The sequence below is a fragment of the Haemaphysalis longicornis genome, unplaced genomic scaffold, assembly GCF_048455015.1.
Source record: "Haemaphysalis longicornis isolate Haplotype H1 unplaced genomic scaffold, Haemaphysalis longicornis Haplotype H1 scaffold_595, whole genome shotgun sequence".
NCBI lineage: Eukaryota > Metazoa > Arthropoda > Arachnida > Ixodida > Ixodidae > Haemaphysalis > Haemaphysalis longicornis.
In genome coordinates, this window is record NW_027526405.1 from 1 (window position 1) to 113,785 (window position 113,785).

Consider the following 113,785-nt stretch of genomic DNA (forward strand, 5'->3'; position numbering starts at 1 on the left):
TAAGATTTTTGCAAATATTTTGTAGTCAATGTTCCAGAGGGAGACTGGTCGGTAATCCTCTACATACCTTAGTTTCTCTGCATCCGCAGTTTTGGGGATTAGCACCGTGTGTCAAGATTGGCGGCAAGATATTATAATCATAGGCAGCCATAAATACGTCCAAGAGAACTGGAGCAAGGATACCAGAAAACTTCTGATGGAACTCACCACGAAGACCATCTGGCACCGGGGTCTTGTTAGTCTTAAGCGCGGAGATGGCATCCTTAACTTCCTCCAGTGTAATAGGCCCTGACACCATCATGCACGCGTCGTCTCTAAGCCTGGGAGGTAAGCCAGTGAGAGAATGGAACTTTACATGCCTAGTATTAATACTGGACCCCCCAAATAACGTGCTGTAATGTGTGTGGAAAGCACTGACAATTTCATTTGCTTCAGTATACCTAACACCGTTATAATAAATTTCAATTATCCCCTTTGCAAGTGCGGATTGGCGCTCATCACTAAGACACCAGCGAGAAGGATAACTATCAAAGAGCCCTTCAGTTCTGGACCGAATTAAGGCACCATGATACTTTTCAGTTACATATTTTTGCAATTGTCCTTTAACAATCCCAATTTCTTCCAAAGTCTCATCGAACGTCTTCCACATGAGCTCCGTGGATTTTCCATTCCTGTGGCCGACATTCCACACGTGGACCCACGAAAGGTATTCCACCGTATTCCTGAAGGTCAACGCACCCAGAGGACACCGAATCCTCGGCGGACGGACCATCGCCGGAAATTCTACGGCCTTTGTTTGCAGCCGGCCGAGCGAGGCCTGCTAACCTCAACGAGGCCTACAACGGCCACGGCTCGCACGCTGAGGCGAACGCTCTGCTCTGGCACGCTCTGGCACGTGCTGTGACCCGCGCTCTTGCATGCTCGGGCGCACTGGCGTGCACTCTGGATGCGCGCTGGCACGTGCCGCCGGGGACTTTTCCAGCCCGCAGCGCAGTCTCAGCCCCCGCCTAACCGACACCCAGCGAGGCATTATGGAAGTCGTGGAAGTGGATGGTGAGCCAATCTCACCCGAAGACTACGAGAACGACGCGGGCTGGATTGCCAGCCACCAGCAACGAAGCAGCCGAGCCAAGGCTAGGTTCACTGATCGAGACTCCCGAAACCAGGAAGGCACCCGCCGAGAGCGGGCGCACAAGATCCAAAACCAGCTGGGAGTGCGCAGACCGCGCCTGCCGGCTCTTCCAAGAGAAGGTATCAAGATAGTTATTCGACCACGCGACGGCTTGAACACGTCGCGTGTGAGTTACGCACAGCTCCGTGACGGTGTGTTACGCGCTGCCGCAGTGTCGACGGAGAGGGCGAGTGACGACATCTTTCGCCTTCAACCCGGACAGAACATCTTGGTCGCGAGTACGCCAACGATGAAAAATGCCAAGAAGTATTGCAGCAACAAAGAAATTCAAGTCGGGAGCCAGACCTATGCTACGACGGCGTATGTGACGCCCCCGGACGACACATCGAAAGGCGTCATTCACAATATACCCAACTATGACACGCAAGAAGACATCACAAAGAGTCTGGTCAACCCGAAGAACCCCGCGATCCTCCAGGCGAGACGAATGGGCAAGACAAGCTCGGTTATTATCGTCTTCGAAGGCACCAAAGTTCCGCACTACGTATACTACCGCGGTGCGGAATATCGATGCTTCTTGCACAAGAAGAAGGTGGAAGTCTGCAACACCTGCGGTCGTCTCGGGCATCGCACGGACGTCTGCCCCAGACCAAACGAAACATACTGCCAGGGCTGCAGGATTAAAGACCGACCGGAAGATCACAATTGCCATCCAACATGCGCCATTTGCGGCCAAGCGCACGTCACAGGTGACAAAAAATGTCGCAACCGTTTCAAGACACCGTACTTGCTCAAGCAACGGCAATGGGAGCACCAGCAGCGCTCGAGACAAGAAGACGGTGGGAGAACCAGCTCCGGGATTCTCCGCGGGGAAACTCACCTGAGCAGAGCTACGAGCAAGCAAGACCCCACCAAAGACAAAGGATACGACCGAAGAGAGCGCTCCAGTTCCTTTCCCCGACTCTCTCCCCCAGAAGAAGCGGAAAAGCAGAACTCCAAGCGTCATTGATCTCGGTCGAAGTCAAAGATTAGAAGGGATTCAAGGCGGGCCCAATCGCTGTCCTGCTCTAGCTCCAGGTCCCAGACCAGGAGGGGTCGCTCGCAGTCCCCGGAAAGGAACAAAGAAGACAATGCAAATTAGGTGAGCTGGGCAGATGCGGTCTCTCATAATGCTCCTTGCAGAGACAACAAAAAGTCAGGGCCTTCCCCCCTAGAACAGGAACTGGTGAGGATCAGGCACATTTTTGAGCAGGTAACGAAGGAAAACAGAATCTTAAAGGAAGAAATAGTAAGGCTGAAAGCGGATAAGCAAACCGCTGCAGCGCCAATCGAAATGGGGCAACCAGAAACGGAAACTGTTCCGGTCGCAGTAGCGATGCAGTGATGGGGATTCTTCACCACCTTTCAAAATAAAGGCGGGTGAACAACTCAAAGAACATAACGACTCCGAAGAACTAAAACAATTAAACCAGAGTACTAACTGCAGGTTTGAAGCTATGTGCCGAAGGATCGAGGCTGCGATCTCTGAGCTAACCAACGCCATTAAAGATCAATTTGATAAGGTGGTAACTTGGCTTACAGCCTTAGAGGATACCCATAGGAACTCCCGTCCGGCTGGCGTTGGACCGATCAAATCCTCAAAACCTTACAGTAGACCCGCTTCGGCGGACATGACCAAATTTAACAAGGAAGATTCGAATTCGAACAATGGCCCGGAGTAACGAGAAATACGTGATCTGGCAATGGAACTGCCGTGGGTTTCGCCGGAAACTAGGGAATCAGCAGCAGTTCATGTGCAAGAGGCGCAGGACGTAATAGCGCTGCAGGAGACATGGGCACAGGCAAAATTATCCGGGTATAAAACTTACAGAAAAGCCTCGGACGATAAGACGCCCGTCACCACTCTAGTAAGACGAAATTTACCGGTTATGGAACACGAGACTGGAGTCGCCACCGTGGACCACGTCCTCGTCGAAATTATTCCGACCAAAAAGGGAAGCGATGGCAGCGTTTTCGTTCTAAATGTATACAGTAGTCCCAGGAAAAGGCACAGGTTCGGATCTCTATTCCGCAAGGTCTTAGACATAGTCAAAAAACAACCACTCGTCGTAGTAGGCGACTTTAACGCGCCTCACCCAGCCTGGGGGTACGGTAGAGAGGTCGCCAAAGGACGAAATCTCTGGATGGACGCACAGCAGCAGGGTCTCACTCTAGTGACCGATCCCGCTCATCCCACTAGGGTGGGAAACAGCGTATGCCGCGACACCCCTCCCGACTTAACCTTCGTCAAGAACGTGCCGGATCCTGATTGGCTAAACACTCAATAAAATTTGGGAAGTGATCACTTTGTTGTAGCCACCACTGTGAAGGCCGGTCCTTCCAAATTAAAGTGTAACAAGATCAAAATAACAGAATGGGATTCTTTTCGTGATATCAGAAGAGCAGAGAACTTGAGTAGCGAAATTGATGACATCGAGTCTTGGACCAAAAATATACACAAATGCGTAGAAAAAGCCACTAAAACCATCCCCTAGGAAGCCGCACTGAAAGTGGCTGACAGCAGGCTCCTGCACATGTGGGAAGCCAAGAATGGCCTGCAGAGACGGCTCAGTAAGCAGAAACATAATCGTAGCCTGCGCAGAAGAATAGCAGTTTTAAAGAAAGAAATTGAGGACTACGCGAATCAGCTCGCCCGCCAGAACTGGCACAGTATGTGCGACGGCATGGAACATCAGATGGGGCTCGCTAAAACTTGGCATATTCTCAGATACTTAATCGATCCCGAAAATAGTAGGACTACCCAGAAACACAACCTGAGTAACATTGTTCACACTTACCAGGGAACGGAGCAGGACTTGCTCAAAGAAATAATGATAGATACATTGGATCTACTCAAAAGAAGGCGCTAAAACCGTACACCGGTAAAGAAAACGCACACCTTGACCGACCCGTTACGATATCCGAGATTCGGGCAGCTTCGGACAATCTTCAGACAAGGTCCACCCCTGGCCCCGATGGTATATCGAACAAAATTTTAAGAAACCTAGACGATGAATCTATAAAAGCCTTGACGAAGTACATTAATGTATGCTGGGAAAGGGGTAGCATCCCGCGGCAATGAAAGACTGCCCAAGTGGTCATGATTCCAAAGCCTGGAAAGAAATTACAATTGGAAAACTTGAGAACCCATCTCACTGACGTCGTGCGTGGGCAAGCTGATGGAGCACGTCATCCTCAATAGACTGAACGCCTACATGGAGGACAGAGGGCTCTTCCTCCATCACTGACGATTGGCCAATTCCCTGATCTGGTAGCTGTCTTTTACCAAGAAACTTCTTATTCATCATCATCACATTTATTATTATCATCATCAGTTATTAAGCAGGGTTCATTTAGTCCTTCGGGGGTCAGCGGATGGTGCGTAGGGCTCGAGAAGCGTACTGGGCGTACAGCTATGCCGCCCGTGGGAGACGATATCGCATACGATCGAATTCAGCGGTATTAAGCGCAGCGGAATTGTCTAAAGACAAAAATGATGCACCCCTCCGTCTAACGATGGCGATGGGTGAACGCGAAGCTGTCCCCTTGGACGCGTTGCGCGAAAATGAGGGATTTACTCAATATGCCTACAGTCTAACACTGAAAGTTTAAAATCGTTTCGAGAGACAGCGAGTGAGCGAGCGAGTGAGAGAAAGAGAGAGAGATGATGGCTTCCAAATATTTGGCGCATACCCATTCAGGGGAACTGGTGTCGAATGATAAGGTGTAGTCAACAAATCACATAGATAAAGAAAGTAAGCCCACAGTAACAACAATGGTCAAAGAAAATTAAAGCAAGGGGGCACTCTTGTTCGTCCATTGCGAGAGGCGGCATCAAGGAAGATGATGAAGTAACCCCTGCATGCTCCCTCCGCGAGGCGCGTGCACGCGGCGCCGTCACTTTTGATCAAGATTCGCTGGACATCGGTCGGCGGGTCGCTTTCCTTTCGCAGTCCGAGCCTCTCAAGCCTCGCCCCCTTCGTCCTGGGCAAGTCAGCGGTAGTCGAGAAGGGCCCTGCGATCTCCGAGACCGCCTGCCGAGCCCGCTCGCGACAGCCTCAGGGGAGACGAGCGAGAGGCCCAAAATTCGCCCCCTTTCCGAGGCACCATGCAGCAGCCGCAGCAGTCCGCGGGCGCTATGTCGCAGGGCGGTATCGCCCGCTGCCCTTCGACCATCGTGACCCTGAACGTGAGCCAGGAGAGGTTGAACCGCGGCGGCGCCCGGCCCATCTTCCCGTCGTCGGTCGCGCTGCCGACGCTGCAGAACATGCAGCGGATGCAGCAGCAAGCCTACGGCGGAATGCAGCAGGGCAGCATTGGCGGTCTACAGCAGGGCAGCATTGGCGGTCTACAGCAGGGAAGCATGGGCGGTCTGCCGCAAGGTAGCTTGGGAGGACAGACGCAGCAGGGCATTGGCGTACAGCCTCAGGGCCACTTGGTGCAGTTGCAACTTGCCCTGCTGCAGCAGCAGCAGCAGCAGCAACAGCAGCCGCAGGGCTCCCTTGGAGGCCTGATGCAGGGTTCCGCCTTGTCGGGCGGCGGCCAGGGACTTCAGGGCATGTCCAGCGTGGTGGGCCAGAGCTCGCTGGGCGGCTCCGGTGCCCTCGGCGGCCTGTCGCAGCAAGACCAGCTCAGCAGTCTGCTCGGGGGAGGCGCTGGCTCGCACAACTCCAACCTACTCGGCGGACAGCAGTCGAGCCTGCTGAGCGCCCTGCAGAACCAGCAGGGCGGCATGCTGAGCGGACAGGGCTCGGGCGGCCAGCTTGGCGGCAGCCTCTTGACCGCCTCGCTGTCGTCCAGTCCGCAGGTGGGGCTTCTCGGCGCTGGCCTCATGGCCAGCAGCCAGGGGCTGTCGCCGCAAAAGTCGCGTGAGTGCCCTCCTCTTTTGATTCTTCCCTGTCCGGTACCCGGTCTGCCTAGTGCGGGGGCTCCCTTATACGTAGATGCCTTTGCGGGGTTATTCAGTCGTGCATGGGCACCAGTCACGACCTCTCATCTCCGCACATTCCGCTCGACGTATCCGCCGTACTACGCATAACTCAGCCAGAATGAAAACTCAGTACCCATAGCTTAACTGCCATATGTACCACGTGACGCCAGTCACGGCACAGAAGGTAATTAGTCCAACATAGTCACACGTAGTCAGTCCGGGCATATGTCCAAGTCATGAATTAGCCAAGCGAATATATTAGTATCACAGTAGTTATGATCATCTCAGTAGAACAGAAATGTCACAGCCAAAATCACCAAATTTATACAGATAAGAAGCAAATCGTGTTACGTAAGCATTACGGATTGACGGACAGATTTCGGGAGGAAGTAGCCTAAGCTAAAAAAGTGGTTAAGGTTAGCCTCGTCCTTAAAAGGAAAGTTTACACCGATAATGCACGCATCTTGTGTTCACTACTGCGTGGAAACGTCCTAAATTGGACCAGCCCGGGCATCCCCGGAAACACAATACGAAAGGGGCCACAGTTATCGCTGCAAAGAGAGTGCCATGAACCGAATATTGGTATTAGAAAGGAAGACAACAGTATATTCGATCTGGGCGGTGTATGATTCGGAGCACAGATACCAGTTGTTCCACGCAGATAACAGAAACCAATGATAACAGTTTCCTATTAACAGAATCCTATGATAACAGAAACCTATGAACCTCCGGACCAATCGGCCTGCTTTTGCGGGAACATGCAGAGGACCAATCTACCCGGCAACGGCTCGCTGATTTCAGCCAAAATGCGGCTATAGCACACTCATTTTGAACACGAAAGTGTTTTATTCCGGGGTGCACGAAGATTTCACTTCGTCATATCCGTCACTAAAGGGACGCCAGTACAACGAAGCAAGCGGCCTGTAAAGGGTGCACCTCTGCACAGAGAACCTAATTGCGGGGAAGCAACCTTTAGCACTAAAGAGTACGTGATACTTCGGGTTGTTCATTTCTGGGTGTTATACTTTAACAAGAAAGTGTTTTACGCCGCGATACCCCAAGATTTCACTAACCTCATATCCGTCACCGAAATGACGCCAGTGCACATTTGCCGAAGCGACCCACCTGAAGGGCGTCGCTTGCCAAGCGCACCCACAAGACAGCCGCCGTTACGCAAATCATGCTCATCTGCAGGTATCGCTGCACATTTCTCTTTCGTGTTTTACTGATTCCTGTGGCAGAAGAATCAACCAGTTTTTTTTTAATTTCTTGTGTCGAGTTGTTCGTCCGATGTCCGGCTGTAATCCTGTCCAACTCCCCAGAAATATTAGCACAGCTTCGGTGTAGTACAGGTGGAGGCAGTACGACAGTAAACTCGTTGTTCGACTTAATTTTTGTAGCTTAGTATCGCTCCCTTATGGCGACTTCAGCACTGAAGACAAAGCATTGTGTGCTCTCACTGCATCCGTCTCATTCACAGCGTCTCCCTGTCGACAAGACTGTACGGACAAAAACGGACGCACGCCTTGGAATATAGAAAGAAGCGACACGCATCAGGGAGTGAAATTAAAGCTCAACTAGCAACTAGATATTGTCCTAGTGAACAAGGAATCGAGCGAGACAAATTGACACATTTGGGGATGACTTAAAACGCTGCTACGCGCACTAGTCTATGTGCCCACAGTGTTCTGACGTTTTAGCGTTCACACACGCAATCTCCTACAAATTATCGTAGAAAACGTTTTTGCACACTCTCAGTACCGTATTTTCGCGCGTATAACCCACGCCTGCATTAATCCACACCCCCACTTTCAGCCCACCGGAAAATAAAAGAAATCCTCCCGTAGTGCCCGCACATATGATACAGGAAAGGCTGCGCCAAAGCTACTGCTCAAGCACATACGATGCAGACAGAAAAAGCGTATATTTAGCAAGTAGAATGCGCTGACAGCAAGGCGAAAGTCGTAATTCACTGAGTGTCACGGCTCTCACTAGAACTATCACTTGAGCCGCGGTCTTCACTGTTGTACACAAGGTCATCTTCACGGCACAACGCGCATTGCCGTGAAGCTGCACAAAGGAAAAACCCCGCTTATTATTCACACCCCTACTTTGCCACTGAAGTTTCTGCATTTTTTGGTGCGGGTTATGCACGCGACCATACGGTAACTACTTCAGTAGATGAAGGTATATATGAAATTAAAAAAAAACAGCATTTCACGTGCTGAATTTGAGATTAGCGCGAGGAGCTACTGCGCCTCAGTAGTTGGTTAACTTATCCTGGATTTGGCAAAGCTGTAGTTCTGTTAACGGCGGTTACGCATATACGAATTAAAAAGGACATTCACACAGCACGCAGTTTCTTCCAGGAAAAGGTACACAGCTTGAAATTTTAATTTTTATATACATCAGCGATCGGATGCCGAACGAAAGAACAAAGGCGCATAGCCGCGCATTGCAAAGTAGTGGCCATGTGACACGCAATGTCACAGAAACGTCGCGACATCGAACCGCCTTCCGCTATTTTCGAACTATGGCTTCCGCGTGCCTCAAGCTAGAATTTTGGCTAGTGCGTTGCATGACATGTCACTGAAAACGGCGCAGGGGCGTGGACGAAAGAGGTCAGTTAAAGCGTTGACGGTCTTGTATACTGTCTCTTGTCAGCGTTTTGTACTGTCTAAATACGTCTCAAGTACGAGCGCTCGGGTGATTGTAAGGAGGACTTTACAAGAGCTGCACTGTCTTGTACTTCTTTTGCGCTGTACTCTGTTTGTGATCTCTTGTCAGCACTTCTACTGCGCTTGTTACTGTAAGCGCTTGTAAGTGCTTACATTACACGTGGTTGGAATGGTACGAGAGGACAATACAAGCGCTGACAAGCGACAGAACACGAGACAGTGCAAGACAGTGCAGCGCTTGCACTGTCCTGTCCTTCTTTCGTCCCCGTCGAAGCGCTGTCTTCACCGACATCTCTTCCGCCTACATCTATCCGCACAATACAGTCGAGCCAAAGGACGCGGGCCCGATTCCCGGCGTGGCCGCAGCTTTTCTGAGTCGAAAAGCGAAAAGGCCCGTGTGTCCCAAATTTTGGCGCACGTGAAAGATCTCCAGGTGGTCAAAATTAATGCGGAGCCCTCCACTACGGCGCGCCTCGTCACTTCTGAAGCGTCGGAGCGTTAAACCCAACAATAGATCAATCATCAATAAATAAATCAATAAATAAAAATCAGTCAGTTAATCAGTCAATGAATCAATCATTCAATCAACCAATCAATCAATCATTCATTCATTCAATGAATGAATGAATCCAATATGAATCATCAATCGATCAATCAATCAACAGTCGGGCCAACTGCCGCCGTTTTACTGCAGAGTGCACCCTCGGCGGCCTGGGCGCCTTCGGCGGCAGCTCGGTGCTGCCCACCAGCCGAGCGTCGAAGCCCCTGCTGCAGGCCATGGAGACCCTGAAAGGCGGCGCGCCGGGCGTGCAGGGCATCGCGAGCCCCCCCTCCGTGCCGGGCCTGCCGGCGCCCATCGTCATGTCGCAGCCCGTGACCAGCGCCGGCCTCGCGCCCCAGATGCAGCATCTGCTGCTCAGGGGCATGCCGGGATACACTTCCACGCTCGTCGTCATCCTCGTGCCCCAGGACTGAGCACCGCCGGCCAACCGCTCTCGACAGCGTTGTCTCTCTTCTCTTGGCAATCTGACCGGACATAAAAATTATTCACGCTCTTGTCCGAGGCGTCCTTTTCCGCAAAGAAGCTATCTGTGGCTTTAGCGTTCGGCGTATTTTAGCAGCAGAGCTGTTCAAATTGAAGAAAAAATTAATAAACAGTGACTCCCGAGAAGAAGCGACTGTTCGCGCAGGCATTGGCTCTAAAAAAAGCGTGGCAGTTCCAAAGGGTCGAACTGGGTCGAAGACGAAGGATAGACACGTCTATTAAATGTCGGGGGTCAGTGATCTTGCCGTCTTTAGAGAGAGAAACAACTTTCGCTGAGCCCATTTCAGGTGACGCTCGCAGGCGTCAGACGGGGTGGAACCCTATTCACGAGTCCCATATGAGTCCAATAGCTCCTGGCCCCTGGACGCGAGCTCTTGCTGCGTCGACAGGTCGGGGCTGGACATCAAGATCTCCCATCGCTCGGGTAGGGGGGGGGGGGGGGGGGGGGGGGGGGAAGGGGAAGTGGGAGGGAAGGTAGGCATCAAGTCGCTAATGCGATCATGTACTACACCATACACCAGCTAAATACCCTACTGAAAAATTCAGTCACATCCCACATAACCAGTGACATCACTGACGTAACAGGTGGCGCATGCTCAGAGTACTCTGCTTCGTTGGTAATGGTTTAGAATCTTTAATGGTCCGCCCACGCTTATTGACCACATCTTATCTAACTTAGATTCGCCTCAAGTTCCTGGAATTGTCGACTTTAATATCACAGACCATTATCCTATTTTCCTTACTGCTCGAAAGCCGTACCCAGTATAAACCTCAGACAAGACACTCGTTTGACTCCAGTAAATTTATGGAAATCATATCCCTTATTGACTGGAGGGACGTGTTGGATAAACATTGCCCAGAAACTCCATTCAACTTATTCCCTTCTAAAATAGTAGAATCAGTTAATCTATGCACGTCACTGACTCCCGCCCATAAGCGATACTCTGCCCCAGGAACCCATGGACAACGAATAGTCTCCTACACAGCATTCGTATAAGACACAAGCTTTACAAGAAAGTAAAAGCTCGGCCCTTCAATATTCCTTTTAAAATTCGTCATAAAAAGTATTTGCAAACGCTCGATGCAACGTTGAGAGAGAGAGAGAGAATAAACTTTTATTATTTCCTAGTAAAGAGTCTTCAGGGTGGCCTCCTCATTCCAGGAGTCCATTGGCACGGACCTCATCTGCCCTCTCCACCAACTTGCGCTGGACGTCGAGGGAAGAGGTGGCCAAGGCGCTCTCCCAAAGCTCATAAGTGTTGAAGGGATTGGACAAGCTAAAAAGAACTACTACCAAAATAAAATCCCTCAAAACGGAAACAACACCCATAAAAACTGGCAACTAATCAAAGAATTCCTTAAGCTGGGTGACGAGCAATCCTCTATAACTGAGATTAACGATGGTATGCTTACTTTACCGAGTCCTATGGACATTGCTGACTAATAGAACACTTTCTTTTCTAAACTGTATGTAATTCAGGGTAGTAATGTTTCATGCCTCCCTAAATGTCCCCATAATTTTTACCTGCGTCCTACCGCAGCTGACGAAGTCCATAATGTAATTTCAAATTTAAAAACACTGACCCTGGGTTAGATTTAATTTACCCTTTGAAAGGTTTCTCGTGACGTGTCCGCTGTACTTTCTAGCATAATCAATATTATAAAACAGCATATTTCGCTAAATTAAACTTTCTAACCAACTGCCAGTTTGGTTTTCGTCCCAGTCTTTCAACAGAACTTGCGCTTATAAAATTTACAGATAAGATTAAACAGCTCATTGACAAAGGTCACTGGTCTGGAGTGGTATTTATTGATTTCACTAAAGTTTTCGATACCATTAATCATAAGATTATTTTTCCTAAATTAGAATCACTAGGAATTTGTGGGCCACCTCTAACACTTTTTCGGAGCTATTTAGCAGACAGGACACAAGTGGTACGCCTTTTAGACGCAACTCCCCGACCTATAACTGCAAATCAGGCTTTCTGCAAGGGTAAATTTTAGGTTCACTTCTCCTTTTTAATGACTTGCCTATGAATATTTAATATGAATTTTAATGAATATTGACTTGCCCCCGTGTCCAAATAACACAACTTGTATTGATGACACCGCAATGTAAACAGGTGATCCTAATCTAGACGCCCTAACTGCATGGCTAAACCAGAAACTCGAAAATTTGGCAGTATGGTGTAATAAAAACGCACTCCTGATAAACCCCACAAAAACTAAATATTTATTATGGAATACCTCTAATAGGCATCCAGCTTCAGTTCCAAGCCTTTGCTTTGAGCGCACCGCCATTCCTGTGTCAAGCACAGTAAGATTCCTCGGAGTTCTACTCGACACTCATCTGAAATTTAATCTCCACGTGAAACCACTTACAAAAAAAAATTGGTTTTGTCATACGCGTAGTATTCCGATCTCGAAGCTATTTTCAGAAACATATCCTGATATCTCTATACTATGAATTTGTTCACAGCCATCTTAATTACTGCTTACAGTCATGGGGAAACATATATTCTACTCATTTGTCATGCCTCCACCTATACCTATAAAAAGAAGTGCCCGACTGACTGAGTGACTGACTCACTGACTGACTCACTGACTGACTGACTGACTGACTGACTGACTCACTCACTCACTCACTCACTCACTCACTCACTCACTCACTCACTCACTCACTCACTCACTCACTCACTCACTCACTCACTCACTCACTCACTCACTCACTGACGCATCCACGCCCAGCCAAAACTGTTAGATCTGGAGACTTGAAATTTCGCGAGTTTATTTGCGTCATTGAGTAGGTGCTCACTAAGGCGGGTTTTTCAGAAATTGCACTCCTAACCGCGGAAAAGGGCGAAATTGTGGTTTCGCGAATTTGTGATTTTCTCGGTCACCCATTCACATATCGAAGCGCTTTTTGTTGATATATGTAGCCATTAAGAATATATAAAAAGTCGTTTTTGGATTTCGCCCTAACCTACACTAGCGAGGTGATTCCGCATTCCGGAAATAAAATGGTTTTCCTAAATATTATCAAATAAATCTTTCACCGATCGAGTTATCCAACTGATTTTTGCTAGCATATGTTACTCATACAAATGCACAGAACCATTTTTAAGGATTTCGCCCTGCCACGCCGCTAAAAGGGCCAACTGTTTTTTACAAATGGCACGGCTGACGAGCCAAAAAGGCCTAACAGGTTATGTACACGTCTAGCCAAACTGCTATTTCAAACGGCTACAGATTTCAAGGGCACATTCTGATTACGGTGTTGGAGGTCAATATTTCTGAAAATTCAAAAACTTCCACCATGGGGATAGTGAAAAGCTGTAAAATAGTTTTTCAGATATTAATTTTTTTTACCGCCCGCCATTTCAGATATCGAACTGTTTTTTGTTGAGATAGGCAACTTACTCAGGTATCTAAACACTGTTCTACACCATTTTTCAATGACACCTTCCCAATAGAGGCAAGCAGGATTTCGAGAAAACACTGTGTTTTTACACATTCTTAAATAAACACACAGCCAGTTGATATCACCTAGTCGTTTTTTCTTGAAAATGCTGCCCATTTCATTGCCCAAAAACTAATTTCAGGATTTTTTCCTAACAAGCTGATAAGAAGGCCAGCGAGATTTTTTAATCTGCATCCCTTTGGACGTAAAATTCAGTTGAGTTTTCCCGCGTTCGCTTAGCGGTCTCCATCTGTTGACACCTTCGTCTACCGTAGGAGCCGGTGTCATATATCATAAATGTAAAAGAGAAGATGTACCAGTAAAAGCGCAAATTTGTTAGCCCTCGGCATCTGTTGGGACTTCCTGCAACCCTGCGCCTCCAGTAGGGAGCTCATGTTACTTATGATAAAACTGTATCGATGAGCATCGTTCATATCTTCTGAGATAGCACTTCCTACGAGGAAGAATACCCCTCACCCAGGCGGCCTCCATCGTGTGTTCCCAGCGCAATCTCCTGCCGAATTCAAGTTGCGCTTACAACCTGGCTCTCTTCATCATATCACATTAAGAGTGCATGTAAACCAAGCTCCTCCTTCTTCCATCCACTTTTCCCACCTTTGAGCTGTGGGAGAACCTGGTGACTAACAGCGATCTGGATTTCCAGACAGTTCTTCCTCCAGAGCGAAGGCTGCATGCCCGCTCATCACATGGCTTTCTGAAATTGGGAACCGCTCCCAATTCGCCGGCTCAATAAAACTTTTTTCACTCACTGACTCATTCGCTCGAGTACAATTAACATCTTACAATATTCTGATACACATTAACATTGCAACCAAAAAAGTAAAGAATAACTAATAAAAACAGCGCAAGGGAAAAAAAGCAAGGGTATAGTAAAGCCGATGTTTGGCATACAAGGCATGCATAAAAAACATGAAGAACTGGAAAAAAAGAAGACCGCCATACAACAAGCAACTGAAATGGGGAGAACACAAGACAGCTGAAATTTTACATGTTAAGGAAATTTTCAATTGATAGGGGTACATCATTTGAAAGAAATATGTGGCTGGGGAGGGCATTCCAATCTATTATTCCAAACGCTGCGAAACTTGTCAGTCTTGCTGCCTTTTCTCCCCTTATTTCAAATACGCCATTATTTTAAATGCGGAGCATTTCTTAGGCTCGCCTGGTCCTCCGTCGTTGATGGCGGCGCCGTCCACATGCTCACTGCGCATGCGCAACTCTCCTCCTTACACCCACAGCTCCGCGATACTACACTATAAAAAAAGAAATAGTTAGCGGCGCCCGGTTTCGATCCTACGACTCTCTGCCCGCAACGGGAGGTACGCGGTGCTCTTCCCACTAGACGTGCCGGCACGTGCATGGAACAGTCGCCTGTTCGGTGGGCTCCGCAAATTTTTCCTTTTTGTGGCCAAAATTCAACTCGGACGTCGAAAATTTTGGCGTCAGCGTCTTCGCGAAGCTCAGCGGCACAAGCGGATACCACTCTTATCAAGGTGGGCCCATTTTTGAGCAAGCTGTGAGTGACTGAATAATCCACCGGCTGCCGCGCCACTAAGCCTAGCGGCGAACATGCTGCCGCTAGCGCAGGCCGGAGCCTCCCCGGCGGTGGCGGCGTCCAAGACCATCACGGAATACGACCCTGTCTCAATGCAAGTCGTCTGCATGGACACCGCCCAACACGAGGACTGTCCACCATCCGAGGAAGAATATTTAGAAGACATGATTCGCATATGGCGACGCAAACACAGTTCGAAAGTTCCCAAGGGCAACGACGCTCCTGGCCAACAACAGACGGCGGCTCGCTCTGGTCATGCTCCTCAAGGGGGTGTGGCTAGCAAGTCCTCCACTCACAGATCCAGCAAGCCCCAGTGGCGACCGAAGCACACGCCCCACATTGGGCGCGACGAACTCATCGTGGTTCTCAAGCCGAGCACAACGCTGGATTTGAAGGCAACTTTTGCTCCAGGCCAAGTCGGATCCGCAGTGCGCAATCTCCTACGCGAATGCGGGAGCGTGGAACTGTCTGTGTGGCCGGTGTGGGAACAAAACGTGATTGTGTGTGGTCTCAACTCAGAGCCTGCCGCCCGACGACTGCTCGGTGATGTCACGCTGACAGTCAACGGCCGCCAGCTCCCCTTCCGGGGACATGCCAAAGCCACAGGCGACGTCTGCAAAGGGGTCATCACCATCGATCCCAATGATACGTCGGCCTCTCTCAAACCCAAGCTGCGATGGAAAAACGGCGAAATTCTTTCCGTGAGAAGACTTGGCAGCAGCAACGTCGCTGTGGTCATCTTCGAGGGGAAATTTGTTCCCCGCCAAATCTACTACAACGACCAGGGCATCCCGGTGAGATTGTACAAGAAAACGATCCCCGCCTGTCATCGTTGCGACACGGTGGGACACAGGGCGGATATCTGCCCGAGACCCAAGCCGGGACGCTGCGACCAATGCGGCTCCGAGGTGGCTACCACTCCCGAGGGCCCTGTCGAACACACATGCACTCCCCGTTGCCTCATCTGTGGGGGCGAACATCTCACCGGCACCTCTGGATGTAACGGCAAATACCGGAAACCGATCAAGCCGGGAACCTCACCAACCACCGACAAACGGAAAGAAGACTTCAAGAAGATTCAAGCAAGCAAGGGAAGCCACAAGACTTCGACCCCAGTGTCGGGCAGACCTGCTCCGGTCAAGAACAACGCTGGATTCGGGACCGTGCCAAGGACGCAGATTTTCAGCGCCGAGGACTTTCCAACCCTGCCAAACACCAAAAACGAGGTGAGCGATTGGGTTAGGGCTGCCTCCCGACCTCTCTCTTCCCTTCCCTCCTCACAACCCAAACCGAAGTAGCCCTACAGCGACAAAATGCGGAGCTAAGGCGCCAGAGCGAAATTCTTGCGAACAAAATTCAAGAGTTAGAAACGAGGCTAGCTGGGCTCACGGAGTCCCAAACAACAGCTGGGACTTCGGAGCCAATGCAGCAGTCCGAGCCATCAGAGCGGGATGAGAGCGCCTCGGTCGCGTCTGGAGTGTCTAGCGCTTCCCGATGCTCAGACTGCACATTTGTACAACGTGTGCCACAGGTGGAACAGCGGCTGACAAAACTGGAGCGCACCATAGAGGAACTGCCAAAGAAAATTCTAGAAGGAGTCAGGGCATCCTTTGCAGAGCTCTGGCAGCAGGAACTCTCGCAAATAATTCTAGCGGTAACTGACTCAGTCATGGACACAGTTCAGGATTGGGTCAGCACACAACTCAGAGACAATCGCTCCCGCTCACGATCCCCGCGATCGGATTCGCATAGGCGTAAGGTGGTGCCTCGCCCGGCCACAGGCTTGCAGGAATTCAGTTCGGCCACTACCCCCATGGAACCACTGGTGCCTCCGTTAGAGACACCGTTAATCCAGGGAGGAGGCCATGTTTCTTAAATCTCAATAATCTTCAATCATGGCTAACCGACCGCAGCGGAAAGCCCGAGGCAAAATTCCAGATGAGAAATTCGTGATCATACAATGGAACTGTAGAGGATTTCGGAATAGGAAAAAAAGGTCGCATCTCCAATTATATATCCAGTCCATCGGCCCCGCACCAGCTATTCTGGCTCTTCAAGAGCCTGGAGCAGATGCTAAACTTCCAGGGTATAGCTCATTCCAGGGGGGCCCTACGACTTGCATCCTGGTCAACAAGGCGTATACGGCGCTCCAAGTCGATCTAGGTCTGGAAACCGAACAGGAATACAGTATGGTAAAGGTCCTTCCACTTAGACGTCGTGATCCTCCAATACATGTACTGAACATTTACAGCCCCCCGCACAAGCCCCGCATAACTTTTAACGAAGTTTTCTATCGAGCACTTAAATCGGCCGACAAAGCACCCCTCGTGATAGTTGGGGATTTTAACGCCCCGAGCCTTCATTGGGGATATCACTTCGAGCAGGCCAGGGGACGCAAGTTAGCGGAGTTAATCTCCACGCTTCGACTTACGCTGCTCACGGACCCGGCATGTCCCACGCGTATGGGAAACTCGGTAACTCGCGACACGTGTCCTGACCTATCCCTAGTTAAAAATAGTAGAGACGCTACTTGGGAAAACCTGGAGGAGACACTCGGTAGCGATCACTGCCTCCTTAGGATCACCCTCTTGGCGAAGGCTGCTAGAAGAAAGTGGGGCCAGGCCAAACTAACCAACTGGCATGAATTTAGGCTGCAAGAAGTTCCACCTGTTCTCCTCACAGGCAGCTATACGGAGTGGGCGAAACAGATCATCGCCTTGCAACAGCAACACGTTACAACAATTCAGACCACCGAAAAGAACCCAACTGTGGACAACCATCTGATGCATATATGGGAGGCACGCCGGGGCCTTACTAAAAGATGGAACAAACAGAAACTTAATCGCAAGCTTCGAGCCCGCATCAGTGAACTGACTGAAAAAGCGGCAGAATACGCTGTCCAACTTAGCGACGCCAATTGGATAGAGAGATGCAATTCGGCTGCGCGTCAAATGGGATCCAAGGGGACATGGCGCCTTTTTCGCAGTCTCATTGACCCAACTCAGACGAGAGGGGAAACACAACGTCAACTCCGAAGAGCCCTACACGGGTACCAAGGTACGACGACCCAACTCGCAGATACTCTATGTGACAGATATCTCTGCCGCACGGAAGACCCCAATGGACCTGAGTATCAATACGCAGGCAAGCAGAACCCTGACATGGATGCCCCCTTTACACTACAAGATCTTCGGGCAGCTTTAGCTAAGATGCGCCGAGGTACGGCCCCAGGAAGAGACCGTATAACAGTCCAACTATTGGCGAACCTCTCGGACTCGGCCTACCTGCAACTGTTAGATTACATAAATCAAATCTGGGACGGCCGTCCACTCCCCCCAGAATGGAAGACCTCCTTGGTCACTTTTATACCCAAAGCAGGAAAAATTGTTAATATTGATAATCTGAGGCCAATTTCGCTCACCTCATGCGCGGGTAAGCTCATGGAGGCGATGGTCCGGGATCGTCTCTCTCCACACATTGAGTCCACGGGCCTCTTTGCTGACACTATGTTCGGGTTCCGCCCACATATGTCAGCACAAGACGTCCTTCTCCAGCTACACCGCGACGTAATTCGACCAACTACAATGCAACAAAACGATAAAGCCATCCTAGCCCTAGATCTCAAGGGGGCATTTGACAACGTCCGGCACAGCAGCATACTAGAAAACTTAAGTAGAACGGATTGTGGTCAGAAAGCCTTCGCATACGTCAGAGATTTCCTCTCCAAGCGTCAAGCATTCCTGAGGATCGAAGATGAGGAGTACGGTCCATATTACATGGGTACAAGGGGTACTCCACAAGGAGCGGTCCTATCGCCGCTACTCTTTAACATCGCTATGATGCAGCTGCCGCACAAATTAGCTCTGGTAGAGGGTATACAACATGCCCTTTACGCCGATGACATTACAATCTGGAGCACAGAAGGCAGCCTCGGGGAAATGGAGGACCGCCTTCAAAGGGCTGCCAGCATTGTCGAAAGCTATGCTAATGACTGCGGCCTCCAATGTGCCCCAACAAAATCAGAACTTTTGCACATTAAACCCAATCCTAAAGAGAACACAAGGCTTTGCATCTCTTTAACAGGTGGTTCTATCAGAGAAGTGGAAGAAATTAGGATCCTGGGCCTGCTTATTCACAACAAACTTAGTCCAGAGACCACCATTGCCAAACTGAAGCGAACAGGTGAACAGGTCGGACGGATGATACAACGCGTATCCAACAAGCGCGGAGGGTTACGGGGCAGAGACGCGCTCCGGCTCGCCCATGCCTTCGTAACCAGTAGGATCCTCTTCTCCGTACCCTACCTCCGTACGAACAAACAACACGAGAATCGCATTGACGTCATCATTAGGAAGGCCACAAAACGAGCCCTTGACCTCCCGGTGGCTACCTCCAACACCAGGTTATCGGCGCTGGGAGTGCTCAATTCATATCAAGAGCTGAAAGAGGCTCATCTCACAAATCAGTACACTAGACTCGCACAAACGGCGTCCGGGCGTCACTTGCTTAATCGCCTACAAATAAAACATGAGTGTATCCCAGAGAAGACGTGCAAACTCCCAGAGTTGTGGCGGCACAGGCTCTGGGTGCATCCACTTCCGCGTAACATGGAAAAGCACACTCACGAAGGCAGGAGGGAAGCACGCGCTAAGACCCTGGAAAGGAAATACGGAAATGGGCGAGGTGTGTTCTACGTTGATGTGGCAGGACCGTCGCCTCTAGGGTTTTTCACTGCCGCTGTAATTCACAGGGACCAGCAAGTCGATGGGCTCTCCTACCGGGCTCCTAACTCCACGCAAGCCGAGGCGATTGCCATAGCGCTCGCCGCCTCGGACCCGAAGTCAAGGACAATAATAACGGACTCTCGCCGAGCCTGTGAAAGGTATTTAGCGGGCACGGTACCACCCTTGGCCTACAGAATTTTAAAACGAGTGGTGCGGTTCGTAGACCCCGCTCCTAAAGAAATTGTGTGGTCTCCGGGGCATCAGGGTCTGAGAGGTAACGAGGCCGCGCACGCGGCTGCCCGAGCGCTTACCCACCGGGCGCCTCACCCATGCTCTCCCGGCTCGGAGATTAGCAAACCACTTCTGCGGTTTAGAGAAATCGTAAGACATTACTGCGATAACCGCCGGCTTTACCCAGCCCCTGCAAAGGGTCTGAGCAAGGCCGATGAGCGAATACTGCGGCGCCTGCAGACGAACACATTTATGTGCCCTGCAGTAGCAAAGCATTTCGACCCTAAAACAGATGGACGGTGTCTGCACTGTGGGGAGGTGTCCGACACCTTCCACATGGTGTGGGCATGCCAGCGCAACCCTGCGTTATCCCCCAACCCTTCCCCTACCAGAGAGGCATGGGAGGCAGCCCTGCTCAATTGCTCGGGGCTGGAGTCTCAAAGGGCTCTAGTTCGACGGGCGAGAGTGGCGGCCTTGACCAATGGGGTCCCGGAATAGGGACTGCACCTGTGCGGAGGGCCACAGGCTCTAACTCTCTTTTATTCTGATCAAAAATAAAGTTTCACTCCTCCTCCTCCTCCTCTTCCCACTACGCTACAAATCAGGGACAGGAGCAAGTGTTACGAACGCGCCTTATGTCCTTGACTCATTCAAACTACGTCAAGAAGCTACTGATACAACGAAAGTACGCGAAGCTGAACGTCAACGGAAACGACGAACTGAAAATAGAGGGGGATGCTGAATTTCCCGTGGGAAAGCTGTGGCGGGAAGCGCCACGCGCTTTGCAGCTCAACCAGCCCCGTCCGCAGCGCCTCTGATGCTGATTGTGGCAGGATGCCCCTAGGGATTGGCCAACCAAAGAATCCATCACGAGATAGGTTCGCGTTCAACCACCGTCGTCATCTTCCCGTAGGGGAACCGCCGAAGAAGAAGAAGAACGAGAAGACAAGACGTGTCTGCCAGCGTGGTTGCTTGCTAGGACGTAGTTTCGCCCTATAGAGGTTTGGCGCTGCAGGTGATCGGCCAACCGTCAGGCGGTTTTTGTTTCTTTGGTTGTTTGTCGCTTCTCTGTGTTGCCTTCCAGGTGCACTTAGCTGCGCAGGGATGTCTCGTGACTCGCCGGGCTGGGGGAGTTCCCCCTGGGCGGCCTCCATTCGACCTCAGGACTTGCCGGTGGAGACTCTAAAGCGCAGTGGAGTGACTTGCATCCCGGTAGCTCTGGTCCCAGTGAGCGGCGGAGCCATCCGGTTAAAGAACCCCCGGATCGTGCAGGCGGCGCTTCGGGCTGTTACCGAGAGGTTTGATCAAATATCCGAGGTTCGGCCGTTTGGAAAGGGCGGCATCCTCTGTAAGTCATCAGATGAGACCTGTGTGGCAGACCTCCTCAAATGCACAACATTCGCTTCTCACCAGGTGAGTGCATTTGTTCCCCCCCACTTGGCATGCGTGAAGGGCATTATTCGCGGTGTCGATGTCCAGATGACTCCGCACGAGATTCTCGAAGAGTTTGCGGTGGCAGGAGTGACATCAGTGTACCGTTGCAGCCGCGTTGTGGAGAGCAACAGGGTCCCAACAGAGTCCGTGATCGCCACATTTGTGGGCTCCTCATGCCCCACTGAGATTAAAGCTTGGCCTCTGGTTTACCGAGTCGAGCGCCTCTCTCCTCGGCCTCTTCAGTGTCTCAGTTGCTGGCGTTTTGGCCACACTGCAAAGGCGTGCAAATCGTCTACCCGCTGTCGTTCGTGCGGTGACAGCCATTCTGCCGACTCGTGCTCCTCTGAGAACGTCAAATGCTGTTTGTGTGGCGCTGGTCATCCAGCAGATTACTCCAATTGTCCTGTGAGGGCTCAAGAAGCCCAAGTGCTTGATATCATAGAAAAGCGCCGCTGCTCACGTAAGGAAGCGTTCGGCATTTTTAAAGAAAGGGCGCATGGCTACGCTGGAATAGCCGCCAAACAAACTTCATCGCTGACCGAGCCCGCTGTGTTGAACGCCATCGGTGCGGCAGTTGAAAAAGCGGTGTCCAAGGTTCAACAGCCTTCGCTAGCTGATCCAGCTTTTGCTTCACTTATAGCAGCGGCTGTAGAGAAAGTGGTGTCCTCAGTGGTGACTCAGTTAACAGCTAGCATCACGGAGTGTGTGTCCCGGACAGTAGTGGCTCAGATGGCGCCATTCCTGCCGCTGGCTCCGGCCACTTACAACTCTCCTCCAAATAGCATTCCACATGTGTTATCTTTTGCGGACATTTCGTTACCGCCAGCAGAGTGTTCTGCCCCCAGCTCCGCTAACGAAGTACCGGTTGTCACGCCTCCAAGAGATGAACCCGCGCAGCTTCCTTGTTCAGATGCAGGCTCCTCGTCTTATCCCAAAACTGGCTCGGAGTGCTTACCTCCGGCTTCCCCCACTTCAGATTCGGACATGGAATTTCAAAGTTGGCCTCTGGGTTCAATCTCTCACTCCAGTAAACGATCGGGCTCCCCAGGTACTGGGTCCCTAGATACTCAACCGAAACCAAAGAACAAGAAAAATAAACCGCGAACAGTGATCAAAGAAAGCATATTAGACGCTGCAGTTGCAGCGGCTGGTCTCCCCGAGTCATAGGGTCCCTTAAAGTACTCCAATGGAACTGCAGATCTGTTACAGCCGGATTCGCGGACTTGCTTTGTCTGAGCTCCCAGTTCAATCCAGATCTAATTTTGCTTCAGGAAACCTGGCTCAATAGCAACCAAAGCTTTAGCTTATGTAATTACCACACGTTCAGACTAGACAGACTTTCACGAGGGGGAGGCGTTTTGATTCTAGTTTCAACAAAATTCGCTCATAAGACCAAAGTATCCTTCCAGCTTCGAAGATCAGATTGTGAAATTTTGGTATTGGAGATCAGACTCCCTGGCTGTCTTCCTTTCTCTTTGGCGAACGTTTACTTTCCACTTGGGGTTATTGATTCGGAACCCCTAGATCTCGCTCTTGCTGCGGCTGTACCTCCCGTCGTTGTTGCGGGAGACTTTAATTCCCATCATATTTCTTGGGGCTACCGAACGGATTCCTGCGGTCTTCGCTTGTTAGATTGGATTACGGACAACAATTTGGCATGTATAAATTCAGGTTCTCCTACTTACATACAGGGAATAACTCGATCTGTTTTAGATTTAACTATTTGTTCTAGGGGTGTTAAAGTTTCTTCATGGTCTACTGTTGACAGCGGGACTAGCAGTGACCACATTCCAATATTGTTTGAGATTCAGTGCCCTGTTCGCTCTCTCGTCCGGCGAAGTTGCACTTTTGTAGATTATAAGAAATTCCAAATCTCTCTGAAGGAGGCCGTATCTTCTCTGCCTGCAGAAGACACAACTGAACGGGCGACGGGTCTTTGTGCTGCCCTAACCACTTCGGCGCAGTCCTCGTTATTTGAAGTACGGTCTAAGCGAGCTGTGTCACCTAGCCCCTGGTGGAATGAAGAATGTACACGCAACTTTAGACGCAGGAAGGCAGCCTGGAAGAAGCTTTGCTATAACCATTGCCCGCTGAACTGGAGCAATTATAAGTATCATTCCGCGATGTTCAAACGAGCAGTTTCTAATGCCAAACAGGCCTATGACTGTCACCGCTGCTCAATTCTTTCTGAACCCACTAATAAGCGGGCCCTTTTTCGATTTCTTCGGTCTAGGAAAGCGGTTCCCCAATCTGATAATTTAGACTCTATAGTGTTATCTTCCAATGAAATCTCCGAGTCTCTAGAGTTGATTGCTAGGGGTCTGCAAATTCGTTTTTCGTCTGCTCTAGCTACCTCGCCTCCTCCACCTATAGTGGTAGAGGACTTCACAGAAATTACGCATGCAGAGCTTTTTGATGCTATGTCAAAAATGCCAGCAGCGGCCCCTGGTCCGGATCACATTACTACTGAAATGTTAAAACTACTATACGATCATGCACCGGATGACATGCTGAGTATGATTAATTATTCTCTCAGGAATGCATGGATTCCCCATGTGTGGCGGATAGCTAAAATACTTCCTATACCGAAGACTGTTGGTCAGGGCCTCGCTATTGATAATATCAGGCCTATCTCTCTGACTTCGAACGTAGTAAAACTAATTGAGCGGATTTTACTTCACCGAATTATGGAATTTTTGTCTGAGTATAATATCCTCAGCCCAAGTCAAATTGGATTTCGCCCAGGTTGTTCTATTTGGAGTGCCCACATCGACCTTGAAAGTCGTATAAAACTTGCCCGTCGATATAAACAGGTTGCGGCTCTAGTGACCTTGGATATAGCAAAAGCATACGACAGCGTGGAGTACCCTGTGTTAATGTCTCGCTTGCAGAAATTAAATTTCCCTAGATACATTATAGCATGGCTTCGTGAATTCCTAAAGGACAGGCAGTTCTGGTGTGTGAGGGGTAACATTTGTTCCTCTCGGCACTCACAGAAAAGAGGTGTGCCACAGGGAGCTGTCCTTTCGCCGGTTCTTTTTAATATCCTGTTAAGCTCGGTCCCTGTGGTTTCGGGTGTCCAGACTTATGTTTATGCCGACGATATCGCGTTTTTCGCGTCAGCTTCTGACATACACGAACTGTATGTATTAATGCAGTCATATCTGAATTCTTTAGATTCCTGGTTAGATAGCATCTCTCTCACAATAAATGCCAGCAAATGCTCTGTGCTAGCTTTTCAGTCCACTTTTTCCTTTAATATCACTCTCTGTTACCGTCAGCACATCATACCCCAGGTTGATTCTTTAAAATACCTTGGGGTAGTATACACCAGCCAACTTGACTGGAGTCCACATATAGAGCGTATAGCTACTAAAGGAGCACGTGCTGTTGGCATGTTGAGGCGCCTCAGCCATAGAAAAAGGGGAATGCGCCGTGAATCTCTTCTGATGATATACCGTATGTACGTGCGGCCTATTTTAGAGTTCGGGTGTGTTCTATTCTCGGGTGCTGCTACGTATAAGCTCCATCGCCTAGTTCTCCTGGAACGCCAGGCTCTTCGCTGCTGTTTAGGGCTACCTAAAAATGCATCTAATGCGTTACTTTATTTGGAAGCCCGAGTTCCTCCTCTGATACACCGATTTAGAATACTCACTGTGGATACTTTCCTGAGAGCCTATGGCGCGGGGGTTAACAGGGCACAATTTATCTTTGTAGATGAACCAGCTGTGTTTTTGGCGGCCCAGTGGCCCAGGTCCTATCGACCGCAAGTTACTCTAGCACAAAGCTTGGTGTCTCCGTTAGGGGTTGCGCTCAATAACGTACTTCCATCTCTTGATAGGGGTCATACGATAACGGTCAACTTCCGGAACATCTTTCCCCAAAATGCTAAAATGCTACCTGCCAGACTGCTCAATAGTATCCTACAAGTTCATTTGGCCTCAATTCAGCAAGGTACTATCATATATACAGATGCTTCTCAACGAGATGAAAAATCCGGAATAGGTATAGTTTCCCCTTCCTTAAATTGGTACTTTTCGGTTCGTCTGGTGGATTTTATCCCTATATTCTATGCGGAATTCTTGGCAATTGTCTTGGCAATATATCGGTGTCGTCTCCACTTATAATTACAGATTCCCTATCCGTAGGTTTAGCCCTTTCTTCTCCGAAAGACTCACCTCTTCTACGGACGTTTCGATCCCTTCTACCACCTCATATTACTGAAATTGACCTTCTTTGGGTCCCTGGGCACGCGGGAATTACCTTTAATGAAACCGCAGATTCACTGGCAAGGGTAGCACTCTCCGGGCCTGTTGTCGATGTCATTGAGACAACGCCTTTATTAGCCGCTGTAAGATTCCGTAGATTGTTGAAGTTGCAAGGGCAGCAAGAATCAGTCTTATTGTCAATGCGAGATTTTTCTCATCTAAAATTCTCCTGGAATCCGAATTGGTGCCCCTCACGCGACCTGGAGGCGATTGTAACGAGCCTTCGATGTCGTGTGCCCCAGTTGAACAGATACCTCGGATCCACAGGTCTCGTCTGGCGCAGACTGCCATGTGCAGTTACTGTAATGAAGAAGAGTCTGTCGACCATTTCCTTTTGTCATGTCGGCGATTTTCAAGCCTCAGACGTCAGCTCCTTGAAGTGCCGCTTCATCGCCTGGGGTTGGTATTATCAGTGCCGGCTCTTTTATCATTTGGGGCTTCAGAAACGGGATATTGCCGCCGGGATGTTTGTTCTGCTCTTCTGCGCTTCATTGAAAATTCCAAAAGATTTACAACCTAATTCGTATCTTGTTCTGGATCCTCACCTGAGCCCTCCAAAAGCATCCATTTCTGATTTTTTTTTTTATTCTCCTCCTCTCCCTCCTTCTTCTTCTTCCTCTTCTTATTTTTCTTTATTTATTTATTTATTTACTTATTTCCTTTTTTTTTGTTTCAATATTAACCAAATTCCAAACTCAATTCCTCCAACACAAGAAAAAGAAAAGCTTCCAAATTTTTATAATTTTCTTTGAATCATTCTAATTTTCTAATTTTCTTTGAATCTCATTCGAATTAACGACTGATGTTTGGCCGATCCCCTGATTGGGTATGCGCCAATATTCAAAGGAACAACAACAACAACAACAACAGCTGCGGAGAGGAGGGCGTGTACATTGCTCTCAGCCGGTGCACCAATGTCAACAACCTTTACCTCACCAAAGCTGACGGATACTACCGATTCTACCACAGAGACAACATCGACAAGAACATGATGGACGAGTTTCGGCGCCTCGAGAACCTCCGCCTACTCACCGTAACACAACAGCACTTGCGTGCCTTTGCCACCGGTGTGGACCCGGACGCGGAATTCCCTCTGGCACTACTAAACACCAGATCACTCAACATAACGGCAACACAATGGAACCACACGGAACCGCCACGATGCTTCGCATCCTCATCGGGGTTCCCCACGGGAAGATGGAGTAATTTTTTTTTGTCAGTCAATTAGTTCTCGAGATAATTAAAGATAATTAGCCCCTTTTGGAGGAACAATAATCAAAACAGTGTTAGTCATTAAACTGAATCTTTATATTTTGCAACACTATGAACCCTGGTGAATGCAATAAAGCAAGCGGTTTTCTAGTGCATTGCTTGGAACTACTTCGCTTTGTAATGCATCACTTGGTAATTTTACAGCTCACTAAACTTTGGTGGCACCAGTGGCAAGGAACCATTTTGAATGCCCATTTCAAACACCAAAGTTTAATGAGCTGCAAAATTAGTTCCAAGCAGTGCATCAAAAAACCGCTTGTCCTATTCCATTCACCAGTGTTCACGGTATTGAAAAATATAGATTACAGTTTAATGACAAACTGTTTTGTCTATTGTTCCTCCAAAAAATAGTCAGTTCTACAATTATCTTGGGAACTAATTGACCAAAAAAAATAATGGCATATTTGAAAAAAGTGGAGAAAAAGCAGCAAGACTGACAAGTTTCACAGTTGTTTACTTAAAATTCAAGGAAGTTGTTTTAGGAGCACTGTTCCTCCATAAGCTACATACACGCAAGCTATAAGGCGTGTCGTAGTGGAGGGCTACGGATGAATTTTGGCCAACTGGCGATCAGTGGTGCAACAACTTTTGGGCAAAAGAAAGCTTTACAAACATGCGCCGAAATCTGGACACACGGGCATTTTTCGCGTTTTGCTCCGATGAGAAAAAATCCCCCCCCCTCCCCGAAGGGGATCTTGCGGAAATGCGAATGCATTGGGTGCACCGATGAGTGCGGTGCGAGTAATTATTATTAATGGCGTACTTAATGAAGAGAGACAAGAGTGTGAGTCCTCCAACCGATGATGACGTTGAAGCAACTGCAGTGACGTCACCGCCAGCGGGAAGTGTAATGCTCAGGTTGCATTGTGTTACACTTCGTGCTTGCGGTATCGTTGCCGCGAGGGATTCGACTTCACCGACTTCCATCGCTATCAAGGCGCCAGGTGCGCGCTCCACTGTATTATATACACGGTTTCGCCAGCGCTCGCCGCTCTCTGGCAACATTGTGCGTTCACCGGAAACGTGCCCTAGAAAGCTTTCTGTTTACATTGTTTTACCGTGGTTTCAGCCTGCGTTGGTGGCGGAAGCTGCTTGTGTTTCGATCATTTCGGCGGATAAAATTATTCCGATGAAGCGCTCGCGACTCAGAAACTGCTGTATTGTGCCGGGATGCTGTCTGCGTTCCGGAACAAATTTGCTATCGGAAGTCAGGACGTTCTGTTTCCCGAGAGATGAAGGCAGAAGCAGCGCCTGGCTTGCAGCTATCAAGAGGAAAAACTGGGCTCCCACAAAGAGCGCGCAGATTTGTTCTGCCCACTTCATCAAAGGGAAGTAAAGCCCAACGTGTGCTTCAATTGCACAGAGGCGATGCTCAGACGTTAGTCTAAGGTCCCCAATTACAAGGATCAGGTCGGACACCTTCGTGTTCAACCCATAACAGTAACCGCGGTGACGATTTAGTTGGACAGCAAAGCTGCATGCTACGCCTTAAATACACTGTAAAGGTGTTTCTTGTAGTTAGAGGCTTCATTATCAGGGATGTGTACTGTTCGAAGCAACACTCGGGACACCAAAGTAGCCGCGCTCCGCATGAATCGCCGCACAGCGTACGTCGCGTTGCCCACGTTTTGTTGCTAATTACCGTGGCGCCGTTACATTAGCTTTTTATGAGAGCGACGCTTGCGACTGGGTTTTCATCGGTGCGAACAACCGACTCGTAGTTTGTCGTGTTGCCGCCAATGGAAATCGTCGCACCCCAGCTAATTTACCTTTCCGTGTGAGCGCGGACTACATGTGGGCGGGTTAACTTGAAAGTTTGATTCATGAATAGTGTACTAGTCAGTAAACCATAGTTGTTCTCGTGACTCAGCCGCACCTGACGTCATCACATAATGAGTACGTTTTGTTATCTCAGTCACACTGAACACCTTAGATTGCGACCGATTCCGATCGGCGCCGATCTATATCAAAACTGCCCATTGTGACACAGGCACAGTAGAAAGCGATTTATGGTGATGTGTGCCAAACGTTTGAGTGTGTCAACTAGCCCGTTTTATGCAGCCTAAAATACGTGTGATGAAGCGTAGGTTCCGTTTATGTGAAGTGGCGTACCGTACACACCCCTTCTTAAGTGAAAAAATGGTGTTCATTATTACGACGTTGTTAATAGTGTTGTCACAGTAGTAGTCATGCAGTCGCTAGACATCGCTGTAAACACATCTTAAGGAATGTGCCAGAAATAATGCAGCAACAAACTCAAACAGCCGCGACCATTAGAAACCATTACCGGAAGTGCCGCACCGGAAGTCTTCTGGGGCGAACCGTTCGGCGCATTCATGTTTGTTTACAAACAGCGAAACCGTCTATAGATTCCGAGCGCAGCGAGCGGAGAGAGGGTACGCGGAGAGGAGAGAGAGCCCGCCGAGCTCCGCGATGCGAGTGCCCTCACACGCCCGAGCGCGCTCCTCCTCTCCACTACTCCGCCCGAGCTCCGCGATGCGAGCGCCGCGGGTCCGCCGCGCCGAGACGACGACGACGAAGGCAGAACTACGAGGCACGCGCTCACGTGCGCTCGCGCTGGAGGAATGCAGGCGCACGCCGACGGAGCACGACAACCCCCGACTAAGAAATGCATTCGCATTTAAAAGCAGCCACTGTGAGCGAAATTGAACCCGCGTCCTTGAGCTCAGCAGCCCAATGCCTGAGTGACTAAACACTTCAGCAGGTGGAAACGACTTCAAGAAGAGCACGAATGTCTCAAATGATCACCGACTCATGAAACCACTGTGCATTTGGAATGAGGCTTGGTTGACACAAATGATCGACTTACATCGAGTCACATCCGCTTTATTTTGCAACAATGTGTTCATACTACAGAAGAAGTTTGCTATACAGATGTCTCATGCCACGTGAGAAAAAAAAAAAACTTGCAGCGTCACGCAAAAAAGAAAAGAGGTAAAACATGCATCACTGGTCCAATCAAGTAGCTGAAACAAAATCTAGACGAACCGACCGTATGGCTTTTTACCCTGAAATGTGTCCTGCAATGCTTTCTCACCCTAGGACATGGGTGACGTGACAACACCCGCAGCAGTGCGGCATTTTTACAGTGGTTAAAAAAAAAAAAAAGTCAACGCTATCGCTTTTCAACGAAACAGCAAAATAACCCTAACGTCTTTCAGGTCGGAATTTGTGATTGTTAACTTTGTGATATTTTTATTTCAAAAGGATGAGGCACCAAAGAAAAAAAATTCAACTGAGAACACTTCTGTTCGCTGAAGCAGCCAACTTTCAGCCTTTACTTCAGAAAAGGTCACCCATAAAACAAACTGTGATTTTATAATTTTCACAAAAGTTGTCCAGCCAAAGCCAAAGACAACGCCGCCTGTCTGGTAGCAACCAGATGTAGCTAAGCTTAGTGACAACAGTCGCAGTTCATTAAATACGCTCAAATTTATACAACTCCAATAAGGACCCCCAGGAATCCATATCCAAAGTCATAGCCGCTGCCAAAAAACAGTTTGGCTGCACTTGCAGAACCCACTTATTCTCATAAGAAATGGGCAGTTAAGACCGCATTCCAGCTAGTAGCCAGTAAGCTGGAACCAGCCCGTAGCCAAGTCAAGTCGATCCAAGCCAATGACTTTCCAAGGCATGCAGTAAAGCTTGAAGACGGCCCAGAGGACGTCGCAGCAAAACTTGCAATTCATGGGCGTCAACAATTCGGTTTAACACTTCACATAAAAAAAAAAAACAAGAAAAACTCCTGCACTCTAACATAAAAAAACATGGACAACTCCTGCACTCTAAGCCTTTTTGCTTTTTGCAACACCTGGGAAAGGAAAAAAGGAAGAAGAAGGAGCAACTTTTGTTTGGCAAACATTTTGAATGCGCCCACACAGTGGGTATAAAGTTATGCTTGTAATAAGCCCTTTTGGATAATTATTACAGGGGGTTACAGAAAAAGTGGGGGGGGACAAAGATAAAAACAAGCAAATACAAACAAAACAAAAACAGGGCAACTACACTACAGCCACATGACTGCACCTCAAAACAATGCGGAGAAGTTAAGGGAAGATTGCCTTTCGTGCTTTGGACCCCCCAACAGCACTTCAGGGAAGGCCTGTAACTGCAGGAAGACATTCTCAATGTCCACCAGACCGGGAACGCAAAGACGTTCGAATAAATGGCAAACGGCTTGCAGAAGCCACGTTTTGACACAAGCAGCCATTGCAAAAAAAGAGAGAGAGAAAAAAAAAACTGTGCTTTATGTCCTTCATAACAATGTTCACATAAAAACCCACAGAATTCAATGTCCACCTCATCCTGGGCACAGTATTTACACTCATCATGAGATGCCTATGGTACAGTTAATTCGAGGCAAGCAAATCTCAAAAATCTAAAAAAAAACAAGTAGCCTATAACAGGACTCTCAAAACTGTGTGGGTTTTAATTTGAACTGGTAGGCAAACTGCCCCACCCAGCATTCCAATCTACAGTGAAGCCTTTGCAACAAATGTAAAAAAAAGAAAAACGTGAGACAAGCAAAAAGAAAAAAAAAACTTTCCACAGCATGTATGTTCCTCTTATTTCACTTTATTCGTACACACAACACAGCCTTCAGTATAAAATCAGGCCAGTCTACTACCACAAACAAGAAAATCAATAAGTAAAACATCCTGCCTAGAAACAAAGGCAGTTATCTTTGCAATATCAAAGAAGTCGTTCTGCTTCCCACTAACAAATATTCAACACAAGGATGCGTATTCTCCATTGTCTGCTGCCCTTCGCACTGCTGTATACATCGCCAGCAAAAATAGCCGCTAGGGAGCCCAAAGCAACCACCAGTGGCACCACTTTCACGCCGCATTGCTGACTACACCCTTTTCAACAAGAAAGGACGAGAGTTCTGCCTCTGATTTCTCATCCTTTTCGCTGCTGCCCGTTTTACGAATTACAAACGGAGAGAAAACATAACCGCCGGGGAGCCCAAAGCACAAATCAGTGGCGGCGTCTCCAACGCCTCGCCATCTAACGAGTGTCCGACGCAACGACGTCGTCGTTCTGCCTATCCCTTGTCTTCCGCGCTGCTCTCGCACTCCGCCGTTGGGATGGAGTCCTCCTCGCCGTGGCTGCTGTCGGGGAGGCTGCTTCCGTCGGACTCCTGGAGCCGCGGCCGCTTGGCACGGGGTGCCCCCTCCTCTTCCGCGCTTCCCGCGGACTCTGGGAAGGACGACGAGCTGTCCGCGGAAGGCGGGAGCCCCTGGGTGGCCAGCGTCGGCAACGGACTCGTGCTGTCTTCTGCCGATTTCAGCGACGCCACGCGGCACTCCAGGGCGCTGTACAGCTGCTCCGCATCCTTGGGGTTGGCCTGGAAAACGGAAACATACGCAGTGATTTCGAGGACGGACCTTGCAGTAATCTCGGGTGCGAAAAATTTGAGAGGTGCTGCTAACTGGAATAATCGTCTGATGCTTGCAACGCGTAGCGCAATGGACAGACAGTCAAGCCTCTGTAAGGTCATACAAAAGAAGAGTTTGCGTTTTTTATTCCTGCAGTGAAACCCGACTTTATCGGACCCGTTTACATTGAATTACCCTTTAAATCGAACTATTTCTGAACACAGTACATTTCTAATGGAATATATATCAATAACTACGCTTCTATCGAACAAAAGTACTAGCAACAACCAATTTATTGAATGAGAAATGCCGCAGAAGTGCCCTCCAAGGTTGGCTTTCCCTTAGGGGCCGAGGAGAAATTTCGCCAGCACATCCCTCGAAGTGGTTTCGTTCTGCTGCTCATGAGCAGCGGGCGGCTCCCCCCTCCCCACCTCGCTCTCCCTATTGTGCTGTGTAGGGTGAGCCGTCAACACTCCCCCTTGCAAAAAGTGATGCAGGCCCGCCATGGTTTTTTTTTTTTTCGTACGTTGTGTTTCCATTGTTCCTGCTTTGGGGGCTTTTCCGGAAGCGTAGCTGTGCTGGCTAGCAATAGTGTCATTAAGGGAGCACACTGGTCTTAAAAAAACTTCTTTTAATTGTCAAGTAAACTCTGTGAAACTTGCCACTACTGTAGCTTTTTTCCCACTGATTTCAAATATGGCATTATTTTTTCAGCGCCACTGGTGCCACGAAAGTTTAACCCAAAGTGTTTGCCGAGGGAGATCGTGTGAAGGTGAAATAAATGAATTTCCATGCTTTGGAGCTTCACGCTCACAGTATACATGTGTTTGCTGTTCTTCAATACATTTCAGTTGATAGTGAAACACGGCTTGTCCCGTTTGGTTCCTGTATTAAGGGGAGCTGCGCTGTTTCACTACAAATTTACCCTAACACAATTCAGGATGAACGAGCTTATTGGCAAATGTCAATGTGACAAAGTCCTGGATATAACAAAGTTGGGTTAACATTAAGGGACAAGAAGAGGGCGGAGTGGGTCAGGGAACAAACGCGTGTTGAGGACATATTAGTAGAAATTAAGAAGAAGAAATGGACGTGGGCAGGGCATGTAATGCGAAGGCAAGATAACCGTATGCCAGTAAGGGTAACAGAGTGGATCCCTAAGAAGGCAAGCGTGGCACGGGGCGGCAGAAAGTTAGATGGGCAGACGAGATCAAGAAGTGTGCGGAGATAAATTAGCACTTGACCGGGGTAATTGGGGATCCATGGGAGAGGCCTTTGCCCTGCAGTGGGCCTAGACAGGCTGGTGGTGATGATGATGGTGACCACCCACCTGAATGAGGTAGACGCGGATGCCGTCGGGGTCCGTGGCCGTCGTGCGGACCGTCTTGGGGCTGGGGTGCTCCACAACCATGCCCGCCCAGACCTTGGTGTTGAGGATCACGCGAAGGCTGCCCTGGGTCCGCATCACTTCAGCAGGCAGGGAACGGGGAGAAGGAGAGAGAGGGGGAGAAGGATGAAGGCCAGCAACTGGAACGCTGTGGAAGGCCTAACGAAAGTGTAGTCCCTAGAAGAGTAGTCCCTAGTCTGCCATCCCGGTAAGTTTTGCATTACAACGGCGTGTCACCGCTGCGATGAGAGCGCACGAGAAACAGCACACAAGTTGACCGTGGCGCCCTCTAAGTACACCTTCCACTGCGATCACTGCATTTGCCACTGAGGACCTTTTAAGAATCAAATTGATGTTCTAATAGTTTCTATTCAAAACTCACCCGTTTGCTTACTTCACACCTGATTTATTTTTTTAATAGCAATTAAAAAAGAAAAATTAGTGTCATCTGCTTGCACGCCACTTTCAGCTGTCTGCACCCTGTGGTGAGCAGATGATAAGAGGCATCAACAGTACTGTTCAGTTTTAAGGTTCCTATATAATGTGAGCATAGGAACGTTAGTGCCGGACATTATGCCTGAACGCATCATCACCATCATCACTTGCACTGTGGACACCAAGGCATGTGTTTCCCGGTTAGTCATATCTGTGCACCCATCGCCATTATCATCTGTAAATGATCATAATCATCATCCCCTCGCTTCGACTGCGGACAAAGGTCTGGGCTCGGTGACCGATTAAAGGTCTTTTTCCGAAAACGCCGTCTCTCAATAAATTTATTCAAACATAAAAAAGAATGCAAAGAAACAATATTGCCAGGAAAGGGTATCAACCACTTAGTTTGTAGAAAAACGTCTCAGTAGCAAAAAGGGTCAGTTTACTGAGAGGGCACTGCACTCTGCCGGAGTGCTGTTTGCCCAAGGCTTGCACCCCAAGAAGGACCCCACTGAAGGCACTGGACGGCAGACTAGTAAAATTTCCAGGGACTATAACGATTGCTCTGCTTCGCAATTAAGTCCCAGTGATAGAATACTCTTCGTCTCGAAACACATCAAACTTTAGAGAAGTCTCTACAGACTAGTGACACAACATGAGCAAGGTAATACACTCCAACAGGATCATTTCATCTGCTCAAGATCTGACTTCCCATGGAACATCTTTTTTAAACAGTTACATGGGGTGTTTTGCACACCATGCCCAGCTTTGTGCACAGTTTCACATGCCGTCGTTTGGCTGCAATGAGACGTCGAATGAATGCCCCCTTTAGCATGAACAGTGCTGCAGTGTTGGTAGACTCGATTATGCAAAAAAAAAAAAGGAAGAAAGAAAGAAAAAAAAGATAAGAAAACAAACCTGCTGAAAAATCTGCCCACTAACATTTTGAAAAGCCCCGTCCACCACCTAACGCAAAGGACGCCACAAGAGCACCTGCTTCGAACAGGCTCACAGAGCGGCGGAGTGCCCTGGCATTTTGTAAAAGATAGCAGGACATATCAGAGGCTGTCCGCGACACATGACGTCGTCGTCACCATCTACGCCTGTTCAATGACCATCCCCCAACAAAAGGAGCCCCTCCACACGCTTACAACCACTCCTCTCCAATTTCAAGGTGCTCAGTGCCTTTCCCTTTAATGATGGAAGAGGTACCCCACTGTTTACCACCCGAGAGTTCTTCGAAAATGTGCCCCTTCCTTTGCAAATACACAGACCCCATCCAGAGTGTGCACCACTCACCCATTCTGGACTGGAGTGCCCCGTCCACCTCCTGGTCGTTGAGGCGCAGGTTGCCGCGACCCCGCTCGTGCCACGACGCCGTGCCCTTGTCGAAAGTGAACAGCTTGCAGTTGATCTGCACAGGCAGAACACACTTCAGTTCGCGAATGCCCTACAGGTTGAGGAAAAAAAATAATAATAAAGCCGTTCCACTCAATGTGAAAGCCGTCGGAAGTGCAGAGCAGTGATTTGCCATAATGGGCTGTAGCGCCGTTATCCGCTCACTGCTGCCACCCAATGCAATTTGAATTTCCCGCCTTCGCAGTGCCCCCTGACTGAAAACTGCGCCAGCAAGAGTGCCTGCTTTTCCTCCCAGACGTGCCGGTGTTGCATTGCCCTCTTTTTTCGCTTACTATCGTAAAAAGGAACCCAACGAGCGTTCCTAACTAAATGAATGTGGGCGCTGCCGGTTGATTACGTATATTTTGCCTCAAATGTACCTGCAGTTTTCTTTGCGCTAAAAACCAGGGAGATGTATGACAAGCACCAGCGGTTCCCGAGTTTCGAATGCTTATCACTATATAAACCGCTTGGCTTTACGCTTATGACTATATAAACCGCTTGGCTTTCGAAGCCTCTGGGTTACGCCGCGACGACAGCCGGTACGACGGAATGCCATGTGGCTCTCCTTGGGTCCAGCGAACGAGCTACGATGACCAGGCGGGACCCTAAAGTGCTCTGCACTTACAATACCTTCCCTCTAAAATTCCAAACAGGCCAACGGGCCTGACGATTAAAGAGCACCCAAAAGAGTCCCTTTGTTGTTTGTGCCCAGAATAGGGCTGCCACATCATTCCCGACAATTGCAGCACTCCGACAAAGTTGGAAAAATTAGTTATTTACTGCATTTCAAGCAGGCCCCAAAAATCACCGTGCACAGGTAATTGGACGGTCACAACACTAACAATTTCTTTTAATGTGTAAGTAAACTCTTTGAAATTTCTCAGACTTGCAGCTTTTTCCCCACTGATTTCAAATTTGCCATTACTTTTTGAGTCAGTCAATTAGTTACCAAGAAAATCAGAGATAATTAGCCACTTTTGGAGGAACAATACACAAAACCATGTTAGTCATAAAACTGTTATCTCTATATTTGCCAATACAATGAACCCTGGTGAGTGCAATAAGAGAATAGCTTTTTTGATGCACCAATTGGAACTAATTTCACAGGTCATTAGACTTTGGTGTTTGAAATTGGCATTCGAAATGGTTCCTTGCCACTGGTGCCACCAAGGTTTAATGAGCTCTCTCACTGCACTGATTCTCTTATTGCACTCCCCAGGGTTCCTAGTATTGTAAAATATAAAGACTACCGTTTTCTGACTAACACTGTTTTGTCTATTGTCCTCCGAAAATGGCTAATTATCTCTAATTATCTTGGGAACTAATTGACTTACTCAAAAAATAATGGCATATTTGCAATCAGTGGGAAAAAAGCAGCAAGACTAACCAATTTCACCGAGCTAACTGCACAATTAAAGGAAGCTGTTTTAAGAGCAGTGTCCCCCTTAACAGAAAGATGGTTAAAACGCAAAGCTTCCTCTCATGCAACCTGAGCAAAGGTCGAAGTCCACAATCGAGACTGCTTCGACCGTGTCAGAATGGTGCGATCTCATAAACATTGGCTTCAGAACACGAATGACACAGGTTCAATTCTAACCATGGGAAGCATTTTTTTTTCTTTTCAGGCGTTTCATGTGCTTTGCGGAAACCCACTTTGCAAGTTGGCTTTCCTGCAGTGTGCCTTGGGCAAAACAATTGGGATTTGGCACTTTAACTTTCCACTTTGAAGGCTGTTGACTCGAGAAAGCTTCGCGTTTTAACCATCCTTCACTCCACGCATGATCATCATCGTCATCAAAGGAAATTGGCTTTCCTGCAGTGCGTTTCGGGGCAACGTCGCCATCACTGAGGCACAGAAACCTTCGCTTTAAAAAGATTTGCCTAGCCCTGTGCTCCTTCAAAATTGCAAAAAAGAAAGTTGTTTATTTCTGCGATTACTGAATTCTTGGGACATTTTTCACTAAATCGGTGTCCCAAAGTGAAAACATTTGTCAAATGCACCCCACCGTCGTAATAACTTTACAGCGGCAAGATTACCAAAATTTACGCAAACTGAGCAACAACTGCAATGATCTCAGTTGAAACGTGCAGCTTGAAAGTGCAGTTGAAGGACATGAAAAATTTGAACCTACCAAGGTCACAAACAAGATACAGTTTGCAGTGGGCCAGGGGAGCTTACCTGCAGCACGTTTGACTCGTTCTCTTCGCCTGTGACGACGGCGACCTCGTCGTACGTCCGCTTGACCTGCCGCGACTGGTACTCCTCGGCCGATTCTGTCAAGCTCTTGGCGTGCCGACTCGCTGCAAGGGAAAACGCAGAGCGAGATTGAGGACGAGCTCCTCTGGACAATGGGGAGACTACTACGCAATCGTAGTCATGTGTCCCGTCCCTTTTTTGCTTCCTCCAAACCAAATATGGCGCAAACACGAAGGGCGGGTACACAATTAGAACCCCCCCCCCCCCCAAATTAAAGCCATTCTACTCAAGGTAAGCGCTGTCGGAAGTGCAGAGCAGTGATTCACCATAATGGGCTGTGGCACCGTTATCCGCTCACTGCCACCCCCAATGCGATTCCAATTTCCCGCTTTTGCAGCGCTCGCTTTAAGTAGTTTCGCTAGACATTTTCGCGGTTTCTTTGGATTCTTTCATCGCACACATTCGTGACTGATGCCAGGAGACGTATGTTTGAAGAGGACGACCCGTCATGCATACGGGAAGCGAAAGCGTCGTCCGCCCGCTTAGTGCGACTAAGGGCCACTCGACTCAGCCGGATGATAATTGTTCGCCGCCTCGTATTGCTTCGCCTTTCCCATCGCCTGACCAACTACCTCAGGAATCCAGACTTGGTCCACGCACGTCTTGTTGAGTTGACACAAGGTATTACACGGCGGAGGAGATCGCCGCGCGTACGGAACACGCAGACGAGGTCAAGCGCGGCATGAAGACCAAATCACCAACGCAGCGGAAATTCGACCTCCTTGAACTGGATCTCGCACACTCGGAGGTAGAATTCCGGCACAGATTTTGTCTTAGTGAATATGGTAATGCTGAAAGACTTTTTTGCGCACGTCGAGTGCGGGCTGGCGGCGCCGAATTTGAGACGGCTGACAGGCAGTACAGACTCGCCGTGAGGCTCCAGGTGACGTGCTCGGTTTACGAACATCGTGTGGAGTGTTTTTCGTCACCAAGGACCGAAGAATCTGGCAACATCTCTCCTTTCGAGGTAAACATAACGGCCTTGAAAAGTATTCAAAGCATCGGAAAGGGGGTGCCTGCTCTGTCGGATTTTTGTGCTGGGATGAACTTATCCCGCAGAGGCTGGCCCACACCTAAAGACGTTCCAAGCGCACTCGAAAAAAGTGGTCCAGGTTTGCGAGGACACTGCAGCTGCCTCTGAAGCAGATAGCTCAGCCGCCAAACAACATTGATGTCATGTTTGATGGCATGTGGATGACCAGGGGACGATCGTCACACATTGGAGTGGTACAGCAAGCCTTCTACAACTTGTAACCCCCCCCCCTACCCACCCACCCACTTAAAACTTCAGTGTTGCGAAATCAAAGCTCAGTGTTTTGTCACAGGATCGCCCGAACGTTTCCTGCCATACTGCCATAGGCCAACAAAGCTTGCCCTTCGGCTACTTTTTTTTCCCCCAAAAAACATCAAGTGGTTTGACCCCTGTATCCTCTCTGCCCTGAATTTGACCCCTGTATCCTCTCCAATTTCCTGCACAAAAACCACGACTAAAATAGCCTCACTAAAGGAAAGAAAAAAAAAAAAAAAAAGAGGGCAGCTGAAGCAAGTTTTATCCCTCCCTCCTCCGCCGTACCCAATATTCTGGGTAACAAATTGCAATGTAATGAATGATGCCAGTTTACGAAGGACTGTTGCAGTTTTCACAACGCCAGCGAGACGACACCAGATTTCACAACGCCAGCAGGATGCCAACCGATTTGAAGTCGATAAATTTTGCTGAATTCCTGACGGTGTACGTGACTTGGCCTCTGGTATCTCCAGTTGTAACTGACATTTTTGGAATCCAAAGACAGATTTGGAAATGGGAAGAACATGTCTTTGTTATATGGAAATGCTGCAGTTACATTACTGACCGTTCATTTCATAACACATGGCCAAACTTCAAATGCAGTTTTCTCAGTTTCATATTTTTGGTTGTTTACGTCAGCCTTACACAGCTTTTTGGAAACTTCTTTTTGCTTCATAAGGTTAATCTTGGTGCCATTTTTTTCAGTACGCAGTACAACCTGAGGCACCCGATGACATTCTTTGTTTTTCTATTTAGGCCATGCATACTTAATGACTTGAAGTTATTTTGACGAGAAAAAATATTGAATACTGCCATCTTGTATACTTGACATATTTTTTTGGGGTGCCATGACTTTAGAGAAAAACGAAGAATGTCATCGGGTATGGGAACTCTCTGGCTATCAATTCATGTAATAAAAAGCTACAAAATGCAATGCGAAAGTTCATTAAAGCTGCGTAAGAAATTACCTAATTACGGTTTAGACTTTGCATGATAACTTTCAAACTAACAGCATCAGCTCAAATATAATTGCATATTTGAAATCTACAGAGACAAATACATTTGTGTGCAAATTTTCATGAGTTTCTACCCATAAATAAAAAAGTTAGTTTTAAGACCCTCGTCCCCCCTTAAAAGGTACAACAAAATTGCTATTGTGTGACACTGCTACTGCTACGGATGGCCACCTGCTTCTTGTAGACTGAAGAACTTTTGTTGCTTTCATTGTCCAGCCTTTACCGCTAGCTCGACATCATCATAATGAGTGTTATCACCGAGATGGCGACCAGCCTGCGGCTCGCACTGTTGAGCGAGCCTGCACTGATGGCAGGGTAAAAACCGAGAATCTGCACAGCGTGGAATTGTAAACAAACAAAAATAAAAGCACGTGCATCCAATTAGCAGTCACTCAAACGTCCCTTTTCGAGTGTGACATTGTACCTATTAAAGAGAAAACCTAAATTTCGAGAAAACAGTCGTCAAAAATCTGACACAAATGACTTCATTTACATTTCTTTCACGCTTAGCACTACAAAGCCGAAATGAAGCCGAAACAAGCCGCTTCCCGCCAATATTTCTGGCGTTTCTTGCACGCGCTGCACCTTGGCGTACGTCTAAAGGTAGCTCCACTGCAGTGAACTTGTGCGCCCAAACTAAACAAAGCCGCACCAACTACAGCACAAGTTGTGCATCCGTTGGCATACCGCACTGAAGTGTTACCAGTCCAACACCTGCTCCCGCCCCGCTTGCGCGTTTGCTACTTGAGGCACCTTTCCGTGTGGCTGCAAAGTTACTGACTAGGCAATGTTTAAATGTTCTGTCACCGTGCTGCAAACTCAAAATCTAGTTTCAAAAGATGCCACCCGTATCAATCAGGTTGTGACGGGCACTTCAGAGCATTATTTGGAGTACAAGAGCAACTTGGCCCAGTGGAGTCATGTGTCCTGCATTTATCTTCAAGGCAATACTCTAAACAGATCTTGGGAGCACCCACTGAGCAACCTCACATCTTTTTGTGAACTTGGAATGAACCCAAGTCTTGGGGAAGCCTTATTCTCAGCACCTAATCCTTGCATTTTGCACCAAGATGGGCCGCAATCAAACCCCTGTGCAGCACTGCACTGTGTCCATGTCCTTGCCTTCCAATCACCGAAAACTCACACAATAACTCGTGTGATACTTTGGCTATTATACTAATGCTGTGATACGAACTGTGTTTGAGGCCATAGTTTACGCAATATAAACAAACACAAATAAGCAAAGCGAAAAGAGGGTGCAAGATCACTATTTAACGTGGTTGCTGTGGTAACCTTCCATAAGACAGTGCCGTACACCCCGAAAGCTAATCGCACTGTAGCTTTTATCGGCAGCTACATTTTGGCAGCCCATGCTTTGCATTGTTGACACACGTTATCCAGCAATGTTGCAAGAAGAGGCTGAAAACGCAAAGGAAAAAACTAGAGTTTTCGAGCGACATCAAGATGGCGGCGCTCATTGGCAGAAAAGACGAAATGTCGACTTGGGAACATCGACCATTCTCTCGACTATGCAGCCCTCTCCCCGTTTTTTTTTTTTTTTTTTTCCCTTCCAGTGACTTGTTTTTGTCCCCAGTGCAGAAACTAGTTTCTTGGGGCAATTTTGGGCGCAAGGCATTCCAAAGAATTTTTTAATGCAATTTTCATGAACTGATGGCCACTAACTCATTATTACTCTTAAAAAGTCAAATCAAGAAAGAGTCAATTTTTAAATTGACATCATTTTGCATTGTCAATCTCAAAAACTGTTCTCTAAATATCAGCACCAAATTCACCCGTGCAGGGAGGAACGCTTCAAACTCGCATCTTCGCGCCAAAAATCGAGCCCAGACTAACACCATCAGATTCCAGTTGGATGCAGCCAACAGCCATAATCTTAGTCCTGCTCTGACCATGAACTCATTCTCTTGTTTGTGGGCTTCCAAAATGATGTCAACAGCATGCTGACATGCAACTGTTCTCTCCTCTCTCTGTGGTTGCGAGCTGTGATGGGTCTATGTGCGCATGTTGCCTGCGCTTGGCTCCCGGCTCCTACGGCAACTTTTCATGCTAACGCCATCCCACGCCATCTACCTACTTTTTACCGTATTTTTACTATCTAGTTTTCACTATCTTCACGATTGCATGCCTATAAAGTTCAGAGCACTTTAGGGCCGCGCCTTGTTGTAGAAGCTCGCTCACTGGGCCCAAGTAGAGCCACACAACGTACCGTTGTAGTGGCGTATCCCAGAGGCTTCGAAAGCCAAGCGGTTTATATAGTCACAAGTGTTCGAAACTCGTGAACCGCAGGCACTTGTGATACGTCTCCCCATTGTTTAGCGCAAAGAAAACTGCCGGTACATTTAAGGCAAAGTATGCGTAATTAACTGGCAGCGCCCGCATTCATTTAGTTAGGAACGCTCGTTGGCTTGGTTTTTGCGATAGTAAGTGAAAAAAAGTGGCAGTGCAACCCTGGCACATGCAGGAGAAAAAGCAAGCACAAAAAAAAAAGCAGAACCTTTGCTACCACAGTTTCAAGAAGGGAGTGCGTGAGCACTGCAAAGGCGGGAAATTTGAATTGCATGGGGAGATAGCAGTGAGCGGACAATGGCGCTACAGCCCATTATGGCGAATCACTGCTCTGCACTTCCAACAGCTCTCACACTGAGTAGAATGGCTTTATCTTTTTTGCATTTTTCTCGTGCTCTTAAGCTTTTTGTTGCCCATGATGCCAGCCACCTTGTCCAATCCGGCAAAACGGCTTAACACACAAAACTGCTCCAAGAAGCTCCTTCAGCTAGTGAAGTTGATATCTACTGTAGTTTCAGGCAATGCCACCCGATCCTGCGGGTACTGCTGCTACAAATGAAGGTGAAATTTTTTGTTTTGTCCTGATACACAAACATCTTGTGCAACCTCTTAAACTTTGCAGTGAGCAAGCATTGCTTGGGTACAGTTTGACAGCCCAAAAGGGCCGTAGCTAAACTGGCGACAAAACACAGCATCTGGATAACCTATTCTAGCAGTACTTCCAAGTGCCTGTACTTCAACCCAAAACCAAACTGGGCTTAGGTGAACCGTACAAACTTTACAACAGTCTACGCTCGTCACTGCGGATACGGCAACAACGAACTTTCGGTTACAACAGACCATTCCTGTTGGTTTGTTTGGTCCCCATGCATTTTAAATGGAGTCCACTCCCCTCATAATGGACCCGGCTCGAGCAGACTATCGGCTACAACCGACTAAATTTTAGGCGAAAATTGTTTCGACTGAATGTTTATAGCGGACTTCCGTGGGGCCAGCACCCGATACGCTTTTTCTTTGTTTAGTTTGGCAAGAAAACTGTTACGTCTGGCAACAATGTTGGCAGCCGGGTCGTTGGCGCAGCCAAGACAAGCCAGTGACAGTGTTTTGTGTGTGTGTGTGTGTGTGTGTGTGCGCGTGTGCGTGCGTGCATGCGTCTGTGTGTGTGTGTGTGTGCGCGCGCGCGACCAGCAGAATGAGCAGCAGGGTAGCTGATTTCACTGTCGGATAAATGAAGCATAATTAACGCTGTTGAACATGCGGAAAGACACGACATTGCCAGAAGTACAGGCCTGCCTAAGCAGATGGTCTGCGCGATCGTCAAGAACAAGGCCGCTGCCGATAAACGCAACTCTGGTTCGATTGAACAACAGCGCTATCGAATACGCAAAGTGGCCCCCCCGGAGTGGAGTCTGCCCTCGTCACAGCTTTTTTTTTTTTTTTTTTATGTAATAAAGAACTCGAACTCAGTGAAGTCCTGTCTTTATTATTCCCACGCATGTATTGCTCCCGTTCCGTTAGGTGAAAATGGTAAGAAATGCGTCAAGTTGGTTCCCATCCATTGTGTGCAATCTGCAGGTGGCCGTGCACAGTCCAACTGGTAGAACTAAACTCTTACAGCTGTCCTTCATCAGATGATTTCCTATCAGCTGCTTCAATGAGCAGACTAAAATCATAAAAAATGAGAAAGCTGCCTTGGGGGAACGTCAGGCAGCGATCCGATTTGTTTGACGAACGGTTTCGGGGAATTCTGCCTCGTCACGAAGGGATTTAAAAAAGCCTAGCTAATTCTGATGGCCACAACTGATGTTTTATAGCTGGTTAATAATTGCGCATAGTTATATTCATGCTTCTTTATTTGCCTTACTCATAGCAGTAAGCACACCAGTTACATAACATATCTTTACTGAATGTTCCTCTCGACCGACTTCTTCTTAGCAATATCTTCTATACCAGATACAAGAAAAAAATCCTAAAGTTTTTGAGCTACAAGGCACATCATCTGCCCTGTTTTACCAATTGGTGCACGTTCAAAAAAGATATAGGGGGCACTTAGAACTTTCTAAGGGTGTGAAAGTGACAGCCTATACTTGGGTACAGACCCGGATGTCCATGCGCGTGCATTTTGAAACGAGATTGCGCTTAGTGCGTAACATCGTCTTGTTTTTCACCCCTAGTTTCTTTGTCGTCGCAGCAGAAATTTATAATCTGGTAAAGTGCGAAAGATCATGGAAACGACTCGTGTCACGTTCAAAATACTCGCAGTAACGCTTAGCGCCGTGCGGAGTACCTAACTGCCGGCTGCGGTGATGTGGCGCAGGGGCAACTTCTATTGTCATTCTTAAAGCTGTCCCCGAGCATAGTTGGGCCGTCCATTGATTGGACTTTGTTAAAATTTGTGGCCTCCTGTTCGCCCCTGCCGGTATACCTTTGCCTTTCCAGGAAGCTCGTATTGCACGCCCAGCGCCGCGCACACCACCCAGCTGTTGCCCTTCCCAGCACACTCTCTAAGGTTCGCACTTTTATTTTTTTGTACCTCACAACGCAGCCACTCGAAGGCTTGAGAGTTAAAAACAACGGCAAACAATGTCAACGGTGGAGTCACCTGCAGAGGACGACAGGTCGGCTGGCTGCTCGGCAGCGGCATCCCCCGCACTGCTCTGGCCAGCCTGCTGGAACCGCTGGAATGACAGCTCCGTCGACGACGGCACTGACGAGTCCGACGATCCGTCGTCGAAATTCTGCGGCGCAAAGTGTTTGCCGGCCATGTCACAACAGTGCGATGCATTAAAAAAAAAAAAAAAAAACAGAAAAGCCTAGACACTTGGAAAGCACGTTGCCAAGCTAGACAACCATAAATATCCAACGCCCCCCCCCCCAATAAAATGCATGTGAGGTACAAAATGAACCCAGGCAAAAAGATGAGGTTAAATTTCTAAAATACATGTGAACAAAAATAAAAGAAGAAGAAGAAGAAGAAGAAGAAGAAAGAACGCTTCCTATTTTGTATTCACCAGTTTTCATGGTATTAGAAAGTATGAAGATTGCATTTTATTAACAAACACATTTCTGCCTATTTTTCCACCAAAGTGGCTAATTATTTATCATGAGAACTACTTAACTAAATAATTCCATATTCCTAGTTAGTGAAAAAAAAAAAGCAGCTAGACATAAGGTTCATTGAGTTTATTTTAGAAGAACAGGGGTAAGACAGCTGAATCAGATTTGGGAGCAGTTTTTGGAGCAGCAATTTTGGAGCAGAAAGACCTTCATCTGGAGCAGAACGACATTTATTATGTCACCTTAGCTCTTTCGTTACGGTGGAAAAACGGCCGATTTTAAGTGCTTCGACAAAACATTTTTTTTCTCTTGAGCTACTGAACACACGTAGCCTTGCTATGCATGAAATTGTAGCTTATAGATTGCTCTTCCAAACACAAAGCAGCAATTTTGTTAAAGGTACAATAACTTACAGTTTATTCGTCAAGTAATCAGAAAAAAGCCCCCAAGAAAAGTATACGAAAAACACAAATCGGCACTTTTACCGAGACTAAAAATTATTTCAGGTATTTTAAGATATACAAATTGTTCCTACGTTCCTTGGCTATGATTCAATATATAACTCAACAGTGTACACCAAGTTTTGGCTTTTTGAGGGCCCGTCAACCTAGCGCAACTGACGGCTGTGCCACGCCGCGAGGGCACTCAAGGGTGAGTGAGTCTCTGTAAAACGTGCATCCAAGTACCGTACTTACCCGATTCTAACACGCACTTCTTTTCCGGAAAAATAGGTCGAAAAATCGCATGCATCGGATACGAAACCGAAACCGAAACAGCGGAAATTTCGTCCCACCCATCGCCATGTCAAGACGGCACCAAAGCTTTTAGCAACGATTTTTCGGACGCAGGAAGCATAGGCGCCTAGGCTTTTCGATCGGCGTTCACACAAATCGTCAAATCGTTCCACTTGCGCGCTTGATAACAGCAACGGCAGCAGCGGCTCTCACGCGTTCAAAACGAGCGGTCGGCTGAAGCGTGCGCCTCTGAAAGAAGCTTGCGGGATGGGTGTGTGAGGTGTGGGCCACGATCCCATCGACCATGGTTGAACGTTAGTTCAGAAGTGTGGCATCGCGAACGTGCTTGGCGGCACCGAGGACGAGATGTTCTGGTCAGTAGAGAGCTACGAGGAGTGAGATGAGTGAGATTACTACGGGAAATAAATCACCCGTTTCTCTCGCATTCGATTTTCTTGCTCACATAGTTCCGTTCGCGTTACAATCGGAGGTGCAGGTTTTTTAGTTTTTTTTGTCAGGAAAATCGGGTGCGCGTTAGAATCGGGTAATTACGGTATACTCTTTTGTGTCCTCGCACAAAATTCTTATCAGTTCGGTGGTAAAAAACAAGAAAAAAAAATCGAGCGCTCTCGACAAGCGTCGCACCTGAACCCTGCAGCGCTAATCTGACACGAGCGCCAGGTTATCTTGAAGGTGATAGCGCGATATAGCGCTGTGCATTTGGCAAAATATCCCGGCCGTACGTTCTCGAGACCCTAAACACAAAATCAAAACCGCAGTCATCAGATAAGAAGCATGTTTTGTTTATAAATACAGCGCGGAGTCACAACGAAATTACCTGCCAGCGCTTGTTGAAGTGCGAGGCACTTGAACCGGAGCTTCGTCGTCCTAACTGAAATCTGAAGATCCCACATCATTGCTTGACCCTTCACTGCTGCTGAAATCAGAAAAATCGACAGCAGGAGCTGCCGAAGTGCTTGCTACAGCAGTCCGACTGTGCGGAGCGCGGCGTGAACCCGACGCCATTTTTCCTCCTCCTCCCCTCCCCCTTCGGTTCAAATTTCTCTTGCTACGCCGCCACCACACGAGACACATAAACAAACGAAACCGAAATTGAAAGAGAAGTTGCCAATGAACACACCAGATGGGGATAGTTGTCTGTGAAGCGCGGGTTTCAGATTTTGCGGGAGATTTAAAATCATCAGACGCCGGCTTCCGATTGCCTATGGCGCCGTCGTGAAAGAGTTAGGAGTCTAAAAATCAAATTTTTGGCAACTCGGATTGGATAAGTGCACTTTTTAGTCCGTTCTGAACGTACATAACACTGAAACAGCCTATCAATAAAGTTTTTTCTACCAGAGTATCGCAACGTACGAACTGCACTACCTTTTTACAAAATGCTTTTAAATTCTTTGGCTCAATGCACAGATAGCTTGAAGTGCTATTGAAAATATAGCAAAACAATGACAAAAAAAAAAAAAGCAAAACTAAGCAATCGTAAGGCATTTCAATTATTATGTGAATGCTGAAATTATTCTTTTTGTAACCCCAGATTCAGCTTTACGTGCAAGTGTAGAACCACGGCAAAAGGTGCGCAAAGCGAGGTGACAGTCGTCGCACCCCACCAGCCCTCCCATTTCAATCTCCAAGGTGCACGTTCACTACGCTTGTAATTTGAGTAGGGTTGGTGTGTTTAGCCACCTCCCTTTTGGCATTAAATTTTGCTTCCGATAGATGAACCATTATTACAAGCATGCAATAATGGCCCGTCCCGCTATCGGACACTTCTTGAACATTTTGCGGTGGTGTAAGCTGCACTGCCACTTCTGCAATGTCGATCATTCCATTCCCACCGGGCGCAAGCTCGCTGTCAAAGGCAGCAATAAATGAGCGTTTTTAGCACCGCAATGAGCCCGTAATTTCACTTCAAGCACGCACTTCGCCTCACACTCAAGGCCGAAACACGGCGAATTCGCGGGCGCCACGTTGTTTTTGATGAACTCCCATCTTTCTAGTTGCGCAACTTCCTGCAACAGATCAAACGACTAAATGTAAACCCAGCAGCCCTTATAACCAAAACCACGGCAGAAATCAGCGAAGAGCACTCTGCCTGAACCACGAGCAACTGCTTCGCCTGGCGGCCATGTTTTCCAATCTTCACCACACCAAGATGGCGGCGCCTAGTTATGTCAATCTGGAGATACGGCGCTCCGAAAATTGCCGTTTTTTTCATCAACTTGCACAAGTAGTTTATGGCGGCGCCCAGTTATGTCAATCTGGAGATAAGGCGCTCCCGAAAATTGCCGTTTTTTTCATCAACTTGCACAAGTAGTTTATGGCGGCGCCCAGTTATGTCAATCTGGAGATACGGCGCTCCGAAAATTGCCGTTTTTTTCATCAACTTGCACAAGTAGTTTATGGCGGCGCCCAGTTATGTCAATCTGGAGATACGGCGCTCCGAAAATTGCCGTTTCATCAACTTGCACAAGTAGTTTGTCCCCTCAGTACACATCAAGTATTTTTTCTACAGGGCTTTGGAATGGTTTGAAATTTGAAAACTTTAAAAATTCACAGAACATAACATGTGCAACCCGACATTGTGACGTAAAAAAAGAAAAAAAAAAAAAACTCGGGGATAACTTTATGCGGGTTTTCTAGCGATTGATCAATGAATTAAACCTTTACAAACCCAATTCCCATGAGGGAGCTTGGAAAATCATACCATCAGTAAGCATTTTTCCCCACTGAAACTGACGTCAGTGTTAAAAGAGAGCCCTCTCAAGCTGTTTTAGAGCACTTTGGCGCAATTTTTGAAATTTTCAAGCTTTTGGAGCAGCCCGGTGCAGGGAAACAAATTTGTATCAAAACTACGCAATATGCGCAGCTGCCTCACCCCTGGAAGAACAAAAGAAACTGCTTCAAGACACAAGCCGCCCACCTAAAAAAGGGTCATAAACTACAGCCTACGCTCGTTACAGCGGATCCGGCAACGATGAACTTCTGGTAAACACAGGCCATTTCTGTTGGTATGTTTGGCCCCGGTGCATTTTTTAAGTGGAATTCAGTCTGCTCATAACGAAAAGGTGGCAACCAGAATAACCGGTTTTGCCTTCCAGGCCCACACTTCAAATAGTCGTAACTTCTGCTACAGACCATATAGAATGATGATGATAGTCTTATTGGACTTCCTTATTTGTGCACAGTTCACTGAAACCTTGTTCAGCTGCATCCCTCCAGCAGTTGTGTTAAAAGGGCTGCCAAAATATCAAATATAAAAATCCGAATAAATTTGAATGGTAGTTGACACAAAACCAAATTTTTGTGTCAACTACAAAAACAAATTTGATATCTACAATCAGAATGAAAAACTACATAATGCCGCGAACTAGGCATTGGGTTTGTTTATGGTTATGTTTTGTTTTTGGTGCCCGGCCGTGCCCGGATCTGTTATCTGTGTCCCAAGCGAAGTGCACGTTCTATTCTTTACTTTTATGCCACACGGGTTATCTCATTCTGATACGAAGAGCGTTTCACCCTAATGTCACTAGCCTCGAATAATCTTCTTTGATCTACAATGTTCTAGATGTAAATCGACAGTTCAAGAAACAGTCGCGCCGAAAGATAAAAGCCTGCACAGCAGACGCCGCGGCATTCGAATCGCCGGAGCTCGCCTGCATATGTCACTTTGCTGACTGCTTCTTCGCCGCCTGTGTATTCTTTGAGTTGTTAGGGGAGCACAAGTTCACTCCAATAAACTTGTTTTCCTTGAAGACAACTGCGTCATCTTTGGCATCGTGACAATATGCCCTCCCAATTTTCGTAATCATAACTGTAAACATAAAGTTTTTGATCAGACCCATGTGCCCCTTTAGGCAATTCTTTCCCCCCAATGAAAGCTGTGCAGAGATGCTACAGGCGCGTAAAACGAACAAATAATCGGCAGCATGTATATGCAATACTGATCAAAGTTCCCACTTTACACTCCTATACCCTTCCCCCACCGTTCAAATACTGCATACTTCAGACACAGCGGACTTTTTTTTTCCAGAATAAAGAATAAAAGGGTGTGCTGTAATGGGCGTAGGTTGTGCACAAAAGAGCTCACTCACCGCTGCCCTCTCTCGCAGATTCTGGCCAAAGACAAACCCATCTGGCGGCGCTGGGGGTGAGTGGATTCTGCAACATGGGGAAAAAAAACACCGTCCATCCGTTAAACTACGGAATCACGGACGACTCCCACAACAATGATACACAAATTTCGCAGACAAATCGAAAATGGTGTCACAGAACACGTGTACTCGATTCACTTCTAAAAATATCCCCAGACACGGGCTGTTCCACCGTCTTTGACAACAAATGCCGATGAGCAGCTGTAACCAGCAGTGTTTTATCAGGGTTCACACTGGTATAAACGACGGAAATTCTAGGATTTCCCAGGGCTTTTAAGGCACTGCAAGCGTACGTTTCAGAAAGTCAATGTCCATATAAAGTTGGAATCAAACAAAAAAAGAAATAAAGAAAGAAGGGGGGGGGGGACACCGCAGCAGCCAATGGCGAGTCATAAAATGATAATAGACGCAAGTTTACACAAACAAGTATGCATGAAGCCACAAGTTCCCAGTGAGGAAGCAGTCGGTGAGTCGCCACAGCTTCATACACTTTATTTGATATCGCGATAATTTGCCTGAAGTTTGCAGTAAAACTGGCACCACTGTTACTGGGACAAAGCACTCTTTTAAATAAACCAAACCTGTAGTTTTTTCTTCACAGCCCCTTAACTTATACAGTTCACCCTAACCTGCCCTATTTCTTCACAACCAACCCTTACATCATAATCCTAATTTAATAGATTTTACTGAAGCATCACCATATTTTTATGAGAACTCACCGGTTATCTAGCCAGCACCAAGAGATCATTCTCTTATACTAAACACACCAACTGCAGTTCAGTAATTGCATAACAGTCCATCCAAAACACCCCAACTGCCAGTTTGAGGCCACAGAAACAAAACTCAGAATAGATACAGAATACAGAACAGAATATAGAATAGATAAAGCTAAACACAAAACAGGTATCGGTACAAAATGTTGTCTCAAGAGCGACAACCTAATCTATAAGCACCGCAACATCACGTCGCCATGCGATAGAAGTCTAATTAACCACAACACTGATCTAACGTAAAACCCCCACCATTTCAAGAGGGAATACATTGGTCCTATACAGTAGCCGACCGATTTTTCAGACCTGGAGGGGAACAAAAAATAGTCCAAATTAAAGAGCAGTCCGAAAAATCCGTGAGCCATTACTCCTACGGGACAACTGGCGAGAAAGTCCAAAATACCCAGCAAGTCCGAATTATCGGAGCTGGACAAAATGGTCGGCTACTACCATGCTGTTTTACTTACGCGTCATCCGCAGCAGAGCTGAGAAAGGCGCTTCCGCCACCAAGCCCCGCCGTCGCATGCTCTGACGACGACATGCCGTTCCTCAAGTCGACCAGAGCTGATCCGAAGCCGCTGGTGCCCTCAGCGCCGCCGCCGCTGCTGCTGTTGTTCCGCCCGCTGCTCGAAGCCGTGGCACTGCCACTGTTGTCGTCCTCCACAACGGACTCTGCGCTGGCGCGACCCGTCGTCCGGCCTCCGCCGCCGTTTGTGACTGGGCTGCCGCTCGACTCGCACGTGGAGGAAACCTCTCGCGGGTCTTTCGACGACTGCTGCTGCTGCTGTGGGTCTTTGGTGGTTGCTGTCGCTGAGGCGCCCTCCTTCGACTCCGACGACCCTGCGTCTGCGAGCCAATAGCCGCTCAAGTTGGCCGTGCGGTAGTTAAAACCAAAAGTTTGAAGTTCAGGTGTGAGTTTTATGCGCCGAAGCTACGGCAGGGCTGAGAGGTTTGGGGAAAGACTTGCACTATGAAATAATTTTGAAAATCCCAGGGGATAATCTCAAACAGCCCGTCAGGGGACTGTTGAGAGAACACTGAAGCAAAAAAAAAAAAAATCTAAACTTTTGCCAGTGGCTGCATTAGTGTAGTTCAACTCACACAATCCCTCATTTCATTATTTAAGAAAAATACAGAGCGTTAGTTCCCCGGTAAAGGTGGGGAGAAGAGAGGCTGGCTGAGTACTCTTTCTTTTTCCTCTCTAGAAAAACAACAACAAAAAAGTGTGATCATGCCCTGATAGTACAGTCACTGTTGCTACTGAGGGAAAGCTGAAGAGAGGCCTGAAATGTTTAGGACTGCACTGTTCTGAGTTTGACGTAGGCCTGCTTCGTGCTCACATGATGTAATCGACGTATTTCGTACATGTCACCCAAGAAACTGAATGCACTCCGTTGGGAAATAGGACGCTGTACCACTTTTGAGCAACTTTAAATGCGTGAAGCAAATTCAGTTTTCTAGTTCCCAATGGTCTATAAGGTCTGTTTCCACCATCACTGCTATCAGGCCACAACACAGCTAAGATTGCCTACTCCCGTCTATAGTAGTGGGGATCTGGGGACCTCCCCGTCTATCAAAGTACGACTTTTCCGGCAATAAAACTGCCGTAATCTGGAGCAGTTGAGTTCCAAGGGTGCTAACCCGTGCATTGCCACTATCTCAATATGCTGTAGTGGCAGCCAATGAGCAACTTTCCCCATTTCCTCGCAGCCCTCTTTAAAGGGACCCTGCAACACTGCCAATAAAGGACTGCTCTTTCCTTCATGCCTCAAAGCACTGTCTAAGCTAAAGCTACCGCCAGTACAGAGCGGTACTGCATGATTTGCTCATTGCAGCAGATGCATATTCCAAATTCTGCTTTGTTTTTGTCACAATTTTCTTTAAAGCGTCCGTCGAATACTTCCGTTGCAAAAACTGAAAGGAAGCCAGCCAATAGCAGCAACATTACTTGTGTGCCACCACTCAAGTGCACAAGCAATGCCAAAACCGCTAAAGAGAAAAATCTGCTGAGAAAGTTATTTTAACTTATCTGACAGGCATTGAGCAGCAATACTTGGCTGAGGTACTCCGTGAACCCTTATTCTAAGCTCTGGGGCAGTATTCTCACGTTTGTCGTTTTGAAAACGTCTGTTTTGCGTCCGTTTCATTGCGTCCGTTGTAAGCGGGCTTTGGGTTGACTTTTGTGCAACTGTTTTCGTAAACACATTTTAAACAACTAAAGTATCTTTTATGTGTTTATTTAATGTATTTTAAAAATCTCATCATGATAAGATTTTTATATGATGCAGTTGAAAGTTTTCACCACAAAGTGACGCATGGCGAAAGATGGCAGCTGCAGCCAGCTGTTTCCTGCAGCAGTAAAACAAACAATGCTACGACTGCTCAGTTTTCTTGCACTTGGAACACAATTTTCACGTGCGTGACAATGACTGTGCATCAAGATTATAACTAGGGGTGTGCGCATGCTCGAATACGAATTGAATAGTAACTCCGCGAATAATTCGATTCGCGAATTCAATATCCACTATTCGATTTTTCGAATAGTTGAGTAGATTTCCCGAACATGCCATGCCCGACTCTGCGAAAGTGAGAGGTGATGGTGTGTGCTAACGCACTGCTGCTACATCATCTGCTCGGGAAGTTTCATCCAAATCGCGCTTTCAACGAACGCGCCTTGCAGAGGCCGTAAATTTTATCCCGCAGCACAGAGTAATCAGCGATTGCGTCTTTTTTTTTTTTTTTTTCAAGCCGTTGATTTTTTCTGCATCTTTTCTTCGAGCCATCGCCATTGACTCTGGTCACCATTTTGAGTTCTGCAACCAAATGTTTACATGTTAGGGCAGCTTCCGGTAAAAGAGCACCGCTGCTTTGACAGTGCATCCATTAATTTAAAATCAAAAACAGTTCTGGCTGTTTTTAATGCAGTTGGTGTATGGCTACTGCATGTTTACTTGTTTCTTAGACCATAGTGGATAGTGCGGGCTTGCCCACACTGACTGCAGTGCAAGGTTTCCTTCCGCTACATATTATGCACTTTTACGCTGCCCATGTGCTTCTGAAGAAGTGCCTCATCATTGTGCCGTGTTTTCGCATCCTATTGTTCCCACCTGCAAAGTGCTCACTTCTGAGTTACAAGGAACTGTCTAGTCGTTGCCTATGATTGCAGTACAGCAACTCTAGCGCATGTCGATCCCCCTCCCCCTCCAAATGTGTATTGAGCCCGCTTAGGATTCCTGGAGTACCGCCGATGCGAGTTGAAAAGTGCGTTCTCCGGGTTGAAAAAGAACGTCATGTCTCCTGAACATGCGAAGTAGCTTCAGCTTTTGCACAGAAACCCATGAAAAATCGAGGACTCTAAAAAAAAATTGATTTCGATATTCAATTTGATATTCGGCTTTTTTTCTGAATTCGATTCGATATTTACTCAATTCAAAAATTACTATTTGGCATTCGCACACTCCTAATAAAAACCTTTTACGTAATTGGCATCGACACACTTGTGGCATGATGAAGCGAGCTTTTCCAGAGCTTTGAATGTTTCGTTACGACGTTGGTATTTCTGTAGAACTGTACTACTGAAAAAATGTGCAAGTTGTCGGGATTTTCGTTCCCTAGCTACGTTTCTGCTTTGCGTCTAAAAGTTTATAAATTCCATGCTGAGTTCTTGTGAAATTTCGATCATTTGTTCGGCGGCTATCAAGCCCGCAGACAACCGTTTGTTTCACTGTGTGATGGCGACAGTGTAGATGCCGCGGCTTCATGAAGGGCTGCGACAGCGATATTTTTTCGTTACCGATCGCTGACTAAAAGCCACCAGTAGCAAAGAAACAAAGGGTGCATATCACTTCATCCTCAACACTGAGCCCGTACAGTGCCGCCGGCCACATTCGTCTCAAAACTCATCGCACGGCCACTGCTTTTCTCTTCGAGAGGCAAAATGTTTCAGCAGGCATTTCGAACAGGTCAATATTACTTATTGACCTCCTGTTCCGCCAGCAAGCCAACAACAAGGTGGAGAAAAGTCATCTGCTCAGAGAAGCCGCGGGTCAACGCAATAGCTCCGCCGTGCTTGAGTTGCATCACAGGAGGGTGCTCACTTTTAGCCAATCAGGGTTCACTCAAAATAGACACTTTTGAAACGGACACAAAACGGACAAAACTTCAGAATACTGCCCCTGGATGTGCACGTTGGATACATTCTGAAAGCATTTCAGGTGCACAAAAAAGTTGAAAAGTTGTGGGTACATTTAACCGTTGCACTCTACAAGTATGCCGAGCCGAACCAGTTTCAGTTTTCAACACGGCTTGAAAGACAGGGTGGCACTCCTCCTGTCCCATCTTTTGTGCCATGTATAAATGTTGACAGGAGCAAGCCATCAATTACCGGATGATGCCTGCTTGAGCTTCTCAGCCTGGAAAGCCAGGGCGGAGGGCCGAAGGACTATCCGGCTTCCTGATGACGATACTGCGCAGGCATTGTCTGCAAGTGGAGGCAATAAACGGCACCTCTCAGGTTATAAAATTCACTTTGCGTGCAGGCAGAGTAGTATAAGCAAATCCCAAAAGAAAAATCCACTCAACTCCATCTCCACTAACGTGAAACCTGGGGAGGGGCGAATCATGCAATGCATAAGTGTATTCTTGGCACCTTGGCGTTTTTGCCAATGGAGATGAAACCGTTGGGGGGTACAGGTACACAGCTTTGTTGTAAAAGTATCTTGTCTCTGAAGCACGAAGCATCCTAGCGTGAGGCGTAAACTAGTGTCCTGATGTTTTTTGAGTACATGTTATGAAGCGCTCCAGCGCAAGGCGTAAACGAGTGCCGCAGTGTTTTTTTAGTACCGTATTTACTCGCGTAATCCTCGCACTCGCGTAATCCTCGCACCCCTAATGTGAGCCACCAAAACTTGGATTTTTTGGTTCCTCGCATAATCCTCGCACCCCCAACTTTGCAGCGGCGAAAGTTGCCCGCTCGCGAAACCCGCATGGTGCACGCGCTCTCCAACGCGCGCCCTCCCCCGCCGCCTCTCCGTTCGGCGGAGAGCGCTGTGTGCCCAAGGCCATCCAGGCGCCCTAACACGCTACTCGCACTGTACTTGCGCCGGTTTCGCGTGCGCGCAACTAGACTAGTCGCCATGGGGAAGAGCGCGAGCTACACTGCCGCTTTCAAATTGAAAGCGATAGAGTACGCGATCGAACACGGCAACCGCGCCGCAGGCAGGCACTTCGGCGTCACCGACTTCAACGTGCGTTACTGTAAAGCTTCACAAGTAGGGCACGCACATGACGACGACGAGATAGGGCGCGCGCCAGAAAGCAAAGGCGGCAATTTCATGATCGCTGATCGACGGGATACTGTTTACGTTGTAAATTATAAAATAAAAAGAAATAGCTGCTGTTGGCAACACTGAGCTTACATATACAAAAAACGACCGCTACATTTAGCGGGATTGGCAGAAGGCTAATTGGCAACACTGTGCACCGGATTTTTTTTCCCCGCATAATTCTCGCACCCCTAATTTCGCATTGACTTTTCTGAAAAAAAAGTGCGAGGATTATGCGAGTAAATACGGTACACGTTACGTTCTAGCGCGAGGCGTAAACGAGTGTCCCGGTGTTTTAGTACCTGACTACTACGAGACGACGGTTACGACGACGACGACATGCCCGTCATTCCAATAGCCCTAGCCCCTAAGGGGCTTCGCCCCTAATAAGCAATGCACTGCGGCTCAGGCTGCACCCCTTGTGCATGTGAGTTAAAAAAAAAAAAAAGGAAAAGGCACAAGGTTAAAGTTTAATCGCAACACAGAAGACTAACTTGGCAAACTCCCCTTTTTTAAATGTGCGACTTTACAACCATTTCCTTTGTCATTTTCTTTAGAAACAAAATAACTTAAAAAAGGGTTTTGCAGTAGTGTCCACTCACCTGCACCAAGGACTAAAGTGGGTGGTGCAACGATGGGCTTGGTTTCTGAACAAGACAGGTAGGGAGAGAGGGAGACAAGACTTAGATATCTAATGCCACTTCCACGACAAAGTGTTAATGCCTTTCCAATGCTGCCCCTCTCCCACAGGTCAATTTCTGACAAATATCCTAGCAACACTCTTAACGATTCTGGAATTTACAAAAAAGAAAGAGGAAAAACTGCCACAGCATGGTGCGACAAGCGTTAGCCACAGATCGTCCAATCCGCAAGAAATTCCAGCGGCACTCTCTTTGCCTTCCCTCACAACTGCAGCAGCATTAGCTTCTTCCATAGTAGTTGTTGGCTTACAATCCACAGAGCCACTTTGTGAAAACGATGCGATAACATCTCCATCCCTCTTGCATCAAATGTTCCCTTTTCAGCATGGTGCCAGAAACATTCTCCCACTCCTGCTTTGCCTCGTCACATGTGTAAATAAATTGGGCTACTTTTCATCAGAGATGAAAAAACTCCTCACAGCCCTAAAGTAGGCCCATGCGCTTTTGACAGCGAAAGCCTGAGGACACTCGTCAATGACTTCTTTGCTACTAAATCATATTTGCATCTCTTTTCTCTTTCTTAGCTTTCGTTTATTCAAGTTTCGGCACGAATAACTTCCACTGGCAAACTGGCAAAATAGCATTTAAAAGGTACAATCAAATGGAAGTAGAGGCCCTGCTACAATCGCCCAGTTGTTGGCGGCCGCCAGTCACTCCAACAAGATTCTGTGGTGTCATAGAGAAATTGCCAGAGAGTGGCTGGGATGTGGCCACTACTTCATACGTTTTCTTTTTAATGTATCGATTACAGTCCAACCCACTTCTAACAATATCGGCTATAACAATACATTTAGGGTTGTTTGTTTTCGGGTTTTACCATATTTACTCATGTAATGAACCCTCCCCCCACTTCTCTTCTTGAGAATTTACTTCTTTGTCACGTTGAACAAAAAATGCAGCGGCAATATGTTTTTATCTCGGCATGGCTGCTGATGCCGTAGACGATCGCAGTAACTTAATGTCACTCTACAATTTGGACAGAAACACTAAAAACGCATTCCAGCAAAAAGAAATCTCAACAGTAGTCCGAGACGTGAGCACGAATGCCGTGGCTCACAATTTAACAATTGCGTGCATGCGGAGCGCCGCCTGCTGAACACAAAACAAACCTTCCTGCACCAAAAAACATTGCGGCGTGCGAACAGAGCAGAAAACGCAGTCCGCACTTTTTCCCTGCTTTTTGCTGTTCCGGCTGGTTCCGTCAACATGTGAACAAAGCACTAAATGTACTCAGCACTCCTCTGCTCTTGCTGTTCCGCGACTTCGCCTTTACACTCCATGGTTTTGTTGTTCAGCTGTGTTTCGTCATTTTTTTTGAGCTCCTGGTGCGCGACATACGATGGGCCAGTACATGAGCTACACAGCCAGTTTTAAACTGAAGGTGGTGGAGCATGCGCTGATGCACATGGAAACTGCATGACTGGGTGACACTTCAGGCGTTGACCCAGTGCGTGCACGCTACGGGCGAAAACGAGGTTTTTGGGCGATGAACAGGGAACGCCATGTGTTCCGTGGGCCCAGAGAAGGGAAGTTTCCCGGTGTCGGAAAAGAAATTTTGGAGTGCTTTGACGGCATTGAAGACTGTGCGCTGTAGGCCGACAACAAATGTGAAGCCACAAGCGACTTCAGATAGGACAGCTCCATGGCGAGTAGGGGGCCATAGCATGTTGGGAATAAAAAAAAAAAAAGGATTACATAATTACCTACGTGTTCTTACGAAAATATACTAAGGCTCTGACAGCGCTTCTCTTAGCAACTTTATCATATGAAATTTCAACCTTTAAAAATCTGTTGCAATTTTTTTTTTTCGCATAATGAACCCTCTCCCTATATTCATGCCGAATTTTTTGAAAAAAAAAAGGGTTCATTACGTGAGTAAATGCAGTATGTTTTTTTATAAATCGGGGGTAAAAATCGAGTGATATTCTTTATGCTGATAATCGGCGAGAAATCAGGTTTTTTTGGGTTAAATCTACAGATGTGCTAATTATACGCTGTTTATTTTACCAGAAGTTATCACGAGCTCCTTAACTCTAACGCGTTAAAATTGGTGTTTGTTTCAAGCTGGTAATTAAGGAAACATCAAGTTTTTCTAGCAAATACTCCCCAAAATTGGCGTTTGTTTGGAAATGAATCAGTAATGATGACAGTAAAGAGCATTGATAATATCTAAGGAATGAAACATCCACTTTTTACGCATTATTGTTTACATTCGTTATAATCCGCACGCACGACATGTCAGTCTCCATTTGAGACCTGTCCGATATTTGGGCATATCTCAGATGGGAGAGAGTCCCCCTGACATCACAGCTTCCAATCCATTAGCTAGGCACAACGACGCCAGTGCTGCACTTGCCAGCCTGGGGTAGCGAGCGGCAGGGTCATGCCAATACTCAATGAGTTCGAAAACTGTGTTTGTGGGGCGGCTCACTTCCAGAAAGGACTGGTTGAGAACGGTGAACCATCAGCCCACGATTGTTCAGATCATTATTTTGAAAAGGTCCATTTGAGGAAAAATCGGGCTTAACCTCATACTCCGGAAATACGCGTGTTCAAGGTGTATAAATCAGGTAAAATCCAGTATTACCCAAAGATGAACAAACCTAAATATACTGGATATAACAATGAAATACATGTTATATGGCAACATAAACCACTATTACAATGATTATTTTCCTCATCATTGGTTATAACAACTGAGCACAATGGTATGAGCCTACATAAAATATAGTATTTGGAGATCTGCGAGAGTCATTGGAGCATTGTGTGTGACCAGGCATGACTTCAAACATGAAACATGTTGCAGCATCTTCTATCTTCCCAACACTCAGCAAAGGCTGGTGCTTTAGGGTAGCCACGCTATCCCTGAGGGAAGAGACCTCCTGACTGCCCCTCTTATCTCCTGCCGTCAGCTGAACCAGGAAATAAGAAAGGCAGGGGCCACCTCTTCAACCCTGCCTGTATTAAACTAGATCTGCATTGCAGTAAAGGGGATCCTCTAGGCTACTGTTGATTACTTATGTTAAAAAAGAGAGAAAGCAATGCCAGTTTAGTGACATGCAACCCGCCAATTGTTAAAAAAGCGAAAAAGCAAAGTCAAGGGTTTGATACAGACACTTCCTCCTATGTGAAAGATGCTGGTCTTTCCTAGGGGCACCGTGGAGTCGGTTGGCACACGCATGGACAGTCGGCCGTGCAGTTACATTTCCGTTTCGTAAATATCGGGTGAAAAACCACCAATTGCACACAAAAGTAACTTTTTCTGCTCAGCCCTGTTATAACAATTACTGGTTATAACGACTTTTTTGTGGCATTTCAACATTGTTATAAGTGTGTTATACCCCTGTCACACAGCAGATCTAATGATATTTAGAGCAATTGTCATTCGCTCCAAATGTCATTAATTTGGTGCTAGACGAGAACACGGAATGACATTTGAGGTGAATGGCATTCAGTGGCTAACCGAGGTTCGGGAGCTCATTCAGCAGCCAAATGAGTAGCCTCGACAGCAGCTGCACGTTACTAGAAAAGAAAGTTCAGTAACAAACCAAAGAATACTGTTCCTAAAAACTGTTAGCACGCTTATATTTTACCCTTCATGTTGTTTTTCAAATAAAGAAAGGCAAACAAGTACTAACAAAAATAAAATCTCATACCCAATGCGCGCGCTACCCTAATACAGATTTTCTGCGGACTTGTCTCGGCTTGTGATGTGTACTGATGTCACCTAAACCGGCGATTGTCTTATTTTTATTTTAGAAATATAATGCTTTGTTACGTTTTGAAAAGATATTATGCATGAAAACATTGTCGATGCATCTGAAATATAATTTTGCGGTTTTGCAAGCTCGCTGATCGTCACCGCAGTCATTATCAAATGACATTTTTTTTTGCTCTGTAGACCTGCACGGCCAAACCGAATGTAATTAGCAGCTAACGTCATTCACTTTGAATGAAATTAGATTTGTCGTGTGACAGGGGTATTAGACGGTAACTGTCTGAAGTATTGACTGATTGTAACACTTAACGCGCCGACGCAACGCAGGCGATGAGGCGCGCCGTAGTGGAGGGCTCCAGATCAATTTTGACCACCTGGGGATCTTTACTGTGCGCCGAAATCTCGTACACACAGGTGTTTTTGCTTCTCGCCTCCATCAGAAAAGCGGCCGCCGCGGCCGGGAATCGAACCTGCGACCTCAAGCTCAGCTGCACAACGCCTTAGCCACTGAGCCACCGCGGCGGGTACTGTCTGAAGCATGCGATAAAATTGACATCACTGTTATCAGGGCAAAGCCATCATTTTAACGAGCCAAACTAGTATTTTGTCCTCAAGAAAGAAAAGGAGAGCAAAGAAGAAATGGAGCGGAAGCGCTCGACCATTCACCTTTGTTCTCCGTGCTGTCGGCCACACTCCTCGTAGGCGTGGTGGTCTTGATGGCAAAGGGATTCTGTTGGATCCTGGACAGCCCCAGCATTCCAGCTGTAGGGGCAAGTGGAGGAGGTTGTTTGCAAACACAGAGTGGAGAGGAGGACCAGCACAGCAAAAAGAAGACAGGTTTTCGTGTTTTTTTTTTAGGCAAGTGAATTTAGAAAATAGTGTCTATTATCCCGGCAACCGTGAGAATTACCGTCAGAAATTTCTCACGGCAGTCGCCTTTTATTGGCTAAGCACGCTATGTGGAGATTCTATGGGATAAATGCTCCCTAATGAGCCGTGTTTGCAGCTGCCCCTGTAGCACTGTGGTATAGTACTTGGTTTTAAACAGGAAAGCTCAGGTTCAAGTCCGACATTGCAATGTTTTTTTTTAGCTTTCAGAATTTTTCGGTCATTGTGATTTTGTTAATACTTCTTTTACTCTGGTTTTTACTGTCAAGAGATCAACGCACAGGACTCCTAGAATGGGTTGAATTATGTATAATATAAGTTGTGTTCTGTGTCATTGGGCTGGGTTAGATTAGGTTTGTTGCAGTTGGGCTGGATTTTGGTAGGTCATGACGCATTCGGTTACGTTACGCTAGGTTCGGTGAGGTTATGTTATGCTAAGTTACGTTGGGACGTCATATTATTCAGCAAATTTTAGGCCAACTAGCTTTTATGGAAGCTGCCGTGAGAATTTCCCGGAGGTAATTCTCACGGCTGCCGTGAGATTAGATGCAGCCAATTTAGAAAGCTAGTTGGTACATACCACAACTCCGGGGTGGGGTTAAAAAAAAAGAGCGCCCATACAAAACAGAAGAAACGGCAGTACTCTGCACTGTTCGTCATGTTTCTTTCGACGCATTGTAGGTCTAGTTTCAGCGTTATTTCTAGTACAGTGTTGCAGTATTAATAAATTAATAACGATTAAAAATAATACACAGTTGCTGTATTATTTTGCCGTGTGAACAAAATTTGTTCGCTTGCTTGTTATATGCGCGTTATCTTGCATAGTTGTCAAGAACTACGCCTGTTCCCCCTTTTTTGTATAGATTACGTTTGCTAGCTCCTGCCTAGGGCTTCTTAAGTGAAGCTGGCAGTATCCTGTAAATAAATAAAATAAATAAATCAATTTTACTTGTAAGTTTTTAGACATGTTTTCCAAAACTTCATTCAGCTCAACGCGCAAAACTTGACCGAACGGCACACCTCATCTAATGGGACAAGCAGTGATGTTACGATTGCAAGCAGCGATGCATCCATTCGCCTTACCTCCGCCGACCGCAGGCCCAATACCAATGACAAATTCAGAATACATATCATTCCGTCATTTAGAATAAGTATCTCACCACCGGCTTTCATGGTTCTCTCCGGGCTAGTGTCTACTGTGATCACACGATTGTAAGATAACTGGGGCTTACAATCAAAATCAAGGTTTTTAATGCTAACACCAGCTAAACAAATGAGGCATTTCGAACATTCCAGCATGGTTAGAGAGAGAGAGAGAGATAATAACTAATGAAAACCAGCGATGTTAGCCGAGCCGTCGGGCTGGCTTGCTACGCTAGATGAGAGAAGAAAAACAAAACGAAAAAAAAAGAGAGAAAAAAAAATGTGGAAACGAAATGATGTCATTTGATGCGGCCAAAATTTTCAATCACAAAACTCTGTCCAGTTCTGTGCTCCGAAGAAACTCCAAAAGAGCTTTGATTGCACGCGCAGCCCGACTGGGACCCGACCATGGACCCAAAACAGCCCTCAGCTCAAGTCCCGCACCAAGCTGCCTGCACAAAGATAATATGAGTTTCTGTCTGTGCACGGTGTACTTTGGACACACGCATATAACATGATGGATGTCTTCTCGTGAGTCACATTTGGAGCAAAGAGGTGAAGATGCCTGCTGGATTTTGTACAGTAGCATGTTTGTTCTAAGGCTCCACCCATAGCGCTAGGCTGCTCCGCACGCTCGTTCACAAGAATCTTTTTTTTTTTTACTTCACTAATATGGTTAATTGCAAAGTGAAGAATTTCGCTGCCCGACAACGTCCACTGGGGCTGCAGCAGCGATAACAAGAAAGATGGAACAAGTAGCTAAGCTAAGCTGAGTACTACACCAACAACAAATAAATTTTAACGGCAAAATGCACCCGCACGTATGATGTTCATTTTTCTTTTTAAATCTTCCAGATACGTGATACTGAGTGGTCGACTTCCGATCCAGTAGCATAGCAGCATTAAAGCTACAAATCCAAGTGCAGTAAGCTGTGTTAAGTCTAGACAGCACTGAGACAAAACTTGATTAATCTATAAGCTATCTATTGAGTTGGCTGCTATATTCAAACCGCAAATGGTAATGTATTTACGCCTTGGTTCTGTTGAATATTAACTGAAACAGCGACCGTTATCAAAACACTCGAGTCAATACTCCCAGAGCCTTTAAGATTTACATTTTTATCCTTAACCCTTTGAGGGTTTTTGCCGTACGTGTACTGCGGCGGTTTTCCGTCCCGCAAGTTCTTTGCCGTACGGGTACGATTTCGAGCATCCGTTTGAAATTTCGCGCCATATTAACGATGCATGCTCCCTGGGAGGTGCTGCCACCTCCTGGGACTTGCAAGAAGTGTTTGAAATTTGATTGTGCTACCTTCTTACGGTGAAAAACAGAACTCTCTGGCTTCGGCGCGTTATGGCGTCTGTACGTGTCAACGCGTTTCGTGGTTTCAGTTTCGCCACGTGATCGCATCGGAGGCGCGCGAAACTTGATCGGCGCTCGCTATCAGGGGTGGCGGAAGTTGATTTCGATCTATATTGGCGCTGCTCTTATCTTGTTTATTACCCACGCTCACTAGGTATTCTTGCCCTCCTTGCTTGGAACTGATGTAACCTACTAGGAGACTCCGTTGCGGGGCCGGCGGAAGTTGACTTCTATCTATATTGGCGCTGCTATTAGCTTGTTTATCACTGGCGCGCATGAGTTATTCTCGCTCTCCTCGTTTACTGAGTTGCCTTCGAGTTCTTCAGATGTACGGCAAAGCGGCAATACGGCCCAACGAACTGCCCATTCTGATGACACCGACCGCGATGACTCTTCTGACTCCGAGTTTGCTCCTTTCACCGAGTCTGAATCGGAAGACAGTCTTTTTTCGGAAGAAGAAGAAGACAGCTCATTTTTGGACACGCGCTTTATGCGTGCAGACTGCGATAAGGCACTGTGCGTAGACCCGCGTTTCAAGGAATACCACACTCTGAAATACTATTGAACATTTTTCAGTTCTAAGTGATGCTGACCCCAAAATACTGTTCCTGATAATTTTTTACCATTTATTCTAGACTTTAGACATTTTGTACATTCCAAATCCGCAATAAACTAATTTGACCACCAGGGAAAGTTTTTTTCAAAAAAATTCGACCCTCGAAGAGTTAAAATCCAGTGATCACAATCACACACAGTCGAACGTCGTTATAGCAAAGTAGTATCGGGGCAGCAAATCAGTTTGTTATGTCCAATATTCAATGTAACAGTAGAGGTAATAATTGGCTCTAACAAATCGGCATCTGACTCGCGAAAAAATCTTAGATACAATAACGCATTATTCTAGGCTTCGAACCCACTTTATACGAGGTCATCCTTACCTGTCCCTTTGTGGCATTTCAAATAAAATGGGCCGGAAACATGGTAACGCGACATTACAACAGAAAAAAGTTTGTTTGATGTTTTACAAAACAGGCCTGCGCTCTTATTTCGGACCAGTCACGTGCGCTGTTGCGCCAGACAACGGAAATTCTGGCAAATTTTTTAAGCGATTAAAAAAAGAGCTGTGTTGTCGTTCAGCTTTTCATTTTGCTTTTTTATGCAAGCTTTGGAGTTTTGAGCCTCACACGGACCAAGTACTTCGTTACAGCCGATATTACGAGGCTCTCGCGGTTTCGGTTTCAGAATAAAAACAATAGATGCCACTGAAATAAAGTGTGGCCAACCAAACTTCATACTTTGTTCGCTGTAGACGATAATTCACCATATCAGTGTTCGTTATAATGAGGTGAAACTGTTCTAACAAGTAACAAAACAAAACAGTGGTCTTGGTAAGCCAAAAGAACTCCGTTGCAAAAGTTTGCCAATCATCAAAAGCAATCACCAAAATTTAAGTGCTAATAGGTAGCACGCCAGATGGAAGAAGCAATGCTACATAAGCTGCTAATGTATTCACGTCATTGTTATTCCAACATCATTAGGCCTTCTCCGGATCCCCAAAACAGTAAACAAAAAAAATCAAGAAAGAGCCCTCAACACTGAACAATCTAGGATTTGCAATGTACTGTTCCCTTTCAAATGAAATAATTCAAATAATGGTGATAACAGCACCTTATCGGCCCCGACTGCTTGCCCTCAATTTTCATGCTGTTCTTTTTGTCTAGTTTTCTTTCTCAACTTTGCTATACTAGCGGCAAAATTTCACCTATAAACAATAGCCCCGAAGACGCACATAGCCAATAACTATAACAAAATTCAAATAGTCTGGGTTTTGTTTGCAGAACCTACACTAAGAGTAATGGGTACCTTAGCGTGGTCTACTGATTAATTCACACCACCTGAGGTTCTACAATGTGCACCAAAATTTCAAACATACGCCCGTTTTTGTTCCTACCGTCCATTACAACAGCCGCTGCGGTTGGCGACAGAACCCATGCCCGTGTATTCAGTGGCATCCCATTCAGCCAGTAGTTCCAACTAAGTTGCAGGCAAGCTTACCCACATTCTAACACTGTAACATCAATATTCCAACTACGAAATATTCCGTAATGTAAGATATTCATTCAAGGTAAGACCTCCTGTGACTACTTTAGAGGGTAGCCAGACCAGTTGATTAAGCTGTTTGTACGAATTAAACTGCAGTTCTGTGATGTGGCACTCTATTATAACAATAACCCCCTTTCTAGAAGCTAGCTACTCTCGCAACCAGTGGCTCACCTCCAGACGACAGGCAGGAGCTTGAGACAAGTCCAGCTTCTCCATTTCCTGGACTGCCACCTGCAAGCCACAAGACATCAGCCAACAATATCCAATCCAATCCAATCCTGTTGCAGTTGAGGCAGTTTACTAATGCTACTAATGGCGTACGCGCAAGTTTTGCGTACCCTCTGACAAACTCCACAATGCATATCTTGTAACAGATACAATTTATATAGCTGAGCGTATGCTCGAAATTTGAAAGAATAGCTCGACAATAACAAAAGTTCCTCACCTTTGGCAGGTCATGCCCTGCACCAAAAGCGAAAGCCTGTCAACCTGACCACCTGCTCTTAGTGCACAATAGGCATTATGAAAACTTACTGTCCTTTCTGCTACTCTGTCTGTCATTATTTGGGCAGACGTATGAAAAGCTATTAGTGTAATTTCTGCCTAATTGTTCTCGTCTGTATTTTTTGCAACAAAGAGGAACGATTATTGATTTCACAGACTTTGCTGTATGTTGAGAAATATTCTGCCAGCATATTGTGCACTATGTTTAGAAAAGTGGTCTCGGAGCATTAATCACGAATTCTCGAGCGCTATGATGACTGCTCGTAACGAGACAAGCGTTACCAGTCCGACACAGGATTCGGCGAAACTAATAAACAAACAAAACTCTCTAATTGCTACTGCGTTAACGGCTTAGAAATACGCACTCATCTGCAAAGTCTACTTGGAACCCGACAAATATACACTCGGCGTTGCAACCGTAGTCGTTTGATTTGCGAACCACACACAACAAAAAACCGCGACCCTAAACAAACCCGAGAGACTGCCATCCGGTAGACAACAGAATAGTTTAGACGGACTCCGCGCACTGTCCGTCGCCGGCACTTAATTGCTCCTCGCTATGAAACAGTACAAAAAAAAAGCGCTTTCAGATTTCAAAGAGTCGTGTTTCAGGCGGCCAAGCCGTGCGACTGAGGAAGCGAGAGGGGGTGAAAATAATAATAATAAAAAAAACACGCGGCGGCAAGTGCTGTCAACGCCAAGAGAAAATAGGCCACATAGCTGGCTGGTATCTGTAGCGGTGTCGTATCTGCCGCTACCGGTACACTGAGTCACGTTCGCTCGTCGTCACAATCATGACTTCGCTATGACGACGCAGGGTCGAAGAAAAGGCCACCGGGGGGATCACGCAACCCGAAGCGTCGTCATCAAACACCTTTCGACGCCGCCCGAGCGCGAACCACGGGACGGGTGGCTTCTCTTTTTTTATTTTTTTTTTTCGTCTTTTGAGTGCGCTAAACGAAATCAAGTCCCAGTTTCAAGCGCGCGTATCCGTCATTTCATGTTTGTAATGCCCGTAACACCGAGCAAGCTACTGCGTGCGACTAACCACACAAGCTTTTCCTTCACCCGCCAATGTGTACGAGGCGCCGCAGGCCGTGGAAACCGCCGAGACTATGAACTTGCGCAACGCTAACATTCGATCGTGTGTAAACAAATTTAAACTACTCGGCGTGCTACAGTTTTCACGCTTCGGCTGCGAGCGCCCAGCATAATCCGCAATCGGCACTGTTTATTGATACTGCTTCGCAAGACCCGTTTAGAAATGCAATGGCAAACATTTCCAAGCACCCCGCACACTACCGTCTCAGCCCTGACGCCACGCTTGCCGCTTTGAAAAAAGCCAACGAAACTTAGTGGTGCCTGGGAGAAAGAGACGCTAATGGTAAGCTCCGAAAATGGCTCAGTCGAAAGCGACAGTAGCAATCCTTTTTTTTTGCTCCATATTCAGGGTGAGCTTACCTTTCTCCGCCATTTTGCGAGGCTCCCAGGGTGCTTTTTGTTTTGTTTGTAAACCGCTGCCGCTTGATGACGCTGCAGTTGGTTTTGCTGGAGTAATGATGCGAGTGTCTTGTTCCCCCAACAAAGGGTAGAGTTACCTCAGGGGATTTAAACACTCAGCGGCTACAGATTTAAACTCAAGCGCGATGAAGTTTTTCCCATTAGCCACTTGAATCAGGGAAGGTGACTAGCCTTTTCATGACGTTCTTAATCCTGGTGCGTGCGGCGTCGCATCATCAACAACTCTGATTTCCTACTCCCCCCCTCCCCCGCTTGTTTTCTTTCTTTGTTTGGCGGCGGCGATGGCGTCTGAGTCGTAACTAGTGTCACTAAATAAGCTACGCTTTAGTGACACTAGTCGTAACCGAATGAGCGAAGGCATGAAGAAAACGATGGAGGAAAATGTGGCGAAAGTGTGCAGTATGCTGAGCCCGCACGAGATGCTCGGTGAAGAGGAGGGCGGCACGCGCTGCTATGGCGCTATTTCTCTCACTGCCTCCCCCTCATACTTTCGGCAGGGGCTACTACTCCGTGCGTGGCTCATACGAAACTCTATGGCTCATACGAACCACGTGGCATTTGCGCGGGAGGTTCAAACACGATTTGCAACGACATGGTCGCCGGTGGCGGAGACGTGCTGCGAGATAACAGCACGGTAGCGCGCGCCGCAGTGCGTTCGCTGATCACGCGATCACTTCCTGAGACGCAGAAGATATACGCCGTGACCGCGAAGATTGCAGCTCGCGCTTCCCACAAATTTCGCATTAGGAGTATAGTAATCGCTAGGGATTTCATTTTCATTTTTTTACACAGAACGCGGAATTCTGTTTAATAGCGCCATGACTATACCGGTTCGCTTCTGGCTTGTCTATGCCCCCCCCCCCCTCCCCCAGAGACTTACACACTCCCTTAATTCAATTCCTGGGGAAACCTTTCTAGACGCTCACGATGACGTCTCCACCCCCACCCCACCCCCCTCTCCCCAGATGAATTTGAGTTCCATAGGGTGCCTTCTTGCCATGATTCAAGCTTCGGATGAATTTTTAGAAATGAAATAGATGAGAAGCTCACAGCTAAAGGTGGGAAGGAGAGACAACTAAGAGCGGTTCTGAGTGCCTGCTTCTCTGATGAAATAGAGCAAAGCGTCTGATTTAAAACGATCTCTAAATCGATGCCATAGTTTCAGCCATGCCAGTTTTTTTTAAACCGGAGGCGGGGCCAAGTTTGCACTCGTTACGTGGCGGCTAGGGCGAGCGGCTGATCAATCCGGTATTGCTGCTTTCCTCTTCTTGAAGCGTCCCTGGGACAGCCGCGGCAGTGGTTGAGCCGCCCGTCTACATAGATGTGTAGCGTACCCTTTGCGGGGTAGTTTACGTGTGATGACAGAAACACGAGTATGCGTACGTTTTCGCAAGGCAGTTCATCCAGCGAGAAGCAGGCGACGAGTGCCGGAGGGCCTTAGGGATGAGGAATGTGAGAACCGGAATAAGGTGTAGCTTGCTGAAGACATTCGGCCTATGATAATGACCACTTTCCAGTAAGCAGAGGTTAGGTCGGTAATAAAGAATGACGATAAAAGTTGTCCTACAATAATGCACAGCACGAATTTGTGATGCTGGCTTTATCGGCTCCCAGCACTCTTGCACGCCTGTAGTGCCTATGTCATTTTAGAGTGATACCACTAGTAATCTTCCTTCATGGGTTTCTCTGGAAATTCGGGGATCCTGCCGTGTTTTACTGTTTATAACTCGTTTGCGCACTACGTTTGATGCGCAGAAGAGGAAGGGAATGACGTAGGCATGCGACGGTTGACGTTAGGCCTAACGTCGCGCTCTAAGGTCAACGTCGTCAACCGGTTCCTTCGCAGCTCGATGAACAGTGGCGTTGCTTGTCATGCTCTAAGGCTCAACTTGAAGCCTAAACATAAAACGCTAGACCTAACGCCACACTTTGAGGTCTAACTGCGCAAGCAAGTACACATTCATCCCAGGTGAACTAAAAAGTTTCCATTTCCAGCTGGAATATGAAACCCGGAAATCTCGCTTGAAAATAAATTTCAAGCTTGGAGCTATGTATGGAAATTTCGCATTCCCGGCTGCAAATCTTGCAGTTTCCGGCTGCACCTATAGCTGGAAGAGGTTTCCGGTTCCATAATCCCGCTGTAAATGTAAAGTTTCCAGCTGCATTTCTAGTTGGAAACGTGGGGTTTCCTGCAACGTTTTCCCGCTAGTATTTTTCTGGGCTCCAGTTACATTCCCAGATGGGACGCACAGCGGCTATTTTTGAAAATCTAACTGCATTCTCAGCTCATTCTTAATGAATTTTCATTCACACTGAAAGTCTTACTGCATTCTCGGGTGAAGCTAACAGCCACCGGCTCCAAAAAAAAAAAAACATCCTGTCTTATGCCCCTGGCTTAACTTCTCCTCACGCGTTTCAGGGCAAAAAAGAAGGGCATTGTACCAAGGCAAACTGCTTCCGTCTGAAGATAATGAACACGCAAGCACTTCCGCACATAAAAAATTAGGCAGAGCGAACTTTCCTACCTAAATTAACAGCAAAATTATTTATACACAACAACGACCGTGCTAGCAGCGTTTTTATAGCCAACAAAACCAACACGAGTGTACAGTACATCAAAAGTTTTTATTAGACTGATTTACTTGCATTAGGGCAACTTGAAAACAGGCAAAAGTGCTGTTGGGCCAGTTGGTGCACGGTAGAAACACACACAGAAAGCGCAGTTGTTTGTCTACCTTTCTGCGTGTGTGTAGTGGTCCAGTTTCGGCGCACTGTTTTGTATACAGTCCCTGATCTGTTCTTAAAACAAGCAGTGTTCAAGACAGGTAATGAATGAGTCCTACCCTCGCGGTCACGGGAAAAGTAAACTTCGACACTCCATGCTCGATAAACGCATAATGAAACCGCACTGCAAGCATATATAGAGCTGAAAATCGCTTTCAAAGATTGATAGTGCGGAGCGCAAGTCGAAAGTTTCGGGTGAACAATAGGGCGACACCGCAGTTCCGGTGTGGGCTTATACCCTTGCGGCAAGATAAACGCTCCAAAAGCCGGATGCGCATTAGCATAGTTTTCCGTTGGCACTTTCGCGTTTCGCAGTGTGCACTCTGCGGCGTCGTCCGGGGGTATAGCTCAGTGGTAGAGCATTCGACTGCAGATCGAGAGGTCCCCGGTTCAAACCCGGGTGCCCCCTGCCATTGTTTTTTTTTTTTTCTTCAATACTGCCAGCTTTAGTTTTTCGAACGTACGACTTGTGCCTAGGGTAGAGTGTACTAGAAGTTTTAGAGTGGCCCGACCGGCGGCCCGGAGCGGTGCTCCTTTCGCGCAGCAAATAGCGGCGGCGCTGTAGTCAACGACAATTGAAAGCGGCGGCTGGCCGCGCGCACGGCCGTATTGTCGGCGGCCAGGAAACGCTGCTGCTGTACGCGCGGAGCGCTTGAAGCTTGTTCCGAGGGACGTCCGACTGTTTAAATATACTGTAGATGCAGTGGAGTGTGGGTAGCGAAATGAGAAATAAATGCTGCGGCGCATTTTCCGTTAATTTTGCCTTTTCCGATCGACAACAACAAAAAAATTACGGTTTTTTTTGGTGCAATATTCGTAGCGGATTGTAAATTAAGTAATTGCAGCGACATTTTCGCTATTACAAATTCCCCAATAAAACTTTTTTTGCGTGAAACGACCTAATATGAACGAGTTCATGATTGATTTATGATCCTGCCCTTGTTATGCTGCTGGTTGGACATAATTCGTTCACACAAAAAAAATGAAAAAAATATGAGGCCTGGAATGATGGCTTTTCATAAGATTTTTTTATTGTTGTGTAATTTACGTGAGCTGTTGTTATGGCCGTGAGCAGTGGTCAACTTGTAATAATTAAGGATCAGCGTGGTGTTACAGTCAAACCCGGCTGTAACGAACCCGGATAGAGCGAATTATGCTATATATCGAACAAAAATAATTCAGTTACGGAAATACATGGGAAAAATATTTCTTATAACGAAGTTCACATCCGATATATCGAACTCTGGGCGCCTAGAATGGCCGCCGAAATGCATGATCTCGGAGCGGCGATTGAGATGTGGATTGGCCGCGACCACGGAGCAAGAGCGGCGACTGAGACATTGCGCCTCGCATGGAGCGACGTGACGCCCAATACTTTCCGTAACTGTTTCCGATGCGCGGGACTCGCGACGGAACCCGCCCAGTCAGCGAGTCCGGACCAAGACAGCAGTATCGGTGAACGGTGGGAAGAGCTCGCCAACGTTCCCGATGATGTCGCGAGTGAAATCCGTCCGACGCTTATAATGAAGCGCTTTCGGCAGTCGATGTGCTCCGCCAATGCTTCTTAGATTTTTGAGGACGTGGACTCGAACTGGTGCAAACAATATTTCGTGTAGAGAATGCTACACTAGTTGATGCCGCCAAAACGAAAGTGAAAACAAAAATCACCGGCTTTTTTTTTTTTGCAACGTGGGCAGTTAAGGCGGAAAGTAGCTTTGATACTTGCAATAAATGGATTATTTTGGTATGGTAATGGCTACTGTACTGTGTTCGTTTCTGCCTACGTGGATGGCGGAGTTAGGGAGGCGGCGGGGGGCACCAGCGGATTTCGAACTCGTAACAATAAGCTCGTTATAGGCGGGTTCGGCTATAGCGAAGTATTGGATATATCGAACTAATCGCGGTGCATATTGAAGTTCGCTATAAACGGGTTTGACTGTAATGCATGCTGTCGCCTGACCCAGCAGAAAATGACACACGCAAGCGAAAAATTGTTTTAACTTAAGGATATTAGCCCAGTTGCCCCCAAAACCTTGTTTTTTTTTTTCAACTATTCTCCCAACATTCTATTTTTCGTACCACCTTTAACCTGGTTCAGTGATTGATTGATTGATTGATTGATTGTGGGGTTTAACGCGCCGACGCTGCACAGAAGATGAGCCGCGCTGTAGTGGAGGGCTCCAGGTTAATTTTTTCGACCACCTGAAGATCTTTAACTTGCACCGAAATCTCGAGCAAAAGGGGGTTCCACTTTTCTCCTCCATCAGAAAAGCGGCTGCCGCATCCGGAAATCGAAGCCGCGTCCTTGAGTTCAACAGCGTAATTCAGCTAAGAAAAGTCGAATCAAAGAAACAGAAACTTTATTCACAAGTATACTAAAAAGAACAACTACACGCACATAAAACCAAAGCAAGACATAGATAAGATCATTAACAAATATATTCATCGCGACAAAAATAAAATACAATTCCGGAAACTATACACAGTCTACTATAAAAGAAAGTTCAAAGTTCAAATAAACGGAACTGGTACTAAATACACATTTCTATTGCATTTTCGATAGCAACGAAAATGAAATGTAACGCAAATAATCATACACAAAATCTATTCAACAAAGAAAAGTACAAGAACGCTAGCATAGAGATTTACCTGGGACAAATATACTCTGCTTACATTTTGGGGCAAACGCATTTTCAGAACTTCGCATGTAATCACAGGACTTGTTTAGACTTTTTATATAGAAATGCATCCGTGTCACGACGTAGAACCCAACCAAGTCTGCAGTCAAGGTCTCACTGTGCTGGCCGCAACCAATACCGGTGAAGGGGAAAACTTTCGCGATACCGAACGTGAAAGATTAACTCGATTTTGGAAACATGAAATATCTGTCAAATCAAAACTTTTTTCTCTCCGTGCATAATTACCTCCCATAGGCAATTCGCAATTGCCCCCATTTCTCTCGAAACGTTTTTTTTTTCCCTAGGACCACGGATATCTTGAAATCTTGACAGAGAGGATACAAGGAAAAGTTAGCACAGGCAGCTGATAATGTCCCTGTTCGAACGCTTAGCTCCCACTACTACGCGCCAAACGCGGTCCTGAATGGCAAATTTACGCGAACCGACCTCCCCGTTGCCGGAATGCTGTCTGTCGCTTACATCGTTTTGAGATAGCTACATGTGGACAACGCAGCTGATCATGCGGACGACGAGGAGCCTCCAGAAGTGCCTACAATAGAAGAAACACCAAACATGCAACGTCTGCTTCAGAACAAGATGGAAAGTAGCGTTGGCGACCAACAACCGATGTGATGCATTGAGCAGCTTGAGAACGCTTTTTTTGGGATGCAGATGCGAACACAAAAAAGGCGAGGATCATATAAGTTCTTTCTTTTGCAATATTAAAAATTGTTTTCCCCGCGAATTAGTTTCCCTTTATTAGGAAAGCACCTATTTGCAGTGGAGCTATAAGGAGCACCAGCTGTTATTTCAGTGACCTGGCCTCAAATTTTTGGCATTACACATATCTTAAAATTTTCAGACAATTTTACGACTTTGAGTTAACGGGAGCTGTATATCAAGAGCGTTTTCAGAATACGCATCAGGAAATGTGAGAGTATCGTTAGGTGGAAGGCGTCGACAATTTGATGTTGGGTCGTACTAGTTTAAAATTTTCACAAGCGGAATTACAACGTACGGCGTTTACTTTCTAAATTAGCTGCCCAAAGGCGTGGATTCAATTTCCTGCCACGGCGGCCGCTTTTCTGATGGAAAAGAAAAGCTAGAAACGGCCGTGTGTTCAAGATTTCGGCGCAGGCTAGAGATTCCCAGGTGGTCAAAATTAATCCTTAACCCTCCACAACGGCGCCCCTCATCGTCTGTGTAGCGTTGGCGCGCTAAACTTCATAATCGATTGATAAATCAGCTGCCCAGGCGCCAAACACAGCAGCGAGCAGCGCAAATCTTGCCGCGCGTAGGCTAGGAGGTGGGGCCGGGAAGCGGCGGCTGTTCAGTGGTTGAGGACAGCAGCGCCGCCGCTATACCGGTTTATTCACTGACAGCAACAAAATTCTATGAATTATAGAACATACTAACTACGGCACTTTTCGCACTCCACCTCACGACAAATTTTTTTTTTTTTTGCAAATCCACATGCTGACCTGTATATGCTTAGATTAAAATGCATAATGGCAAACTTATCGCTAAAATATTTCATTTTTTTTTCGACAAGCCCACTGACTCCATCAGAGGACTTTCCGCTGCTGGATATAAAAGCAAGAAGAGCAGATACATTTCTAAGGTGACTCAGTTAAACTCGCTCTCGTCGTGCGTCCCGTTGGTTTTCTCGCACAATCTATTTGTTGTCCCTGAACTCAGATCTCCACCACCTAGTGTGGACGTGCCCACACTTCGCCAAACATCGCCCAGAGAGTTAAACAAACATTAATCCCAAATCCCTACAACATGAAGCACGTACTGGATTAGACGCGTCTTTATTACGAACAATTGCTTAAGAGTGGTCTGGCGCGAGTAGTCTAACTAGGGCCGACCCTGGTGAAGACTTTCAGGCCCCCATAACACGAATCCCCTCTTTGAATACGGACCTTGATTAGTAATCCCCTCCCTTCCATCCCTCTCTCCACTGTACACCAAACGCCCTCCTTGCTCCAATCAATCAATCAATCAATCAATCAATCAATCAATCAATCAATCAATCAATCAATCAATCAATCAATCAATCAATCAATCAATCAATCAATCAATCAATCAATCAATCAATCAATCAATCAATCAATCAATAAATCAATCAAACTAAATGAGATACGTGCGTGTTGAATGTGTCTCTATGTCGTGCTGTGCGCTAAGCCGATCCGCACTGTCGCGCATAGCTTTTTACTAGGTTATGCACGGCCAGTTAGTAAAAGCACTAAGTACCTAGTGTGTAATGTGACAAGTAACTGGTTAGTGTTTTGTTAGTAAGTGCCACGACCTTTTTTTTAAAGTGTTGTTTTATGAGCACCGATGTTCCAGTAACCAAACCCTCAAATATAGCTCAGTAATTCTAGTGTTCATACTCATAAAGGTATTTTTATTTTTCTCCCTGATCGCATTGCTCCAGAGGCAGAAGCCCTGTCCAGTTGCACGTGCTTTTCTGAAACTCCTCTACGCATACGTATCTATCTCTCTCCTACTCATACATCTTCAGTCTCTTGTGGACAACACGCTGTTGCCCAGAAATAGAAGGAATATTCCTTCGGGACTCTTGTAGTCTATGTTGATGGAAATGATGGAAAGCCTACTGGCTAAATGTACAGTTACTGACCCTTCTCAATCACCTCTGCTTTTGCAGAGAATTATAACGCTTGCTTAACCATGCCATATTGGCTTCAACGAGCAAAATATTTTGTCGTCTTCTCAGCATGGACTTCGATTTAACCGCTACTGAAATAGCCAGTGTCAAACATCACGCCAGTGTCAACATCGGCTGTGGCATGCCTTGCCTACTGCCTGTATGGCTGGCGTACTGCGTGCGTGTTTCTGCCGATGTGCTTAGCTTAGCACGCAACCCGGCGCTGTACCAACCCCGTAACCGCCTTTGTAATGCTTACCGCATACGTAAACACCACTGTAATTCATGATTGACGAGCGAAACAGGCGCCTGCTCTTTAGGCTTAGAAGTAGCGGTAAACCACACTATTTAAAAAAGGAGTCGTCGCACTTAATAACAGAACACTAACAAGTTACTTGTCACAGTATAAACTAGTTAATTAGTTCTTTTACTAACAGGCCTCGCATAACCCAGTAAAAAGCTAAGCGTGAAAATGAGGATCGGCTGAGCGTGCAGCACGACATAGAGACATTCAGCACGCACATATCACACTCAGACAACCAACAAATGAATTGAGCAAGAAAACAAACGGGATGCACGAAGAGAGCGAGCATAACCTAGTTACCTTAGCAATAAATCGGCTCTTCTTGCTTTTATAGCCAGCAGCGGAAAGTCATTTGATAGAGTTAGTGGGCTTGTCGCAAAAATCAAATATTTCAGCGATAATTTTAGTATTATGCATGTTAATGTGGGCGTATACAAGTCAGCATGTGTATTTGCAAAAACTTTTTAATCGTGATTTAAAATGGGCAAAGTGCTGCATTTTAATTCATAGAATTTCGTTACTATCAAGGAATGTTTAATATCGAACAAGCAGCAGTTACTAAGTGCACGGTCCAGACTAGTAATGATTCCGCACTTAGTGGCAGGAGCTACGTATCGTTCTGGGGGGGGGGGGTAGTAAAGTTCGTAAGGAGTTAGTAAATACAACCGTTACTACCGTTTTACGAGCTTTTCAACACGAAAGCGTTTTATTCCGGGGTACACCAAGATTTCACTGACGTCATATCCGTTACGGAAATGACGCCAGTACAACGAAGCAAGCGTCCTGTAAAGGGTGCGCCCCTGCAAACAGGCTCTTCTTGCGGGGAAGCAATTTTGAGTACTAAAGAGTACGTTATACTTTGGGTTGTTCGTTTTCGGGTTTTATATTTTAACACGAAGGTGTTTTAGGCCGGGATACCCCAAGATTTCCCTGACGTCGTATCCGTCACGGAAATACGCCAGTACACCTTTGCCGAAGCGACCCGCCAGCAAGAGGTCGCTCGCCAAGCACACTCATTATAGTTTCTGTATATAGCTCCCCTAGGGGAGCAGAGTTGAGCGTCCATTCGCCATCTTGAGTTCCAGGTCGTGCGGGAAAGCCACCCTTCTCGCGTGAAAAAGCTGCCGCCAGGCCGCCGGGCCAGCGGCAGCGGCGAGGAGGAGTGGCGAGGAGCGGCCGGGCAAAAACTGGCGCACGATATTGGACCGCTTATCAGATGAGCGGGGAGGCGCTGCGATCGCCGAGGTGAGCGGACGCACTTCACATCGGCTCCGTCGTTTATGCCGAATTTCTGAGGACCATCCCGCCTCAACCGTCCCAAACAGTACGTACGTGTTAGGTTTAGCACCCGCTGCCCAGTGGCACCAGTTTTGGGCAATTTCGCCCATTCCTGCGCGTTTTACGGCCGCTTTTCCCGAGTGAGGCGAGGCCCCCGAGCTAAGCCTAACGAGGGCTACGACGATTTCGAGCCATGGCGACGGCCACGTCGACGGCCGCCGCCTGCGACGCCCCCGGCGTCGCTCCCGACGGGGCCGGAGGACGACGCAACGCCGTCGACGACAACGATGACATCACGGCCATGGATATAACCCCCGCCGACGGCCTCCACCGACGGCAACCCAGTCTGGACCGCAGTTCGGGGAGAACAACGATCACGGTTCCCGGCACAGCCGACGACGACGGCGCGGATTTGCACGCCACCGCCGCCGCCGCTCCGGGCGAAGAAGGCCGCGCCGGGTGGATTAACGTCGCACCCCGGCGCGGACGCAAGTCGCAAGCAGGCACGGAAGGGTCCCTCCCGCAGCAGCCCCTTTCGCCCACCGGTAAGCCGAGCCCGGACTCCGCTTCGAAATCTCGCACCCCTCGTCAACCCACGCGGGCGCAGTTTGCCCGCAAAGTTAACGCGACCATGGCGAAGACGGCCAAGATGCCCAACTTCGCCCCCCGAGACGAGCACAGAGTCGTCGTCCGACCACGTGGAGGTCTAATGGTCGGGAAGGCGAGGCCGACCGAACTGACGAACGCCATCGTCAGAGCGGCCGGAATCAGCGCAAGCGAAGCGACGGAGGACACCGCGAGCCCCAACGTCGCGCAAAACATCGTGGTGCTCAGCACGCCGAGCGAAGAGCGGGCCAGGCGATACGAAACGATCCGAGCCATCACCATGGAAGACCAAGTCTTCGAAGCCTACGCATACCGGGCGGCGCCGGAGAACACGGCCCGGGGAATCGTCAGAAACATCGGGATCAACGAGACGGCCGCGGAAATCTACAGCCGCGTCGTGCACAAGCACAACCCTACGGCGCTGGACGCCCACCGCCTCGGCCAGTCGGAGGCGGTCGTCGTTCTTTTCGACGGCGGCAAGGTCTCGTCTTACATCAAGTACGGCAGCATGATCGTGAGGTGCTACCTCTACCGTCAGCACAGGGAGGTGTGCAAGACGTGCTGCCAGGTGGGCCACCGCAAGGATGTCTGCCCCACGCCCACCGCCCGAGTCTGTTTCGCCTGCGGCAAGCAGAACCCGGGCCAAGACCACCAACAGCACTGCAAGCCCAACTGCAAGCTGTGCGGCGGCCCGCACGCCACGGGCACCAAGAACTGCAAAAATAAATTCAAGACGCCGTTTCAAGTGAAGAAGCGGCAGTGGCAACGCAAGCTCGAAGCCGAGGAGGCCCACGTGGCGCCGCCGCCGTCGCCGCCGGCGCTGAAGGTCAGAATATCCAGAAGGGATGATTTCCCGGAACTCGCCCCGCGCAAGGCCGATAACCGCGGCCGGGAGAAAAGCACAAACCGGAGCCCGTCTGCCGGCCGCGCGGCGAGCTGCGATAGGCGCAGAGGCAAATCACGCGACCCCACGTGGGCCGCCGTCGCCACGGGCGGCACAACTGCGGTGGCGCGCCAAAGGTCAAAGTCTAAAGCCCGGCGCGCGAGCCGCTCCAGCTCGCGGCACAACAGCACGAGACGCCCCGCCGCAGCACGCTCCGGCTCCGCGGCCCCGGACGAACTGCAGCAACTACGCACAATGGTTCAAGAACAGAAAGACACGATCGAGAAGCTCACCACCACGATAGACAGGCTCACCAGGCAACTCGAAGAGCTCCGGATCTCGCAAACGGGAGGCAAGAAGGAGGCGGCAGCCGCGACCACCACCTCCGCCATCGGCCCAGCGCCGAGCCAGCCAGCGCGCCCCCCGCAAGGGCAAGCCCGGGCGCCGCAGCAGCGGCAGGCGATGAGGGAAACCAGCCCTAAGCCGCGCCAGCCACCGCAGCCACAACCGCCAGCGGAAGACCAGGACTCCCCGACCCCCGCCAAGCGGCGAGAGAAGGAGCACCACAACGTGCAAGAAGAGACGCTGGACACGGAGGAAGACGATGACGACGACGCCGAGTCGATCGTCTCGTCGGCGTCGAAGCAGACGGCCAGCGAAACGAAGACCCCCGGGTACGCGGGTCTGAACAACCGCTGCCGCCAGCTCTCCAACGTGATGAACCATTGGGGCAAGAACCTGGAGGGCATGGAGAGACGTATCACCAGCCAAACGAATCGAGCAATCAATCAAGCAATTAATCAACTGGCACAACAAATCAGCCCCGAAAACATGAAGGCGTTCATCCTCGACGTCGTTAAAGAACACTTTTACAACGGAGACGCCCAGCACCCGCCATCATGCCAAGCCACAACCGCACAGCCCCAAGCCTGAAGATTTGGCACTGGAACGCCAACGGCTTCCGGTGCCGAAAGGCAGTGCTGCAGCAACACCTGCGGACCCTGGCCGCGCCGGACCTCCCCGACGTGATCATGGTCCAAGAGACGCACGCAGAAGACGGCAACGCGATGTCCCTGCCGGGCTACCGCGCGCACGCCAGCCCGCCCAGCGCCCGTACCTGCGGGAAGGGAGCGGCGCAGGGCGTGTGCACGTTCGTCCGCAGGGGGCTCGCCTTCATCAAGCACGAGCACTTTCTCGGTCCCCGGGGCAGCTCCATCGAGCACTGCGCGACCGAGCTGTCGATCACCTCCACCCACAACAGGAAGAAGAAGACGACGCGCGACACCATCCTGGTGGTGAACGTCTATAGCAATCCGCAGCATCGCCAACAGAAGTTTCGCGCACTACTACACAAGGCACGCAACGCAGTCTCCCAGCACGCCGACGCCACTGTCGTCGTGTGCGGCGACTTCAACGCACAGCACCGGGAACTCGGCTACACCGTCACGACGGCCAAGGGCAGAAGCCTGCTGGAAGACGCCGCCGAGGCCGGATACGTCCTCCTCACGGACCCGTCCCACCCGACGCGCATCGGCACGTCGACGGTCCGGGACACCAACCCGGACCTCTCGTTCGTGCTCCTGCCCGGCCGCAGGACCGCGCGTTGGAGGAACACGGGCCACAACCTGGGGAGCGACCACAATATCATCGAGGTCACAGTGCCGCTCCGCTCCGGCGGCGGCGGTGGTGGAGGAGCCGGGCACATCAAGCACCGCCTCACGGACTGGCACCAGTTTCGCGCCGCGGATCTGGGCGAGATCGACGACATTGAGAAGTGGACCGAAGGCCTTGTAGCGGCTACCGAGAGCGCGACGACGGAGATCGAGACGTCGGAGGACACCACACGCATGGACCCCCGCCTGGCGCACATGCTGGAGGCGAGAAGATCACTACAGCAGCGCTGGAAGCGCCAGCGCCACAACCGCACCCTCCGCAAGCGGATCGCGGCGCTCGGCCGCGAGATCGAAAAATACAGCCGCCAGATGTGCGCCCAGCAGTGGTTCGAGCTATGCAGCTAGGCCGACGGGCAGCTCCACCGGGGAGGCACGTGGAAACTCCTTCGCCACCTGATGGACGAAAGCAAGAGTAAGGAGTTCCAGCGCCACCGGCTCGCCCAGATCATGTACACCGCCACCAAGAGGCTGGGGGAAGAGGAGGTGCACAAACGCCTGAACGAGCGCTACCTTCCCGACACCCCGAGCGAGACGCACGCCGAGTACGCCGGGCCGCCCAACGCCACCCTCGACAAGGCCATCGAGGAGTGGGAGGTTCGCCAGGCGACCCAGGCCCTAAACTGCCGATCGGCAGCGGGTCCGGACCGAGTGAGCAACAAAGCGCTGCGTAACCTGAGCGACGCAGCCATAACAGCCCTGACGAAATTCTTCAACAAATGCTGGCAATCGGGCAGCCTCCCCAAGCAGTGGAAGACTGCCAAAACGATCCTGCTTCCCAAGCCCAACAAGCCGCCGGGCGTCGAGAGCCTGCGCCCCATATCCCTCACCTCGTGTGTGGGCAAGGTGCTGGAGCACGTTCTCAACGCCCGGTGGCAACGTTACCTGGAAGACAACGGGCTGTATCCCGATTCGATGCTGGGCTTCCGCGCGAAGCTCGGTACGCAGGACGCCATGTTGCTCCTCCAACACGAGGTGCTGGCCCTCCCACCCGTGCCCACCGCGGACAACCGCGTCATCCTGGGTCTGGACCTGCAGAGCGCCTTCGACAAGGTGAAACACTCTGCGATCCTGGCCCAGGTCTCTCACCTCGGCCTGGGGCGGAGGTCCTACGACTACATCCGAGCCTTCCTGTCCCGGCGCACCGCCCGGCTGGAGATCGGCCGAACGCAGCTCGACGAGCGAGAACTCGGCAGCACCGGCACCCCGCAGGGCTCCATCATCTCGCCGCTCCTGTTCAATCTGGTGATGATCGGGGTCGCCCGGCGCCTGGACGCGCTCCCCGACGTCAAGTACGCGATCTACGCGGATGACATTACCCTGTGGGTTCCGGGCGGCAGTGACGGCCACATCGAGTCGACGCTGCAAGAGGCGGTGAACACCATCGAGGCCAGCCTGACCGGCACGGGTCTCCGGTGCTCCCCGCAGAAGTCCCAATTGCTGATCCTGCCCCCACCGGGCCGGTACCGCAAGCGCGCCGCCGCCGAGGCGGAGCGCAACATCGTCGTGCGAGCGGGGGACGGCACGGCCATCCCGAAGGTTCCGAGCATCCGGGTCCTCGGCATGCACGTGGACGCCAGCCGCACCAACAGCACCACGATCGAGCGAATGACAACGAAGATGGGCATCGCCACGCGCCTCGTCAAGAGAGTCTCCACGCGCGTGCGGGGGATGCGGGAAGCCAGCCTCCTCCGTCTGCTGCAGGCTTTCGTGGTGAGCCACGTGGCGTACGTGGGCGCCTTTCACCAGTGGAGGACCCAAGAGCGGGCCCGGATCGACGCGGCCATCCGCAAGTCGTACCGGGCGGCCCTGGGCCTCCTCAACGGCACCAGCAACGCGGCCCTCCTGTCCTTAGGCGTGCACAACACCCTGGCGGAAATCAGCGAGGCGCAGCGCGTGTCACAACTCGAACGCCTGAGCACCACCAGATCGGGCCGGAAGATACTACGGAGGGTGAGCCTGAGCCCGCCCCTCGGACCCGCGGCGGAGGACGAGGTCGTTCCGCTGCGGGACGACATCGCCCGCCGCGTCATCGTGCCGCCGCTCCCGAGGAACGTCGACCCGGAGCGGAACGTCGAGCGCAGGTCGGCGCGAGCGTGCGCGCTCGCCAAGGAGTACAACAAGCGCGAAGGCGCAGTGTTCGTGGACGCGGCCAAGCACCGCGAGTGGGCCGACACCTTTGTGGCGGTGGTCGTGAAGGCCACCACGGGAGAACTGCTGAGCGCCGGGAGCGTGCGGGCCACGACCGCCCGCCAGGCCGAAGAGGCGGCGATCGCCCTCGCCCTGGTCCGGCCGGGCACGACGACCATCCTCAGCGACTCCAAGTCGGCGATAGCGAACTTCGCCCGGAGCACGGTGTGCAAGAGCACCGCGCGGCTCCTCTCCAGCATCGGAGAAGGAGCCCGCGCGAACAGCACGAGCATCCGCTGGTTCCCCGCCCACGCGGGCCGGGAGCTGCGCAACGGCCACCGCAACCGCAACGAAGAGGCGGACGCCGCGGCTCGAGACCTCGCCACGTGCCGAGCCGCGCCCCCCCCCCCCCTCGCCCGACCCCCCTCCGAGCCCGGAGAAGAACAGCAAGACGACGATGACGACGCGGAGCCCCTGACCGCCTACGGCGCCACGCTCCGGTGGTACAGGCACGGGAGACGAGCCTTCCCGCCCCCCCATCCGGGGCTTACGAGAGGGGAGGCAGTGCTCCTGCGGCAACTGCAGACAGAAACGGTTCTCACGCCGGCGCTCGCGCGCCACGTGTGCCCGGACCTCTACGAACGAAGTGAGTGCAGTGTGTGTGCGCGAGTGCCCGCGGACCTTGCCCATCTCATGTGGGGCTGCGAAGAACACTGTGCGCGTAACGGACGCCGCGGCCTCCCACCGGACGTTCGCGACATGATCGGCTCTACGGAGCACGGACTCCAGCTCAGGGCCGTCCAGCGGCTCGAGGCTGCTCTGGCGCGGCAACGGCGAAAGGAGGACCCGCGCTCCCCCCCGGTTGCTTCCCTCGGGAACGGTGACAGGGGGCGGGGCGGGGACACCCCTAGTAGCCCGAGCCGCAGGCCAGGCCCATTGCCTCGAGGTCAGCCCGATACCTAGAATAGGTAGATAGACAGGGGTGACGGCGAAGCCTTGCGTGGCCTGACCCGCACCCCCCGCCGGACAACGCAATAAAGGTCATTTCTCTCTCTCTCTCAGATGAGCGGCCGCCGCTGCCACCGCTTCCACAACCGCCGATGCACAGTTGAGCAGAACTGACTGTGCGCAGCACTGAAAGCGGGCTTTTCTGTCGAACTGGAACCCGCGGCATGTGGCAATCAGACGCGCAACTCTTGCGCTACGCGATATACAGGAACTCTACACTCATAAGACAGCCGCCGACCCGCAAATCATGCTCAGCTGCAGATTTCGCTGCACATTTCACTTTCGTGTTTTACCGGTTCCTGTGACAGAGGAATCAATCACAGTTTTTTTTTGTTAAGAGTGCAAATGCGAGGCTTACCAAAAACTTTCACACCCGAGTTGACTGCGAGTGGGTCCATCCCGTCTGCATTCATGGTGTTCGGTGGCGACTTGCACTCAGCGTGCTGAGAGGTACCGCAGGAGGCCGCAGAGGCACTAATGACAGATCCACGGAAGGTTCATTCTACGCCACGGCTTTTGCGGGCTTTCTTGCCGCCTGAGCGCCAGAATTTCTGAAGAAATTTTGTGCCGCGCTTCGGTAGGCAAAGACTGTTAAAAAAAATTGGGCCCATCTCCCCGCGAGGGGGACTCGAGTAAATGCGTCGCATAGGGGGTGTGTGTATTGCGTTAACGTTTAGTATTTGGGGAGTTGGTGGTAGTGAATGCGTTGTATCAGCAGCTTCTTGACGTAGTTTGAATGAGTCAAGGATATAAGGCGCGTTCGTAGCCTCCCATTCTGTGTCGGCTTTGTGGCGCAGTGGGTAGAGCACCATGTACATTGCGTTCCGCCCGCAGGGTCGAGGGATCGAAACCAGGCGCCGGATAGTATTTTTTTTATATAGTGTAGGGGGAAGGGTGCGGACTACGACTACGGACGTCAACGCGGGTGACATCGTGAGTTACTGAAATGCTCTGCATTTAATACGAAAGCTTCGGATAAATGAAGATTATGATTGTGATGATGCCCCCGATGTTTTTGCTCGTACCCACAGGGGGTTGGCCAGGGCTAAACGACTTATTGTACTTAGATTGGACTTTGAAATGATAACTTTTTTTTGCATAAAGAAGAAGGTCGTGAAATAAAAGTTCACTTTCGTTTCAAAATTGCAAAGCACCCTTAGAGGATGCGTTCCTTCATTCTTCTGCTATGGTGTAAGGGTGTGAGTTATAGTGCTAGACCTCGTTGGATTATAGATTAATCAACCCGCCGCGGTGGCTCAGTGGCTAAGGCGTTGCGCTGCTGAGCACGAGGTCGCGGGTTCGATTCCCGGCCGCGGCGGCCGCTTTTCTGATGGAGGCGAAAAGCAAAAACGCCCGTGTGTACGAGATTTCGGCGCACGATAAAGATCCCCAGGTGGTCAAAATTAATCCGGAGCCCTCCACTACGGCGTGCCTCATCGCCAGCGTTGCGTCGGCGCGTTAAACCCCACAATCAATCAATCAATTATCGGTTAACAAAGAAATCAAGTCATAAATTGAAAACCGGGCGATGTTCGTCTTGTTTTCAATTTACTCTATATTTAAAAGGAAGGCTTTTTTCCAGCGTAGAATATACTATATGACTGAATACTTGTTATCCTAAAACAATCAGGCAATTCGTGCAGCATCGGCTCAGCCATACTGATAAGAAAAGGCTAAAGCACTGATGTATTTTTGCAGTTTTTTTCTTCTAAATTTTCATATTTTTTATTGAGATAGTGAAGTTTGCACATAATTGCAGTGGCGGGTTGCTCCAATGGCGGCGGATTAAAATATTTTCGGTGCTTTGGGGGGACCTTTTACGTAACCCATCGCACGGTCTTATTTGCGTGTGTGGCCCGTTGTGTGACCCGTTGACCTTTGACCTATGAGGCGGTGCGAGCTGCCTTAGCACGATGAGCCTCCGGCACGGTGGCACGCCAGCAAGAAGGCACGCTGTTATCAAGTAGTCTGTGAAGTGATCGAGCACGCTCGCACGAGTGTACGCTAGTGAAAACGAGAATTCCTCGTTTTCATGTAGCTTCGCTGATGTATCGAGGGAGTCAGAGTTGCTGAACCTGCGAAGCTGTACTCCTAACCCGTGCTTCGGCCGCATTACCGTTTGGAAGAACAGCATTCGTGGTACGGTCGCGCTTCTACACGTTTCCTTTTCCCGCCACGTTGGCCTGCATGGGCACTCTACTTGATTATATCAACAGGCGATATCACACTAACACTAAACCTATGCATCAAAGGCCGCACTTGGCAAACACCTCTCCAACTTCAAACAGGTGTTTTACGTGCTGAACCTACACGTGGGTTATGCGGCGCGCCATAATGGAGGGCTGCGGATTAATCTACGTGGACTCTGAACTACAGGCCAGTTTGTGACTTCCTCTCTCGCTAATTTTTTTTTCTGTTTATATGTGTGCGTGTGTTTGTCTGATCGTTTCTCGTTCTTTTTTCATGTTTGTTTTATAGTTACTATTAGTTTTGGAATTTAACCCTCAATACATGTTAACCAGCCATCTGAAGTAGCAAGCCCGCCATTAATGACGCACAACTGACCTCTTTGGTCTCATTAAAAAATTGTAGGGAGAGTGCAACTGCTGTTCTACACGAACAGGCATCATGGTCTGGACATCGAAGAGGCCTGTTTACTTTCGTCAGTTCTAGTGACAGACGTCACTGCTAGTTGGCAGCTTACGTACTTCCAGTTGGTCGCTACTTCTGGTAGCTGCTGTGATCTGAGACGGCAACCAACTCAAGCTCGCAATTTGAGAACTAGCGTGACGTTTATCACTCTGTATGTAGGCATTTTTATCAAGTAATAGTTGGTAAAGAGCGGTGAAGAGCACAAAAAAAAACTATGTGGTCGTAAGGTAAGTTGGAGGCGCGGGTGGGGTACGTAGAAAAAGTGAGGGCCAGCTCCTAGTCGACTACGTCGTCGGCTATGTTCCGCGTTTCTACAAAACTCGACATTTTCAGCAACTCAGAACTTGCGGGTTCGATTCCCTAACGTTCAGAACATCGCATTAGTGAACTACAAATTTTAAGGGCGCAAACTTTCTCCTTCACTTTTTCGTGTTTGCTAAATACCGCTGTGTTGTTCGTACCTGCACAGAAATCTGGAATTCGGGCTGGTTCTCTTATTGATCGGTTTTCATCCTTATCATACGGTCGCCCGCGTTTGTGACTACGGCCGCGCGCGCTGCTTTGTCGAGATGTCGTCCGCACGCGTTGTTGTCGTCTACACCCTTTCCACCCATCGTCGGCTTCAAACCAGATTACATTCCCTCTATATCGTTCGCCACCGTAGGCTGGCGCAAAACTCTCTTTTTGTGTTCTTTTGCTCAATGCTAGAGGTACTGTTTGTATGGTTGTAAACAATCTTAGTTGCCTGTTTATGCGTCTGCATCTTTCGAAAATCTTGTTCCGGTGCTCCCGGTCCGTAGAGATCCCCAACAAAACGATCTCCACTCTCATTTTTAAAAGCAAAAAATGCAAAGCAGTGAGAAAATTACATTTCTTGGCCCAACTTTGCCTCGAATTATTGAAAACTTTATTGTGTTTCTTGTACTTAATTTAATGCACGACAACGAAGAAGAAAGTGTATGACAGCTGCATCTTACCGGTACTCACCTACGGGGCAGAAACTTGAGGGGTCGCTAAGAGGCTTCAACCTAAATTGAGAACGACTCAGCGAGCAATGGAACGGAAGATGATAGGTGTAACGTTAAGGGACAAGAAGAGAGCAGAGTGGGTCAGGGAACAGACGCGTGTTAAGGACATATTAGTAGAAATTAAGAAGAAGAAATGGACGTGGGCAGGGCATGTAATGCGAAGGCTACACAACCGTTGGTCATTAAGGGTAACAGAGTGGGTCCCTAGAGACGGCAAGCGTTGCAGGGGGCGGCAGAAAGTTAGATGGGCAGATGAGATCAAGAAGTGTGCGGGGATAAATTGGTTGCAGTTAGCAGAAGACCCGGATAATTGGAGATCTATGGGAGAGGCCTTTGCCCTGCAGTGGGCGTAGATAAGCTCATGATGATGATGATGATGACAACAATGCTTCTGTAATATCGCCAAACCGGAATGGCATGAAGTGTTTCCAAGGGCTTACCCGAGCAATGAAATAAGGTCAAAGAAAGCTTCCTCAACGTGTTTTTTAACAGCAAAGCTGTTTAGCAAGTGGTAATTTTTCGTGTCCGCAGTTAAAAATACAGAGAAACTGCTGAGTACGCGCAGGTGAGCGCGGGCTGTGCGGCGACCGCCGGGCAGTTAACCAAACCAAGAAAATGCCGAGTGCTCGTTTGTGCAGGCCTCGCGACGACCACCCAGCGTCCCCGGCACACGTTAAGGAGATTGGCCAAGATCTCCCTCTCCCCCTCCTCCCAAAAAAGGACTCCAGCGTACGCCGTAATGGCGTGTCTCTCGGTACGGGAGACACGCCATATAGTACGCCCCATCCAAGGTGATGTCCAATGATTATCACTCCCAAAAAAAGGCGAAAAAAAAGAAAGAAAATGAAGCTCACACTTATATAGCAACAATGATGGAGTAAAGGTCGTTGCGGCAGCGAAGAAGAAGCAAATCGGCTGCGATCGTGGACTTAATCCTTCGTGATGGTGGTGAAGGTTGCGTACAGCTTCGCTACCTTCAAGTCTTAAGCGTTAGCGCGAGCTTCCTGCATTTTCTGTTAATTAGGCGTAGTTTTACGCTTTTCATTTTAAAATGTTTGCGTGAACGATTCTCAGCTTCTCAGTGACCGCGCCGTGCTGGTCTGTCGGCATAAGGCTGGTAAAACAGGCTCCATTTGTACCCTCCGTAGCAGTTCGCTGCAAGTAGGCTACACCACATAAAGACCATACCCGCGGTGAAGCACGCTTGCAGTTGAGAGTTGGCGATCGCAGCTGTGACGAAATGTTATGTGCGAAAGGTAGTTCGCAAGAATTACGATAAGAGATTCGAGTTTCGCTTTTTTCTGTACCACGAATGTAGTGGTACTTGTAGCAGTAGTTCTACTTCTACACTACTTGTGGTGACGGTACTCCTAAAAGTTCCTGATAGTCGACGAGTTTTGCTTTTGGACACATTGAAATTCAGGACCAAATTAAGACGTCACCTCTAGGTCTCCTCTGACGTCACGAGTTTAGTTCACTGGGAGGCTAATATAATTCAAGTCAACGTAATATCTTCTTCGAACTTGGGGCTCTTTCAGCATTATCACCGGACACTCGAAGGGAACACATCAGTTGCGTTTTGGGTGGAAGGAGACTAGGACGCCGGGGGCAACTGAGGGCCCGTGATTGCTTCATCATCGCGCGAACTCTCGTCTCTACGCTGGGAGCACGTGCACTGCGCTCGATGTGACCTATCGCGCTCAGCGTCAGCCCCAGAGCGCCCCCTCGCGCGCGTAGCGGTGACCACCGGCGACGGCCGCGGGCCCCGTGCGATGGCTTCAGTAAACATAGTGTGCCAATCGAGCGGTTCCCGTCTTGCTTGCGCCGTGATAGCTCCTTAAACGGTGAAGTAGCGGCGCTGTGGTCGCTAGGAGCGTTCTCCACGCATTCTAGATTACTCCGTGATTTGCACGAGGCAGGTATTAAGCCATGGTCAGGTTGATTTTAGGGGCGAAGCCCCATAGGGGCTAGGGCTGTTGGCGTCTAATGTCGTCGTCGTAACCGTCGTCTCATGTAGTCACGGTACTAAAACACCGGGACACTCGTTTACGCCTCGTGCTTGAACGCTTCAGGCTTAAAGACATGAGACTTGTGCAGCAAAGCCGCATGCCTCTACCCCCCAACGATTTCATCTCCATTGGCAAAAACGCCAAGGCGCCAAGAATACGCTTATACACTGCATGCTTCTCCCCTCTTCAGGTTTCACATTAAGAAGGAGAAGACTTTATTTTTCAGCAGACGTTGTTACAATTCCTGCGGAAGGGGCAGGAGCTAAAGGCATTGATTACCTGACGAGGGCTCCTGACCCTCTGGCGTTCACAGCAGAGGACAGATGAACCCGGATTTCTAATGGAACCGACGGACGACATGCAAGCTGCTCATATCTTCCATCTCTTGGCATGCCCTGTACTGCATTGCGCATGCGTAGTCAAACGATACTGTCGACTGCGCCAATCAAATCGTCGCTAGCTGAGCCCCGTGATAAAACGGACGCTCCCAGGAATAAGAAGCTGAAAATGTCCGTAGGCATTCGTAATGACTTTCCGGTTATGCGTGCTGCTTGACTCTCGGCTATTCTGAGTTTTGAGGTTGTTATTCTTTTTATTTCCGCTTGCTACGTACGGGTTACTTGTTGCGGTTTTCACCAAGCGCGTTCTTACGAAGATTCGCTGACACGTTGTCTGTTTGCTCTGTGCCGAAGTGCATGTTTTTTTTTTTTTTCTGAAGTGCCATAAATTCTGCTGGAGTAAAATTTTATGGGCTAAAATTTGCCCTAGAAGCAGTGATTTTAACGCAGTATTTTTTTGCATGCGGAAAAAAGGTCTCACTTAGTGGTTTTTGCTAAAACACGCAACAGCTGCGCCGATATTCTCGCCGCCTTTGTCGAATGAGGATGGCATAGATTGATTGAAACATCCGTATTTCGACATGACTGAAGCGGGTGGGTGTAAAGACATAGGATTGATGGGAGAAGTGTGAGAAACAACATTGCATGAATGTCTCTCGGCCATAGTGCAAGCGGAAGTAAAAGTTCCACGCGGTTTGCTACCCGCAAGTCCGCATTCATTTTAATATTGCTTAACCGCATTGCAGGCAGCGGTAGGGCGAGCAAAATGGCCACTTACACTATAAAAGAGCCCAGTCAGTCGCAGGCTAAGCAACTGCAAAGAATAACGTTGTGGCGCCAAAGATAATGCGTTTAGTTTTGACTTATCAGCTTAGGCATTTCACAAAGCAGCTGAACCATTAAATCAGATGGGTTCAAAAGGGAGGGAGTCGAGTACACCCCCGTTATAGAGGTCGCTTTATCCGTGTCCTCGTTTTGGTCGAAGTTTTACTCTGTCCCCATTGCAGTGCATGGGGAGAAAATTACCCCCTTTTAAGGAAGTACTCTTTGTAACGAAGTCTGTTCCCTTTACCGGATGCTTTGATATAAGAGAGTTATAGCAGAGTCGATAACCCGTCCCGGTACGGTACCCGGTGCACCTGCGCATGTGCACAACCAGTTTTCCCGCCTCTGCGCACGCGCAGTAGCACCGGTCGCCTCCCGGGTACCGTACCGGGACCGGTTCTCAGCTTTGCTATGAATCTCTATAATGAGGGTGTACCGTACGCTCCAAGGAAAGAGTTACGGAGACCTTGTTCGGTTTACCACCGAGAAGAAATTTCTCACGGTCACCACTGCCGTGTATTGGAAAGAATATTACCCACGATTTTAACGAAGTACCGCTTATAACGAGGTCAGATTTTTGTACGGAAGAATTCAATATAAAGGTTGTACCGTAAGTTTCAAGAACAGTGTTACGGGGTACAGGGTGGTATACTAAACGAAGTCCCCGTGACTCTTCCGTTTAGTCTTCCCGATGACGTTTTACACGGCCCATACTGTGGTGGGCGGAAAGAACCCCTGTTTATAACGAAGTCAGTTTTATGTGTTCTGTACAAAGGATTTCGATATAGCGACGGTTTATTGTACTTCCCAAGGAGGAAGATGTACGGGGGTTTCGGTGGTATACCCATCAAGATCCTGTTCGGTCTACCGCCGAGAAAACCGGGTCGGCGCTGGCCACGCCATCTGGTTAGCCCACTAACAAAACAGACATTCGACACAGTGTCCTCCGGCTGTTCGCACTACCGTCTCCTGCGCCCTCTACGCGGCGCCGACGTCGAGAGTGGCGAGGGCGGCGGTGGGGAAAGCGGCGGGGCTGGAGGCGCTGGGTCCGAAGCTCGGGGTCGCATCGATTGAGCGCCGCCGAAGGGGGTTTACCCGGGGAGGATGCCGGTCGCTGGCGGAGGCCGGGAAGCCACCATGAGCGTCCGTCGGGTCCGCGGCTCCTTCAGGGGCTCGCTGCGACAGTACGTGAGCGGCGAAACGGCCAAGCGAAACCCCGTGAGGCACTTCCAGTGGGTTTACCAGAACGACGAGTGGCACATCGCCTACGGTGAGCGACAGGCGCCGTTACTCGCACGCGTCCGCTCTGATGCTGTGCTGGTGGCCGCGGCGGCCGCCTCCGGCTGCTGCTGCGGCGGCGCTCTCCTCTTTTGAAATAATCTCCTCACGACACCTTCTTTTTTCCCGCCTTTTCCTCGTGCTGTCCCGTTCCCTGACCTTCTGCAAATCTCCCGCCTGACACCGGGCCCGCGTTGCAGACGACGGAGATGAGGTGTCCCTCATGTTCGCCAAGTTTGAGGTGAGTGTCTCGCTTTCTTTCCGTTTTCCGTTTCATCTGCCCCGCTCCCCGTTCTCTGGCACGCTGGGAGCGAAAGCAGTTTTCGGGCGTCGCTCGGGGAGAGAGACGGGGGGAGGGAAGGTGGCTGTTTTGTGTTCCGTCCCTCGAGACTAGCCAGTGCGTTGGACACACACACACCAAGACGTACGGAGCCCGCGGTAACGCCTGTTGTATAGATTCCTCCCCCACTGGGCGCCGCATCTATTGCATGAACGTTACGTGTTGGCCAGCTCACCTCTCTGGATGAGAGAGGGCAGTCAGCGGTCGCTCGGACAAGCTCGGTGTGTGTCTCCATCCGCTAGTGTCTTGAGTCCAACGAAGGTTACGAAGGTTGGGAGCTTAGATCCAAACGTCGCATCGTCATCGCCAAGACGTCGTTGCCTGCTGTAATAAAGCCCCGCTGCTACTTCGAAAAGAGAGAGAAAAAAAGAAGGGGATGTAAGGGAAGAGAAAAAAGGCCGTCTCCTCTCCGCTGCCGTTTGCGTTCAGTCGGAAAACAGGCGATCGTTTTGCACTATCGGCTCCCAGGGTTACAGCGGGGAGGCAGTTTTACGTTTTACGACAATCGAGCGATGAGGAAAGAGGGCTGCTCTGCAGGGAAGCTGGCAGGAAAGGGGGAATAAACGTGAACGGAGGCTTTTCGGGAGCGCACGGGACGGAGAAATCGGCATACTAAAGAGGCGGCGGAAGGCGCTGTTTGTTGCTTGGTGAGCTCAGGCGCGTCCTCGTATGACGAGAATGCTATATGCTCCGTGTCGGCCGTTCAGACACGCTTTCTCGCGCATAGGCACGCATACAACCTCTCGTTCCCGATGAGAGGGGGTGGGAAGGGGGGGGGGAGGGGGGGGGGGGCTGTATAACGTCCCGCGCTGTCGACGATTAGACTTTGCTCTCGCTTTTTTTTTTCTCCTTTTAGCGCCGCTCGCTTAGAAGGAAAGTAAATCTCTGGAAGGCGAAACGGTTTCGGTGAGAGGTCGGCTCGCGCGCTTGCGGGAAAAGGGCCGCCGAAGAGAGTTGCGCCATGATGTACGCGTTGTGAAGCTTGTCGCTTTCAACAGGCGCCTGTTAACCGCTCCCTGCGGCGTGTTTAGAGCCCTCCGTCTGGCAGGGAGATGTCGCTCGGTTGTTTCGAAAGAGTAGCGGCGAGAACGGTTGAATGTCCGGTTCCTCGCCCGTCGCTTCTTGGGGGGAAACGAGCGACCCAACGCTCAGACTCGGCGTCCTGGCTTCGACGCGCACGTGACCTACTTTCGACGGTTGTTGCGGGGATTGCTTCAAGGGGCGCGTTTAAATACCCGGATTTGAACGTATTAACGTTACACAAGAGCTTCGTTCCGAAATTGATGTTCGTCCACGAATGGAATGAGTCACAGATTGACCCAGATAGATTTCGGATTTTTTTTTTCTCGCGAGCGGAGTCGGGAAAGAACCGCGCCGCTCTTTGTTGTTGAAATACGTGGCTACGGTTTGACGACGAAAGAAACGTACAGGACCGGCGTGTGACGAGATAAGCTGAAGTTACTTACGTGCGGGATTTGATCCGAGACCACTGCATCGACTTCGTGTCAGTTAAGCAGGTCCCCGGCCGGTTTTTAGGCTTAGGTGCTTCCCCTGTCTTGGTTTCGGAGAGTACTGCGTGAATGTTGTTGCTATCGTGAACGACCTACGACCTACGATATGGACCCTGTAAATATGGACACCCCGCAATATGGACGAAATTTTCGGCAACCGGTATCTCGCCGTCCAATTCTGTCCCGTCAACATAAATACCCGCAGTCCGGTCTACGGACGGCTATTTTGGGGATGAAACAGGTAAATGCAGGCATTTTTGTCTCATTGTTATGTACACGGGTCCACAAAAACAAAAATAGAAAAAATGGCTGTTTACCCCCAGAGGCCCCAGCGTGTTGGCCGAAGCATACAAAGCTGAATCTGGCATTTATCTGGTAACGTTTTTCCTTTCAGTACCATTTATATCTAGAACATTTGGCAACAGCGAAACAACACTATAGGGTAGTCAACACAACCTGACACTTTTTCTCTATCAAACAAACTGTCCTGCGCGGCATACGCCGAAACGAACAAAACGTGAGGCCCAGGACAAGGTAACAGGACGAGAATAATTCCTGCCAATATTCGCTGCGCATAAAATGCGAGGCTGTACGCTTCTCTGGTCAGTTCGGTGGAGCCAATGGCTGATGTTAAGCGTAAACGGGCCAATCTTTCCACTCAGCTGAAAGAGAAATTATGCCACTTCACAAGTCAGACGCCTTCAGGATTTCTTCCTTAATGTTTGTGGTTTTAACCTTGATTTGTTATTATGGATAACTCACATCATGGACGATCTTTCTGGGTAGCGTAGGCGTCCATACTAACGACACGTGACTGTATTAACGCAGTAGCGCTAACAGCTACTGTTAGCGTAAAGCTTGTTAGAAGGAAATAAAGACAGTTGGGAAGTCATAAAAATCGGCAAGACGTCTAGAAAACTGAAATGCAGCAGCAATTCGGTCCGGGTGTTGCTAAAGGAAAAAGGTCTTAGAAATAGTTAGTGAAGTTCAATAGAATCAAGGTACCAGCCGCGTTGAGGGGGTGTTGCTACAATATCTATTTTGAAGCGTCTTTCGAAATATTGAAAAACTTTTCGACCTGCCATAGTAGACACGCAGGTTAATAAACACGATTCTCACATCCGTGCCAAGTGTACTATTCTAAGGGCCGATTTTGAAAGGTAATTTTTTTACAAAACCTTTTTGTTGTCGGCAATGGCATGTCTGTCGAAATCGTGACATAATGGCGAAATAAAATTTGTATTCTTTTCAGGCTAGTCGCTTAAAAATTCAAAGAATACATTTCTAGAAAGAAACGATCATTACTGACAATTTTACCAGATAAAAAAAGAGAGCAATTAATTTTTAAAAATCCCGTTTATGCTGGGTGCGCTGCCGGATTGGCCCTTGAACCGCCTTTTAGTGAAAAGTTTGCAGCCAGTTTCGTAGGAGCAACCATTTATTTATTTATTTATTTATTTATTTATTTATTTATTTATTTATTTATTTATTTATTTATTTATTTATTTATTTATTTATTTATTTATTTATTTATTTATTTATTTATTTATTTATTTATTTATTTATTTATTTATTTATTTATTTATTTATTTATTTATTTATTTATTTATTTATTTATTTATTTATTTATTTATCGTACTGCCAGTCTCTTCCCGAAACCATGACAGCTGGGCGTGCAGATTTTACATACACGTAGTCTACACAAACAGCAGAAACATGCAGTAAGAAAACGACAAAAAGAACTGCAGCCTTAAAAGCGGATGTTCCTCAAAGTATATGCAAAGCAGAAACACGAAATATGGTTCGCTATAGTTATACATAAAAATAATAACAGAACAAACGATAAACGCATCAAGAACGAAATATATTGGAGCATGCATTTGTAGCCGGAAATACAAACAAAAACATATTTCAAACCTCAGTAACTCTACAGAACAGGAGTGCTACATAAAATGGGATAAAAAACTTCAAATAACTGCACACCTGAGGCGAATTTAGCCACTCAGACGGTTCAACAAGAGGCTGTAATCCATCTAAGAACGAACGCATGGTGGGCCAAGATGTTTTTTTCTTTCTTTTAGGCAAAGTTTTTTTTAGCGAATTCGTGTTAAGGGGTCTAAACTATTCCCCCTTGTAGCTATTTTTTTCGTCTGGAATCGAGGGCTGAGCGGCCAAACAGAGTCAATCAACTAATTATGGATTTATAGTAGATCGATGACCTACGATCAGGTCGAATGGGCATTGAAAGTAGGTCTTTTTTTACGATAAACTTTAGAAAGTGCAACAAGCATCTTTCGAATAAATTACAAAAACAAAATTCCAACATAAGAAAAAATTAATGCCTGTATACCTATGAGTTTGTTTTTACCTCATGGAATTTTTGTCACTGTGTTAAGTTATAAATTGTTAATTTAGTATTATTCACAGCGATAACGTTTACCCAATTTTTGGCCTCATTTCTGTTTCTGCACTGAGCGAAGTTCCCATCTCCATCCTACAGCTTCAGAAATTGTCAGTAGTTATTTATCTTGTGTATTCACACCTCGTGAAACTAAAGCAAAAAATTAATTTCAAATAAATTCGCAGTTAGCTTAGAGGAATTCGCTGTAGACGGACGGATATATTCTCTAATTTACACTCACGTTACCTTATATATCTACATTTTGACAGTTCTCTTCAAGCATGCACACGTGAAATTCCCTGCCAAAATGTTTTGGTTGGTGGTCACTAAATTGAAAAAAATATTTTTACAACTCTCAGACCATTCACAACTTTGCATTTTTTTGGTCGAGGATTGCTGTCGCTAGAAAGCGCTATGAAGTCAGCGCAGTCTCTCACTTTTTTGCCTGAATGAACCCGTTTCAGTCGACAGTTTCCTTTCATGACCATAAAAAATGGTTGTCAGGAATTTTTTCAGCATAAATTCCTTCGCGTTTGGAAATGCCGCAAAAAATTCAGGTCTAGACGAAGACCAAGGGGTCCAAACACCGCACACCATATTTAACATCACATGGTATAATAGAGCCTTAAAATATAATTGTTGATATGGTCAGAAAATTTTCGTATAGCCTCGAATACCCCATGCATTATTTTAGCCACCGGTGTGGGGCATAGCAATTTTAGCATTGGGTGGGGCATAGGCATTGCACGCGCTCCAAGCGTATTTTCTTTCCATTCCATAAATTAGTATTAGCTAGTGCGTATTAGTTGAGGTTAGTATGAGTTATTATAAGCACTTAACAAAGGCTTGCCTCTGCTAGAAAATGAGGTTTACACATTCGTCATCGGCTCAGTTTTTTGGCGACGTTATCGGCTGCCTTCATTTTTCCATAGACTCTGTATACAGTGCCGTCAAACGGTACTATAAGCACTCCACTATATCGACGTCCACCCGCGTTTTGTAAACTGAAATGCCGCATTTGGCGCTACTCCGCTATACCTAAGTAAGGTAACCACACTTAATGTATCCAACCGAACTAAATATAATATGACCCAACGAACACAAATCCACGACTCAATTGTTTAAAACACCAAAAACTATCCTAAGCCATAACAATTATAATTCAACCTGAAAGCAAAAAAAAAAAAAAAAAGCAGTGGCTTAGCTCGGCTATGCCAGGATATACGTAGCTTGAGCTAAGGTTCAGCACCCGTACTTCAATTCGATTGGATTTCAATCCAACCCAATCCATTTTAGTCCAATCCAATCCAATTCAAATCAAATGCAATCCAAGCCAATCCAATCCAATTCAAGCCAGTCCGATCCGATCCGATCCGATCCGATCCAAACCAATCCAATGCTTCTTGCACTTGCGAAGAACGGCCCTTCGCGGCACACGCGAAACCGATCAACCTCGGCCAGTGTAGCTTACGCTACAAAACAATCGCGCCAACAGCCGGATGCCAACCACCGCCCTCGGCATCAAAAAGCTATGACGGAACCTCTGCTCCAGAACGGCAGACGCTTCGGGCGGTGATAGCAATTCGAATGTCATCGGGCTGCACTCTAGATACTGTGTTTTCTGTAAGACTGCTTGATAACTGACCAGGGTTGGGCATATGTGTCAGATTTATGCTGGCTGCATGCTCAGGGTATTTTTGTTGCACCCGGCGCGGTGGCTCAGTGGCTAAGGGGTTGTGCTGCTGAGCACGAGGTTGCGGGTTCGATTCCCGGCCGTGGCAGCCACTTTTCTGATGGAGGCGAAAAGCAAAAACGCCCGTGTGTTCGAGATTTCGGCGCACGTTAAAGATCCCCAGGTGGTCAGAACTAATCTGGAGCCCTCCACTACGGTGCGCCTCATCGCCTGCGTTGCGTCGGCGCGTTAAACCCCACAATCAAAATCAATCAGGTATTTTTGTTGCAGAAGTTTGAAAACGCCTTATTCCACGGCCGTTTCTCTGTCTCATCTGCATGTATAGGCAGGGCTAATTCCACGGAAGTATATTAGTTATTATATAGTACCATAGAGAGCCAGGCAAATTTTTGTTGCGAAAAAGCGATAGCAAATGTATCATGATGTTCGCACTTTCTGCAGGAGGTCCAGGTAATAGATTTATCCTTGTATACTGCTCTATAGCAATATAGTACGGCGTGTATTGTGAAATAAATTCGAGTTGATAAGCTTTTAATGATATTCGTCATCTCTTCAACAATCGCATAGCAAAATCGAGCACATATTACGTTATAGCATGGCTTGTGCTCTGGCTTGTAGGAAATCAAGTTGACTCCATGAAAAGCCGCCGGAGCTAATACGCGGATGTAAAACAAACAAACAAACAAACAAACAAACAAACAAACAAACAAACAAACAAACAAACAAACAAACAAACAAACAAACAAACAAACAAACAAACAAACAAACAAACAAACAAACAAACAAACAAACAAACAAACAAACAAACAGACAGACAGACAGACAGACAGACGGACAGACAGATAAACAGGCAGACAAACAAACAAACAGACAGACAAAAACAGGAAAACAAACGAATGCACGAACAAATAAAACAGACATACCGAAAGACAGACAAACAATAACAACCAAACGAACGAATGGACAAACAAGCAGACAACCAACCAACCAAACAAACAAAGACAAGCAAGCAAACAAACAAGCAAAGAAAACAACAAAAAGTCGCGCTCTCAACTAATCACAACTACAGCGCACATTTCGTGACGGCCTATAGACAGTTGCGACAGAACGGACCTGGCGTGATATTGCCCTTGAAAAACGATTTAAAGCGACAGAAGTCAGCCAATCTGATCGTCTGACGGGACTGCAGAGGAAGGAAGGAATCGGTGTCCGACAAAAGAGGAAACGCGACTCCTTCTGCACTTCCTTTGCTTCCCATTAACGACCGGGGTGTTTTCATAAGATAGAAGATGATATCACCCATGGTTTAGAAAAAAAGATGCGGGGTTGAGGTACCTGTGCGTCAAACAGGACAGCCTTTTTTTTTTTTTTTTTTTGAAGCAGGGATCTCTTTGTGGCCTAGAAAGGGTATCTTTTCCGGGATCTGCCTTTTCTATCTTTCCAGCGGTTTCCTTCCCGTTTTAAAATGTTTACACTCTCTTTTTCTCGTTTTAATTTTTTGCCCTTCCTTCCGTTTCACATTTCCTCCTTCTCCCTTTCAGTTATCTATTCAGGGTACCACCTGCTTTCCCTCTATACACTTGCGTACGCTTCCTTTCATTTCATTGCTCATTTTTTTTTCATCCTTTGCTTGCCTCTCTTCCCGTTTCCTTTATTCCTTCTTTCATTTTGTTACAATCCCTTTCTCCTTACACTGACTCTTTTTCCTAGTCCCATGCAATTCGCTTAATTGCTTTATTTCGCTACCGTTCATGTGCAACTCGTAATATTTGTTTTATTTGCCCTATTTTTATTCGATTATTCCTAATTTACTACCTTTCCTTTTTTGGGGGCTTCGCTGCTTTTCTCCGCGCCAGGAGCTTGCGGCTTACTTTTTGGAAGGAAAATTTAGGTCATCTCTACGAGCCATGGAACGAAGGATGATGGCAGTAACTCCCAGGAATAGAAAGAGAGCGTTTTGGATCACAGAACAAACTGGGGTGGAAGGCATCCCAGTTCAAATTTAGAGACAAATAATGGTCTTGGGTTGCGGAGGCAACGTGGTCAAATGACAGTGCGTGAGCCACCAGGGCGACAGAAAACCTACCGAGAAACAAGATTACAAGTAGGGGGAAATCGTTAGCTCAATGAATAGGTGAATAAAAAAAAACGTGGTGGCAAAGAATCTGTAGGACATTGTGGGGGAAGTCGCCGTCTTGCAGTGGATTCCTGCAGGTGCTGCCGACGATGATAATAAATCATCGTTGCCAGTGTTGGATCAGTGAGTAGGCCGGATGTGTTCTCTTACTCGTAAATCAGCATGAGCACGTGTGCAGTTAGAAAACGAGGGGGATGTCGAAAGGGTGGAAGCTGTCCTTAGCCTCAAAGTGCTCAAGATAGTTTGAAGGCGTTGTTTACAAACAGATAAAAAAAAATCCCGTGCCATCTCCACTAACGTGAAACCTGGGGAGGGGCGAAGCATGCAGTGTATAAACGTATTCTTGGCGCCTTGGCGTTTTTGCTAACGGAGATGAAACCGTTCGGGGGTACAGGTATACAGCTTTGCTGTAAACGCCTCTTGTCTTTGAAGCACGAAGCTCTCTAGCGGGAGGAGTAAACGAGTGTCCCGGAGTTTTTTAGTACGCGTTACGTTCTAGCGAGAGGTGTAAAGGAGTTGCCCAGTGTTTTAGTATCGTGACTACATGAGACGACGATTCCGACGACGACGATGACAACGACAGCAGACACCAACAGCCCCAGCTCCTAAGGGGCTTCGCTCCTAATATACACAGCGAGCGTGTTCATCTCACTAATGAGCGTTTAATGTAGCAATATGATTCAATCGTTCTCCTGTACTTTCTCTCACGCGTACACGTCTTTTTCTTCTCTCTCTCTCTCTGCCTCTCTCCATCCTCATCCTCATCCTGGTCCTGCTCCTCCTGCGCGGGATGCTGGGGACGCAGCGGCTCCCCATGAAGGACTTCGGCGCCGAAGTGAGGGCATCCATGGACGTTGATCAGTTCCTCATTCAAGCCGTACTCCTCCTGGACGTACAGGAGACATCGCTCGAAGGCATCGTCGACAAGATGCTGCAGAAGGTGAGAGCGAAGCCCCGTTTCATTTCAATCCCTTCGAACGAATCGCACTACCAGGGAGGCCCGCAGAAGACAGTCAGCACCAGCATCAGCGCAGCATCAGGTTAACATACTCAGTGCTAACACAGTAGTACAGCAGCCGACCGATTTTATGGACCTGGAAAGGAACGAAAAATTGTACGTATAAAAGAGCAGTCCGCAAAATCCGCGAGGCGCAAAAACGAACTTTATTTTATTTAAATAGGACGGAAGAAGTCGCGAATGGTTGAGGACCCTGCTGGGGATGTTGCTTATAAGTCAACGTCACCTGGTGCCTTAAAAATATTGGTGTATAAAAAATACTGGCAACATATGACCCGTTCCCGGCTTTTGAGATTGCTTCTTCCGCAGACAACATGCAAAATTATGGTCTCCAAGATCAGGGTTTGTTACCCCGGCGGGAGTCAGGTCAATCCCCATCCAATCCGGAGCTAGCAAGGTGGCTTATGATTCAAAATGACGTCGTCCTGAAGTCGCACCGCGGCACTAAATTGTTGCCAGGAAAATCGAACTTTTGGCTTTAGTTTGCCCGAAATATCCGTTGTTCATATGCCTTACTCGTGTGGCACCACTGGCGGTACCTCGGAGAAATCCAAATATCCAGCAAGTTTGAATTTTTGGAGTCCGAAAAACGACAGCGTTTTGCTTCATGCGCAAGAAAACTTCGCTGGAGATTCTTAGAGTTCTTAGTCTTTTTGACCTCATGGTTCCCAGTAAAGAGCAAAGTACACGAAAAGTGTTAACGAGTCTGAGTGTATTTATGACATTGTGTTTTGTCCCTTTTGTCTGTGCGAATGTTTCCAGGCACGTTATGCCTGGAAACATGAAGCGTTTGTTCCCTCGCAAACAATTGTTCACAAACAAAAGTGAACGTTATCACAGACACTCTGCAAGCATCACGTTGGATTGATAACAGCGCGATAAGGGCTTTAAATTATGCGAATAAAAGGACTTTGCCAGCAAGATGTTGAGCCGAGCAGATAGCACAGACCTCAAGGTTTGCCTTTAAAGGGTGCTCCGTCCTTATCTCTGCTGTGCTGCGGTGAAGGTTGATGATGGGAAATGGAAAGGGGATATTGCCAGCTAAAAGTTTGTGTAATCCAGTTTGAGAAAACAAGTATCGTGAATAGAAAAAGAAGTCAAGCAACGTTTTATAAATGTAACAAAAAAATGATTGACACTAAGGTCTGCTCACGTGATTGGTACATCGGGGCAGCTAAAAAGCCAATAAAAATGGTGCCACAAAAGCAATGACAAATGCGTTTTCAATTGCATATTGACAATAGCTTATTATGGGTTTATCGACCGAGGGGCGCTCTTAATGAGTGATAGAAACAAAACGCCTTTGTTTATAGGTTATGATCAAATACTTCTGAATTAGTTGTACTAATGATCTTGGAAGGACCGCGGTTTAATCCTACCTGACACACATGAGGCTGTCGTTTCAACGGCGGCTTCGTGATGCTGCTGACAAAAAGTGCAATCCTTTGATTTGAACACTGGATTCAAGTTCTCGCGAAAAAGAAAAAAAAAACATTAAGGGACAACTGTACAGGGGGTGGTGCTTTAATGCCAGCATCCGATTAGGTTATTATTGATTGATTGACCATCGATAGGCCACTTTTACATCACGTGCCACACAGCTCCTCATCCTTGAGCAACAACCGCCCTCTCCCAGGTGGAGGGAATTGCCAAGTGATTATGAGGTCGACGGCGTAGGAAAATATAGCTAGTTTTCTACGAAGCGTCGTAGTGGGTTTCAAGAACTGCGCCACGAACAGGCGACGCTCAGAAAAAGAGACGGCGAGATCACCGCCCCGAATTAAGAAACTAACGAGGTGCGCTAAAACATCTAAATGATGTTATCTGCTAACAAAGGCGCCTGAAGAGCCCCAACAAGAAAACAAATCGCAAGCAAAAGTGGCAAACTTGTGGATAATGGGAGCCGCAAACGTGTGCTCGCGTCTGCATGTAGCGGCCCATTCTAGGTCTGATGAATTAAGTGCCGGGGAACAACGAGCCGAGCCCTAGGAACGCCTCCGAGATAAGAATGACGGCTGGCCCCGTACTTCCACGTTTTTCTCGGGGTTTTGAGATTAGCTAGACACTCCCGATGTAGGGCTCCGCGAGGTGACGTTTTCTGTAACTTTCTTAAAACTTGGCCGCTTTGGTGAAGAGAATGACGTCCGAGGGGTGACCTTGCAAACAGGCTTTTTCTCTCATGTAGGAGGCGTTGCTCAGATGGTCGGCCCGTCTCCGCAGAGACCGTTCCTCGCCCCTGTCGAACATGCAACAACAGGCAGTCGGCGCAACACTGTCGTCGCGCAAGCGACGAACTATTTTCTACTCCGTGTACCGGCGCACACGCCCAATCGAATTTTCGATGAGCCCAACGCCGTATTCGTTTTGTTTTTTTTCGTCCAGGCCGTTTCATCTCGTGTGTCCTTTTGTGCGCCCTTAGAAAAGTTCTCGTGTGACTGGCTTTGCCGTCGCTGCGTTCAATCAATGACTGCGTATTCGGCTGGTGCGAACGCGCGCGCTTTTGCGAGGGTGGATCGTACTTAGAGCGAGGGAGACGGTCTTTGCTCCTTCGGCAGCGCTGCATGTAGCTGTTGCTCAACTCTGAAGGAAAATGCATTTCCCGCGAGTCTCATCATGAAGGCACCTGAGAATATGCCGTGATGGAAATAAATCAAATAAAAAAATTACGGGGTCTTTTCTGTTATCTGTAGCACGACTTTAAGGCGAGTGGCTGTGGACCGATGCATTAAAGAAGTACACGTTTTTCCACCGTTCACGTCTGACGTCAACATACCCTCCTTCCTTTTCCGGCGTGACAGTTTTACCGGCGACTGTTATATTGACGTTCACGCAAATTCACTTTGGGATACACATTTGTAACAATTTAGCTAAATTAGCTTTGCTATTTGGACGTTAGATTGTTAGGTTGCGCTTTTTCGCTCCGTTCGCCTGCAGTGTGTGGGCGTGGACGTCCACCTCTCGGTGATGCGAAGTATAACCCCACGCTATGGGACGCCTCGTCCTATTGAACGCCTCGTGAGCTTTTTAAAGCGAAACTTTCTATGCCTCACTGATGTAGTTACCGTCCGAGCAATACACACTGCAGGAAAGCCAACTTTACACGACGTGTTTCACAAAGGGTAAAGCAATCGTACACCACATAACATAGAAATGGGATGACTTTGCACGCCTGACGGATTCACAATACGCGAAATGTAGTTTGGCAGTACGATTAGCGATGGTGATGATGATGATGATAATGACGATGATGAAATACGTTTTCTAAGCATGATGAGCAAAAACATGTGCTTTGCAGGCAGAACTGCAGTGTTGAATAAAATGATTGCGCTAAAAAGGGACACGGACGGAGTGAGGACAGACACACACGGCCCAAACTCCGAACGCAGAATCTGAACTCAGAGATAACGCAGAGATAATGCAGAAGATAACGCAGAGATAACAGACACACATGGCCGAAACTCCGAACGCAGAGATAATGCAGAGATAATGCAGAAGATAACAGAAGATAACGCAGAGATAACAGACACACACGGCCCAAACTCCGAACGCAGAATCCGAACGCAGAGATAACGCAGAGATAATGCAGAAGATAACAGAAGATAACACAGAGATAACAGACACACACGGCCCAAACTCCGAACGCAGAATCTGAACTCAGAGATAACGCAGAGATAATGCAGAAGATAACAGAAGATAACGCAGAGATAACAGACACACATGGCCGAAACTCCGAACGCAGAGATAATGCAGAGATAATGCAGAAGATAACAGAAGATAACGCAGAGATAACAGACACACACGGCCCAAACTCCGAACGCAGAATCCGAACGCAGAGATAACGCAGAGATAATGCAGAAGATAACAGAAGATAACGCAGAGATAACCGACACACACGGCGCAAACTCCGAACGCAGAATCCGAACGCAGAGATAACGCAGAAGTTGCGTTATCTCGCCGACGCTGAGGCAGGTCCTGGAGCTTAGGCTGTCGTAGGCTGCGAATGTGAACATCGCAGAGTTCTGTCGAAGATGTTCACATTCAAGTTTTCTAAGCATGTTTGCACGTTGGCTTTGGACTTTGGATGAATTGAATTGGACTTTGGCTTTGAACTTCGGCAGTCTGGAATTCGGGAGAGTGGATTTTGGACTTTGGCTTCGACTCAGTTTGCATGGGAGAAAGCTTCGCGTTTAAACCATCTTTCTCTTGAGAAAGGAGCTTTGATTTTTTGTAATTCCGAAGAAGAATGTTTGGGTCTAGTTGCAGCATGGTCAAAGCTATGAGGCATGGGGGGGTGTCCATGCGCAGCGCCATGTAGTGCTTTCACTGCACGTTATGGTTATGTTCTTCGGTACAATCGCTCAATCAGACATTGTTGCGCATTTTGAGGTAATGTTGCATCCACCAGGAGGCCTTAATGTTGTTTTTTTGAAATACGGAAGGAACAGTGGAGAATCCGAAACAGCCAAGGTAACCAAAAAAGAGGCAAGGCAGATTGAAACGAATAAATGGAGGGGAAAAATGGAAGCTAAAACGTCGTTAGAGGTGTACAGGGCTGAGAAATTGAACATCAGAAAGGAAAATTTCTACGATAATTCCCAGGGCAGTGCTTTGCTTTTTGAGGCTAGAGCAGGTTGCCTGCGAACTAAGAGTTTTGTGGGGAAGTATTCACAAAATGATGGGGTATGCGTGGTCTGCGGAAAAGAAACAGAAACTATGCGGCACATAGTGTTAGAATGTGAGGGTATCCATACAAATCTACATGAAGGGAATATTGGACTTCCAGAAGCCCTAGGATTTAAGGGTATCAGAGAGGAAGTTAACTTCAAAGCTGTCGAGGGGGCGAAAAGAAGATTAGAATGCTGGTGGACGAAAAGCAGAGAGGGGAGTATTGCCTAGGACAGTTACCACCTGTAACAGGGAAAAAAAAAGTATTTCGGGCCTAATAAGCTTTAGTGCCTGCCCTAAGCAGCGCTATTATTGAACCAAGAGTGTAAAACATGGTTATATTAGTCCTTTTTGGTAAGATGACATGTCATCACCACTCTTCAAAGGGGAAACCAATAGCAATCATCATCATCATCATCATAATGAAAGCTGTTTGCCTTTGGTAGTGCAATTTGTTTTGTGCCTTCCGCCTAGTGAAGAAATTCCGTGGCGCCCGCCTTCTGTGTTGCGAGACGGGCGAAACGCATGTGCGGAAAAGGAAACGTTAACGCACGCATTTTCACTCTCCGGAAACCGCTCCGGGAGCGGTCAGGAACACGCGTGAAGGCCGCAGAACCGGTTTTGAAATAGGAAAAATCACCTGCGGAAACGCGTCCTTGTCCGCCATGTTTTCCGTACATGTGTTTCGTCCTTGATGCCGGCTGTAGCTTTTCCAGCGTTCGTATTGCCGCGGATGTAGTCGTTCTAACCACAATGACTACACGCTTTTACACATTCTGGTAAGAGATTCCGAAGAGCTCGGTGACAGATTTAATGAGTGAAATGAACATACGTTCAAATGGGTGAGAGTGTCGAGGAGCGGACGTTGAAAAGCTTGGTAAAGACGTAGAAAACGTTTGATGAAAACTTTTTAATGATTGAGAAGCATCAGCAAGTCACAGGTCAAAACTTTGCGTTACTATTGGCTGCCAGGTATTAAGTAGTTTACAGCGCTACAAGTCAGCTTCCTCTCCAGCAGGAGCTTATTGCGTACTGGGACATTTAGGGCTTTCATACAATTGGCCGTTTTGCGGAGCCTTGTCTTCTCTTCTCTACTTATGGTCTCGTTTCGGGCGCTTTTTAAAAGCAGTGGAACAGACCAGTTTAGGCGGAGCACCAAAGCGTAGTGAGCTTCTTCAAACGAAAAGTATAGACATCAACCTTAAGTGTAGCCTTACAGCTGCTGAGGAAATCTATACAGCCCTCTCAGAAAACCTTTCAGCTAAAAAGTGTAGCCGTATAACGGAATTCTAGATGCGTATAAACGTTTCCCTTCTGAAAGCGGCAAAATTCAACTGGTGATCGGGCTGGCATTTCAAATCGTCTTTATGCGTTCTTCAGGCGCAGCGTTGCTAATGTGGATTGCGATTTAGCAGTACTTGATGGGTTTTCACCCGCAATACACACAGAGCTCCAACTTTTAAAACTGGTATTTCAGGTTTCCAGACTGGGGACCTTTCGTACCGAGCTAGTGAAAGCGTTCTTAGATGAAAGGTTTGTAGTAGGGCACGATGGTACATCTTCGAACAAAACAGCGCGAAACGCGGAACAAGGGGAAGAAAAGACGTACTATTAAGAGCAATATGGAAAGGAACACAGGAACGCGCAGAAAACACCCTCAGAACCAGCTGGGAGTGATACGCAGCGGCCGCCGTCGGAAACAGAGGGGTAAGGGGTATGCTGTTCTAACAACTGTTCCCATTCCCACCGTTCGTCTTATCAGCTGTCGGACGATACCATATTATCGGCGAAATGACGTAGGCTGCTGCTTTGTAGAAATGCCGGCGTGGTGGGAGTGCCAACAGTTAGGGGAAGAGCGCCCTCCTTCCCTGCTTGATTTTCACAGCGCCACCCGCGTATCGCTCCGAGTCTGTTTCGAGACTGTTTGCCACGCGTTCCTGTGTTCCCTTTCATATTGCTCATAATAGTACACAAGCGCTGTCTAACAACTGTTTATTTGATTAGAAAGAACGTAATATATAAAAATAGCAAAACAAAATAAACAAGTAAGTATATATACCACGCGAGCGCAGGCACGCCCAGATAGATCCTCCCAAACCCGGAGCTGCACTTCTGCCGACAGCCGTCGTTGTATACGCGCGTGGTGACATATAGTAGGGTAATAATAACCCAGAGTACCGGTCGTACGGGCGAACGAGAAGACCCAAATTGAACGGCTAGTTGTACGGAGTCACGCGACGCGGCTGCGTAAGTGAGGCTATTAATATGCACGCAGACCATCGTGTCTGGACTGATGTTGTTGGTCAAAACGACAATGATGGTAAATCGAAAAGGCTTAGCGACCAATCAGAGGGTGCGGGTTAGGGAAGGTCACTAGCGCTTGCCACTGACGAGCCATAACCTGCTTAACTATCACTAACTAAATGATAGGGGCCCAGCACAGGGAACTGCTCTCGACGTGGAGTCCGCGGCGCAGCAGCCCTGTATGCCGACCCGTCTCTTTCCTCCTTTCCTAATTATATTTTCTTTACCTGCAGTGAATCGATGACGCAGAGTGAATTGTAGCGTCTTTTGAAGGGAAATAGCACTGGTTTTTTACGCCAGTCGTTTTGAGCAATACTCAGGGCAATTGTGCTTAAAAAGTTGTTACACCAACTAGCCCGACATGAAACCTTACTGAAGTGTAGCGTTTTTATACAGGAAATGGCTGCTCGTATACGTGGCCGTATTGACGTTCACCGTCCAGGTAGCGTCATTTCGTTTCGTTTACGATATAGAATTGGAGGCACCTATAGCGGGATGAACTGGCTCGCTTTCAACACTGGCGACGTTCTTTAGACAAATTGCAAAAGTCGCGCTCCGCAACACTAAGAATGAGACGATAGTTCTGCCTACTTTGTGTGAGAACACACAGGTTTTTGGTGCGGTGATCGTCATATGGGCATAAATGCACCGTCATGCGTCATGATGACCACATGATCGGTGCTGCATCAAGCGTCACATATTCAATACAGTCGAACACGGATATATCGAACACGGGTATATCGAATTATTGTCTATATCGAACTCGTAAATTATCCCCTTGAAAATTCTGTGTAAAAGTATAGGAATTCGTACGTCTATATCGAACCGTATTTTTCCCTACATTGGGTATATCGAACGCCGCGCGAGCTTGAAGGTGCTCTTCGGCGGTCGCTGCACCCCCGATTAAGGTTGAGGAGGATGTAAGGAATGCGCGTCCATGGCGAAGACTGGCTTGCGGAACTAATCCCCCCTACCGGAACGAATTTGCGTTGCTCAGTCGGGCCCCGCTACCGGCCGCCGTAGCGTTAGCGGACGGAGCCCGGTATGCTAAACTTTCTAGGCACACAAGCCCGAACGCTGGGAAAATGTGGCAGTGCGAGGTAGGGGTGCCCCGACGGGGGGCGATACATATGATGACAGGCGCTTGGAACAGCATGAAGAAGGACACCGTGGCCAACTACTTCCGGAAAGCAGGCTTTGTGACTGCCGAACTTTCCGAAGCTTGCGAAGACGGCGACGACGACGACGAGTGCATGGGCGACACGTTTCGTGAGCTGTCGTCCCTTTTCCCGGCTGCTGTTCCAGCCGGAGTGTCTGCCGACGACTTCGTGAACGCTGACACCAATGTTCAGGCTGTTGCGAGCCTCGGTGACGAGGATATCGTGGCTGCGGTCGCAGGAGCCCAGGCCGATAGCTCGAGTGGCGAAGATCGTCCGGACGAGGAGGCGGCTACACGATCGTACTCCGCGGGTGAAGTGGCCGCTGCGTTCAGCTTGATTCGCCGTTGTTGCGACGACATGGAAGGAACTGGGCTGCCGCACCTGGACAGGCTCGAGAAGATCGAGATCAGCGTCTTTAATTTCATTTCTAGGACGAAGAAGCAGGCCAAGATCAGCGATTTTTTTTTACGGAAATAAAGCGTCCTGTTGCGTCGTGAGTGTAGAATTAGTTGTCATTCATGAATGCGCCGATCGGTAAGTGATCGTCCGCCATAGGTGATGTCTCAGAGCCTATATTTTTATATCGAATTTTTCATATATCGAACTATTTCGCGATCCCCTTGGAGTTCGATATATCCGTGTTCGACTGTATGACTACATACATTTGATGTACTGATAATAAAATTCGCACCGTATAAATACTACCATGGCTATGCTTTAAGCTTACTTTGTTCACCAAACACTCTTTCATTTTTTTGCCATTACTGGCAGTTAAGTGCATTCCGTCAAACGGTCCAGGACTTACGCTTTGACGGTTTTTCTCTGGAGTTAGCGTTCAGTGAAAAGGCAAACAAAGGCCAAGTCTAGGAACGCAGGAGTACATCGGGGACTTCCGGTGTGGTGGGGGTGACGTAGCGATCAAAATAACTAGTGCGCTCAAAGAGAAAAGGACTTACGCAGTGACTTTTGTAACGGAGTCATTCGCTTGCATTAGAATAAACACCCTCCTGACTCTCGCGGAGAGGGTCAGTGGACTCATTTTCAAAGAGACCAAGAGTTGAGAGAGAGTATGCAGGACTCCGCAACATGCGAACAAAGAAAGTCGAGTTGACTACCTTGTGACGACGCTCGCACAGGTGACTGTCGCGTAGAAAAATCCGATCCGCTCGGAGACGGAAACGAATAAATAAAAAAATGATGACCCTGCAAATTCTAAGCACTTAAATGGGCCATGAAGACAAAATACAATTTTGTTCAATTTGAGAGAACTACCCCTGGTAACTCCCTCATCTGCATTCCAACCACGAAAGACGTTTCATCATCAGCATACTCAAGTCCAGTGCAGGACGAAGGCCCATTGACTTCCAACCGCTCCAGTACTGCGCTGCTCGAGTCCACAGTTTACGGCCGAATTTCTTTATTTCATCCCTCCATCGGGTTAATGGCCTTCCTCTTCTTCTAGAACAACCTCTTGGTATCCACTCTGTCACCCTAATTGCCCATCGGTTGTCGGTTTGTCTCACTATATAGCCAGTCTAAGTTTAATTTTGTTTTATTTGCACTGCGATATCTTTTGCTCTAGTTTGTTCTCTGATCCAGGTGGCTCGTTTCTTTTTCCTGAGTGTTATTCCTAACATTATTCGTTCCATGGCCCGCTGAGCCGACCTAAGTTTGTTTGCTAGTTATCTAGTAAGGCGCCAAGTTGCAGCTCCGTGTGTCACCACCGGGAGTATGCACTGGTTGTAGATTTTTATTTTGAGTGACAGAGGCAGCTTACTTTTCGTTGTTTGGGAGTGCTTGCTTAGTGCTCCCTAACCCATACCTATTCTGCGCAGGATTTCTCTCTCCTGGTTTGGGTCAGCACAGTAGCGGTCCCAGAGATTAGTTTTGGGGTGGGGGGGGGGGGGCGAATTTTTTTGGGGGGTAAGGGGATGGGGGCGAATAAAGAACCGCTCCCCTTCTTGCGCCAATTCTGCGGAGGAGGTGATAACCATGCAGGCGTGTGCGCGTATGCCGTGTGAACGCACACATCACTTAGCGACAGAGTGGTTTTTGGGGCCCCTTAGGCGGTGCGAAGGCTGGCTAGAGCCAACATTTCTGTGTCGCAACACGTTTGCGGACTCGCACAAGTGGGATTTAACCTCGCGCAACTGGATTGCTTAAAAAAACTAAAAATAAGAAGCTGAGGACCTCTTTGGGGGGGGGGGGGGGGGGGGGAGGAGGGCGATCGCTTCCTTGCCCCCCCCCCCCCCCCCCCCCCCCCCCCTTGGGACCGCCACTGGGTCAGCACTAACCATCTGTCCGAGGTAGTTTCAAGCGTTTCGTTTAATAAGCTGAACAGGACGCTTTGGGCGTGCTTATTGCTCATTAATTTAGATTTATCGATATTTATTTTTAGCCCCACGGCCATGCTTTCTCATGGTAGTTCCTCAAGCATTGTTTGCATGGGTTGTGCAGTCTCTTTCATCAAGACTATGTCGTCCGTAAACCTCAAATGGCTCAAGTATTCCCCGTTTGTCCTTAATCCTACGTTTTCCCAGTCAAGCTTTCTAAACACCACCTCCAGATATGCAGTGAATAGTTTTGGCGAAATGGTATCTCCCTGTCTTATTCCCTTCGGATCGGAAATTTATCGCTCTGCTTGTGGAGGGTTATCCTGCCCAGGCATTCCTTGTATATGTCTTCCTTAGGTCTTGCGTAGGTTTCCTCTATTACATGGTTATTTAGTGCTTCTAGCACGGCTGCGGTGAGCACGGATCCAACGCTTTCTTATAATCTATATAAATACCATGTAAAGAGGTTTAGTGTACTCTGCGGATTTTTCCTATCATTTGATTGACGACATGGATGTGACCCATGGTTGAGTACCCTTACCTGAACCCAGCCTGCTCTCTCGGTTGTTGGAACCCAGGGTGCCACCTATGCAGCTAACTATAACTTTGGTAAAAAGCTTGTAAACAATAGAAAGAAACCTGATGGGTCTAATTCTTGAGGTCCTTGGGATCTCCTTTATGAATAAAAAAATGTGAGCGTTTTTCGAGGATATGGGCACTTTTTGAGTATTCAAGCATTCTGAAAATTCTACAGCAAGCTTTTACAATATTTCCTTCCTCCTTCAAAAGATCTGGGGTTATGCCGTCGTCACCTGCAGCTTTTCCTATTTTCATGTCTTTGAGAGCCTCTCCAACTCCCTCTTTAGATACTAGTGGGACATCGATAGTTGAACTTATGCCCTCAGTAGTTTCCCTCGTCCACGTCACTGGCATACAACCTGGTGTAGAATCGTTCTGTTACCTCTGTTATGTCGTCCAAGTTGTGTGTAATGTTACCCTGATCGTCTCTGGGTGCGTAAATCCTGTCTTTGCCGATGGCCAGCTTTCTCTTAGTTGATTTAAAGCTTCCCCCTATTTGAATCGTTTCCTCGATCACTGACATATGTTCGAATGTTGTTTGTTTTGCTTCTGTTATACAGTTTATACAGCTCGGCTAATTTGTCCGATCCGCCGTACTTGACACAATCATGTTCTTACGCTTGACAATTAGTTTCTCGGTTTTCTTGGTTAGTTTTCCAGCTGGTTGCCTACATCTTGATTCTCCCACAGCTGCTGCTGATCCACTGAGTGCCGATATTAGGTTTTCATTTAGCCTTTCTACACTGACCTCGTTCTGCTCGTTCAGATGCGGGAATTTGTTTTGAAGAGATATTTTAAACTCCTGCGATCTGGCTATGACTGATCCATACGGGGTTCCTTAGTTTTCGCAAGTTTCCTTCTTTATCTTTCGAGATTCAGCCTTAGCTTGCATCTAACCATCCTGTGATTTCTGCTCCTAATCTTACGTAGCACCTTTACGTCTTACACAATACCTGGGTTGTTACGTAACATGAAGACAATTTCTTTTTTTGTTGTACCATAGGGAGTTTTCCACGTTCATTTCCTATTCTTTCGTTTGTAGAAGAATGTGTTCGTCAACCTCAGGTTATTTCTCTCTGCAAAACCCACCAGTGTATCTCCTCGACTGTTGCGATTGTCTTTTCTGAAATTTCCCCCTGACCTTTCTCCCATTTGCTTCATACGCACCTTTGCGTTAGTTTCCATCACAATCGTGAACTGTGTTGTTGCCTTATTCATTGCTTAT

The 113,785-nt window shown here is 48.0% G+C and overlaps 3 protein-coding genes and 1 non-coding gene across 4 annotated transcripts; 3 read left to right on the top strand and 1 right to left on the bottom strand.

Moving 5' to 3' along the window:
- The first annotated feature begins 5,246 nt into the window (after positions 1-5,246).
- LOC144141020 (uncharacterized) lies at positions 5,247-9,822 on the top strand. The gene is made up of 3 exons (XM_077672497.1): positions 5,247-6,039; positions 8,097-8,109; positions 9,511-9,822. The coding sequence occupies exons 1-3, from the start codon at positions 5,280-5,282 to the stop codon at positions 9,752-9,754; spliced, it is 1,017 nt and encodes a 338-aa protein (XP_077528623.1). The 5' UTR covers positions 5,247-5,279; the 3' UTR covers positions 9,755-9,822.
- Positions 9,823-29,620: 19,798 nt separating this feature from the next.
- On the bottom strand, positions 29,621-68,303 carry LOC144141019 (uncharacterized). The gene is made up of 12 exons (XM_077672495.1): positions 68,218-68,303; positions 66,424-66,483; positions 61,422-61,517; positions 56,939-56,983; positions 55,397-55,492; positions 51,480-51,858; positions 50,183-50,249; positions 44,885-45,020; positions 37,594-37,715; positions 35,313-35,427; positions 33,522-33,658; positions 29,621-32,160 (listed from the first exon to the last, which is right to left on the bottom strand). The coding sequence occupies exons 1-12, from the start codon at positions 68,228-68,230 to the stop codon at positions 31,858-31,860; spliced, it is 1,569 nt and encodes a 522-aa protein (XP_077528621.1). The 5' UTR covers positions 68,231-68,303; the 3' UTR covers positions 29,621-31,857.
- A 3,095-nt stretch (positions 68,304-71,398) lies between these two features.
- On the top strand, positions 71,399-71,470 carry Trnac-gca (transfer RNA cysteine (anticodon GCA)). Its single transcript has one exon. It is a non-coding gene; the product is annotated as a tRNA-Cys (tRNA).
- A 20,741-nt stretch (positions 71,471-92,211) lies between these two features.
- Positions 92,212-101,441, top strand: LOC144141021 (uncharacterized; the record flags this gene model as incomplete). Its single annotated transcript, XM_077672498.1, has 3 exons — positions 92,212-92,411; positions 92,620-92,660; positions 101,307-101,441. Coding segments are annotated over exons 1-3 (342 nt in total), but the record flags the coding sequence as incomplete, so codon positions are not given.
- Positions 101,442-113,785: the final 12,344 nt, after the last annotated feature.

Coding starts and splice junctions, on each gene's coding strand:
- LOC144141020 (XM_077672497.1), top strand. CDS start 5,280: ATGCAGCAGCCGCAGCAGTCCGCGGGCGCTATGTCGCAGGGCGGTATC.
- LOC144141019 (XM_077672495.1), bottom strand. Junction 51,859..55,396: donor GCTCAAGCAGGCATCATCCG/GTAATTGATGGC, acceptor ATTGGCTCGCAG/ACGCAGGGTCGTCGGAGTCG. Junction 35,428..37,593: donor ACGAGTCAAACGTGCTGCAG/GTAAGCTCCCCT, acceptor CTGCCTGTGCAG/ATCAACTGCAAGCTGTTCAC.